General features: G+C 40.6%; 4 protein-coding genes across 4 annotated transcripts; 3 read left to right on the forward strand and 1 right to left on the reverse strand.

Annotated features, from left to right (window-relative positions):
- Nucleotides 1-20,344: 20,344 nt before the first annotated feature.
- Nucleotides 20,345-77,047, reverse strand: angel1 (angel homolog 1 (Drosophila)). The gene is made up of 11 exons (XM_077238523.1): nt 76,910-77,047; nt 58,185-58,363; nt 42,908-43,376; nt 41,314-41,531; nt 39,791-39,860; nt 37,703-38,133; nt 34,681-34,807; nt 32,774-32,899; nt 32,361-32,391; nt 24,750-24,913; nt 20,345-20,766 (listed from the first exon to the last, which is right to left on the reverse strand). The coding sequence occupies exons 1-11, from the start codon at nt 76,971-76,973 to the stop codon at nt 20,600-20,602; spliced, it is 2,046 nt and encodes a 681-aa protein (XP_077094638.1). The 5' UTR covers nt 76,974-77,047; the 3' UTR covers nt 20,345-20,599.
- A 1,720-nt stretch (nt 77,048-78,767) lies between these two features.
- On the forward strand, nt 78,768-98,017 carry lrrc74a (leucine rich repeat containing 74A). Its single transcript, XM_077238524.1, has 13 exons — nt 78,768-78,918; nt 80,561-80,742; nt 80,815-80,922; nt 81,017-81,110; nt 81,894-81,943; nt 82,978-83,059; nt 83,144-83,229; nt 90,308-90,502; nt 91,018-91,113; nt 91,828-91,971; nt 93,013-93,117; nt 93,769-93,854; nt 96,689-98,017. Exons 1-13 carry the CDS (start codon nt 78,804-78,806, stop codon nt 97,242-97,244), a joined length of 1,899 nt encoding a protein of 632 aa, XP_077094639.1. The 5' UTR covers nt 78,768-78,803; the 3' UTR covers nt 97,245-98,017.
- A 373-nt stretch (nt 98,018-98,390) lies between these two features.
- On the forward strand, nt 98,391-101,615 carry olfm4.1 (olfactomedin 4, tandem duplicate 1). Its single transcript, XM_077238530.1, has 5 exons — nt 98,391-98,444; nt 99,130-99,285; nt 99,370-99,582; nt 100,501-100,648; nt 100,727-101,615. The coding sequence occupies exons 1-5, from the start codon at nt 98,391-98,393 to the stop codon at nt 101,560-101,562; spliced, it is 1,407 nt and encodes a 468-aa protein (XP_077094645.1). The 3' UTR covers nt 101,563-101,615.
- A 19,356-nt stretch (nt 101,616-120,971) lies between these two features.
- olfm4.2 (olfactomedin 4, tandem duplicate 2) lies at nt 120,972-125,602 on the forward strand. Its single transcript, XM_077238233.1, has 5 exons — nt 120,972-121,025; nt 121,156-121,323; nt 122,609-122,821; nt 122,896-123,040; nt 124,748-125,602. Exons 1-5 carry the CDS (start codon nt 120,972-120,974, stop codon nt 125,551-125,553), a joined length of 1,386 nt encoding a protein of 461 aa, XP_077094348.1. The 3' UTR covers nt 125,554-125,602.
- The last annotated feature ends 3,032 nt before the right edge of the window (nt 125,603-128,634 follow it).

The raw sequence follows: 128,634 nt of genomic DNA on the forward strand, positions 1-128,634 counted from the left end.
GCGAATGCCTGTACAGTCAGTCCAATACTCAATGTATGCACAAATCACATGATAAGGGTATCCGGTCCCCCTACATTAGGCGACCAGCCCCAGTCAGTGTGTCAAGCCCTAGCCACACGTGTTCTAGCCTGGCAAGCTATCCCCGGTGTTACGAGCCTGGCTCAAAGCAAGCAACAGAGTAGGGAAAGGCCACACACACGGAATAGGAATATAGTATATTTATTAAATTAATAGAATGTTAACAGAATAAACTTTGCTCAGCCAGTACTGAAGTTGGCTTTGAAAAAGAAATAAAAATATAAGCAATCGGAAATAAATAAACAAAACAAAATCATAAACGGTGCGGGAGAAATGCAACGGAGGCTGGTTCTCCTCCCGGTCTCATCTGAAGCATCTTTAAAGGCCCAGACCAGGAACTGATTAGCACAAACTCCAAACACCTGTGCCCAGCTCACCTGTAGGAGACAGACACAGCCAGGAGGAGGAGCCAGGCAAAGCCGTGACACCCCCCTCCTTACGACAGAGGCCTCTCAAAGAGAGACTCTGGAAAAATTACACACTTCTTTTCTTTCCCCATATAAGAATAAACATCAGATATAAACAAAAAAATACTCAACTTTGTCTAGGGGTTATGGCTTGGCCACTCCTCCCAAGCCGGCAAAGCAGATGCAAAATGGTCACTTGAGTCCAACAGGCCCCCCCACCCCTCCACTCAATCCCTCCCTCAAACCCAAGGCTCCAGCAAGTCCCGGTACCTGGAAAGCCAAATTTAAGGAGACTAGGCAGAGAAAGAGATAAGAGATACAAGAGAGAGACAGCCAGGACAAGACACTGACTTACTCCGGCTCACACGGGGCACGGGACAAGGCGTCAGCCATGACGTTGTCCACACCCCGAATGTGCCGGACCAGTAAGCTATACGGTTGTAAAAATAAAACCCAGCGCATAAGGCGCTGACTTGGGCTCTTTAGAGAGTATAAGAACGTTAATGGGTTGTGATCAGAATAAATGGTAACCGGAACAGCACCCCCACTTAAATAAACATCAAAGTGTTGTAATCCCCATATTAAAGCCAGTGTTTCTTTTTCGATGGTCGAGTAATTTAACTGGTGACGGTTAAACTTTTTTGAAAAGAAACACACTGGCCGGTCTACCCCTTGCTCATCTCCCTGCAGGAGTACGGCCCCAGCACCCACGTGGCTAGCGTCGACCTGCATCTGGAATGACTGGTCCATGCGGGGAGCCCTTAACACAGGAGCAGATGTTAACAACAACTTCACATTATCAAATGCGGCCTGACAAATCGCAGTCCAATCAAATTTAATACGGCCCTTCAAAAGGTCAGTCAATGGGGCAACAACAGTGGAAAAGTTAGCACAAAACCCACGATAATACCCCACCATTCCTAAAAAGCGTCGGAGCTCAGGTTTGGTAGCTGGAATAGGGAAATTATCGATAGCCACCACCTTAGCATGCACAGGCCTCACCTGGCCCTGCCCCACCACCTTCCCCAAATAAACAACTGTCGCCTGGGCAAACTCGCATTTAGCGAGGTTTACAGTGAGGCGAGCTTCAACTAACCGTTTAAAAAGAGCCTGGATACGCTCAAGATGTTCAGACCACCCGTCACTATACACAACCACATCGTCCAAATAAACAGCACAGCCCTGTAAACCAGAGACTACGCGGTTCATTAGTCTCTGAAATGTGGCGGGCGCATTTCGTAACCCAAAGCTCATCACAGAGTACGAATACAGGCCAGACGGCGTTATGAAGGCTGAAACCTCCTGAGCCCGAGGTGTCAAAGGAACCTGATAGTAGCCTTTAAGTAAATCAAACTTACTTACAAACCTGGCCGAACCTACCCTGTCAACACAGTCTTCAACCCTTGGGAGCGGAAAAGAATCTGGCTTTGTGATGTTATTTAACTTCCGATAATCGGTACAAAATCTATACGTCCCGTCAGGTTTACTAACTAGAATGCAAGGCGAAGCCCAACTAGAATAAGAGGGTTCTGCCAAACCATTATTCAGAAGATACTTCACCTCTGCCTCTAGGTGCTGCTGTTTCTCGAGTGACACCCGATAGAACCTCTGCCTTATCGGCTCAGAATCACCCACATCGATGTCGTGCTTGATCAAATGAGTACACGACGGTGTGTCTGAAAATAAAGCAGGAAAGTTAAAAATCAACGACTCAACTGCTAATGCCCTCTCCTTGGACAAATGCCCAAGTATCGTGTCCAAATCAGACAACTTCTCTGAGTTCTTCAACCGAGGCTGGAGCACACAGTCGTCTGGGCTAACCACATCCTCATCACCACACGCTGCCACCATGTGGGGAGAGACGCTAGATATCCCAGCAACTGCAGCCACAGCAACTGACTTAACCTGATCACCAGTCTCGGCTGCCCCAGAAACCGAAGACCTACTGTAATAGGGTTTCAAAAGATTAATGTGACAGAGTTGCGTATTACGCCTACGGTCAGGAGTTGAAACTAGATAATTCAGGTCCGAAACCTGCCGAACTACCGTATAGGGACCTGAGTATCTAGCAAGAAAGGGAGAACCGGCTATCGGCAACAGCGCCAGAACCTGATCTCCAGGACTGAACACTCTCGGCTCAGCCCGGCGGTCATACCAACTCTTCATTTTCTTCTGAGCCTTAGTCAGATTTTCTACAGCCATCTCACAAGCTAAGAACAATTTCCGGCGGAAGCCGTTCACATACTCCAACAAGTTAGGATGACTTTCAGGACACTTCAGCTTATCCTGCAGGACAGCTAAAGGCCCACGAACTCTATGGCCGAACACCAAATCATTAGGTGAGAAACCTGTACTTTCCTGTGTTACCTCACGTGCTGCAAGCAACAGCCACGGAAGCCCTTCCTCCCAGTCTTTACTGAGCTGAACACAATAACCTCTTAGCAGTGACTTGAGCGTCTGGTGAAAACGCTCCAGAGCGCCTTGGCTCTGGGCGTGATAAGCGCTACTTAGCTGATGTTTAATACGCAGCTGCTCAAGCACTTCTGAAAACATACGTGATGTAAAATTAGAGCCTCTGTCACTCTGAATAATCTGAGGGATGCCGAAGATGGAAATAAACTGAGAGAGCGCCTTCACCACCGACTTGGTAGAAATTGTACGTAACGCATAGGCAGCGGGGTAACGGGTGGCCTGACACATCACAGTCAAAAGGTAAACACACCCCGACTTCGATGGAGGCAATGGTCCAACACAGTCGATTAGCAAATGCTCAAATGGGTTCCCTAAAGCCGGAATAGGGTAAAGTGGAGCTGGCTTGATCACCTGATTAGGCTTTCCCGTTATCTGACATGTATGACAGGTCTTAATGAAGCATGCCACATCCTTCTTTAGGCAAGGCCAATAGAAGTACTTCATAAGTCTGTCATACGTTTTCCGCACACCCAAATGGCCCGCTATATCACCATGAGCCGTCTGTAGTATCAAGTCTCTAAACTTCACCGGCACTACTATCTGGAAAACAGGATCCTCAAACATCTCTTTAGTCTGAGGCATCCACTTACGAACCAACAGCCCATCTTGAACAAAATAACCCCTCGCTGCACTATCTCGCTCCTCAAGAGGCAAAACCCCAGCAAACAGTTCACTCAATGTTGAATCCTCCTTCTGAGCTACAACAAAATCACTAAATGACAGGGAAGATGGCACATTGGGCAAAACAATAGGCTGTAATTCAGGCTTACAAATTTTCTCTAGAACCTCAGTTCCAGAGGCACGATTCATGGCCCGTGTTACTGCACAGGCAGTAAACACCTCAGGTAAGCTCTGCAGGCTACAATCAGTACCTGATGGGATAGATGGAACACTCTTAACCACCACAGGAGGTGGTACATCACGCCAAACACGCTCTCCAGCCAAGTTATTTCCCAAGATGAGATGTACACCATCTATAGGCAACGAATGGCGCACGGCAATGACAACTTCACCCCGAACCAGGTCTGACTGTAGCTCAATCCTATGCAGAGGAACAGTTACAACCTGCAACCCAATTCCCCTCACCAAAACATTACCCATGCTGGACTCACTAGAAAGAGGCAAAACAGACTCTAGAAGAAAAGATTCACAAGCCCCCGTATCTCTAAGAATTTTAACTGGCACCTTTGCAGAACTGCCCACCAATGATACTAAACCATCTGTAATGAGAGTAATCATTAACATTGGCTTCAATTACATCAGACCCGCTATACGGGCTAGATCCCACAAGGCTGTCCGCGGACAAGTTAGAGGAGGCCACACCCCTTTCAGGTTTGGACCTAATCTCTGTGGGGATGAACTCAGACCGTGCGCGCACATCCGAAACGGCAAGAGCAACAGGTCTTGCCGCGCCAGATTTGCTCCTCTGGCCCCTTGCTCTCAAGACCGGACACTCGTTCTTCCAATGCCCCTTCTCTGAGCAGTAATGACAAGCATCCGGATCTGCCTTACCACGAGACTGTTCTTTGGCAACAGACTGACTAGCTGGAGTATTAGAAAATACTGAACGTTCACTGTAACGTCCAAAGCGCTGCTCGCGGTAACCCCTTCCTGAATTGTGTTCTTTAAAATTTTGCCTGTGCGTTAAAACGTATTCATCAGATAAAACTGCCGCATCTGCTGCTGTTTTTACCTTCCGCTCATTAATATATACCGCAATTCGATCAGGGAGGATGTTTCTAAATTGCTCTAAGACAATTAAATTACACAACTCTTCAAAGGTAGAAACGCCTACTGCAGCACACCAACGATTGAAATGACAATTCAGCTCTCTTACTACCTCTGTATAAGTCTGCTTTTCTCCCTTCTTCCAATTACGAAATCGCAGTCTATATGCTTCTGGAACTAACTCATATACTTTAAGCACAGCATCTTTCACACTTTTATAAATCCTTCTTTCAGGCACCGATAAAGCAATAAATGCCTCCTGCGCTTTTCCAACTAGAACGCTCTGGAGTAACAATGTTCGTTCAGGATCACTCCAACCACGATCATCTGCCACACTTTCAAACAGTGAAAAAAACACATCCGGATCTTTCTCACTAAACCTTGGAAGCAATCTGGCCATATTAGAGATATCAGGAGTGCGCGCTGGTCCAGTCGGAACATCGCCACCGGTATCACCCGTAATTTTCCCTTCTGCAATCAACCTAAGCCGTTCTAAGGCAATTTCTCTATCACTTTTGATTTTATCAAATTCTAGTTGACGTTCAGCTTCTCTCTCTCTACGTTCGGCTTCACGTTCAGCTTCTTTCTCTCTACGTTCGGCTTCACGTTCAGCTTCTTTCTCTCTACGTTCGGCTTCACGTTCAGCTTCTCTCTCTCTACGTTCAGCTTCTCTCTCTCTTTGTTGCATTTCTAACAACTCTTTTTGTTGTTCAAAGGTAAGACCAAAATTACTGCGAGACTCACCCAATGTTGCCAAAGGCGTTGAAGCACCTTCAGGATCCAACTCATCCATTGAAGCTATTGATGGGAGAATTTTTCTTTCAGCCAATTTAGTTCTGACAGCCTGCCTTATCTGCACCAATTTCGCATTTTTCTTCAAGCCCAATTCAAAATTATAATGTTCACTAACGTCGCACAACTGCTCCTTAGTCAACGTATCTAAAACCTGATCTGATGGAGCAGCGAAAAATGTATCCAAAGTATCCATTTATTTACTCTGCCCTTTTCTTTAACCCCTAAACAAAAAAAACAAAAAAGTATTATTTTTTTAAGCACATTTATCAATGTAAGTGCGGCCACCACACTGCAGCTACGAGACAAAATAAACGGAGCTGCCCTGCACACTTTGATCCACTTCATGCATACCCCAAGAACAGAGATTTTTAATACACGATATCAGCGGGACCTAACTTCCCCGACAAAATGTCGTTAAAGCAGGCATCCACGACTGTGTCCTCCGCCCAGGGTATAGCACAAAAACAAAAAACAAAAATAACAAACAAGCGTTAAGCACTTTGCAGGGGTTCGTAAAGCTCCAATGACTACACCAATTAATTATTAATTATTTTTGTCTCGCAAACACAGCGCAGCCCGCACCCACCCAACAATGAACCACCTCCTAATACTATAACCTGGCTGTATTTAAACAAGCCCAGGCACAAACGAACCAAATTTTGTCTCCCGCACCGACGTACTGCAAAAAAAATTCAAAACCTAATTAACTGATCCGCGTGTCTTTCCCAATAACCATGCGTTAAATGCCCAATCAACCTTACTGCGCCGGATCAGCGTAGGATCCAAATACAGTTTACAAATTTGGCACACTAATCAAAACGACCTACAATTCAACTACTCAAACCCAATTGAGAAATGCAAAAAAACGCATATTTACCGATCGATGGTTCAAAATCCCGGACGAAATCCCCAAATCTGTTACGAGCCTGGCTCAAAGCAAGCAACAGAGTAGGGAAAGGCCACACACACGGAATAGGAATATAGTATATTTATTAAATTAATAGAATGTTAACAGAATAAACTTTGCTCAGCCAGTACTGAAGTTGGCTTTGAAAAAGAAATAAAAATATAAGCAATCGGAAATAAATAAACAAAACAAAATCATAAACGGTGCGGGAGAAATGCAACGGAGGCTGGTTCTCCTCCCGGTCTCATCTGAAGCATCTTTAAAGGCCCAGACCAGGAACTGATTAGCACAAACTCCAAACACCTGTGCCCAGCTCACCTGTAGGAGACAGACACAGCCAGGAGGAGGAGCCAGGCAAAGCCGTGACACCGGTGTGTCGAGTTGGGTCATAAACACTATAAAGCGAGGTTACTCGCTCCAATTCGCTCGCAGACCCCCGAAATTTCAGGCGGTTCTCGAGACTTCGGTGAGAAGCAACGTGGGTCACGTGCTTCGCACCGAAGTACAGAATCTATTACCAAAAGGGGCGATAGAATTAGTCCCCCCCGCGCTAAAACACATGGGTTTTTACAGCCGCTATTTTCTGATTCCGAAAAAAGACGGCGGTCTCAGACCCATTCTAGATTTGAGACATTTGAACAAAGCTCTCATGAGACGGCCGTTCAAAATGTTAACTATCAAACATATCCTCGCGCAAGTGCGCACGGGGGATTGGTTTGTCACAATGGATCTGAAAGACGCTTACTTTCACATTCAGATAAACCCTCGTCACAGGCCATTCTTGAGATTCGCCTTCGAGGGCCAAGCTTATCAATACACCGTTCTGCCGTTCGGTCTATCGTTAGCACCCCGTACATTCACGAAGTGTGTGGATGCAGCGCTTTCTCCCCTGAGACATCAGGGAGTGCGTGTGTTAAATTATCTCGACGACTGGCTGGTGCTGGCACAGTCGAGAACCGAGCTATTAGCTCACAGGGATTTGATTCTCAGCCATCTAAAATGCCTGGGTTTCACAATCAATGTGTCAAAAAGCAAACTAACCCCCAGCCAGAGTGTGATCTTTCTGGGTACAGTTTTAGACTCGAGAGCGATGACAGCGCGACTCACACCAGAGCGCGCGCTCTCAGTGCGAGCGCTTACAGGCACTTTCAGAGCGCGCGAGCACGCGCCACTGAAGAAATTTCAGAAACTGCTTGGTCTCATGGCAGCAGCATCGCCAGTACTCCGCTTGGGATTACTGCGCATGCGCCCGCTGCAGCATTGGCTGAAACGGCGTGTGCCAACTCACGCATGGCAGTCAGGCAACTTGCGCATTATGGTAAATCACGGTTGTTTAAGAACCCTGATTCCCTGGCGAGCGCAGAACTGGTACCACGAGGGGGTGACAATGGGAACAATTTCCAGAAGGAAAATGGTTCTTACAGATGCGTCCAACCTGGATTGGGGAGCGCTGCACGAGGGCATGCCTGCATCCGGCCTCTGGTCGAGCACGGAGCAGAGCTTACATATCAACTGCCTGGAGATGAAAGCAGTTGGATTGGCCCTGAAAGCATTTCTGTCGAACCTCAGGGGTCACCACGTTTTAGTCCGCACAGACAATATATCAGTGGTGGCCTACATAAATCGCCAGGGGGGCATCAGGTCAGGAAACCTGCATGCGATGGCGAGAGACCTCCTCTTATGGGCACAAACCAACCTGAGCTCTCTGAGAGCAGCGCATATACCGGGCATCCAGAATGTGGGCGCGGATATGCTTTCACGGGGCAACACTCCCCTCGGCGAGTGGTCCCTGAACCCACAGACGGTCAGTCTGATATGGAAGGTGTTTGGCGAGGCCGAAGTCGACCTGTTCGCCTCGAGAATCAACACCCACTGCAAATTGTTCTTCTCGAAGGACAGGGACGCGCTGGCCCATGTCTGGCCCAACCGTCCCCTTTATGCCTTTCCCCCCGTCTCGATGATTCCACAAGTCATCAAACGGGTCAGAGAGAGCGGGTGCCCAGTCCTTCTGGTGGCCCCTCTCTGGAAAACCAGACCGTGGTTCCCGGAACTGGTTCAGTTATCGGACACAATCCCATGGCCTGTCCCACTGAGGAAAGACCTCCTCACACAGGCGAACGGGACATTGTGGCATCCGAGACCCGATTTATGGGCCCTCCATGTGTGGCCCCTCAACGGGTACCCAAAGACCTTCCTGAGAAGGTCTTAAGCACTATATCTGAAGCCAGGGCCCCGTCGACTCGGCGCCTTTACGCTTCGAAATGGTCGGGTTTTTCCAGCTGGTGCTCGAAAAATCAGGCTGACCCAGAGTCATGTGAGATATCTGTAGTTCTCTCATTCTTACAGGAGCTGCTGGATGCGGGTCGCTCCCCGTCCACGCTCAAAGTGTATGTGGCAGCCATAGCAGCACATCATGTTCTGGTGGCTGGCCAGTCACTAGGAAGAAACGACCTGGTCGTCAGATTCCTTAAAGGTGCTAGGAGAATGAACCCCTCCAGACCTCCATCTGTGCCATCTTGGGACCTCTCCACGGTCCTGGGGGCTCTGAAAGGTCCACCTTTCGAACCGCTCCAATCGGTTGATCTAAAACCCCTCTCGCTGAAGACCGCTCTCCTTATGGCTTTGGCATCTATCAAGCGAGTGGGAGATCTGCAGGCACTCTCTGTGAGCCCTGCATGTTTGGAGTGGGGTCCAGATGACTCCAGAGTCATCCTCAAGCCCAGACATGGTTACGTCCCTAAAGTGCTCTCAACACCGTTCAGAGCACAGGTGGTGACGTTATCAGCCCTCCCTCCTTCTGCAGAGGATGGAGAGGTTAATCTTCTCTGCCCTGTCAGAGCGCTGAGAATCTATCTGGAGCGTTCTGCGTCTTTTAGACAATCAGAACAGCTTTTTGTCTGCTTTGGTGGTAGATCCAAGGGGGATCCAGTCACTAAGCAAAGACTGTCTAGATGGATAGTGGATGCTATTTCTATGGCTTATACCGCAGCGGGTCAAGTTTGCCCTATAGGCGTCAAGGCCCATTCAACCAGAGGTATGGCCTCGTCATGGGCTTGGTCATCTGGCATTCCCATTAGTGATATTTGTGATGCGGCCGGCTGGTCCTCGCCTTCCACATTTATGAGTTTTTATAATATGGAAGTGCCTTCCCTGCAGGCGAAGGTGCTTTCGGTATGATTAAGACCCGCGGGTGGCCGGTCTTGTCATATATTACTGTGCACAATCACATTCACATATATACATGAAACCCGCTGCTGGCCGGTTGTAGTTCATACATAAACCCGCGGTGGCTGGTTATATTTATATATATATAAACCCGCTTTGGGCCGGTTATATGACATATACAAAACCCGCTTTGGCCGGTTATATGACATATATAAATTCCATACATATATAAAACCCGCTTCGGCCGGTTATATTCCATAACAGATATCAACCCGCTTTAGCTGGTTAAGATTTCATATATAAACCCACTTGACTGGGTATATGTTCGTATACTAATAACCCCGACAGAGTCTGGGTTCATTGGTGTAGTATATTGGGTATTTCTACTGATGTATACTACGGAGATCTGACGGTGTCTGGTCTATTTTTACATAAATTATGCGGTTATGGCTTGTTCTGTACGCTCAGGGGTCCTGAGTTGCAGTGACAGCCAGTTACTCAGTGCGGCGTTTTGCATGGCGTCCCCACTGCGTATAGCTACGCAATACGAAGTGACCGTTCGAAAGGGAACTACTCGGTTACTCACGTAACCTCAGTTCCCTGAGTTAGGGAACGAGTATTGCGTAGCCAGCCGCACTATGGTAACATGGCAAGTTGTCGCTTCAGTCGTTAAACCTGCTATAATGGCGAATTCGGGGGCTATTATAGACTGAGGTCACGCCCCCTTGGCGGGCTCTGACGTGTATGACGCAGAGTTATCTCATTGGTTGCACGTCAGAGGCGCCTGCGCCATTGGATGTGCAGTTGCCGCAGCGCAGCCTATGAGCGAGCCAGACGCTCATGTTCTAGCTGTGCAGCTGCAAATGCGCTTTACATAAAGGCTTCAGTAAATCGAGGAAAAGGAGTTTCCCCACTGCGTATAGCTACGCAATACTCGTTCCCTAACTCAGGGAACTGAGGTTACGTGAGTAACCGAGTAGTTTTGTCGCATGTTTAATATGCCGGTGTAAAAACCCCTTACATTTCAGTACAAATATTAGCAATAGCCTACTCTGTGTGTGTAATTAGCTCATTGTTTGTATAATGCCTTTGTTCATTTTATTTAAAAGGAAGAGTTCCTGCACTCTGAATACTAAAATATAGTTTAAATGTAAAAAGCTGAAAAATAAAAATGGTATAGTAAAAAATAACTTTTGCCACATGTGCATTTGTTTTAGGAGACAATTTGACAAGTGGACACTGGAAGGCCAAGTTGTGTGTGAGGAGAGCATTCAGCCCAGCTTCTTGTCTGGCCTTGCCATACTGTTCACTGCATATTACATATGCAATCAGGAGGAGGCACCTTGGAGTTCATTTAAAGGTAATGATTGAATTCTTAACTACTTCAGTACCTGCATTTTACACATGTATTCAATATCAGAACTTGCCTTTAGATATATTATCTGTTGAGTTAATGAGTCTTAATTACATATTGTCTGTTTCCTGGCCCTTTAAGTGCTTTGTATGCATCAATCCGGAGAGAGGAACAAAGAAGTCGAGAGGAAAATTGCCATCTAAAACGACAGGGCAAATGGTACAGAAGAAACAGGTTGCAGTGAACCCACATGTTGCCACTCTCCCCAGCAAAGTGATGGATTATCAGTGGAATTTCTGAAATGTAAGTCACACACACACACACACACACACACACACACACACACACACACACACACACACACACACAAAGATCTATTTTTTCTTTAATTGTAACCTTTTAATATTCTCTACCTGTCTCTAACTGTATCCGTCATCCCTCTATCTGTCTCTGACTATATCATTTCTAGCCACTCTTTGCATCCTGTGATGGAACAGCATCTGGAGCTGAATTATTTTTGATCAGAAGTTTGTTGGACTCACTTGGGGCCTTGTTGTTTAGACATGTTTGTCTGGTAATGAAGTGGTGAAAATTCATCCGTGTCTGTGTTTTTCAGAACCATTTTATTATGATCATGTTTGTCAACTTGTTTCAAATGTATGTCGTTTGCGTATTTCTTCTTTGTGTGAAGGGCCATGACGGCTAATTTGTTTCAAGTAATTAAAAAAATATTTAATTTCATGTCCATTTTTTAAAAAAAAATACAAGTTTTTAAATAAAAATTAAATCAAAATATACAAAATACAGTTTTATTACTTTTTTTCATGCATATTTTAAACTTATAAATAAAAAAATGTTGACCTGTTTTTCAAGATTAGGATGTTGAATAATTTGTTTTTTGTGTGAAGTAATAGGGGATTTTAGTTGTGCATTATACAACACTTAATGTATTTAAAAACAATTTGCATTTGATGAATAATTAACATTTCAAATTCAGCTGCCAGTCATTAATATTCAGACATCAGGAAAATATATTGTATATACTGCATTTTACATATTTCCTCTAGATATAGCAAATACAGAGAATCAATTAAAAATTTAAAAAATACTGTAATCAGAGAATACAGTAAAATTCTGTAAATTAAATTACAGACGCTACTGTAAAAAATACAGTAACTGGCTGGCAACCCTGCTGCCAGTATTTTACTGTAAAATTTACAGGTAATTTTTAACAGTGTAGTGTTTACCTAAAACTAAAACCATAAAAAACTTTTTTATATAATAATTTCTCAATGATATTAAAATAACACTGACTGACTATATTTTGTATATATATCTAAGCAATATTTCTAAATATATGAAGCATACAAGGACACAGGCGTTTAATCAAATGGAGAGGAAGGCAATGCTAAATGAATGACAAAAGTTACTACAAAATTCATGCAGAATACATTGTTCCTGGACTCACCTCCACAGCTATTTCAACGGTTAGCATCACATTCACCACAAATAGATTTATCACTTTCAAACTGATCCCCATGTGCTTAGTCAGCAAATTCAGATGTTCCTCAGCCTGCTGGGATCTAAAAATATGTCCGGGACACCTGGGAATATGCTGCCCATTCTTGGAAAAGATCATTTGAAGAGGGACAACATAACTCAGCTCTGCTTATAATGAGACACACACATTGTCATCAGTAAATGAAAATAAACTTCATAACTTTAGAAAACTTAAAACAAAAGTTTATTGCTAGACCATGTAAACTAATGTTTAAAAGGTTGGGGTTGGTAAAATGTTTAAATATTTTTGAAAGTCTTTTATGCTCACAAATGTGTTATGCCTTTTATTGTGCTAGATTTATTTTGTTTTTCGGTTTTTCATTTTCAAACACTTTTTATAAAGATTGTATGTATAATGCATTATAAAGTATCTTTATAAACCTCATAATTAGATGTATCCTGTCATAAACAATTCGAACCAAAGATATGATACATTAAACTGTAATGCTATTCATGGTTAGTATACACTCACCTAAAGGATTATTAGGAACACCTGTTCAATTTCTCATTAATGCAATTATCTAATCAACCAATCACATGACAGTTGCTTCAATGCATTTAGGGGTGTGGTCCTGGTCAAGACAATCTCCTGAAATCCAAACTGAATGTCAGAATGGGAAAGAAAGGTGATTTAAGCAATTTTGAGCGTGGCATGGTTGTTGGTGCCAGACGGGCCGGTCTGAGTATTTCACTATCTGCTCAGTTACTGGGATTTTCACTCACAACCATTTCTAGGGTTTACAAAGAATGGTGTGAAAAGGGTAAAACATCCAGTATCCGGCAGTCCTGTGGGCGAAAATGCCTTGTTGATGCTAGAGGTCAGAGGAGAATGGGCAGACTGATTCAAGCTGATAGAAGAGCAACTTTGACTGAAATAACCACTCGTTACAACTGAGGTATGCAGCAAAGCATTTGTGAAGCCACAACACGCACAACCTTGAGGCGGATGGCCTACAACAGCAGAAGACCCCACCGGGTACCACTCATCTCCACTACAAATAGGAAAAAGAGGCTACAATTTGCAAGAGCTCACCAAAATTGGACAGTTGAAGCCTGGAAAAATGTTGCCTGGTCTGATGAGTCTCGATTTCTGTTGAGACATTCAGATGGTAGAGTCAGAATTTGGCGTAAACAAAATGAGAACATGGATCCATCATGCCTTGTTACCACTGTGCAGGCTGGTGGTAGTGGTGTAATGGTGTGGGGGATGTTTTCTTGACACACTTTAGGCCCCTTAGTGCCAATTGGGCATCGTTTAAATGCCACAGCCTACCTGAGCATGATTTCTGACCATGTCCATCCCTTTATGGCCACCATGTACCCATCCTCTGATAAATACTTCCAGCAGGATAGTGCACCATGTCACAAAGCTTGGATCATTTAAAATTGGTTTCTTGAACATGACAATGAGTTCACTGTACTAAAATGGCCTCCACAGTCACCAGATCTCAACCCAAAAGAGCATCTTTGGGATGTGGTGGAACGGGAGCTTCATGCCCTGGATGTGCACCCCACAAATCTCCATCAACTGCAAGATGCTATCCTATCAATATGGGCCATATTTTTAAAGAATGCTTTCAGCACCTTGTTGAATCAATGCCACGTAGAATTAAGGCAGTTCTGAAGGCGAAAGGGGGTCAAACACAGTATTAGTATGGCGTTCCTAATAATCCTTTAGGTGAGTGTATATTTATCAGCATGATATTCATGCCACCATCATTTGATTACCATTTTTTTTAAATAATCTTCTTTTGTGTTTAACAGAAGAAAGAAACTTATACAGGTTTGGAACAACATGATGACAACATTTATGGGTGAACTATATCCCTTTGATATTTTTCTTTGCCAATGAAAATAGTTCCAAACGAAGCCAAAGCATCAAGTTTTGCATGTTGCCAATGTTCCAGCAGCAAACATAAGTCAGTCTGGAGCCACATATTTGAGTGAAGCGTTATCACTCGACTCCAGCTCCACTACAGTTGTTTTCATTTGCTCAGTTGTTAGAGAAACCCGTGGGTACATGGAGGCCAGAACTGTTGTATAAAATCCATTTAAAAAAAACTATTGCATTAGCTATTCAGTGTCCACCATGTGTTTACATGAAAAAGGACATTTTTTCAAAGGAGAGATATTTTATAGGCTGATATAGACAATATTTTCCGCATGTCATGCAGGGCTCCGTAATTTTATCATTCGTTTATGCTTCTGCTTAATTTTTCCATTAGGCTCAGTGAATAAACACAAACTCGGGATTTTACACAAATGATGATAATTTTTACAACTCTTTTAAGTCTAGGGAGAGTAGGGTGTGCAACATTAAATACTGAACGTGTACTGGACAAACATCTCACACAACCAAGTCTAAATTAAGTATGATGAGGATGATTTATTATAGTGAGAAGCAAGGTGTAAAGAATACCTCAAGATAATTAGTTAAATAAGTGTACAATTATACAAATCATAACCAAAGAAATAAAGGTTCACAAAAGAGAGAGGGAAAGAGAAAATAACTAGACAGTGCCAAAGAAAGAAACAGAACCAAAACCAATCTTACTAATTATAAACAAAACAATTTATAACCTGACTAAATTGACATTCATCAAAAAAACAAAAGATCTTCAGCGTCAGAAACGCCCTAAATAAACTACTCTTACTGCCAAATTAAAAATACAAAGAATGGCACGTGTCGCTAAACTAGTGTTCTATACACAATTGATAACTCAGTGTAGCACATGTATATCACGTGATATCTCACCTGTTCGTTTCTCTTCCCTGTTAAATAACAGGTTTAACAACCAGACCAACGGCAAAATACTCAAGAGAAAAGACGACCCAAATGGGCTTTGTGATGTGTCCTCCCGTATCGGGGCTTCGAAGCGTGTGTCGAGTAATCTGGGATGATTTCTGTGAAGCGCGTATCGAGGTTTGTGTCGGTGACGTATGTGGTGACGTTTGAAGCCTCGCGAGCCACCTGTACCACGTGACTGCTTCAGGAAGTGGTTCGCGGTTTGGCGGTCTATTTGAAATATAAGGGCCAGCAATGCAATGGATTCCCCCTCACATTTTGTGGACTTGGGACTTTGCGAGTTTGTTAGCGATCTATTCAAGCTTCTTTTTTTGCGATGGAACCATGCGATGTCATTATAATCACACTGCACGTTTTACATTTATTGTCCACTTGATGGCACAATAGAGCAAATGAAGCACCATGAAGCTTCGGCACATGAGTGAACCAATTGGATGGAACGCTTCAATGCTTTATGAAGCTTCATCTCGCCATCACTACTTCTAAGTTCTCAAAGAACACGGTTTCTCAAACGTTAAATTGGTACACGGCAAATATGCGTCACAAACAAATCAAGTGGAATCTCCCGCTTCCCACACAGGTGCGCTCTTTATAGGCACATGGTGCGACCTCATTAGTGAAGCCACGTTCATCACCGGGCATTTCGATGACTGGCAGATGGATGAACCAATCAGGTAACCGCATCATCCTGCTAAGAGTGAAAGTAAAGAGGAAAAAGGAAAACAACAACAACAGACAAATAATAACATAGGACGTAACAATAATTCACTGTATTTCAGTAAGACATCGGATAAATTCGAAAGTGTCTTTTATTTTATTTTAAAGCAAAACGATGGTGACAGATAAGACAATAATAGGCTACCAAATAGCCAAGCCGTGGCCATTGAGTTTTGTGCGTACAATGGAATAAAAACCTTGCAGTGCTGAAATGTGAAAAAAATGATTAATTGTTTTTTACTAAAACATATGTTATATAATAATATAAAATAAAATATAATAATAAATAATTGGATTTTTAATAGCCTACCTGTCACAGTAACCGGTTGACACCAACACACATGTACACACATTCACAAACACCTTCACTCACACACTCTTTCCATTCTTCTGTATAGTTCTTCCTCTCTGAAGATCTTACCGGTCAATAGTCAGTAAACGTCACTACTGTAGATCTGGATCTTCCTGCTTTCATAATGTTTCCAATATTGAATCCACATCTCATGAATTCTGTTACTGTGCTGTTGATCAGAATATTAGTACGGTGGCTGTGATTGGGCCGTGATGATCACATGACTGAAATCCAGCATTACAGCAACACTCACACTCATGTTGCTTTAACAGATCAATAAACAACAGTGAAGTTTGTCACTTTGCTCATTTTCACATAATTATATAATATTTTTTTTCTATAAACTGAGCCTAATTCTACACAATGCCAGTTTCAGTGAATTTGTAAATAAAAAAATATTTATTTCAATTTAAATTATCATTTAAGTACATGGATGTAAACGATAAACAATAACGTTTATATTTCTCAACCAATTTCAGTGGTTTATGATTTATGTGGAGTATGAAAATGGTTCTGTCTGAAATTATTAAGACTCTCGCTGGTTAAAGCTTGACATTTTTTAATGGTTAATTATTAATTAGGAATAGTGAAAGCTCAAGCGTGTCAAGCATAGTTTTGGTTTGTTTTTCTGAGATAATAATTGTAGAGACATCCCTATGTAGTATCATTTAATGTACATGAAATATGTATTAGCATTCTGGAAATATCTTTTTCTGTCTTAAACACTGTTATATTAGCCTTTTCTCTTGTTCCTTTAGTGTTCTGTCTTCAATCACGTCATAGGATAGATGTCACAGGGCAATTTAAATGAATGTGAAGATAATTTGCAGCTCAAAACCTTATTTATCTTAAGGCTCTTTTCATTTATATAATTTATTTCTATAGTTTTCCTCCTAACCTTATGCTTGCAGTTTAAAAAGGGTTTGTTTTTATTCATACCTAAATGTCTTCAGAAATGTTATAATATAATGAAAAAGAAAAGTGTCTCTCGATTTTAAATAAAGATGTTAAGTGTTTTATTGGGATAAAAAAAACTAAACTTGAGATTTTATTGTAATTTTTTGTACATGAAATTCTGTCTAGTGAATCACAGTAAAAGACCTAAACAAAACTTAAAAAAACAAAACAATAAACAGCAACAATTATGGCAAAATAAAATGCAATGTCACTAGCTGGAAGGTAGGTGTGTGTGTGTGTGTGTGTGTGTGTGTGTGTGTGTGTGTGTGTGTGTGTGTGTGTGTGTGTGTGTGTGTGTGTGTGTGTGTGTGTGTGTGTGCGTGCGTGCGTGCGTGCGTGCATGCGTAACAGGAGTAATGGAGGTCACAGCTTTCGGAAAGAAGCCGTTTCTCAGTCTGTGTGTTTTCATAGCCATGTACATTTAACTAACGTTTCACTGATTTTTAGATGATTGACTGGCCAGTTTACTGTGACAGGATGTGACAGAGAGCAACTGTTAAAGGGTTAGTTCACCCAAAAATGAAAATTATGTCATTAATGACTCACCCTCATGTCGCTCCAAGCCCGTAAGACCTCCGTTCATCTTCGGAACACAGTTTAAGATATTTTAGATTCAGTCCGAGAGCTTTTTGTCCCTCCATTGAAAATCTATGTACGGTATACTGTCCTTGTCCAGAAAGGCAATAAAGACATCATCAAAGTAGTCCATGTGACCTCAGTGGGTTAGTTAGAATTTTTTGAAGCATCAAAAATACATTTTGTTCCAAAAATAATAAAAACGACGACTTTATTCAGCATTGTATTCTCTTCCAGTTCTGTTGTCAATCCGCGTTCATGAGTCCGCTGACGTAAGACGAGCTGACGTGTTATCTGGTGCGCCCGAGCTTCGTTTACAGTCTGAGGGAGACGCACGCTGAAAACAAAACAGCGTACTTGGAACAACATGAGGGTGAGTCATTAATGACATAATTTTCATTTTTCTGGTGAACTAACCCTTTAAAGACATAATTATATGACGTGATAGTATGTCCCAAAGCTTGTCTACTTTTTGCAACACACTCAAATGTAGGCTTTATCGGATGAATTTAGTCTCAAAACCATTAATAAATGCATGCTCAATTATCCATCAACTTGATAAATGTTGCAGGTATGTTTTACTATCCACAAATGAATGCCTTTCAACTTGCGTGTGCAAAATTCAGAATTAAATGAATGTGCAGAAATTCTAATAAGGTAGGCCTATAGTCGAGTTTGGTCTTTTAATGCAGTCTTAATGCATTAGTGTGTTTTCTTTATAAGCATTTGACGTGAAATGTGGCGTGTTATGAGTTCATATTTTTCTGCTTGTCTGTACAAGATATATGTTTTATTAATAAACTGTACTAAATTTGGTGCTTGAATATCACTTTCTTAAGCCACATTAAGCGTCTTAAAGGGGGAAGAACACTTGATTGCGGTGCCGGTGTCTGCTAGCAGCTAATGCCATCTAGTGTTAGCAGGTTTTCTCAGACAGTTGTGTGTGGATTGAGCAAGGCTAAACCGAATTGAAAGTCTCAATCTAAATGAATCAAATAGGATTGACTCAGAAATGAGCAAATGAATGCATGCGTGTCACCTGATCCACAAATGCACATCTTGTTGCATGCACAAATTCTGACCAATATTAATGCAAAATCGACATTTTATATTTACAACTATGTCTCAATTTGTGCAAAATTCTGCAAATTCATGTAATACTGGATTTTGCACACACAAGTTGTAAATATTAGTTGAAATGTAGTAACGCAAATTTGTCAAATAGATGGGTAGTTGTACAAACATTAATAATCAGCACCAGGCCTATTCATTTTTAGTTGTTTGTGTGTGGGTTGTGAAATGCTTGAAAATCTCAAAAAGAAATTAAGTCTCAAAATCGAAATTAATAATTTGAGATTGACTCAGAAAAGACGTCAAGGAATGAACACGTCACCTGATCCACAAATGCACATCTTCTTTGTTGTAGCCTATGTGCAAAGTATGGTACACTAATACAACAGAAAACATTTGTATTCACAAAAATGAATCTATTTGTACAAAATACTGCACATTCTTTTAATTCTGAATGTTGCGCACATAAGTTGAGAGGCATTTGTGGATAGTAAAAAATAGCCTAGATACAACATTTATCAAGTTTATGGATAATTGACTATGCATGTATTTTGAGACTAAATTCATCCCATACAAAAGTATCTTTTTCTTCACAAAAAGAGTACATAATTTTAGGGTGTAGTATAAGTAGGCGAATTGAGACGCAGCATTTATCTTCGTCACGTCGGGAGCGGATCAGGAATGGTCGTCCGCTCTTACGCCCAGTTTTCAGATGTGATTTGTCTGCGTAAAGATCCGACTCAACGCACAAGCAGCACAACAAATGTGACGCCATACAAACCATGCTGATTCATGTTTTATTGTGGATAACGGTTGCTTTTCCCTTTTGCTTGCAAACTGTTTTCAGTTCGAGCTTCAGCTGTTGTGGCTTCAAGCTTCTGCATATAGCCAAGTATTAGCCTGACCTTTCATTTATTATGAATATGATGTAAACACAGACTAATGATGAAAGTATGCAGATTTCCAGGGGAATCTGTCCTGATGGCTTTAAAATAAAAATAGGGTTACTATAGAGATGTATACTGTTTGGAAAATGGTTTTATGATGAACTCATTTTTATATTTGTAAATGAAAAAAAAAAATTACATAGTGCAGATTTAAATCTGAAGTGTGTAATTTCTGGACTTAATGGAAATGAAAAATTATAATTTCCAAACAGGTTTCCTAAACATTTCTGTCGCCCTGAAGTAAATGTTTGATGCAGGTGAAAAACAGTATCAAACGCATCACAAATGTGATAATATGCTGTTTTACAAACCCTACGAATAATGTGTGCTGTCTGTGAACTCCAGAAGTTTGGAAAGAGATTTCTGGGAATCTGGTGAATGTCATCTGCATAATTAATAAACCAAATGCGTCACAGTATTTAAACTAAAAGCAAAAACAAAAAACAACAGCAGCACATGCAGTTATTTATTTAGGTCTGTTCAAAATAGAAATTCAAAACCAAAACAAAAGAAATACAAAAAGTGTATCATAAATGCAAGTACATTTTGATTAAGCTATTGGAACCGTAAATGGTGCATCTTCAAATGCCATGCTGGATATTCACACATTCTGTTACTGAATAGAAAACAAAATATTCATCTTACCAAAAAATATATATATTTTTTTCCATTTACAATCCAATTAAAGCGATAAAGACAAACAATCCTTACACTAGACGACTATTAGAATCAGACAGTGAGCGAAGCTGAAGCTTGACCAGCAGACTGAGATGATCGGAGGGGAAGGTTTGGTTGGGAAGACCCTTCAGAGACCAGAGATCAGCCTCCGACAGCAGAGACAGACGACCCAACATCTGCAAACCACCAGCGCTCTCTGTGCGGACAAAACACACGCGCTGAAATCATCAGTCATGTGACGTCATCGGTCGAGTGATGGCATCTGTCGTGTGACGTCATCGGTCGTGTGTCGTCATCGGTCGTGTGTCGTCATCGGTCGTGTGACGTCATCGGTCGTGTGTCGTCATCTGTCGTGTGTCGAGTGACGTCATCGGTCATATGACGCCATCGGTCTTGTGACGTCATCGGTCATGTGACGTCATCGGTCATGTGACAGTCCACAAACAGAACCTCAAGCTCCAAACAATAATCCCATCAAATAATAGTAAAAACATATACAGTAGTCCACATTTGAAGTAGATCAAAAAAAGTTTATCAAAGTTGTCCTAAGACAAGAAGGGGTATTGTTTAAAATTCATGTATAACTTTGATGAAAGGTTTTAATCCACTTCAAATGTTGACTACAGTATATTGAACCTTTAACCAAAATATAAAAAAAAGTTTCCATGTGTTTTTTCTTAAATATCATATTTGATAGATGAGGCTCTTATGGCTCATATAGTCTAAATAAAACGAATCTGTTTTTCCTTCATATTCTCACTCTATCAGAGGCCCAAACTGAGCAAAAATATGCAGTTTGCTGCATATGCTGATATTAAGGTTTGGTTGCATATAATGCAATTCACAAACTCAAAAAAGAGCGCAGAAAACTGGAACGCCTACATAAGAAAACTGGACTCACTGTACACCTTCAAGCCTACAAGGATCACAGCCATCATTATAGATCAGCGCTCACATCAGCCCGAACAGCTTTTTATTCTGGGATCATTCACTCTCGATCCACCAACCCCCGGACTCTGTTTGCCACAGTTAATAAATTTCTCAAACCCATTGACAATATCACTCATTCATTCACCATGGACAAATGCAATAATTTCATCGACTTCTTTAAATACAAAATTGACAGCATTCACCAAGAACTCTCTGCGAACATTTCTCCTAGTATAGATCACCAATCTACCTCATCCTTTCCATTTCACATCATTCTCCCCTCTCTATCAGTCATTACAGAAACCGATCTTATTAGCCACTTCAACAAAATCCACCCCACAACCTGCCCACTGGACCCCATTCCTTCTGCACTGGTCAAGCATTGCCTCCCCGTCCTCAGCCCACTCATCATGGCTATCATCAACTCCTCTCTCACCTCTGGAACAGTTCCTTCTTCCTTCAAAGTTGCAGCCATCACACCAATACTTAAAAAACCTGGACTGGATCCTGACAACCCCAACAACTTCCGCCCCATCTCTAACCTACCTTTCCTGTCTAAAATCCTGGAACGCTCGGTCGCCTCTCAACTAAAACATCATCTCCTTTCCAATCAGCTCTACGAAACCTTTCAGTCTGGATTCCGCACTCATCACTCTACTGAAACTACATTACTCAAAGTAACAAATGACCTCCTGCTCGCCTCTGACTCTGGTTCCCTCTCCATTCTCCTCCTACTTGACCTCTCTGCCGCCTTCGACACCATTGACCCCTCCATCCTCTTACAACGCCTACAACATCTTGGAATTTCTGGCCCAGCTCTCTCCTGGTTCATCTCCTACCTTACCGACCAATCTCAATTCATATCCATCAACAACTGTACGTCTCACACCATACCTGTCAATCACGGAGTCCCTCAAGGCTCGGTGTTAGGTCCCCTTCTGTTTATCCTGTATATGCTTCCCCTTGGACTTATCATTCATAATCATGGATTAAAATTCCATAGTTATGCTGACGAAACACAACTATACCTCAGCACCAAATCCATCACTTCTGCCACAGTATCAACCATCACAACCTGCCTCTCTGCAATAAAATCCTGGATGAACGCCAACTTCCTAAAACTCAATTACAATAAATCGGAAATTATCGTCATCGGTCCCAAATCACTCCTCCGAAGACTTCACTCTCTCCATCGATGGCCATACAGTTACCACCTCTCCCCAGATCCGAAATCTTGGTTTCATTTTTGACCCCACACTCACATTTAAGCCCCATATCCGTCATATCACCAAAACTGCCTTTTTCCACCTACGAAATATTGCTCGTCTACGCCCTATCCTCTCCATATCTGCTGCAGAAACTCTCATCCATACATTCATTACATCAAGACTCGACTACTGCAATAGTCTCCTATATGGCCTCCCATCCTCTGATATAAAAAAACTGCAATACGTTCAAAATTCCGCTGCTCGCCTCCTCACCCACACTAGCTCCAGAGACCACATCACCCCTGTTCTTCAACAGCTTCATTGGCTCCCTGTACAACAGCGCATCCATTACAAAGTTCTGCTCATCACTTACAAAGCCCTCAATAACTTGGCACCTCCATATCTCACAAACCTCTTACAGCATCACCGCCCCTCCCGACGCCTCCGCTCTGCCGACTTGGGCCTTCTCAAACCCATCACCAAATCAATGCACCGAACTTTGGGGGAATGAGCATTCGCCATCGCTGCCCCCACCCTTTGGAACTCACTCCCTATCCACATTAGAAACTCAGATTCACTGACCACCTACAAAAAACAGCTCAAAACCCATCTGTTTGAGCTTGCCTACAACCTATAATAACACTCTCTTTTTTGTTTGTTTCATTTGTAAAGCGTCTTTGAGTTCCTTGGAAAGCGCTATATAAGACTTATGCATTATTATTATTATTATTATTATGAACAAAAAGATGAAATTCTGATGCTTGTGATCAATGAGATCTTTATAACAGTACAGCAGATACTTACAGAAAATTCATATAAATATCAATATGTGGCAATAATGTCTTAGTAAGCTGATATTAAATATGCTTAGTTTTATGATCAAAGCTCTGTAGTTTTAAATCATATAATGCAATGCAATACAATGATAATTGACAGATATGAACAATTAAACAAATAAACCTTCCTCAAAAGCCTGATGATCATATTTGATACTCATGATTTTTCTATAAATGATGTATGAGAATCATGTAAACCTGCTTCAGTCCAGTTGAAATATTACAAACAATATCAAAGTTATTATTGCGTTTCCTTGATAAATCAGGGCAGATTTGACACTGAAAGACACTTGAAGCTCGAGCTGAAGGAGGACGTTTGTACAATTATACTGAAAGACTTTACTTGATAAAAGACTCTAAACTATCAATAAGAGACAGAAGGACTGGAGGAGATTGTGTGCAACAGGTTTATCTGATCATATTGATCATTAAAAAGACGCTTTCGTTTGTAAACGCATCTTTTTCTCTCCATTTGGTCTTCCGTCCACACTGAGTCACGTTTTTATTAAAGAAAACTAAGCTTTTTGAAAACGCTCTCCAAAGAAGATACATTTGAAAATGCTGTTTTCGTGTTGTAGTGTGGACTGTCAAAACAGAGGTATTTGAAAACGATGAAGTAAGTTTAGTCATGTGACACATATTGTACCAATAGATATTCATGTTTATACTGGTATTGTGCCTGTTATGTGCTGTTCACTCTCACACAGTAGCTAAAATGTAACTTTGCACACTTTTCACATCAGAGTCCTGCAAAGTTGACAAAATTCACTCACATTTGCGGTCCTGCAGTAAAACATGAGAACAGTCGGTATTTAGACCAAACATTTAATTGTGAGTGAGAGCGACCTTGATGCTTCAGTCAATACTAAGTATTTTGCTAAATAAAATGATCCTGTCAGAAGAATTGCACAATAACTGTATTATTTATTTTTCCATCTGTATCATCTCAGTGAGGTTTTGTGAGGGTTTACTCATGCACTTGTGTAAGTTGAAGTAAGTTGTTAAGTTGAATTTAGCGATTTAGCGAATTTTCAGATTTTTTAGTGTGGATGAGAAACTTTTGGAAAACGCCAATGTGGAAGTATGGACATATGGTTTTGAAACGAAAACGCCGTTTTCAAATGTATTCGGATTAATGTAGACGTAGCCTTAAACTGAGCTCATCTTCATGCTGGGTTGATAGTTGATCGAGCTCAGGTCATTACCTTCCTCTCCAGCAGATCCGCTCCTCCGGGTGGAGTAGAAGATGTAGTCGACCATGGCCGCCCCGTCTGAGTTCAGTGTGGAGACCGCAGGGGTCTGAGTGTCGGGACGCACCTCACTGTAAGCTGACGCCAGGCTCAGCGAGTGATGTAAGGTGAGCCCGAACCTGCAGAAACACAATCAGATTCATGTGAGGAATGGCAGACACTTCTGATCACGTGTTTCAAACGAGTTTCTCTCCGTTACGTACGCCATGCTACATCATTTTGTTTCTTGCGAATGTTGCTGTATATGCATGTGTGTGTGTGTGTGTGTACTCTGTTTCAGGTGTGAAACTCGATTGGAGGCTCCGCCTGTCAATCTGCAGACATCTGGAATCGTGCCACCAATCGCCTGTCGCCGAGCAGTTTATGAATGGCTGTAACTTCAATGGCGACAGTCGAGACAGACTCTGGGTTGGGAAAGAGTATGCACGCTTTGAGGATGGTTTTCTTGTTCGAGATACCAATCTGAGAGACTGATCGATGTCTGGCAGTTGGATCAGCCCTCTTTATATCGCTTGATACATGCTGGATGTGAATGCTTAATGTTTGTTATCATGAACTCTTCATCTCAGTCACCATCCGTCCATCTCTGTGTAGACTGGCGGGAGAAGTTGTGAGTCAGGTAAGCAGGTCGCGACCTACATTTGCACACCTAGTTTCTATGAAATGTATTAGACGCACTAGTCTTAGGAGTGGTGCGAATTATGTATGTTTTTGTTTGTTTAGTTAGTATAATTTAGTTTACCATTGACGGAGATTAACCCCTGAAACGTCTCGGTAACATTTAGTAACCCTCGTTCCCTGAAGGAGGGAACATAGACGTACGTCTTGACTGACTAATAGGATTCTCGCTAGGGAATCCAATCTACTTTGAGTGAAACCAAACAAGGCAATACACATTGGTATGCAACCATTTGCATCAGATGCACGGCCTCGCAGCGCGGGTATATAACGAGCAGCAGGTGCGATTGCACTTCAGTTTTTTGCTGAGGAGCCAAGCCGGATAAGCTGGCAGCCCCGGTGGGCGGCAGCGAATGTGGCAACGTGACGTACGTCTCTGTTCACTACTTCAGGGAACGAGGGTTACCAAATGTAGCCGAGACGTTCCCTATTCAGTCAGTCACTATGACGTACACCTTGACCGACTAATACGAATCCCTACCAAAGCACCACAGCTGCTGCACCCCATCCAGCGCCCTGTGCAAGCCTCTACCCCTTCTTGCCTGGAAGGACGATAGGAGGAGGCTTACACAGAGTGAATCTGTCACTGTTGTTCCGTGATAACCCATACAGTGAGACATTGGATAACACTGGGAAAGCGTGCCCTTTCTGTTTAGGAAGGAGCACGCTGCGGAAGCCACTTCTTCAAGGAGTTAAGTGGAAAATACATATGGACTAGCCCGAAGGTTGTACTACATATGAATAACGGGTGACGTAGCCCAAGGGAAAGACACAGTAGGATTTAATCGTCTCGCCCCCTTCAGAAACCTGACGACCAGGTCGTGCTTTCCAACTGTTTTGCCATCAATATGGTCGTGATATGCTGAAATAGCTGCAGCATGTACTTTGAGGATTGAGGGAGACAGTCTTCGCTCCAACCCTTGCTGCAAGAAGGAAAGCACAGACCCTATCGAACATCTTCGGGGGTCTTCTCGGCGAGAAGAACACCACTCGACCAACAGGTTCCACTTCAGGGCGTACACACATCTCGTCGACGGCACCCGTGTTGAAGTGATGGTGTTAAGTACCTCTTGGGGTAAGTCACCTAGAACCTCCACGTCCCGTCCAGGGCTTAAGCTGTCTCATATGAAGCAGGCCCAGCAGGGTTACGCTGCTGACACTGCCATATGCCCCAGGACCCACTGAAAGAATTTCAGTGGGACCACCGTCCTGCCTTTAAATGTGTTCAAGCAATTCAGCACCGACTGGGAGCGCTGCTCGTTGAGGCGCGCAGTCTGTGCGACCGAATCCAAATTCATACTGAGAAAAGAGATCCTCTGCACAGAGGAGAGTTTTCTCTTTTCCCAGTTGACCTGAAGACCCAACTGAATGAGGTGCCTGAGCACGAGGTCCCTGTGTTCGCATAGCTGATCTCGAGAGTGTGCTAGTATGAGCCAGTCCTCGAGATAGTGGAGGATGCGAACGTTCTGTTCTCTCATGGGAACAAGGGCTCCCTCCGGGCCCGAAGGGTAGGACTTTGTACTGATATGCTCGACCCACGAACGCAAAGCGCAGAAACGGCCTGTGTCGAGGAAAAATCGATACATGAAAGTACGCGTCCTTCAGGTTGATCACTGCAAAACAATCTCGGGGACGGATGCATTTGAAAATGCGTCTCTGCGTGAGCATTTTGAATGGTAGTGTTATGTGGAAGTGTTCTAATCTGTTTCATTGCAGTTTCCCTGGTAGCTCACCTGCAATCAACAGGTTAATTGGTGTCACCTGAAGGGAGCCACTTAAAATCTAGGACACATCCGCTCTCACTCTCTCTCTCTCTCTTGTCTTGCAGCCAACACTGCATTAGCAGTGTTTCTGCCTCTACAGTCCCCTTTTTTCTTTTTATATTAAATAAACTTTCTTTTGATTAGCAGATTTCTGTTTTGTGTCCTTTATGTTGCATCCCATGAGCCGGGGTTGTAACAGGTAGTTTGTGGAGACTCCAAGTCAAAACTTGCAGATCCAAGATCGGTTGTAACCCACCACCTTTCTTGGGTACAATGAAGTAGGGACTGAAGTGCCCTGACCTCATATCGGCTGGAGGCACCAACCTCTATCGCGTCCTTCCCCAGTAGGACTGAGGGTGCTGTGCAACACTTACCTGGTTCCAAGGGGCAGGAGGTGCAGGAGGCGGCTCTGTGGCGTTCTCGGCCCGCACACTGCTGCCCGCTGGCGACAGAAGAGGCGGATGAGAGTGGTTAGGATTCTCTCCTCCCACTGCTCTCCGGGCCCTCTCCGGACCCAGAGATGAAGGAAACTGCTCTTTTATTGAAAATTTGGGTACTGCTGGTTTTGAGGCCAGCAGCGGAACACAAACAAAAGATTTTTCCACCCGGGCCTCTTCCGGGGGAGGAGCTGTGCGGTCACCGTCTCCTGGAGAGCAGTCCCATCCATCTCTCCAATCCTCGCCAATCCTGGGGCCGCTTATCTCTGGCTTTGCCGCCCTTCCTGGCGGGGGCTAGGACGGGTGGGGCGGCCTGCCTGCGACTTGCTCCACGGCGCCATTTAGGTGGAGGCTGCAGCTGCGGCGCAGGGGCAGACGCAGTAGGACGCCCCCGGGGGCGAACAGACTGAGGAGCCGCGGGCAGTGGGGTAGAGGCAGCAGCTGACAGGATGTGGTTGATGGCCTCTGTCTGCTTTTGCATAGCTGAGAACTGCTGGGCGAAGTACTCGACCGCGTCGCCGAAGAGGCCGGTCTGGGACACGGGGAAGTTAAGGAACCGGGGTTTGTCGGACTCCCTCATGTTGGCCTGACACAGCAAGATATGGCGTTCCTGGACCAACAAGGTGGCCATAGCACGAACCAGTGACCACACAGTGACCATCGTCGCTTGGAGAACTCGTGGATCATGACCGCCCTCGTGCAGGTCCTTCAGTGTGTTGGCCCTTGATGACACACCCGAAGGAGGTAGCGGCTACGAGCCATCATTCGCGGAGAAGTCTGACCCACCCTTCAATGCAGCGATCGACATCTGATCGTCGCGGGGAGCACCAAATGAAACGACTGGTACACACCTCAAGGATTGTCCAGCACGTTCCGTTGATAACTCAACTGGCTGCGGAGCGTGAGAGGGATGAGGATTCCTACGGGGTTGGTTCCCTGAAGGAAGCGCGCTCCCCATAATCTTCAGGTCTCCCGCGTCACTGCCCGAAGCAACCCTCTGGGGAGGGGTGGATCAAGGCAGAGCCACGGGGACTCCGCCCCTTTGCAGGAACGAGAGTCTCGACCGCAGCTCCAGGATGGTCATCTTCCCACAATGGGTACATGACTCATCCACAAATGCTGCCTCAGCGTGTTCGAGGCCCAGACACACGAGGCAGTGATCGTGACCATCTCGTGACCGCAGGTAATGACCATATCCAGAAACACACAGACAGAAAGTCATCTTGAAAAAGACGCAATCTATCGGTGTAAGCTCTTTTAGGGACTGCTCTCACTGATGCTGAAGCATGCAGGGGAACGGTCACCGCGAACACAGACAGGAATGTGCTCCTTTCTGTGCGCTGTCTCTCTCTCGCTGGTCTTACCTGCCGTGAAAACGGCTGTTGAGTGCTCACTGCGCACCTTACCAGCTGTGACAACAGCTTTTTGGTTTTGCTCAGTATTCAAAAAACAAAAAAGGGAGAAAGAAGAGAAGACCGCTCGCGCTGCTGTGCTGTCACACCCACACCAGGGTGGAGAGGTCCGAGAAAAAAGTTTGCTTGAAGATTTCACAATCTCCTGAGAGTTTGTAGAGAGCATCGAAGTGCTTGGCTCCGAAGCAAAAACCTGAAGTGCACCTACTGCTCGTTATATAACCACGCTGCGAGGCCCCGCAGCTGATGCTAATTATTGCACGCCAATGTGTATTGGCTTGTTTAGTTTCACTCGAAGTAGATTGACCTGTCTGTCGAGATTCCTATTAGTCGGTCAAGACGTATGACATAGTGACCGACTGAATAGGGAACAAGAATGGTTTAAACCCTGCATCACACCTCATCTTTTTTTTAAAACAGCTGCAGACAGTCTTCACAAAATTAACAGGTTTTAACTGTCCTTGCTGATTCTTACGTTTTAACACTAAATAATCAGAAATAAGGTGTCCCAACTTGTGACAAAAACATTCTTGTGTTTCTTTATTCTGTGGTGAACTAATTTTGAGTTGAATTTTGAGTTGAAGACAAACAAACACACTCTTGTGCATTAACACATACTCATCGCAGCTTATGATAACATTTTGACCTTTTTCTAATGATAAAGCTTTCAAAAGATACCCAATTTACGATGATTACTAAAGTGTGCGATAGGCATAAAAGTCAATATAAAATATCAAGCAACAATTATCGGGGCCAAGCGTAAATGACAATAAGACATGCCAACATGGCTGGGAGTGTCACACCAACTGCAACAATGATAAAATTAAAGACATTTAAAGATGATTTTAGGCAAAATGGCTGAAAAATCATATATACAGTAACTAAAAATATGATTTAATGGATTATCAAGACACATACAGAGATTTGAAATGGTACACCAATGCATTCGTAAAGTGTTGCATTTAATATCATATTACATTGTAATTAATAGCGTCCTTGTTTTGTTCTATTATATTGCTACCGCAGTTCCACCACTTTTTTTGTGTTCTCAGAGTGTCAAATTTTGTGAAAATATCTCATTTTGTTTTTGAGGTATATACATTTATATGTATGAGAGCATAAAAAATGACCCAGGGGCGACTTTGATTTGATTTTTTTGCAACTTACTATCAAAATTTTGACATTTGGGCTTATATTATGTGTATGAGAGCATAAAAAATGACCCAGGGGCGACTTTGATTTGATTTTTTTGCAACTTACTATCAAAATTTTGACATTGCGGCCTCAAATTACTGTTGCAAATCTCTTTACACCACTTTCTTATGTGCGTATACACACACAAATGAAATGTCCGCAAGCACATTATATCATCAGCAGGTTCAGCATCTTAAATAACGACTAAAGAGCAAATGAAGCTTAACTTACATTTCAGAAACGTGCACGGCAGGCCTTCATCGCAGCAAAGGTCTTAACTGCATCCTCTATTTCGATTCTCTGTGCCAGTTCATGTTCTATGGAGATTGTTGCCAGTCCATTAACTCTGTTCCCCGTTCACAAAATGTTCCCAATTCAAAGCAATCGGGACGTCACATATGAAACAGCCAGCCACCTCTGTCAGCGAGCCGAGCCGCCGTATTCAAGGACTGAGGGCGCGCGCGCCGCACCCATACCTCCGGTTCAGTTTCCCGAGCCCACGAAGTGCGGCGAACTGCCAGACGGTTCAGCTTGTCTGCGACAATCTTTGCGGCATCCATCTTCATTGAATTTTGATATCAGATAGAGCCGGCCAGAGCACAGCATAATAAGTAGCCATGCGGTTCACTTGGAGGGCGGGGGCTAAAGCGCCGGGTTATTCAGTATGGAAATACACACAGACAATGACACGCCACGCCCCTACTGCATGCTATAAATTCAGAAAACAAGCCAATTTCAACCTCAAAATGTATGCTTTTAAATATACCAATACTGCTATCTCAAACATGGAGAGGCTTCTTCGTGATTTCAATTAACAGATTCTGCAAAAAAATTGAAATTCACCAATTTTGAAAAAAAACTCTTCTTTCTCATTTTGCTTGAAGGTTGTGCTGCCGACTTGTGTCCCTGATTTCTGTGACGGGTCACATATAGCCAACGACTTATGTTTCGATCAGTCTAACGGTTTCGAAGATATTGGCAAATGTTTCTGAAGTGCTAATTTACAACATTGTGCTAACCATAAGGCAAAACCTAGCATGTTTGGTATCGTTAGACTTGGCAAGGATTCAGGAATGTAAGGAGATGACTCCCGTGAAAATGAGTCAACCAAATCCAAAGTTATAAGCATGTAAATAAGCTGGTCCGAAACTTCTCAGACTCTTTCAGAGGATCGTGCCGATGACCAATACCACGTTTTGATACGTTCATGCTTTCAAAAAATACAGCATTTTAGTACAAACTTCAAAATGGCCGACGCTCAAAATGGCAGCTGCGCTGAAACGCAGCATGTTGCCTCAGGTCATGCTTGTGATGACATGTACCAAGTTTGGTCTGAATATGATAAAGCGTTGCAGGGATACAGCCTTTGATTCTGTCTGTTTTTGCAAGTGCTACGTAAAATTAGTTTTCACGGTATTCGAGAACGGTTTGACGAATCAACTTTTTTGTCGGCATGGTCTGAAGATGATCTGGTTTAATTTTCGTGAAAATCGGAGCAACCGCCTAGAAGGAATTCGAAAAAAGTAGGCTGGCGGAAAAGATTTACATTAAGGAAAATAATGCCATATGAAGCAATCGAATCCACTTGAGCCAAGGAATCAGTGGGAAAAGGAATTTTGTGGTTCAAAAGTTATCAGCATAAACATGAGTGAAACTATGGACAGTTGGTGTCGCTAGAGGGATTGAGTTAGAGACTCCAAATATGCTATAGTTCAGACAATTCAGACAGCTATAGTATGCAGACAGTTCAGACTTTCCTCTATCTGTGTGCCAAATTTCAGAAGAAGAAGAAGAAGAAGAAGAAGAAGAAGAAGAAGAAGAAGAAGAAGAAGAAGAAGAAGAAGAAGAAGAAGAAGAAGAAGAAGAAGAAGAAGAAGAAGAAGAAGAAGAAGAAGAAGAAGAAGAAGAAGAAGAAGAAGAAGAAGAAGAAGAAGAAGAAGAAGAAGAAGAAGAAGAAGAAGAAGAAGAAGAAGAAGAAGAAGAAGAAGAAGAAGAAGAAGAAGAAGAAGAAGAAGAAGAAGAAGAAGAAGAAGAATTATGGCTTGGGAAAGACTTGTTAAACCTGAACGCCAGCTGACTCACCTTCTACTGAACATTTCCATGTCTTCTGGGTCTGGAAATAAAAACAAGAAATACCATCACTGCAAACACTTCAGACACATGCAGGAGTCATCCACAGTCCAGAGTTATGCTCATTAAAATCCACTCTAGAGACTTTGTAACTACTAGTTACTAATTTTTTCATAAACTCATTATTATTGTATACATGTACATTTGTTGTACCATTTGTTCTTAAATCAACTTGTAATACAATCAATCTGCTGTTTTATTCCAACATTCTGTAACTATTTTGTTAATATGTAGAATTAAGTTTCAAATGAGTTTAACGGTGCAACGCTCAAATATTGAATAGTACTTAAATTGTATCTTACTGCCGATTTATGTCAGAACTAGGCTTAGCATTAACTCAAGCGCAGCCGGTGTGAATCGCTCACCTGGTGTTTTGTCGGTGACTCCTGGTATGAGCTCCAGATCCGTGGGCCGCACACACGCCGCCGGACAGAAACGCAGCTGAAGCATCGAGTCATGGCTGTACTGGCGATTAAACACTGGGAAAATACCTTTATGCACAGGATTAAACACATGCATGTTGGGAATAAAAACCAACTGATGCTTTTGGTTGCTTAACGATTATATACATTTTACACTGAACAAAAAACAATGCTATGTTTGATTACATATCTTAAAGGATTAGTTCACTTCAGAATAAAAAATTCCTGATAATTTACTCACCCCCACGTCATCCAAGATATTCATGTCTTTCTTTGAGCTTTCTCGTGACCTTTCAACGTGATTACGTAATGTGTGTCGCATCACAGCTAGTGCAAGACGGGCATTAGTGGTTAAAAGTAAATAAATGTTTATTTTTGTTATAGAATCCCTTGGCTGGGATTGTGTCGAGACTTTGAAGCTGCACTGAAACTCACATTTGGACCTTCAACCCATTGGACCCCATTGAAGTCACTATATGGAGAAAAATCCTGGAATGTTTTCCTCAAAAACCTTCATTTCTTTTCGACTGAAGAAAGAAAGACATGAACATCTTGGATGACGTGGGGGAGAGTAAATTATCAGGAAATTTTTATTCTGAAGTGAACTAATCCTTTAATATTGCTCCAGTAATTTTGACTCGGAGAAGAATTATTTTTTTCTGAATTTATTTATATGCTGGTTAATGTTTTTGCATTGGACGAAAACTTACCGGCTTTGCTTACACAGAGTATAACAACTACCCAAAACAATTTTTAAAAAGTTTTGTACTTTTAGGGTATTTTTACATCACATTTTTACGCTTGCTGGGTCCAAAACAACTGATAATAAATTGATAATTGATAATAAATCTCTCTTTGCGCTTTGTAATCGGCAAATATTGGATACAATCTTTTTTACCAACTTGCATTCAATTAGTGCAGGTTTTGTATGTTTTTTTTTTTACTGATTGATCGTAGGCCTCATTGATCTGAGCTCATGCCCCTCAGTGTTTGAGTGAAAAACTTTACACAAGCTTATTGAGCTAAAAAATGCATGAGCTCAGATTAATCACTTCCAAAAAGACATACAAAACCTGTGCCAACTGAAAGAAAACAAGTTAACAAAAAGATTGAATCCAATATTTGGTGATAATATAGCATGATTAGAGATTTACAAGTAACTGAAAAGGTCGGCCATTTTTGACCTGACACACTAATTAAGGCCTTATGGACATTTTTGTCTTTTTCAGGTTTGTTTTTTTTGTGATAATTTTGCCTATGTAAATGCCAACTGCATAAATGTTGGCACAGGTGTGTATTTTTATTGGAATTTTACTATTTCACCCCCATTTCCTTTAATAAATCTATTTTGCAGTAAAAAGAAACATAAAATAGTTCTGTCCCCATTGAGAATAAAACTGTCCCCATTGAAACCCATTAAAAACTGCAATTTTTATCCCAGGGTTATTTAACTATAAAATTATGCAATATTTGTTAAGAAGCTTTCATTCTGTTGGCAAGGCTTGAAAATTAAAATTTTTACTACTTTTTACAAGATGGTGCCATTTCCTCAGGTTTGGCCAATAAAGCAAATACTCGCTTATTCACGTTTTCTGCTAAATTAAATTATGCAGCGATAATTGTGTGGATGTGTAAAATGAGACTGCTCCCAAACTTCACATTTTAATGACACAGACATTTTTGTCCACTATGGTACTATGTGTTACTTTTTTTAATTGATGCAAAAGGGTTAGATATAAAAGGTAATAATAATAATAATAATAATAATAATAATAATAATAATAGACAGTATTTTGAATTTCAAGCAACGACAGAAAGAATTTCCTCAAACTATGTGATCTGGCACTGACCTGAAGCTGCGATCTGGGATTCAGACTTGTATTGACAGTGGTCACTGACGCCGAGGCTGCTGGGCCACAAGGGGGCGAAAAGCCTTGCGTGATGGACTTTATATGACAAATCCGTCTGTCCTGAAACCTGCAAAGGCAAACAATACATTCAGTGTTTTCTACAAACTGCTGCAGTGATCAGAATCACTGTTTGCATCACGCATACAAGAAGTACACAACTGGAAATATTCATAGGAATATACAAAATAGGAATATGTTTTAACCCCTTGAGCTTCCCGATGGACATGAGATTTACAGGTCCTTCTCAAAAAATTAGCATATTGTGATTAAGTTCATTATTTTCCATAATGTATTGATAAAAATTTAACTTTCATATATTTTAGATTCATTGCACACCAACTGTTATATTTCAGGTCTTTCATTGTTTTAATACTGATGATTTTGGCATACAGCTCATGAAAACCCAAAATTCCTATCTCAAAAAATTAGCATATCATGAAAAGGGACTCTAAACGAGCTATTAACCTAATCATCTGAATCAACTAATTAACTCTAAACACCTGCAAAAGATTCCTGAGGCTTTTAAAATCTCCCAGCCTGTTTCATTACTCAAAACCGCAATCATGGGTAAGACCGCCGACCTGACTGCTGTCCAGAAGGCCATCATTGACACCCTCAAGCAAGAGGGTAAGACACAGAAATAAATTTCTGAACAAATAGGCTGTTCCCAGAGTGCTGTATCAAGGCACCTCAGTGGGAAGTCTGTGGGAAGGAAAAAGTGTGTCAAAAAACGCTGCACAACAAGAAGAGGTGACCGGACCCTGAGGAAGATTGTGGAGAAGGACCGATTCCAGACCTTGGGGGACCTGCGGAAGCAGTGGACTGAGTCTGGAGTAGAAACATCCAGAGCCACCGTGCACAGGCGTGTGCAGGAAATGGGCTACAGGTGCCGCATTCCCCAGGTCAAGCCACTTTTGAACCAGAAACAGCGGCAGAAGCGCCTGACCTGGGCTACAGAGAAGCAGCACTGCACTGTTGCTCAGTGGTCCAAAGTACTTTTTTCGGATGAAAGCAAATTTTGCATGTCATTCGGAAATCAAGGTGCCAGAGTCTGGAGGAAGACTGAGGAGAAGGAATTGCCAAAATGCCTGAAGTCCAGTGACAAGTACTCACAGTCAGTGATGATCTGGGGTGCCATGTCAGCTGCTGGTGTTGGGCCACTGTGTTTTATCAAGGGCAGGGTCAATGCAGCTAGCTATCAGGAGATTTTGGAGCACTTCATGCTTCCATCTGCTGAAAAGCTTTATGGAGATGAAGATTCCATTTTTCAGCACGACCTAGCACCTGCTCACAGTGCCAAAACCACTGGTAAATGGTTTACTGACCATGGTATTACTGTGCTCAATTGGCCTGCCAACTCTCCTGACCTGAACCCCATAGAGAATCTGTGGGATATTGTGAAGAGAAAGTTGAGAGACGCAAGACCCAACACTCTGGATGAGCTTACGGCCGCTATCGAAGCATCCTGGGCCTTAATAACACCTCAACAGTGCCACAGGCTGATTGCCTCCATGCCACGCCGCATTGAAGCAGTCATTTCTGCGAAAGGATTCCGACCAAGTATTGAGTGCATAACTGAACATAATTATTTGAAGGTTGACTTTTTTTGTAGTAAAAAAACACTTATTTTATTGGTTGGATGAAATATGCAAATTTTTTGAGATAGGAATTTTGGGTTTTCATGAGCTGTATGCCAAAATCATCAGTATTAAAACAATAAAAGACCTGAAATATTTCAGTTGGTGTGCAATGAATCTAAAATATATGTAAGTTTAATATTTATCATTGCATTATGGAAAATAATGAACTTTATCACAACATGCTAATTTTTTGAGAAGGACCTGTATGTCTTTGCCCACGTAGAAACCACTGTCAAGGGATCTAATTGCCCTCACTGTATGCCAGAAGCATCAGGACTCTCTGAATCTGGAGAAATGAGCACTGTCCTCCAACCCGCCGCACATCTCAGCTCAGCTGCTCCCCCTGAGCCGTTGAAGAAGAGCCCTAATTTTAATCACTTAAAAGAACAAAAGCGACGAACATTTAAATCTCTAAATATCTCTAAAAAAGAATTAAACCGACTGATATTTAAATCTTTTAATTGTGTTTGATTGTGTTTGAGTCACTTTTGCTCTGATATATTTGCTAGATAACACTGTAAATACAATATATCTAGATCTAAATATACATCCTTATATATCATCATTTAACCCAGCTCTAAACTTGCTCTATTGTAAAGCACTAAGACATTATAAACATAAGAGTGACTTTCTGTAAAGCTGCTTTAAAACCATATGTATCGCTGAAAGCACTACATAAATATTTTGTTATACTTTCTAATATATTATTGCAATCAATATTTTGTATATGGTTATTTAATTATGCCATCCAGTATCGTGGGCTCGCTCTCTCTTGTTTCATACAAACGCAATGGTTTCAACAAACCATTGTTTTGTACACTGTAATGGATTAGAAGATACAGACAGGTACAATTTTAAAAGTTTCATCTCAAATCAAAATCTATTATCTCCATAATTATTTATGTGGTGAAATGTTGTGTAATTAGTGTTATGACTGTATACCGTATCTCTTAAATGTCCGTCTAGTTTGATCTTGCCGCTGAAACTGCTCTCTACGCAAAGCTTCGCGTTTAAAGAGCTAATAAAATATTTCAACTCAGATCAATATTTTGTGCCCAATTATTTACTTAGTAGTCAAGTAGGAAAGTAGGCAAGTAGTCGTGTAATAAGCGTGATAATGTACATCCCGTTGTTATCTCAGAATAAACCACCTTCAGGTGTTTTTGTGTGTGACCTCAGAATAATCCCCTTCAGGCTGATAGAAGACATGATCCTGATCACCCTGTCAGGTTTATTCTGAGATAACAACCGGCTGGAGGTTCAAATCTGGGTCCTGTAGTGAAACCTCTGCTGTCCCACGAGTAAGTAAACGGGTCACTCACCATCCAGGTTGGTAACCCATGGTAGTAGAGCTGTCCTTCGCTGATGAACCTCCACAGAGGGCTGTTGGGTAAAGCGTTAAAGTCCCCACATAAGACAACCTCACAGCGCCTTCCTTCACTCCTGCATTTCTTGATCATGATGTCGATCTCCGCGAACACGATGGCCAGCTGCGCAAGCTTCACGTCTCCTCTCCTGGGGTTAAACAGCAGGTGTGTGTTGGCCACACACACGGGGCTGAGCGCTTCAGTCTGCGCTGACAGTGGCTGGAGGAGAAGCACGATGCCCACGTTGTCCCGATCCAGCAGCTCGCAGTCCGGTCGCCGAAACTCCAACCGCTTGACGGAAAGCTGGGTAAAGCGCTCGCTGTGATAACACACTGCACAGCCGTCCGTTTTGGATCCTGTGCGTCGTTTGTAGATGCAGGTGTAACCTTGATGAAAAAAAAAAACTTAAGAGAAAACTTACCACCTGTCTGACTGAAGTTCTCAAAACTCAGGTGTGCATTTGAAATTTAATTGTTGCAGTTTGATAATTTGCATAAGCTGTAAATGGCAAAGAGGCACTTCAAATACAAAATTAAGACTGCCGGACACCTTTCATATGCATTTGGAAGCCACTGAGTGACATTAATTATCAGGTTTGTAATAAAGGATACTTAATATCGAATTATACGGTACAACTACATACACCGTGCATTTGCTTTAAGTCCCCCTGTGGTGAAAATCAAGTTTTTAATGTTGCTTATATGTCTATGTGGTGTTTTTAATATGCTTTAAGACAAACCATGTGTAAATTCACATGTCGACAGCATTGCGGAGTATTTTCTCCTTAAAACTGCAGTGAACAAAAGACAGTCTCAAAAACACGGTTTGAAATCGCTGGTGTTTCTGACATCACAAACTACCTTGTAACCAATCAGATCAACGTGTGATCGTCAACGAGTGGATCTCTGAGTGAGAGGAGGCAGGGCTCATTTGCATATTCATAGAACCACATGCCGTAAAACTTCAAATAATAGCCGAGTCCCAAATAGACGCCTGTCTCTTTTACACGCCTGAGGTGGCGACAGGTTTGGGTAAATAAAGGCCGGTCTCAAATAGAGGCCGGGTCTGTTTTTTAGTTTCGGGTTGTATTTAATCTTCTAAAACCCGTCAGATTGTCCGCTTTTTGGCGGCCGCCAAAGCAAATTTGTGTCCCGCCAAAGCCTTTTTTGATCGGTGAGTGTTGTAGAATAGAATGACTGCTGCGCTTGACAGGGTGCAAACGAGCAGAGAGAGCGCCTCGGCCGCGCGCACGCACTATCACGTCTTCAAACAACACGAGCGATGTCTTGCTTTCTCTCCCTCGTGCATATTAATCAAAATCAATTGACACAATAGTAAAAGGTCGGAACACCGCAGTTTCACGTGGAGCATTTGGAGATTTTTAGAGATTAGAGACTCTAGGAACAACATCTCAACACTAAATTATAAAGAGCCTGTCTCATTTAGACGCCTGTCTCAAATACAAGCCGGTGCAGTTTGACGATTTGGAAAAATAAAAGCAAAATAAAAGTTTTACGGTATACTAAATGAAGTTACATTGTTACATTCAAGATATTTTAAGGCATGAATACATTTTTTTCAAGGAAAAAACATTTAAATATGTCATTTTGGTGATCAAAGATGAGTTTTAAGGGATGAAATTATTGACTACAGGGGCTTTATAGACTTTAAAGCTTTATATACTGTATAACAAATTTAATCTGCGTGATTGTTTGCATCGTTGTAAAATGTAACTATATTGTCGCACAGCTCTAACCTGATAAATATGACTATAAGGCATGAAGATATTAAGATTTAGATATTAAGATTAAGATATAACACCAACAAAGCTGCCTTGAAACAATGCATATTGTGAAAAGCACGACAAATACATTTGACTTGACTTTATCTACACATTGAGTCATTTATTTCACTATGCATTTTTTTTTGTTGCAGGCTTGTTCCTCAATAGGGGAAGATTATCCTCACTGTTATGTTATCAGCGGCAGGTTCATTTCATGTTCCCAGAATAATTCTGGCAACGTTTTATGTTCGGCACCTCACCCATTTCAGTCAGGACAGGATACATCTGCTTATGAAAGTGATCTTCTTGAACTTCTTGAAGACAAATAATCTGTACAGAAGAAGAAATATTGATATTAGTGCAACAGTTGGGTCACAAAAAAAGTCAAAAAATAAATAAATACAAACATGGCGGATCTGTGAGCAAGACGGTTAAAACTCCACTCATTTTCTACATAGTGGAATTGATTTTTTAACGATAACTTAAAACTTTAAAGACAGACTTGTTCTGATTTCTTTCGAGGGAACTCGCACTTCGTCGATGACGCTTTAGGAACGAATCTGAAGCACTTGTGTCAACTAGTCCAATGGCGAGAGTGAATGTCAAGGGCAGGTGACGTCATGACCAGGAAAGGATAAAAGCACATCCGGTCTGACCAGCGTTAGCTTCGATTTAGCCGAAGCAAGTCGATCACAGGAATCCAGGGTGTACGGCAAAATTACACAGCGTTAGACGTAACCTGAGACGCTATTTTACCTACATTACCCATCAAGCAAAATTGTCCAAGAGCTTTTTAGCCCCGCCCACTCCCATGAAGCACCACTAATGATATAATTGAGTCCGTTTTCCTACGCTCTCAGAAATAGTTTCATATTCGGTTTGAATTAATTTGTCATTCGCTATGCTTCATGGGATTGTACTTCTCTCACTCATTAAAGCCATCAAGTTCACAGTCTTGTCTTTTTGTTCAATTTTCAGTTTTACTTTTCGGGAGGTCCATTTACACTAAGTGTAAATATATACTCTGCCAACAAGGCGTATTATTTACACTAACTCCGCCCACTGAGGTCTGATTGGGCCAGACAAAATTAGGGAAGATGCTCTATTATCAGCAGTAGCAATAGTGTAGGAGTGAGGCGCGTAGCAGGAAGCTTTCACGCAAATAGACCCGAGTTCGAATCCACCTTTTGCCAAACTCTCTACTCCCTTTTCCCATCACATATCAGATCAGAGAGGCATTTATTTTCAATAAATATGAAGAAAATATTAAAAAAGTGGAAATAAAGTGTCTAAAATGTTTTTAATAATAAAGTTTTTAAGGTTAGGGGTAGGTTTAGGTTTAGGGCCTTATTGTCCCAATAATTTTAATAAATATAATAATTTACTCACTTTGTCATTATTGCATACCGTTTAATGTACAGCAGTGTTGCAAATAGAATCTGCCACTATTTAAAAGTATAAATAGCATCTAACTACTATTTATACTTATTGCAAAGAAAATACTGCTATTTGTACATAGTGTAAATAGAATCTATTGCAATTTAAACTTTACTTTTTTGCTTCAAATCAAAGGTTGTGCTTTTGTGATTCTCCCCATAGCTGGTTGGTTCTGTTCATGGCTTATAATGCTTTAACAAGGACTTTTTTTTTATATCCCATGGGAAAAATGAATGAAAAAAACACTTCAGGAACCAGCGGTGCTAAAGAAGTGGACGGCACTAATGCACTCTATTACAATCAATGTCCGTCATGTTTCTCTGTTTTGGGTTGCCTGTGGCCTTACGTCAGGTTGCCAGATCTGGAGCTCCTTCAGGATGGACCGGAGCCGGGCGTCCCACGCTAACACTTCCTCCGGGCAGTGTGTGTACAGACCGGGATTCGCTTCCAGCAGATCCTGAGCCAGGATATTGTACGACATGATGCTGAAGTCAAACACATCAGCCGCGTCCACGAAGGCGCCAGTCCGGGATTCACTGAAGTCCTCCCACACTCGCCACGTCACTTGGAAAGAGGAAAAAGGACATTGTGTGTGATTACAATGTACAGTCATTTAAATCGAACGAGTCGTCTACACAATCATTTAACAGATGATATCTATGTGTAACTTTACCAGTCAAATCTTTTTGGACACATCTACTCGGTTCTTTATTATTATTTCCAGATTTCATATTATCAATTTTGTGCTGCTTCATATTTTTGTGAAAACTGTTACATTTTATTTTTCAGGAATGTTTGATAAATAGAAAGTTCAAAAGAACAGCATTTATTTGAGATCAAATTTAAATGTAAACATTGACTAAAAGATTTCACCATACTTTTACCAATTTGATAAATCATGTCCATTAAGACAATTGTTTATTGCTTTTCTTAAATTGTTTTGTATTGCTTTTCTGAAGTGTTTAAATATGCAAATGATGCATTATCTAATTAAATACGCACCAATTTGTACATTTCCAGAACAGAAATCTGAACATTGGATAAAGCCAAGTTCATAATTCTTGTTTTATTTTGTTAATATATTAGAGTTATAAAAAAAATTCCAGAGGGGACTTTGGATTTCTCTTTTTATCCCTCCATAAATCAGAAAATACTTTCAACAGCCAGAAACATACAATTTCCCCATGTTTTTAGGAATAAAATGTTCTATAAACCAGGGGAATGTGAACAAACCCTCATAATATAGATATGAAAAAACTGAAAAGTTTGGTGTGTGTAAAGCTGCTGACTTCTTGATTTCTGACTTCTTGTAATTGGAATCTACAGATGCAAATAGATAAAGTGTAAAAAAAAGAAACACCTAATTGTGTGTTCTGGATGTTTTCTTTCCACTAGTCTGAAAGACAAGTTATGGAAGCAAAATCTCAAACCTGACCAGCACACGAAAAAACAATGGTTGTGCAACGATTAATCGCATCCCCCAAATAAAAGTTTGTGTTTACATAAATATATGTGTGTGTGTGTGTGTGTACTGTGTGTAATTATTTTGTATATATAAATACACACACACGCCATGTATATATTTAAGAAAAATTTTATTTATATATAAAATATTATATTTTGATATAATATAAATTATATATATATATATATATATATATATATATATATATATATATATGGTATATACATGCAAATATTTCTTAAATATATACATGCATGTGTGTGTGTATTTATATACAAAATAAATAAACACAGTAAACACACATATATAATGTAAACAAACTTTTTATTTTGGTTGTGATTAATTGTTGCACAGCCCTAGTTTTTACACATTTCAGTAATCGAAGCAGACATCTTTAAAATCATTCAGTCAGTGCGTCTCTAAACTTTTGTCTGGAAGGGTGTCTATTTTTGCAGGATAAATCTGAGAATCCCACCTTCAATATTGTCATTGTCTTGAAAGGCAGGATAGTAGCTGACGTCAGGAAACTGCACGTAAGGGCAATAACACATCTGAGACAGTCCGAGACCGGTGGGGAAATGCCAGCCGAAGGGCTCCGCTGCTGTCTGAAGCTGAGGGTCTGCAAGCAAAGCTGCCAGATCAAACACTGGGCTGCCGGTGTGTAGAAGAGCCTTGTTTCCAGAGTCAGAATCAAAGCCCAGGTAGATGTCAGACAGGGAGGAAACCATCATACGGTCATCATCATATATCGCATGTGCATCAATCTTGATTGCATGAGCGCAGCTGTGTTCGTCCATGATGTCAGAGTGACTCTGAAAGTCAGTTCTGGTAAACGCAGACTCGTTCATCACAGGGTCATGATCATTTGTTTCTTCCTCCAGCACCAAAGCCGCTTTCTCACCGTCTGCGTTTCCTTCGTTCACAGAAGTTTCCATGCAGGCGATCTGCAGGGTTTTAAAAATCAGATTTTAAGACCTGCGTAAAATTATTACCACATGGGCGGGGGTAGAGCATAATTATGACTGTAAAAACTACAATATACAGTTCAAATACAGATTTTGACAAAATCAACAAGTAAACCGCACATTTTTTTAATGGGTTGAGTCAAAATAATAAATTATTATATTTATATTCTGATGATTAGATTTAAAATGCATGATTATGCATGATATACTATGTATGTATGTATATATACATATATATATATATATATATATATATATATATTAGTGTGTGTGTGTGTGTGTGTGTGTGTGTGTGTGTGTGGTGTGTGTGTGTGTGTGTGTGTGTGTGTGTGTGTGTGTGTGTGTGTGTGTGTGTGTGTGTGTGTGTGTGTGTGTGTGTGTGTGTGTGTGTGTGTGTGTGTGTGTGTGTGTGTGTGTGTGTGTGTGAAAACTGCATTTCATGAGGTCTTACATTTTGGATACAGAAAGGAATCGCAATGTGGCTTAGCAATGTGATTGATTTTTAAAAGTCAAAAGGTGATGATTTCCAGTAGGTGCTGCTGATGGAACAGCAGAAATAGAACGGTTACCCTGCTAAACCCTGTATAAAACGCTGCACTGCAATAATTAGGACAGCTAATTACTCCGAAAGGCCACAATTTTGCATGCAATATATAAAAACTATAAGGTTCAACAATGTCATAATAATTTAGCACTGATTTTCACTGACTGTGAGCTGCTGTACAACCGCGAGCCTGTAAAACAAGCAACAGCGCCGCATTTTTAATCTGAAACATGCAGCACTTGTTAATCTTCAAAAGGCTATGATGTAATCATAATTAATCATATTAAGCCATATTATGATTCCTGTTTTTCTGTCCCCAAATTGAAGACCTCTTGAAATGTTAATTAAAAACTTTTCTTACACCATTTAAGATATTTTAAGTCCCCCTGTGGTGAAAATCAAACGTTTAATGTTGTTTATATGTCTCTGTGGTGTTTTTAATTTGCTTTAAGACAAACCGTGTGTACATTTGTATTAGTAATAAGTATTTTCTCCTTAAAGGGGACCTATTATGCCCCTTTTCACAAGATGTAAAATAAGTCTCTGATGTCCCCAGAGTCTGTAGGTGAAGTTTTAGCTTAAAATACCCAACAGATAATTTTTTACAGCATGTTTAACCCTCTGAGACCTAAGGGTATTTTTACAATAAATTTTTCGTCTGGTGTTATTCACTAAAAAAGCTTGTAAAACATCAACACTTTTGTGCACAGACAATTGACACACATCTTTTTTTTCAGGACAAATTGAACTTTCAGCTTATTTGTGTTTCATTGATGTCACCTGAATGTAAAATAAGTTATGGGACCACAAAGACAAATGAAAAAATAAATCGGAAATTGAATCACTCAAATATTTATTGAAATCACACACAAATAAATAAAAGCTAAGCAATTTTCCTCTGGAAAACAGTTTGTTCAAGTCTTTGGAGTCCTGGAGCACAGGAATGAACATTATAACTTGAACAGAACAAAAAATATTTACATTTTTCCAAAGGAAGTCCAGGCGTTTTGGGCCTCATGAAAATCACTGATGCCAAGCCTCAAAACAGTTCCTATCAGGAATCACACAGAGGGCCACATCACAGGCTTTGCATTTCCAGGGGGTGGCCTGTTTCACCTGCCTTGTCTGTTTGCAGTTCACACATTGCCTTCTACCATATGTGGCCTTCTTGCTTGCTTCAGTTTGTTCCGATGTTTGGACGGGTACATGGTTACTTTGTTGCTGGGTGGGAGGAACAGCAACTGTAACACCACAGAGTTGGGCTGACAGCTCCTCCAGAAAAGCCCTGTGGGTCATGGGCTGTTGCTGCTTCTCTGCACAAACTTCCTTGTGAAGTAAAAAACTGTTGGTCGCAGCAATGTCCAAAAAATGGAAAAACAGTGTCCTGTACCATCTCATTGTTTTATGGTGAACTGAGTAGTATTGGATGAGTTGATCAGAAAGATCAACACCTCCCATATTCTTGTTGTATTCAGTGACCGGGGTTGGGCATGGAATGGATTTGGTGTTCCAGCCTCCATCTGGAGTTCTTACCTTTCTCTGAACTGTGTTGCCAGAGAAGGCCGGGTGAATTGTGGAGCAGACAGAGACTTCCCGAGTGTCCATCCACTTTACAAAAACCAGAGGGCCGTCACGGATCCACCTGATGGTACCCCTAGGATCCTTTTTGTTCATGGCATTTGTTGTTGTGCGGGGGCATCCTCGTCTGTTGTCCCTGTAGGTGCCACATGCTCCAAAGTTCATGCTGTACAGATCCATGAATAGCTTTGGACTTGTGTAGAAGTTGTCTACATACAAATTGTAGCCACTCCCTAGGGATGATTTCTTCATGAGGGACATAACCGAGTCGTATGCCAGTCCTACACCAGAAGCAAACACAGACTTCCCCGTGTATACAGCGAAGTCTAAAGTGTACCCAATGCTGCTGTCTGCCAGCACAAAAAGTTTGAAGCCCCACTTAGTTGGTTTCGCCTTCATATATTGGGTCATGCCAGTGTGAGCCTTTGTTGCCACCATCCTCTCGTCCACTGAAAGGTTCTGCCGTGGGTGATAAAATGCTCTGCATGCATGTATGATGTCATCTAAAAGGGGCTTTAGACGAAACAGCCGGTCATAAGCTGGTGTCCCTCTCTTCCGGTCGTTGTGGACATCTTCATCAGGGTCGCTCATGTGGATGTTCCAGGAAATTACCTGATACCTGTCACGTGTCATCACTGAGTGGGGAAACTGTAGGCTGAAAATGGTGTTTGTCCTCCAGTAGTCCCGGATATTTGTCAGTCTCACCAGTGCAAAAAAGAAAGTCAGCCCTATATATTTGAAAAATTCTTCAACGGTGAAGTTTTTCCAGGAATATTTTTTGCCACTGGCAATGTTTTTTGCAGCGTTTGTGTTTGTGTTATTACACAGAGTGGTTGCTGCACTGTCACTGACAAAGAGTTTGAAAAGGTCCAATGGTGTGTAAATGGATGTGGGGCTGAGCTGATGTCCTGGCTTTCTTGTTGGGACGAACCTTTTGGGCACTGGAGGGATGTCTGGCTGACTCTCACTGTTCCATGATGGAGTTGGGGCTGCTGGCTGTGGTGATCTAGATCTCGACCTTGATGATTTAGGACTCTGTCGACCCCTCAAGCTGCCAGATCTGGATCTGGATCTGGATCTTGACCTTGACCGCGCTCTCCCTCGTGACCGTGACTGCAGCCGTCCATGACCTATTCCTGGCAGCTGCTGGGATGCTGCAGCAGAAGTGGAAGGGCCCTCCTCAGTGGAAGAATGGGAGCTTTCCTGTCTGGCTTGGGTGGGTGGGCTGGTGTCTTCATCATTATCACAACTGTAAAACAAATAAATAAAGCAAAATATTAGATCATACAAATTAGATCAATTACTGTTTTTGTATTTGATTTTTCGCATAAGATTACAATGGCTGAGATTGCTACTGTACCCCCAACCCACCACAGCTATAATATGACCATTCGCTTTCCAGCCAAAAGGTGTGACCAACCCCCCACTATTCTCTCCACAGGTAAAAGGTGTGACCAACCCCCCACTACAACATCCTTTGTTTGTATCTCTAGGTAAACTCAGACAAACAATGGCTGAGAGACAAAGTGTAATCCACAACTCTGTAACAAACATAAACAAATGAAATACTACTTTTACAGAACTTATTTTTACATATTTAGAAAATTTATATTTTATCATATTAGTTTTTTCTTCTTTTTTTATACTTTTTACAGTAAATAAACTCAGACATACAATGGTTGAGAGACAAAGAGTGTAATCTACAACTCTTACTACTCTGTAACACACACAGAAAAACGAAATACTACTTTTACATAACTTATTTTTCCATATTTAGAAAATGTATATTTTATCATATTAGTTTTTGTTTATTTTTATACTTTTACAGTAAATAAATAAATGTAACTTACTCTTCAGCAGGGTCTAGACGATTCTGGTAATCAAGTTCCTCATCAGTCAAAAAGCTCTCTTCTCCAGAAAATCCATCATCCTCCATGGCATCAAAAAAGGCCAGTGCTTGATTTACATCCATGTTTCTCAATCTCTGAGGATCCATTATTCTCCGTGTTTCTCTGTGTATTATTCAAAACTCGCGTCTCTCTGTGCGTCTCTCTCTCTCTCTCCTCGAAACCACTGTGCCGTGCGTCTCTCTCTTTCCAAAATATCACCCTTGGTTCATGCGTAATGACGCACACCAACGTGGACGACGGATCAGCCTGTCATTGGTCAACAACCTCACGCAAAGCATCGCGAGATGTCCAAAATGGCAGCTTGCATCAAGCTAGCAGCAAATATGACGGAAAATTTATAAATTATGGACTTCAGAGATCAAAACTGGGATATACACATATGGATTTATTACTGAAACACTCTGAAAGGACGCACAAGTTCCAGGCTGGATAGAAAACCTTCTGAAAAGGCTAGAAAGACACCAAATACACCCCCGTGACGGCTAGCGTGTTAGCTTTCTGCTGCAAAAAACGGTAAGGAAATCGATCAATTTTTCATCAAATAATATCAATATTTATCGGAGGAGTCGTGTGGCGTCGTCGACGATGCCGTCGGTTTCAGAGGGTTAAATTGTCACTTTTTGAGGCTAAGAAAAACACACCGTTTTAGTGTGTATCCCTTTAAAAGCAAATGAGCAGCTGCTGCCGGCCCAGAGGGCAGAGCCTCACAAGCTCACAGGACGTGTGTCAGGACAATCTCATCTCACGGAATAATATCAAAACAAACTCTCAGTAGCCGTGTTCATTTCAACCCGAAGTCGGACAATAATGCCCACAGAGCCAGACAATATATGCTATATGGAGATTGAACAGGTATAGTCTAGTTTAATTACGGTTATAACTTGTTTTTCCATCTTTCTTGTACTATTAGTACAAGCCTGTTGTGGCGGACCGTGTCCGAATGTTGTAAAAATATACTGATGAGTTCAATGAAGTTTATTGTACATAACACAAAAGATGAAGCGTAGATTTCACTCTAGAAAATCACTGTAAGAGCTGAATAAACACTGTATAAGTAGTCCGCATTAAAGTAGCAGTGTGTAATTTTTAGCGGCATCTAGTGGTGAGATTTGCGAATTGCAAACAGCAAGTCACTCGCGGCCTATCCCTCGGTTTTCAAACTCGAATGAGAAGCTACGGTGGCCGACGTAAGACAAAAGATGTCGTCGTCTGAGTCTGAGTCAGCAGCAGAGAGTAGTAAGTCAAGCAATGAGGTTTCTTTAGCGCTGTTTGTTCGCTTTCGGCTACGGTAGACACATGACGTCACAATATGTCGACCTTCATAGAAGGGGATTCCCGCGCCTATGTAGATATAACTGTCTCATTCTAAGGTAATAAAAACATAACGGCTCATTGAGTAAGGTCTTTATACACCACTGAAAACATAGTTATGGATCTTATATTGCATTTCTGTCAATAGATCCTAAGAAATATCACACATTGCACCTTTAAAGTATTATCCATAAACTCTCTCCCTCTCCCTTTCAATATTATCAACATACACAGCGAAGTACAAAAAACACTTGTTACAACTAACAGTAAAACAATATTATGCACATCTTTTCAGGGAGTGCTTAATAAACTGGTAAACTGTATATCCGTAAAATAACTCCTATGAAATGTAATAAAGTGCGCACTCTCACTTTCATTACTGCCATGATCAATAATGTTAGGCCTATTGCTCCAATAAATAAACAGAGCTATGTGGATTAATACATCCAGCTACACAACACCGACAACACTTGGGAGACATTCTCGTCGGTGCAGCAATGGCGGATGTGTAGAACTCTCAACTCGCTGTGACCTCGATCAGGGCGGTTCTATGTTAGAATGGCAGAGTCTGTCAACACTCTTGGGCGGGGCCTGTGGCTTTAGTGACGTCACTAAAGCCGCATTCTGAAAACAGGTCGTTGGGAGACACTGCTTATGATTTATGGGGATATAAAAAAAAGGAGTTGGTGGACTTTTATCACTGCTGGGTGGTTGTGTACACACACTGCCATCACACATTTATGTCCAAACACCATTCAAAAGAGAATTTTGCATAATAGGTCCCCTTTAAAACTGCAGTGAACCAAAGACAGTCTCAAAAACACGGTTTGAAATCGCTAGTGTTTCTGACGTCACAAGCTACCTTGTAACCAATCAGATCAGCGCGTGATCGCCAACGAGTGGATCTCTGAGCTGCTGTGAGTGAGCTGAGGCGGGGCTCATTTGCATATTCATAGAACCGCGTTTACTGAATAAGGTAAAGGTTTGTAGAGTTACATTCAAGCTATTTTTAAGGCGTGAAAATTTATATATGTAATTTTGGTGATCAATACGGTGGCCAAGAAGTGCCAAAACAAAATAACAAATCAGAAAACACAACAACAAGTCGTTTCGGTTACTGATGTAACCCTCGTTCCATGAAGGAGGGAATGGGAGATGTAACGTCGACATGACGGCGTAATTGGGATCACTTCAGGGAGCCCTATCATTATCGAAGGTCTACAAAACGAACCAATGAACGTTGGCGTGCGTGAATCGCATTGCGCGTGTATAAACAGGAGGCGGGGTTAGTAGGGTTGGGGGGTATTATGGTAATATCGTATACCGCGGGGTCTTAAAATAGCAACGGTCTCAGTTTCAATACCGTCATTACCGGCACTTATATATAATATATAAATATAATTTATTTAATGCCTAAAAATGCTTATGTAGTTGTCATCAAGTGACAGTGTGGAGGAGAAAGAGAGAGAGAGAGAGAGAGAGAGAGAGAAGGGAGAGGCGGTAAATACTGACGAGGCAATTTGTAAATGTTGCAATAAAAAAGGTGACCGCGAGAGATGGAAACACCTCTAACCTAATGACTCATCTCCGAAACAACCACCCACTCACTGCTGCGAGGATGCATTTTGCCCCGAGTTCATTAAATAAGTGCATTAGTTTATATTTGTTAAAATATTATAATGTAATTTTTTTTTACGTTGATAATGAAAACTGAACAGCACGAGTAAGATGGGATGCATCGGGAGTCAGACATTGACCACTTAATTAAGTTTCATTTTGTAAAAGACCTTTCTTTAAAGTGAATTTCGTTTTGTATAAATTGTATCTTAATTTTAATAATTTTTTTATCAACCAATTGCCTGGATTTAATAAATAAGAATCAAATATAGCAGACAGCATAATCATGACATGATCGTGCGCTGGCGCGCCGCGGTCACTTGCATTGAAATCTCATCATAAATTAACCGAAACTCTGTGTATGTCTCACAGACATGACAGATAGGCCTATATCTAAATAAAGCTTGAAATTTCATTAAATGAAACAATTCAAAACGAAAAGAAATAGGCCACACACTGATTATTTAATCCATGATGTGCATTTCTCTCCATGCGAGTTCATACGGAAATGGCGATCATCAAATTCATTAAACGAAACTATTCAAAACTAAAAGAAATAGGCTAGCCTACTCTCTTATTATGTAATCCATGATGTGCATTTCTCTCTATCGTTCACTATGGAGATGGCGATTCCTCAATTTCTCTAAACGAAACAATTCAAAAGGAAAAGAAATATAGGCAGCATACTCTCTGATTAATCCATGATGTGCATTTCTCTCAATAGGCGCGTTCACTACGGAGATATCAATCGTCAATTTCTTTAAACGAAACAATTCAAAAAGAAAAGAAAAAGGCTAGCCTATACCTTCTGATTATGTAATCCATGATTTGCATTTCTCTCTATATATGCCACACCAGGAGATGGTGATCGTCAACTTAATCTTTGCAGCACTGACAGAAAAGTTGTATTAATAAAAATAAATGGACGCGTGTCACCGGATTTACAAATGCACTTGCTGCTTGTTGCTTGTTAATTTAATTTAATTAATAAAATGAATACTTTAATTGTCATAATTAAAATAATTAAATATTATTAAGTGTCCCATTTTTGCTCATTTATAAATAGTATTTATATCTACCACCCCCTCAGCACCTGGGTTAAAAAATTATTTGGCGCCACCATATTATAACGGCCCATGTATTAAAAATAGTCGAGACTAAATAGGGCTCCAGCTCATAATTACATTTAATGCCGTCAGCCAGGATCAGACACAACGTGCACGGGTTGGCCTTGATTTGTGTTTTTTTTTTTTTTGCCCGATCTGGTATTCAGTTTCTGAACGGTGTAGGCACAAGCCAACAGTTTGGTGAGGCTGTCTGAGCCTTATGTCATAATTTTAATTAGTCACGGTAATACCTTATACCCCGGTAAAATAGGGAGGAGGTTTGACGGTATAAAAATTTGGATACCGCCCAAGCCTAGCACGCAGTCATTTTTTTTTTCCGTTGAGGACGAGATGATGGGAAAGACAAGGGCTCACCGAAGGGAGCTTGTCATGGAAGAATACGCATATGGGATAACCGCAGGGAACACAACATATGGAACCCAGCCTAGCACAAGTTACACAAGCATACGAGCACTAGGCCTGGCGTCGGACACCCCGCAATGTCCGACTGCCGAAGGGGTGCGAAGGGAATTCCCCAGAGTTCGCCTGAGTGGGGAACTCGACTGGAGCAAAAATGCCCACGTATCCGCTCCATGTGGAGGGGAGTGGCACAGCAAGCCGACACTAGAGCGGGAACTTCGGTGTTACCGGCCGGTTGAAACGAGCACACAGGAAGAAACCGGCTCAACACGTAGGCTATAAAACCTAGCGAACGTGTTAGGTGTCGCCCAGCCCGCAGCTCTACAGATATCTGTCAGCGAGGCGCTCTGTTGCCAAGAAGAAGCAACACTCCTAGCGGAGTGGGCTCCGTCACTGTGAAGAGAGCAGGTCCTCTCTAAGAGGAATGGGCCAGGGAGGGGCTGTTGCGAGGCGCACCAGTTCTGGGAACCATGTCTGGTGGGGCCAATACGTTGCAACTAACAAGACCTGCTCCTCGTCCACCCTGACCTTGCACAAAGTCTGTCCAAGAGTCTGTGTGCCAGAGCATCTGTGCAGAGGGTCCCCTCGTTCTGGAAATAGAACAACTGGCAGTGAGACATGTCCAGGACGGCAAACAGATCTAACTGTGCGGTCTCGAAGCGCCTGAAAATTAGCTGGAATACCTGGGAATGGAGTCGCCATTCTCCCAGTAGCATCTGCTGCACGCTTGAGCAGGCCTGGAATATAAATGGCACAAAGCGACCTCAGATGCTTCTGACTCCAAAGAAGGAGATTTGTGACAATCGAGTTGTGACATGCGGCGGGAGAATAGACCACCCTGTCGGTTGATGTACGCAGCGGTCGCAGTGCTGTCTGTACGGAACAGTACGTTTGCCTAGTAGCGGTGTTTTGAAGCGGCTCAGAGCAAGATGTACTTCTAACAACTCGAGGCAGTTGATGTGCCAATGCAGTTGAGGCCCCGCCCACAGACGTGAAGCTGCGTGCCCGTTGTACGTGGCCCCCCAGCTGGTGGCAGAGGCATCCGTGGAGACTACAGAGTGCCTGGAAACTTGTTCTAAGAAAACACCTGCCCACAGGAACGAAGGGTCTGACAACAAGCTGAGAGTTTGCAGGGTTACTTGGACCCGGCACGAGCCGCTCTGCCACGCCCATCATGGGATCATGGGGTCTGTGTTGGAGCGGTCTCATATGAAGCAATCCGAGTGGCGTTACCATGGCTGCAGATGCCATATGCCCCAGGAGCCTCTGAAACAGTTTCAGTGGTGCCACTGTCCTGCATCTGAGCATGCTCATGCAGTTCAACACTGACTGGACGCATGTTGATCGAGTCCAGCTCCATACCAAGAAAAGAGATCTTCTGCCCGGGGGTGAGTTTGCTCTTTCCCAGCTGACCCGAAGCCCTAGGCGCCTCAGGTGACTGAGCACATTGTCCCTGTGTTTGCACAACTGCTCTCTCGACTGGGCAAGAATGAGCCAGTCGTCGAAGTAGGTGAGAATGCGAACACCACGCTCGCACATGGGTGCAATGCCCGCCTCCGTGACTTTCGTGAAGACACGGGGCGACATGGCCAGCCCGAATGGTTAGACTTTGTACTGATATACCCGTCCTTTGAACGCAAAGCGAAGAAACAGTCTGTGTCAAGGGAGAATCGAGACATGAAAGTACGCGTCCTTCAGGTCGCCTCTTGGGAATCAGAGGTTTCAGAAATGGCTCTTTTATTGAAATTGTTGGTACCGGAACAAAAAGAAAAGGAAACAAGATTCTCCGCCCGACCCTCCACCGGGGGAAGGAGCGGCGCGTTCACCATCTCCTGAAGACCAACATGATCCACCTATGGGTCGCCCGTCTCAGGGTTGTTTGCACCTCCGCTTGCCTCCTGGTTTGGCAGCGGCCTGGACAGGCGGGGTCGACACGGAGCTCCCGAAGGAGCTCTGGGTCAGAACCACCCTCGTTCATGTCCATAAGCTACAAGACCTGCAAGAACGCCATGGCACGGAGGGCGGAAGCAGCCTGTCCACAGGCTTTATAAGCCTTCACCGAAAGACCGGACGAAAACTACAAGCCTTGGAAAGAAGGAGTGGATTACCCCGCCAAGAGGAAGAGGACGCTGGACACAGCTGCATCGCAACGGCATGCTCCACTGGCGGGATATCTACATACCCCTTAGCTGCCCCGCAGTCAAGGGTGGTGAGGGGGGAGGAGCCACTAGGACGGCTTCTGGCAACGGCAACGCTACGCTCCCCGAAGGGGGCAACGCAGCCGAATCCTCATCTCCAGAGGACTGAAGAGGACTCATCTCCCCCTCCGATGCAGCGACCAACATCGGGTCGTAAGGAGGAGCTCCAAAAGAAACGACTGGTTGTCCATGAGAAGGACCAGCACTCTCTTTTGGAGGCTCCAGCGCTTGTGAGGCCTGAAGGGCCCACGGAGATTGCCTGGCCATGCACAGAAGTAGGTCTATGCTCAGGTCCAGAATAGACACTAGATCAGGGCATAGGCGAGGGGACTGCACCTCCCTTGAAGTAAGCAAGTCTCGACCTAAGCGCTGCCCTAGTCATATTCCCGCAATGGGAACATTAACTATTCACAAAAAGCTGCCTCAGCGTGCTGAATGCCCAAACACAAGAGGCAACTATTGTGGCCGTCTGCTGGCGCCAGGGAACGACCGCATCCAGAAACGCACAAGTGGAATGACATCCTGAAAATGATGCAGGGTCATGATTGTGTTGCTCTTTTAGTGAAAACAAAAGATAGAAAAATAACTCTTTCAGTGCTGAAGCACCCAGGGGTAACCGCGGTGTAATGAGGTACACACTCAGGGTTTTGAACGCCCACCGAGACCGACACACAGAACCTGCAATGCTGTGAAAACAGCAGTTGTGAGCTTAAAATGCTCGCGGCCACCGCTGATCGTGCCGTCACACCAACACTGGAACAAAGAGTCTTTGTCACGAGTCTTTAACATTTGCAGCTGTCTGAAGAACTATGAAGTCAAACAGTAAGCTCTGCTCCGAAGTGAAAAGATAATGAGTGCGTGCGCCCGCTTCCTGTTTATACCTTGCGCTGTGGGGTGGGGCGCGTGATGCGATTCAAGCACGATAACAAATTACAAATTAACAAGTCAGAAAACACAACGATAAAGTCAGACAAAACGGATAAGGTGGCGACGAGCTGTGGCGAGTGGAATACTAACCGCTGATTGGACGAGACATCTGTCAATCAAGACAGGCAGAAAGTATAGCAGACTGCGGCAGGAGAAAGTCGATTCACATGTGTATGTGTATTAGCTGTATCTTCTATTTTTTTTAAATTATGTGTGAGGCTGCGAGCTGACATTATCGAGTATTTCACTCACTTTGCAAAAAACAAACATAAACACTATTAGAATGCAGTTATAATGCCCCTTAAATTCCAGATATAGAGGCAATGCCCCTGCATGAGCTTTTGTCTTATAATATGGTAGCCTATAGGGGTGCAAAAATACATCGCTATGGATCGAAGCATCGTATCGTTAGACGTTTGATTGATGCATCGATTGCGACACGTAAAATATCGATATAAGGTACCTTTATTCTGACACTCTCCAAATCCTCACGTAACGTCCGTCTATGCATTTCTGCCAAAGCGCGCATTTTTGTTTACTCACCATACTGTTTGCCGGTGTGTCTTTGTAACGTTAATCTCATCTAAAATACGCATGAAAAGATTGACTGAACCCTAAACACGTTTTGTCACAAAAGCCAGAATTGTTCACCTTCGAGGCATCGCAACTCATGTTTTACAGCAGAAACTGACAAGCACCCTTGGTGTTTGTGAACACATCTCGATAAGTCCGTTTTAGCGAATCAGCGCACAATATTCAGGTCAAGTAACAAGGCTGCTAATCACTTCAAAAAGAAGCGCTAGCTGAGAGGAGTTTCGTCAAAGCTGACTAAAAGTGATCGAGGATGGATAATTTCAACGAACTTGATGAACCCGTGATATCTAAAAGCTTAAACTTTTTCACGCAACCTTGCTAAAGTAGCACGTTAGTGGTGAGGGAAAAGCTCCCTGTACTGCGTGTACGTTTATCACAACGACAAAGTTTTTCAGGCGTCTATGTCAGCTGAGGAGATTAACGTTACAAAGATTAACCGAGTGTTTTATTATATATCATAGCAATTACTTGGTTTTCTTTAAAGGCACAATACCTACGATTTTTGCATTAAAATATCCCAAAATCACAAGGCCAGTGTTATATATTTAGTTAAGATGATAACTTACAATATTCCAAATGTTTCAAACAATGTTTAAATCGTGAGAAAATTGCGATTTTGACCAAGGAAACGGGGCGTGTGAGCAGGGATGAGCTGGGAATCACCAGTCAATCGCGTCATATCCGCGTTACCCTCGGTTTCCGCTCGTACTGCGTGGAGTCTTGGACAAATGCGGAAGTCGTAGTTGTGCGTTAGCGTCTATCAAGCAACAAACGTCAGTTTGTTTCGCGCATTTGTTATGGAATGGAACACAATTATTCTTTGGCGATTGCAGCTGGTTCTGTCGACAAAGACAAGTCTCATAAACGCAAACGTCAACGAACGGGTCAACCAAGCGACCCAAGAAGAATTTGGGACAAGAAGAGAAATAAAACCAGGACCAACATCGGTGTGGCATTTCCTAAATGGAGAGAACTTCCTGAAAATCTTGAACTAGAAAGAGGCTCCGATCTTGCATGTGTTTTAATTGACAGGTGAGTAACACCGTGTTCTGTATTCAATTTTCATGTCAGTAAAGGATTCAAAACAATTAGTATTATTGTTAGAATGTCTTGTTGTCTATGCATATGATGTGAAAAATCGTAAGGTCATATTCACCGCGAATATTTCTATGTAAATAAATATACGATGTTCTACATAAAGATTAATCAGTCCTTTGGCAAATGATGTGGGTATGTTCGAATGTACGTTAAAATGCGCAGCGTTATCACAATTCAACAAATACAGTAACATCTGTGATGACTAATTTACTATTAAACCTTACTTTTGCGGTTATATCAGTTTAATGAAAAACAAGCATGTCATTAAACGCAACATTTATAGAAATCGAACTTTACCTCATCCATGAAAATTAATTTTCGATTCCCGTCTGACTGATTTATCCACGGTGGATTTGAAAACAACAGTTCCCATCATTCCGCGCTCCTTCACGTCGTCATCAAGCAAAGCCGTTGTTGTTGTTTTGAATGTAGCGCCCTCTAGCGGCATAAAATCTTAGGTATTGTACCTTTAACTCTGAAACATGAAATTTGGAGTTATCTGCTTAAGCCAAAAATTTACTGGTGGAGTTATCTGCTTTTGCTAAAAAACTAATTATAATTTCAATAAACTTTAATTTTGTGAGTTACCTGATTTTTAAAAAAAGTTATTATTACTTAAAAACAAAACAGCTGCTGTTTGACTGATATTACTTGGAATGCACAAAAAAAAAAAAAACATGATTCACGATATTGAACAAGAACAAGGTTATCCATTTTTGCACATGGACTCTTCTGTTGTAAATGTCCTAATTGGGAGAGGGTGTGCAATTTTATATTTTGGTTGCATAAAAGTGAGTTAATAAAAATTTTAATTGTGTAAACTTGGCACATAATATCTAAATATCGATAGATTTTAATATGAAAAAGGTTTTTTTCATCTTTTTTTTTTCTCGGTTAAATAGACAGCTCTAATATTTACACATACGCACACGAATCGACTTTCTTCTGCCGCAGTCTACTGTACTTCTGGATGTCTTGATTGAAAGATATCTCGTCCAATCAGCGGTCAGTATTCCATTCGCCACATATACCTAACTTTTCCGTTTTGTCTGACTTATTACATTTTATGATATACTGACAAGGCATTTTATGGCCTTAAATCTGATAAAACTGAATTGAAGACTTCTTAAAGGATTAGTTCACGTCAAAATGAAAATGTCCTAATAATTTACTCACAAAAATTATCAATTTTTTCGCTAGACAAGACCCTCCTCCTCAGCTGCGATCGTGCACAGCATTTTCAAGTACTTCAAAGACATTTGAAACTGCATTGATTTGGACTTCAAAACAGTGGTTGTCATTGAAGTCCATTATTCGTAGAAAAATCCAGAAATGTTTTCCTCAAAAAAATTATTTTCTCTTCCACTGAGGAAAGAAAGACATGGATATCTTGTATGGCATTGGGGTGAGTAAATTATTAGGACATTTTCATTTTGAGGTGAACTAATCCTTTAAGACCCGCAGGGACCCTGTCCATCTGTCACCTCCAGCATTCCCTGAGGACTCTCTGTCTCCGAGTGGTCTGGATCGGGACTGGTGTCGGTGTCTCCAGCGCTGTGCCACTGCAGTGAAAGGCCAGTCTGCTGCTGTCCAGAAACAGCGCCGCCACCATCCCAGACCTCTTTTCCATTAACATACACAGACGGTGCCTTGCGCCATAATTCTGTCGAGAGAGAATAGAAAAGTGACAGACAGATCTATTTGGAAATATATTTTATGTAGTGTCTTTCCATGACTAGATGATAGATCACTCACTTTTAAGAGACATGACATTCTCCTTTCATTCTTAAACGTACACCAGGTTCTGTTTTTTGCAGCACTATGGTGCAAATTGGAGTTCCTTGGAGAAGGATTGTATATTTTTTCAGAGTCACAGTATAGGGCAGATTGGGGCTAGATGTCACACGGGTGTCATGATCTATCAGATTTTGCACAGACTATCAGAATTGCACAAATGCTTATTTTCTCTAGCAGTGGTTTGTAGGTTGGTTTGAAACGCTTTGATTTTTAAATAGTCATAAATTAGGTTATGAATTCTTCCAAACTACCAAATTACTTTTTGTGTTATACTCGGCTTGTCTGTGTTTGTTCCATCCAGACAGAGTCTCAGTCTTTTTTTTTTTTAGTCTTTTTTTTTATTATTTTTTTTTTTTATTGAACTTGTTTATTTACAAAATCTCTTGTTGGGAGACTCGTGTGTAGAACATAAACACAGTTAAATAAAACAAATTCCGATAAGACATTAAATACAAATAAATATAAAATAAAATAAATTAAGCAAAGGCACTTCAGTCCATAAGGCATGTCAAAGTTCTTCACATATATAAATTGTCCTCAGTCTTCATATATTCTTAAAATAAAGTTCCATTGAAGCTTTACAAATTATAATGACAAACATTTTGAGACATCTTCACATACAGAGTAAACGTTATCACTGGAGACTTTCAGAAGTTTCAAAGAAGCAGAGTATTCCCTCAGTTCAATTTTAAACACCATTAGGGATGGATTTTTATTTTGCCATTTACATTTATGAATATGATATTTACCCATAATTGTTGTGATATTGTAAATTCTAAGAATATCCTTCGGAAGGTTTTCATTACCAAAAAGAATTTGCTCAACCTTTAATTGTATAATTCTCTCCATTTTTAATTCCAGCCAATTTACGACATTTTGCCAGAAACTTTTTATCACTGGACAAGAGAAAAACAAATGTTCAATAGTTTCATCTTCCTGGGAACAGAACACACATGGCTCCACTTCAAAACCAAATCTTTTTTTAAGCATTTCTGCTGCTGGATAACATCTATTTATAATTTTGAATTGCATTTCTTTAATTTTAGGAGGTATTGGCCATTTCATGAACCTGATGCATTTATTTGTTATTTTTTCATCATAATGTATTATTTTTATAATTTGGTCAAAGTCATGAAATAGTCTACATTTGAATAGTTTAATAATACAATTATTGTTACAGTTTTTGCTATTAAGGGGAATTTGGTTTAGTTGCAGTATAGGCAAATTTAGTTTTTAAAAAAATAAAAAAATATTTTTTTATCATATTTAATAGGGCTATTGGTATTGCTTTACATACCTTGTTATAATCCCTAATTAAACTTTGTATATACAATTTTGTTTTAAAATCCGAAAACCTAAGAAAATTACCTTGTTCATCTAATATATCTGTGATGAAAATGATTCCCTTTTCAAACCAATTTCTGAAAAAAAAGCGTTTTTCTACTTATTGTTATTACTCTGTTATTCCACCAGGCTGGAGCCATGTGGTGTAAAATAACTCTAAGCCTCCCACTTTATCAAAAATATTTTTGGGAATATGATACCATAGAGAATCAGGTTTATCTAAAAAGGGTTTTACCCAGTTAACTCTAAAAACTCCAACCATAGATTCAAAATCAATTGGTTTTAACCCCCTTTTATTATAGTCTTTTACAAGTTGTGATTTTTTGATGTAGTGCGTTTTATTACGCCAAATGAATTGGTAAATTATAGTATTTGCTTTTCTAATGTTTTGTGAACTAATATAGAGAGAATAGCTTGGGTAAAATAATTTAGAAATCCCTTCTGATTTTGACAATAGGTTACGTCCTAAAATAGTTAAGTCTCTTGTTAACCAATGATTAAAGTTTCTTTTTATTTCTTCAAATTTCTCTGTGATATCTTTGGATTCTCTTATTACCAAGTTTTTAGATAGATGGATGCCCAAGTATTTAACATCATTCTTAACTGGAATCATCTCCAAGTCTGTCTCAATGCAATTATATAAAGGTAAAATTTCACATTTTTTTTAGATTGAGGCAAAGTCCTGATGCCCTGGAAAAAGCAGAAATCACATAATTTTAAAGCCTTCTGAAGAATTGATTTGTCCTTAAGAAATATCACTGTATCGTCAGAAAATTGGCTCATTTTCAATTCGGTGTCACAAACTTTTATCCCTTCAAGGTCATTATTATTTACTACAAAATAGGCCAAAAGCTGCGTACAGAGAATGAATTATTTTGGTGAAATTGGGCACCCTTGTCTTATTCCACAAGAGATATTGATTCTTGGAGTGATGTCTGATTGAAGTGAAATATAACTGTATATTTGGTTATAAAACATTCTGATTACCTTACAAAAGTTATTACCAAACCCAAAAAGTTGGAGCGATTCCAGTAGAAAGTCATGTTCGATAGGATCAAATGCCTTGAAAAAATCAATAAACAATATTAGGCTTTCTGTGTTAAGGCTCTGGTAATCTAACATGCCCATAATTAGTCTCACATTATTATGAATATGTCTACCTTTAATAAAAACTGACTGAAATTCATCTATTAACTTGTTCAAGACATTTTTTACTCTGTTAGCATATACCAAAGCTAGTAATTTATAATCATTGCAAAGTAGAGTTATAGGTCTCCAATTATCTAATAGTAATAAGTCTTTATTGGGTTTGGGCAACAAGGTTATCAGAGCAGTTTTCATTGTTGGGGATAACTGACATTTTTTAATGTAATCGAGATACGCATTATAAGAGATAAGATCTGACCAAAAAGTCTTACAAAATTCTATGGATAAACCATCAATGCCCGGTGATTTACCGTTTTTCATTTGTTTTAAAGCTGTTTCAATTTCTGTTAAGGTAACATCTCTTTCTAGTAAGGATTTATCTTCATCTGTCAGTTTTGTTACATTTTTCTTTACACTTTTCATAAAGGCATGACAATCGTCACTCTGAAACTTTTTCTTATATAAGTTGCTATAGAATTGACATACTTCCTCTGTTATTATATTTGTGTCTTGAATGATATTTCCATTTTGGTTTAGTTTTGTTATACATTTTTTAGTCTGTCTCCGTTTTTCAAGGCTATAAAAATATGATGAGTTTTTTTCCCCCTGCTCAATCCATTTGGCTTTAGATCTTACAAACGTGCCTTTTGCCTTCTCCAAGTAAATAACATCTAATCGGCTCTGGAGCGTGTGTAACTCTTTCATCTCTTCTACCTTTATGCTAGGTTTTCCACATAATGAACTTATCTTTTCAACTATTTCCTTCTGTTTACGTTTACGGTTATCAGCTATTTTCTTTCCAGTTTCAATAGCCTGTTGCTTAACTCGAAATTTAAACCACTCCCATTTACTTATATCTGATAAATCCATTTAATTAATGTCAAGACATAATATTCTTATCTGTCTACAGAATTCTTCGTTCAGCAACAAGGTATTGTTAAATTTCCAATTATTGTTTGATTTATGTTTTTGTTTGACTATTGAGAGTGACAAACCAAATAAGACAATGGTCCGTGAGAGGAGATAATTCAATATATCACATTTTGGTGTAAGAATAGTAATATTTGGAGTCATAAGCCAATAATCTAACCTTGAGCATAGGTTAGCATCTGCTGGGCTGATCCATGTAAATTGCATTGCTTTAGGGTGTGTCACTCTCCAATAATCTACCAAATTATTGGATAAACAAAAATTATTTAACAAGTCATTATATTCTGGTTGTAGCCCCTTGGGAGGTTTTCTGTCAAGCCAGGAATTAGGTGCTATGTTAAAATGACCTCATATTATTATGCTATCCGTGCCATAAGTAGCACTCCATTCCCTAATATCTTGAGTTAACTTTAACATCATGTTTCTATTGAGAGACCTGTTATTGTATCCGTATACATTAATCAAAATCATTTTAAAATCAAATACTTCCACCACAACTATTAGACAGTGACCTGCTTCATCACTTTTATAATCAATAATTTTCCCTATAAACCTAAAAAATAAAATCATTACTCCTGCAGAATGAGAAGTTCCATGTGAATACAAAATATTGTCTCCCCATTGTTGCTTCCAAAATTTTTCATCGTCCTTGTTAGAATGTGTCTCTTGTGACAAAATAAGATTGGCTTTGACTTCCTTACAAAAAAAAAATGGCCTTTCGCTTAAAGGATTAGTTCACTTTTAGTTCACGGTCTTATCTTGCGAAACGATCGGTCATTTCAAAAATAAATAAAAAAGTTTAAGTTTTATAAGCACAAAATGCTCGCCTTGCTCTGTTCTGTGATGCACGTTCGTGACTCTCCTTCGTTGAATGAATGAAATGACTCGAAAAAAGATTTGTTCATTTTGATGAACGAGTTCGAACAGGAGAGTCATCACAGAACAGAGCAAGGCGAGCATTTGTGGTTATAAAACTTAAAGGAGCTGTAGGCTATGTAAGAAATTTATTTCAATTAATCATAAAATGGCCCTGATATGTCACTAGACATTAAGAAATCGGGTTCATTTCAAATACTTATATCACTGACAACAGTAGTCCGGCCAGGATATTGTTATTTAAAAAGTGAAGTTGCAGCCCTCAACTGATGTTGATGTTGTCATGTTGTGTTTTGGTCTGATGCGCCAGCCTCCACCTATCTACCAATCACGAAGTCAGTAGTGTTGCAGCATCCGGAATGCCAGCTCTGCTCTAGTTACCACAGCAGCAGCTAGAAACGTGTCAGAATCGGATAAAAAAAATGTCTAACGTTGCGAAACCAAAAAAAAACTCGTTATGAATCCGAAATACTTCGTGACAAAGTCCGAAATAAAACAAGGATCTGTATAGGAGATGCCTTTGAAAGATGGAGACGGCTGAAAACGGAGAAGAATTTGAGACAGGCGCCAACGTTGCTAATTTTCTCCTGGACAGGTAACTAAGATTCATCTATGTTTTGCTAACTTATAATTGATGTAAATGGACATTTCAAATATTCATGACAGTCGAACAAAGTTATGCGTGTTCGTGCAAAGTAACATTACGTTAGCTCATATGGAGGAGGTGGGTCTCGAATTGAAAAGGTAAGGAATTGTTTGGGTAATAAAAACGGTGAGTCGTCATTACTAACATAGCAATGCATTATCAGAGCCCGTTTCTCTGTCATTATGATGAGACTAGACATGGGCCGGTATTCGGTAATGCGATAAATCGCGGTAATGAATATGCACGATATTGTTATCGCGGGGACTTCGAAATACCGTGAAAAATAATAGATCCGAATTTAGATTTTTAGAACGCGCATCAGCTTATTTTCCATCAACCGCTTAAAAAACAATGCGTATATGCTGCGCAAAACACATGTGCACTTTGATGTAAACAATCCCCACATCACATGTATAAGCACTGTGTGCATGCAGTGCGCTCTCTAGTCTAATGTAAACAATCCTCACATGGAGAAGAAGCACGTCGGAAGGAGGAACGCTGCCGACTATTTATCCCCCGCATGGCTGCCGACTCTCACGCATTCAGCAGCTTGAGACTCACGCAATTGACACTTTCACACGGTCTCGCGCCACACATCCATTTTCTCACCCAGAGAAAAATCGCGGAGCAAAGAGGACACTGACACCGACAGACTAGACAGAGCAGGTTACTTTTGATATGAAAAAAATATCAGCTCTCAGGTTTTATAACGAAATTCAGACAATAAATACTGTTTTGGTGCTTGTAAATGTGACGTGACAGATCGCGCGCCTCAGATCAAGTAAACCGATCATCTGTTACTTTTTATTAAAGATACAGTACAACCCACCGAAAGGTACGTACTTTCGATCAATCAGTGTTTTTCAACCACGGAAAGAGGTCAATAACACTGCAGGAGAACAATTATGTCACAGAACGTTACATTTACCTCAGGAAAGCCATTTAATGTTAGTTGACTATAAGAAAATAGCTATAGAGAGGAGTATTTTGCTAAATATGTGCACTATATTATTTTAATATATGTTTACTTGTCATTATATAATTGTTATTATAATGAAAATTACGGCATATTACATTTTTATATTTATATTATTATTATATTTATATTGTATGCATTATATTTAATTTCTCTCTGTATGTTTACAGCATTATGTGAGATATATTTTTTCTTGAGAAACATTTAAATGCAGGCTATCTACTGTAGCCTACCTAATATTTATCCAAATGAGTCAATATTGAATCAAGATTGAAATTAAATCCAAGAATTTAATTGAAATCATGAAAATTGTGTTAAGCAATAATACAAACAGTAGCCTCAGTAACCATGTAAACATTATAACATGTTGTCACTAAAAAATAAAATTAATGTTTTGACAATCACAATTACACATTGTGATGCAAGTTTTTTTTTAGATACCCCCAATCCGTCTGTTTCTCTTGTGCAATTAAAATATCGTGATAATACCGTATACCGTGATAAAAGCTCAATCAATTAATCGCAGCATGAAAATTTGATACCGGCACATGCCTAGATGAGACGCTGAGAACAACAACATTAGCACGCCCATTATTGTTTATCATGCAAGTTCTACTACAGCCAAAAATAATAGAATGACAAGTAATCTTTCACATCACATATTTTAGCGTTATGGACGTGTACTGGAGGGTTAGATAAAAAATACAGCTGGTCGCTTTCACTTATAGCGTCAGCTAAATGAATAGCTGTATCTTTGATATCGGTTACACACAGTGACAGAGGCTTGTGCTTGTACTTACGTTAATGACAGATACATACCGTTACAAGTTAGACTAACACCTACTGTTCTAACAATGTACTGTCACATACGAGCATACATCTTTGCGATTATATTTGGCTAATCGCCATTAGTACATTTCTGCGATGTATAATTACTTTGCAAAACATCTATCATTTGAAGCATAAACATAATTAACAAAAAAAGCTTCTTGTAGCAGCCTGTATACGTTCCTGCTGGATCCTGCAGACTATCTGACAAGCTCGAGTCAGGGAGGAGGGGGAGGGGATACACCGCTCTACAGTCATTTGAAAGTGATTGCAGTACCAGTTTTGGCCACATTCTTACATTCGGCTCCTTTAAACTTTTTTATTTATTTTTGAAATGACCGAACATTTCGCAAGATAGGACCCTTATGCACCGTCTGGTGTCGTTTAAAGCCATTTGAAGCTGCAATGAAAACTAGAATGTTTTCATCAAACACCTTAATTTCTTTACGACTGAAGAAAGAAAGACATGGACACCTTGGATGACATGGGGGTGAGTAAATTATCAGCAAAAGTTTTTTAAAAAGTGAACTAATCCTTCAATGTTATTCTTTAACCCTCGAACATTTAAAGAACTAAAGACAATAGACATACGAATGAAACAAAATACACGCTCTTAAATGCGCTTGAGAAAAATAAATAAATAGGATTTAAAGCCGGAATGAACAATCTGTCATAGATTTAAACTTTGACATTAACAGTCCCCTTAATCAAACTTTCTGAATCCAGGTAAAGTTACTGACACTATACCTAACCTGTGAAAGGTGCCTCCACTCTTTTTCCGTCTAATAGCATACCCTTCCTTCAAGTAAGCTTTCTTCCCGTTGCGTCTGGCCTACTGTACCGTTGGATACAGCTTTGCCCGGTCTTCACGATCTTCTTTTGACCAGTCCTGTCTAAATTGGACATGCAGCTCCTTGCATACTCTGGCCTCCCTCGGCCTCCTCCAGATCTCTTCCCTCGTCGTCCGCATGCCAAACTGCATGATGATCGGTCGTGGTCTCATGTTGAAGGCGGGATCATCTTTCTTTCCCAGACGATGGACAGTATCAACCATGTCTCATATTTTTTCCAAAGACATCGGAATCACTCTTGTGAGAATACCGATCACCCTTTCTCTAGTATCCTCGTTTTCTTTCTCCGGTAGCCCAAACAATTTGAGATTCCGTCTTCCATATCGCTCGATTTCCCGGCATCTTTCCTTCAGTTCCTTATTCTCTTTTGTCAGCCAATCCACTTGCACATTGAGTTGAATTATTTCATTTTTATTTTCTGTCACCTCTTTTTCATTATTTTGGATGCGCTGTTCAAAGTTTTCAAACTTTCTTTCGAACACATCAAGTCTTTCCTCAAATCTTTGTGACAGATTGTGAATAGCATCGTATATGCTTTCCATGCTTACTTCTTTTGATTCATCTCTCCTCTTCAGTTTCTTTGGATTTGGACTCTGTAAAGGAGTTTGGTCGCTCAGAGGTTTTACCATCTTCATCTCTTCTTCAACACATTCGTCAAAAATTGCCTCACGCATCCCGTCCACACTGTAGTCCTGTTCATTGAAGTTAGCTGGGTCCTGAGTGTTAGCCATTTTTTCCGAGTGTATTATTTTGTGCGTCTTTTCAAAAAAAAAGACTGACAATAGTCTTTTAAGAGTGATGTCTACCTCACAATGACTTGAGGGGTGCATGTAGTTCAAAATTAACTATTTTGGATGTCAAAATCACTTTTTCTGTCGGATCCTGCTACTTTTACGACTGCTCACTCCGCCATCTTGCTCCTCCCACCCACAGAGCTCAGTCTGTGTGTTAGAGGTGAGGATTTTACAGTAACTATTTCTGCAAGTGACTGTCTTTATGAGCGAGTCATTGAAACATTCATTCAACCAATTTGATTAATTTAGGAACTGTTGCTGCATGCCGATATAAATCATATCCATCCTAAATAGCACCACTTGTTAAAAAAATCAGAAATCAGCTGAATTTGTGGTGAATATCGATACTCGGTTACTAACGTAACCTCGGTTCTCTCTAGAGAGGGAACGAGTATTGCGTAAGTTTAGCTTCCGCTACGGGAAAGATTCATCTTCTCGAGATACTGAAGCCAAAAAATTATCCTTAATTTTGTATTCCTTGTCAACGCAGTGCAGCAGCTAGCAGACCTAGAGCAGGCCATCTCGCGTGCTCATTGGCTGCCCTGCGGGCAACTGCTGCAGCCTACCAGTGAGCCCGGCGTGACGTCACGCCCAATGAAGGGCGCCCGCGCCTTCATAGCGTCACAGCCCGCCAGAATGGGCGTGGCTTAGCGTATAACACTAGGGGCTGTAGGCTGACTTCCCTGATTTTCGTCGACTGAAGCGAAGTCGCTCGTGGCGCGAGCACGGCCGGTTACGCAATACTCGTTCCCTCTCTAGAGAGAACCAAGGTTACGTTAGTAACCGAGTATCGTTCTCTTACGAGAGGTTCTCTCGTATTGCGTAAGTTTAGCTTACGCTACGGGAACACTTTGTCAACGCCGTGCGCGCCAAGCATCCACATAAGACCCCGAGCTTTCAGGGGAACCCCATAAGTGGAAAAAATAAGGTGGCCAGCCACGCGGGCCATCACTTGTACATAAGCACACATAGGGAATACAGAGCAGCGCGACGGTCTGTATAGGCACATGGCACATACCCTACTTAGTGCAGATCAACCAGGAGAGCTGAGTCATGTGAGAGTGATCTGAGCAGGAGATCTGGGCAGAATACACCTCTCCTTCAGACTGACAACAGTTTAGCCTGCAAGGCAGGAACTTCTAGGTTATAAAACCTGACAAAGGCCTCTCGTGGACAAGCCTCTCGTGGAATGAGCCCTGATGCCCAGAGGGCATTGCAGACCTTTTGACGCGTAAGCGGCCGCTATAGCATCTACTATCCATCTGGACAGGCTCTGTTTCGAGGAGGCGAGACCCTTGGTGCGCCCACCAAACGAAACAAAAAAGCTGTTCCGAACGCCTGAAGGAGGCGGAGCGCGTAATGTAAAACCTCAACACTCTGACAGGGCAGAGGAGATTCACATCACCTTCGCTGTCAGATGCTGGGAGAGCTGACAACGAAATAACTTGCGCTCTGAATGGAGTGCCCATCACTTTAGGGACATAGCCATGTCTAGGTCTGAGGATGACTTTAGAGTCATTCGGTCCGAACTCAAGACACGACGCGCTGACAGACAGCACATGCAGGTCCCTTACACGTTTTACTGACGACAGTGCAATCAGAAAGACGGTTTTCAGTGATAGATATTTCAACCCCACGGTGTCTAGTGGTTCAAATGGAAAAGCTTTCAGGGCCTCGAGGACCAATGAAAGATCCCACATGGGAACCGACGGGGGGCGCGGCGGATTCATCCTTCTAGCTCCTCTAAGGAAGCGGATGGTCAACTCGTGTCTTCCCAATGACTGGCCGTGCGTCGATTCTGCGAACGCTGCCACGGCCGCCACGTATACATTGAGCGTGGATGGGGACCTTCCCTTATCCAACAGCTCTTGTAGGAAGGTGAGCAGATGCGCCACCCCGCATGTCCGCGGGTCCAGACCTCTGTCGGTGCACCATCCAGAGAAAACCGACCATTTAGACGCGTAGAGCCTTCTCGTGGAAGGGGCTCTAGACTGCGTGATCGTGTTCATCACTCCTTCTGGCAGGGCAACGAGTACCCGTTGATCAACCATGCATGCAGAGACCAGCGCTCTGGATTGGGATACCAGATCGTGCCGCGAGCCTGAGAGAGGAGATCTGCCCTCACCGGATTCGGCCACGGAGCTGTATGTGACAGCCCTGCTAGTTCCGGGAACCAAATCTGATTCTCCCAACGCGGGGCTATGAGGAGCACCGAGTGGCGCGTTTCCCTGATTCTCTTGATCACCTGTGGCAACAGAGAGACCGGAGGGAAAGCATATAGCGGGAGGCTGGGCCAAACCTGGGCCAGCGCGGCCTCGTCCTTCGAACAGACCGTCGGGCATTGAGCGTTGTCTTTTGATGCAAATAGGTCGACTTCCGCTCTGCCGAATAGGCGCCACAGTTTCTGGACCGTTTGGGGTGCAGGGACCATTCCCCTGGGGGAACATTGTCCCTGGACAGTTTGTCTGGGCCGTCATTCAAATGGCCAGGCACATGCACCGCCCTCAGCGAGCACAGGTGCATCTGAGACCAAATAAGGAGGCGTTCCGTCAGATTGCAGAGATTTCTGGATCTGACACCGCCCTGACGGTTTACATAGGATACCACAGACATGTTGTCCGAGCGGACAAGAACATGCTGGTCCTGTATGAACGGGAGGAAGCACTTCAGCGCGTTCTCGACCGCTATCATTTCCAGACAGTTTATGTGAAAACCCTTCTCCTGGTCTGACCACTGGCCAAAGGCCGGTCTGCCCTCGAACAGTGCGCCCCAACCCGAGTTGGACGCGTCTGTCGAGATGACTTTACGATAAGAGATGGTTCCCATCATTACTCCCTGCTGGTACCAGTCGGCCACTAACCAGGGCTGCAGAGCTGCTATGCAGGCCTGAGTCACTCTGATTTTCTGGCCGCCAGACACCCGGCGGGACACGCGAGCATTCAACCAGCGTTGGAGCGGGCGCATGCGCAGTAGGCCCAGCTGGAGCACCGCTGCAGCTGATGCCATACAGCCCAACATCCTTTGAAATGTTTTCAAAGGGAGAAAGCTGCCCTTCTGGAAAGATGCGGCTAGGTGGTGAACACGGTGCGCGCGCTGTGTCGATAAACGAGCCGTCATGGTCACCGAGTCCAGTGCTATTCCTAAAAAGGAAATTGACTGGCTGGGCAGTAATGAGCTCTTGGTCCAGTTGACCGTGAGACCCAAGCTTTCCAGCTGACTGAGAAGCACTGTTCTGTGAGATAGCAGTTCTGTCTCTGACTGTGCCAATATCAGTCAATCGTCCAGATAGTTCATTATTCGCAGCCCCTGACTTCTCAGGGGGGCGAGCGCCGCGTCCATGCACTTTGTAAATGTACAGGGTGCCAGGGACAGGCCGAACGGCAGGACGTTGTAATGAATACCTGACCATCGAAGGCGAATCTCAAAAATTGCCTGTGACGGGGTACTATCTGAATCTGAAAATAGGCATCCTTCAGATCTAGAGAAATGAACCAGTCCCTCGGGCGAACGTGCGTGAGGATTTTCCTGGTCGTAAGCATTTTGAACGGTCTTTTCGCAAGCATTTAGTTCAAATGTCTCAGATCTAGGATAGGTCTGAAGGCTCCGTCCTTCTTGGGTACGAGAAAATATCGGCTGTAAAAGCCTGACTCGCTCAGAGAAGGCGGTACCTTTTCTATAGCCCCTTTGCACAGCAGCTTTGCTATTTCTGCGTGAAGTAGGTGAGCTACTTCCGCATTCACTATCGTCGCGGTCCGGGCTTGAAAGCGCGGGGGACGGCGAATGAATTGAAGTGTATAGCCCTGCTTTATTGTGCTCAACACCCATTCTGAAATCCCTGGGATAGTTTCCCACGCAGCTATGTGAGCCGCTAGGGGGCGAATGGCCTCCGGGTTCAGACCGCCGCCATTTGCGGGCTTGTGAAACTGAACCGGAGCCGAAAGCGCGGTGCGCACGCTCTCGGTTCTGGGCAATGGCTGCTCGCTGAAAAGCCGAAACCGGCTGATTTATGTGAGATGTCCCAATCATAAGGGATGGGGAACAGTCTTTTGTCATTTTTTTGACGCGCGAGCAGCGCTCCGGGCGGGAAAGCTTCCTGTAAGCGTGAGCGCGTGTGCGCGGGCACTAAACTTACAAGTGTACTTGATGCCCCGATCATAATGGATGGGGAGCGTTTTATTAATGCCCTGCGTTTTGTGATAACACTTAAACGCGCGGGCGGAGCCCGGGGGGAGGTTAGTGTTAGCAAGCGTGAACGCACTCTGGGCTATGGCTGCTCGCTGAAAGCCGAGACCGGCTGATTTATATGAGATGTCCCAATCATAAGAGATGGGGAACATTATTTATTTATTTTTTTTTCACTTTTTGACGCGCGAGCAGCGCTCCGGGCTGAAAAGCTTCCTGTAAGCTTTTTCACACGCGCTCACGAGACTTACAAGTGTATTTGACGCCCCGATCATAATGGATGGGGAGCGTTTTATTAATGCCCTGCGTTTTGTGTAGGGCTGCAACTAACGATTATTTTTATAATCGATTAATCGGACGATTATTTTTTCGATTAATCGATTAATCGGATAGAAATTAAATTAGATTTTTTTTTTATTATAACTAAATAAAACCGTAAATCAGGGTATTTATGTGTAAAAGTGTACTTTAAAAAGTGCAAAAGCCACACATTGAGTTTTACTAATATCAATATTTGCATTGTTTTTAATGATAATTGCTGATGGCAAGCTGACAAACATGATTATTGTTAAAAAAATGATATCCAACATATTATGTTTTAACACAATTTTTGTTAAAACAAATTTACACAGACATGTTGTTCAGATGTGAATATCTGAACTAAAAACAAACTAAAAACATCTAAAATATATAATTCATTTAATTTTTATTTAAAATTAATTATATATAAGGAATATAAGGATAAATAATATAATATATATTATATATAATATATAAAAGAATAATATAAGGATAAATTGATTAAATAAATATAGAAAGACTGAAAACAATTGTGTGAACGTAGAGCCGCAGTAGATCGCGTTTGAAAAACAATTAAAACTTAGTAGACAAATGCTATAAAAAGAGAACGGAATGGAGGTAACGTTACCCAGCAAGCTAACAGGCTTGAGTAAAGGACAGGAGAAATTATGCATTAGTGCACAAGCATTCGCTGAAAACCACTGAGTACAGTGACTAAAAAACAATATTTTACTGCTGCTGTTATTAACTGCCTTTATATTTAGTGCTTCGCTTTGTAAAGACCGTTTTAATTTAACCTATTTCTGCGGTAGCGCTATTTTAATCCATCACTTACGTTGCGAGCGAACTGATAGCGCAACCTGATGCTCGAGACAAAATACAGACATCCCAAGATCCCGGAAGTCCCGGGAGTCTCCCGCATATTGATTGCGGCTCCCTGATGCCCGCGAATTAGTTCAAACTCCCGAAAACTAGAGCGCGCAAGCAAGAGCGCGCATGCGAGACAGAGACTGCTCCAAACCGTGTAGCGCGCGCGCTCGGCAGAGCGCCTGAGGGAGAGAGACCTTGCGTGTGTGTGCGTACCAGTAAACGCTCCCCGTGACGTAAGCAGACCAACTAATCGATAATGACATTCGTTGACAACGATTTTCATAATCGATTATAATCGATTTTATCGATTAGTTGTTGCAGCCCTAGTTTTGTGATAATACTTAAAACGCGCGGGCGGAGCCCGGGGGGAGGTTTGTGTTAGCAAGCGTGAACGCACTCTGGCGGGCACGAGACTTACATCCATAACCTGCTTTCTTTTGTGAAACTGACCCGGAGCCGAAAGCGCGGCGCGCGCGCTCTCGGTTCTGGGCAATGGCTTCTTGCTGAAAGCCGAGACCGGCTGATTTATGTGAGATGTCCCAATCATAAGGGATGGGGAATATTCTTTTTTCACTCTTTGACGCGCGAGCAGCGCTCCGGGCGGAAAAGCTTCCTGTAAGCATGAGCGCGGGCACTAGACTTACAAGTGTATTTGACGCCCCGATCATAATGGATGGGGAGTGTTTTATTAATGCCTTGCATTTTGTGATAACACTTAAACGCGAGGGCGGAGCCCGGGGGGAGGTTTGTGTTAGCAAGCGTGAACGCACTCTGGCGGGCACGAGACTTACATTCATAACCTGCTTTCTTGATCGTGTAACAGAGCGGGCAGATAGTGGGCACAGACTTGTGGACACATTTCTTACATTCCACACTCGAGCGGCTTATCTGCGCTTCATGAGAGTGTGCTCTGCGAGGTTCGGAGTGCTTATGTGTAGTGGTGAACACTGGGGCGTGGGCACTTTCATTACACTTACAACACCGACGGCATGAGCCGGACCAGACATTAAATACTCTTTTTGAGATTTTTCTGGGTCGCCGTGAAAACGGCGTTTGTGTGCAGGCGAGAGGGTCAACAAACCGGCTCGTTGGCTGCTAATTGAACCACTGCAGTAGCCTGTTTGAAGGGGACTGACAGGGAATAAACTTAAACACGCACGTCTTTTCGGAGGCGATGTGTCTGTTAGTAAGTTAAGCGTGAGCGCTCGTGAGTGGGCACGTAACTTACATTCTTAATCTGACATTATACTCACTTGAGATTTCTCTGGGTCGCCGCGAGAACGGCGGATGTGTGCAGGCGAGCGGGTTGCATTACCGGCTCGTTGGCTGCCAAATACACCACTGCAGTAGTCTTATCTAAGGGGACTGACATGGCGAGACATTTCGACGGCGGCGCGCAAGCCCGTCCGGGTCATGCAGAGAGCTCGAGAGGGGACGCGAGGGCGGGGTAGCTCTCTTGTAACGTAAAGAGAGCTAGCCGCGTGCTCGGTGGTCGAGCAGAACTGGAACAGTGTTTGTACGAGGGCGCGCGCACGAGTAGTGGGCACGGGACCTACATGTAACACAGATGATGCCCGTCCGGGTCATGCAGAGAGCTCGAGAGGGCTCTGCATGACGAGCGAACGGGGACACGAGGGCGGGGTAGCTCTCTTGTAACGTAAAGAGAGCTAGCCGCGTGCTCGTACGTGTCCCTCGGCCTCATTCTCAGATGCGACGGCAATGAGGCTCGTGAGCGGCAGCTGCGCGTCGGTGAGGAGAGGCGGGGGGTGTTGAAGGCTTCGAGTCGAGGCCGCAGGGTCGACAGCGGAAGCGCTTCACAACCGGAAGTGCGAGGCGTCTTAAAAAAGACACTCGCTGCTCTTTTAGAATAGGTTTTAGAATAGGTTTTAGCAAGGTAAAGGATACGTCGCCGGATAGCGTAGCTCGCACGGATGGCTGAAGGTGGCGAAGACGGCCGGCTTCCTCAGCGCTCTCCTAAGCTGGCTGTCCGCTGTTCGACGGCGGCGGTGGCTTCTCTCAGATCCAGCAATGCGAAGAGCTCGCTGAAGAAACGAAAATCAGGGAAGTCAGCCTACAGCCCCTAGTGTTATACGCTAAGCCACGCCCATTCTGGCGGGCTGTGACGCTATGAAGGCGCGGGCGCCCTTCATTGGGCGTGACGTCACGCCGGGCTCACTGGTAGGCTGCAGCAGTTGCCCGCAGGGCAGCCAATGAGCACGCGAGATGGCCTGCTCTAGGTCTGCTAGCTGCTGCACTGCGTTGACAAGGAATACAAAATTAAGGATAATTTTTTGGCTTCAGTATCTCGAGAAGATGAATCTTTCCCGTAGCGTAAGCTAAACTTACGCAATACGAGAGAACCTCTCGTAAGAGAACTACATTAGCCATGATGCTGTGCAGAAAAATCCACCAATTAGAGAGTCACAGTGAGCAAATCGCACCAAGGCTTCTTTAGGTCCGTCCACTCCCATGAAGCACTGCAGATGTAATCGGGTCAAAATATTGTTTCTAGAGATATAATCAATGACTTAAAATGAATAGTTTTATGCTTTCCATTGATTTTAATTTTTTTATGTCATTCGCAATGCTTCATGGGATTGTAATTCTTTCCCGTCTAATTTTTTTTTTTTGTTGCTTCAATTCAAAGTTTGTAATGTTGTGATTCTCCTCGTAGCTGATTGGTTTGTTTCATGGTTTATAACGCTTTAACAAAGTTTTTTTTAAATCCTCACAGGAAAAATAGATAGAAAAAACACTTCCGGAACCAATGCCACTGAAAAAATGGCTGGAACTAATGCAAGAGGAACCGGTTCAGAACCACAAACTACAAACATGGCAGATATGTGAGCCCGACGGTTAAAGTTATGCTGGTCTTTTCTTCTCTATTGTGGCGTATATCGAGTGAAACGCTTCTGGGACAAGAACAAATGTGGGTGTGGCTTGATTTTTGTCCGTGGGGAATTGACCCTTCGCTAAGCCCCGCCCTCCCTAGTTACTGTTGCTACGCCTGTCAAGCTTTCGTGTCTGGCACGTCTATTACAGTGTGTATGCACCGGTGTCAGACATTCCCAATGAGATAATTAGTAATTTTTGGCGAACATGTGAAATATCTGAGAGAGCAAGACAAAGGGGACTGCAGTATGCATTCGAGGGATATATCCACGACATAATATGCAACTGATTAGCGAATAATTTCATTCAAATTGAAGCTAAAGCCTAAAGTCCCAGCGCAAGCAGCCGCCGCCTCATACGCTGACCATTCAAATGGGAAACACACAGCTATTTTCGTGCACAGCAGGGTAAGTGAAATGTGAAAATAATCTAATAATTATATATCAAACAGTTTATCCATACATTTTGTGGAATAACACTAACACCGGGTGAGCCGTGATCAGATTGCGTTAAAGTTACTCAGTCAGGGGTAACGTTAGTAGGCCGTCGATTAACAAAATGCTGAAATATATTTTAAAGTATGTCAGTGAGCCTCTGTCTTGTCTTTAATCGTCTTATTTTACGTTAAAATATATGCATTATGAACAAAGAACAGTCATTATTTCCAACTTCCAAGCAATATGTGTTTTTGTTAATCCTGTAGACATGTAGTTGTGAATGTGGTCTCCCACACTGCTGATCCACGCACATCATTTCTCCTCTTGGCTTTTAGATTTTCGGGAAGGAAAAAAATTCCACTCCCGCGTCCAAACTTTTAGGACACCGGGTATCAGATTTGCACAATCCATACGCACAACGCTTCGGCATGTTTCACTCGCTCGAAAGCTTGCCAGACCTCCCGCGCCTAGTTACGGTTGCTAAGACACGATTGGCCAGTTGCGGTTTTCGGGCGTGGCTTAGCGAAGGGTCAATTGATTGGATGGTTATGGTTTGCTATTGGTGGATCTCATGTGAGTGACAGGTTGCCCGGCCCTCTTCATCAGAGAAGAGAAAAGACTTCATTCTCATCAAAAGATTACGAGGCACATAAATAAAAAACAAATAAATATAAAAATATTATAATAAATACTAAAATGTTCCATAAAAAAAACAATTGTCCATTTTTATTTCATGGTGCCTTTAAACAATTTCTATTTTTATTTTTTACTTTCAATAAAGTGTAGTAAAATTGTATAAGTTTAATTATTTCAATTAATTAGACATGCTTGTTTATTACTAACATATAGGCTAATTTAACCATAAAATCAGAGTCCAGGGGGAAAAAATCAAACGGAATTCATAGGTTCCTAGGAAACATTCAAAAATAAACCAACCCTTAGATATTTAGTTGAATAAAAAGTGTGACAACCAGCCCCGGACTATTCCTGAATCAAAGTACCATGGTATTCCCATCTAACACCATCACTGCACCAGATGGGTTATGTAGAAATGATTTCATTGGGTGGTTTGACAGCGCTTGACGGATGGATGATTGATTGATTGATTGACAGCGTGCACATAAATGAAGGCCTGCAGAACCCAACTACAAGTTCAGCATCTGCTGATCACTTATTCTGTCGCCACACTTTATATCCATAATTCAACCCAAACTTCGAAATGTTGCGCGTCTCACGGACGCTTATGTGGTCGTTTAGCTTCGGGAGCACGTGCTCGTGCTTTTGCTCGTGCTGCAACATCAACAAATGGCAAACGCAACGAAACACCGTGAAATTCTTACCTGAGAGTCTGCTGATGAACCTGGAGAGCGGATAGAGCGCGTAAATCAACACACTCGCTATCATGATTCACAGGAGCACGGGAACACACTTTATTCATAACGCTGAACGTAAACAGCATGACCACCAACGCCAGCGGGATGACGTCACGACCAACAGGAGAGTATCTGTCATGTTATTGTTTAAAAACATTAATTATTTTTCGTTAAATTGCATTCGTTCTATTTACAGTATATTTTATATATTTTGTGCCTGGATATGATTGTTGTTTGCAATGTTATGAGTTCATAAAAGCTGTTTTTGATCGGTAATATTGGATGACTTTATGGATGACGTTATTAGAACTGATAGCCTACAGCATCAGTATCTGCATACAGTATTTGATGAGCTTAGCATGCACAGTATTATAATGCATCATCCAATGTGTTGTTATTATTAAAGGTAATATTTAGTTGTTATAGCCACTGGAATGCTGTTATAGCAGATAATTGAAAAGAACACTTGGAAAAAATCCTCAAAAAAACTGTTCAGATGGAAATCATAAAAATGTTCATGCTCCGATCAAAACATTTTTTATTTTTTTTTACATTTATGCATTTGGCAGATGCTTTTATTCAAAGCGACAAATGTTTTGATCTGAGCATGAATATTTTTATGATTTATTCCATTTGACCAATTCTGAGGATTTAAAAAAAGAGAGAATTTGTTCTTTTCCAAGGTAGCCTAGGTCAGGACATCTTTTCAATTTTCAACTAAATCAGCAAATTGTTTGTATTTATTTTGTTCATGCATTACCAATGCAATTTCTTTTAAAGTCCCTATAGTCAATAATTTTATGCCTTAAAACTCAAAATTACATGATCATCAAAATTACATATTTAAAAGTTTTTTTCCTCGAAAAAAAATCTTCATGCCTTAAAATATCTTGGATGTAACTCGACACCCTTTCCTCATTTAGTATATGCGGTTCAATTAGTATGCAAATGAGCCACGCCTCCACTCAGACAGCAACATAGTGCCGCCTAGATCCGGCCCACATCTGGTAGGAGTGGAATCCACATGTACCAGAGGTGGCCCGTATCTGGGCCGACACTATGTTGCTGTCTGGGTCGTTGACGATCACACCTTGATCTGGTGTGCGTTTCCCGAAAGTATCGTTAGCCAACTATGGTCGCAAGTTCTGTCGTTATCAGCATTGAACGTGTCGGTGTTTCCCGAAACCATCGTTCCAACGAACATTCGCAAACAGCATTGCAAAGCTGTGTGGTTGAAACGACAGCTCTCGAGCTGTGGTTAGAAGCATAGTTTCTAGATTGCATGACATGTGGACTTAATAAATCTGTATCTTGAGCGGGACTAGCTAATTTATTTCTTCAACGATGCATCGTACTATGCAGTGAAGCATCGAGTTACGTTGTTGTACGGGAAACGCACCCCTGATTGGATACAAGGTATTTATGACGTCAGAAGCGATTGAGCGATTTCAAACTGTGTTTTTCAGACTGTCTTTGGTTCACTGCAGTTTTAAGGAGAAAATGCTCAGCAATGGTGCTGACTTATGAATTTACACATGGTTTGTCTTAAAGCATATTAAAAACACCACATAGACATATGAACAACATTAAAAGTTGGATTTTCATCACAGGGGATTCCAGATAATTCTGCTTAAAAAAAAGTGTTTAATTTCTCTCTGTTATTGTTACTATGGCTTCATCTGCAGGAATGTGAGTCTCTCTCTGACTGTGTCTGACATGCATTTTTAATGCCTCTCTCTCTTCAATCACCGGATTCCAGCACTAGTGCAGGTGTCAAATGTACACCTGTTGCTAAGACACGTGCGCCAGCTTCATGTTCCTACACACATCAACAAGAGCACTGTCGAAGTGTGTGTAGAAGATGAAGGCTGACGGCATCAGTGTCCACAGCTTCTCTCTGGACTCCCTCAGTTTGACCGAACTTGAGGATCCACACGAGGTGATCCTGGAGGATGAAGCTGACGCTGATGCTCCAGGTAAGACTGGAGACGCTGGAGATCTCAATCTGCTGCGTTTATGAATCCCTCAGGCTTTTGTGCCGAGCTGAAATCCGATACCAAACAGGATGCTGATTTGTAATAGTAGCCTACTTTTAGTAATTAAAATGCAGTAAAAATCAACAAAATGTTTTTATACATTTCCTTTTCAGTATTTAAATAACCCATAAACATATATTTCTAGTTTTAGCATTAGATTAAAGGATTTCTGTCAGGACCACTATCGTAAAATACGACTGACAATTAGCATACAGTTAGGACTGGCGGTATGGTTCTGTTCTGGCAAGAACTCCCTGCACATCCAGTAAGCCTAGCATGGATAAGAGCAGCAATAACCCCCCTCAGGGTAAACAGAACAGAACCAACATGAATGTATAATGTACAACATAATTCTAGGATTTAGTCTGATTCAAAGGGGAATCAGAATGCCACCCTGACCGACGAGAGGTGGAGCTGGGGATGGAGGAGAGTAATTAGCTCCTGAGAAACGCGATAGCTGCTGATAATACTGAAGGAGCTTATATATGAATACAGTGATAGGCGTCGTATTCCTACAGCTAGACGTGGATCAGCTGAAAGTCACTGATGAGAGCTTGACTAACGTGACCTGCCAGAACTGACGCTATGCTTGATTAGTTCACTTCAGAATTAAAATGACCTGATAATTTACTCTCCCCCACGTCATCCAAGATTTTCCTGTTTTTTTTTTCTTCTGTCGAAAAGAATGAAGGTTTTTGAGGAAAACATTCCAGGATTTTTCTCCATATAGTGACTTCAATGGGGTCCAACGGGTTGAAGGTCCAAATGAGTTTCAGTGCAGCTTCAAAGTCTCGACACGATCCCAGCCGAGGAATAAGAGTCTTATCTAGACAAACCAGCGGACATTTTATAACAAAAATAAACATTTATATACTTTTACCCACTACTGCTGGTCTTGCACTAGCTGTGATGATCCACACATTACGTAATCACGTTGAAAGGTCACGCGTGACGAAGGCAGAAGAACCGACCTAGTGTTTATAAAGTGAACGTGCGAAGACTAAGTCAAACACCATTTACAACAAAATAAATAAAATAAAAAGTAAAGCAGCAATGTCGTACGATTTTGAAGTTGGAGGAGAAAATGACAGGGAGTTTTTCGCCCTACTCTACATTTCTGACCGGGAACACGCGTGACCTTTCAACCTGATTATGTAATGTGTGTCGGAAAAAATGTGAGAATGACTTCTGAAGGATCATGTGACAGGAGTAATGATGTTGAAAATTCAGCTTTGATCACAGGAATAAATTACACTCTACTATATATTCACATAGAAACAGTTGTTTTACATTTGAATAATATTTCACAATATTACTGTTTTTTGTGTATTTCTAGTCAAATAAATGCAGCCTTGGTGAGCAAAAGAGACTTCTCTTAAAAAAATCAAAAATATTACAGATCCAAAACTTTTAAACGGCAGTGTACTGTATAGCCTAAAATAGACATTTATGAAGACATTGTGAAGAAAAAAATACAGTATATTCTTAAACAGTGAATTTTACCCGACCCTGTTTGCATTACTACTTCAGCAGCATCACATGATGATGATGACAATGAGAAAGCATGTGTGTTTTTGTACAGTATCAGAGCTGAAGCCCGTGAGGCAGGATTTGTCCACTGAAGAATTATACCTGCAGGCCTGTAAACTGGTGGGTGTCGTTCCAGTCAGATATTTCCTCAGAAACTTGGGCAGCGCCACCATTAACCTCAACCACCATGGACTCGGGCCTTTGGGAGGAAAAGCCCTCGCGATCGCCCTCGTGGTAAGACAGATTTAGTTAGACTAAAGCAGATGTGGTGACGCTGACGTGAGCTCTCGCTCTCTGTGTGTGCAGACAGACATGCACACCACTACACTGGAGTTAGCAGACAACTTTCTGCTAGCCGAAGGGGCCAGATATTTCATGGAGATGCTGAGGGCCAATTTCACCATTCAGAACCTTGTGAGTCTCTCTCACCATCTTATTTACCTGTTGAAATACATTTGTCCACTAGAGGGAAGCAAAATATTAACATATGACATCTGGCGTCTTGCAGGATCTCTCCGACAATCACCTTCAGTCCGCTGGAGCGGAGTGTGTTGCTAAAATGCTCTTGGAAAATATTTCCATTAAATCATTAAAACTTGCAGGTATTTAATGTATATGTGCATAATATGGAAGCCCATTTCTGTCTAATAAGAAATTAAATGTCATAATTATTAAATGAAAGTCAAAATGATTAGATAAAAATATGAAATTCTGAGATTAAAAATCATAATTACGAGATTAAAGTGTATACTAATTATTAATTTATAATTATTAATTTATAATTATGAGATCTCAATTATGACATACCAAGTTATAATTATGAGGTACAAAGTCAAAATTTACGAACTGGTATGTCATAATTAAGTAGGTATCTCATAATTATGAATTAGTATATTAGTTTAACTTTTTATCTAATAATTATGACTTTTCATGTCAGAATTTTCACTCTCATAATTATGACAGTCATAATTTTGACTTTTTAACAATTATGATTTAATTATGATATGAAGTCAAAATTGACTAAGTCATAAATTATTATATTAAGTCATAAATATGAGTCAAAATTCATAAAAAGTCAATTATTAGATAAAAAGTGAAACTGACATAATAGTTCATAATTATGAGATAAGAAGTCAATTATGACATACCAAGTCATATTTCTGAGATAAAATTTTAAATTTGACACACTAAGTCATAGTTATGAGATTGACATACTATCTCATAATTGACAAGTCATAATTTCAACTTTTAGGTCATAATTATGATTTACTAAAGCATGATTTTGTTGCTTATATGGTAGAAATGGGCTTCCATTGCACAGTACCACATGCTCACACAGTGAACCTGATTCACATTTACACAGACCACAATGTTTACGTTCACAGGGAATAAATTTGCTGAACATGATGCCAAATGGTTTGCAGATTCTTTTTCGGTAAGTTTCAAAATTAATGGCAGCAAACAGAACAGAAAATAAATCCAGTTACCATAATCACACATTCATCTCTGTTGGTAAAGTGAGGGTAAAAAAACACTAGGTCTTGCTAAACCTCAATAATAATCAAGTACCACAAAGTCGTTTACACCGCGCTCTCTCATCTCATATCTTGTATCTTGTTTTGGTGCGTAAATTATTTAATTATTCCTAGAATACAGCTGTGATCAGCACTCAAAACTCTTTTAGGCACTTTATAACATTTTTTGTGCATATTTTCGCTAAATCTCAATAAGAAATACACTTACAAAGTGTACACTTTGTACATGTGTGTTTTTCAACGAGTGGATCTCTGAGCTGCTGTGAGTGAGTGGAGGCAGGGCTCATTTGCATATTCATAGAACCGCATATACCAAATGAGGCAAGGGCATGGAGTTACATTCAAGCTATATTAAGGCATGACGAAGAAAAACGTTTAAATATGTAATTTTGGTGATCAGAGTTTTAAGGGGTAAGATTATTCACTACAGGGGGACTTTAAGTTATGAAAAAATTACTTCTAAATATTCAAATTATCCAGCGTTTAAAAAAAAAATCTTGGCTGTATAAATTTTAAAGGAACATTCCATTTTATAATTTTGCAAACATTGTGGGGTCGTTACATTTGAATGTTCTCTGACCGTTCTGAAACAAGTAGGCAGTAAAATTTAAACATTTCAGATTTTTTTTTTTTTCATGAACAATGTAATGTTGATGAATGTTGAAATGTTTTTGTGCTAACTTTTTGAGAACATTATTAAAGACGAGATAACTTTGAAGGAATGTTCTATTAATGTTACTGGAACGTTTGTTCATAACTTTGACAGAACGTTAGCCAAAGTTCTGAAAATATTCCCTGTTAGCTGGATTCTGATTGGTTTTCATGAGTATTGTAGAAAATCACTTTATAGTGTGATTACATTGCAATAAATTGTGTATAAACAAACTGAACTTTTGTTTTTGAGAAAAGAAACATCTCATCTATAACTTTTCAGAGCAACTACAGAGTCAAGGAGCTGGATTTGAGCCACAATCAGTTCTGCGGCAGAGGCGGTGAACATCTGGGTCAAATGATCGGTAAATAACACACGTGTGATGTGATAGAATTAAACTTCCAATATAATAAAAGAAAGCACAATAATTAAATGTCTGTTCATGCAGCAAATAATGATGGTTTAGAAGTTCTTGATCTGAGTTGGAATCATCTGCGAATGAAAGGAGCTGTAGCTTTCTGTGCTGGACTAAAGGTATGGCCACACAAACACAGTTTTTAGGACCCTACAAATGTAATATGGGTCACTCCCACACTCCCAAACTCAGGGATTTTCTCGATAACGATTATTAGACTGAGTTATTTTGCTGAGTGTGCTTATTGTGTTGGTACTTTGGCAGGTTTAGGATGTCGTGGAAAGCCGACTCCTAAAGTGTTTGATATTCTTCATTCTCTGTGTGGTGGTCAGTTCACAGCAGTGACAGAAATTAATTTTTCCAATGTGTTTCAATTGATTTTTACCTAATATGGCCATTTTTACCTTTTATAAAGCCATTTTTTAAACCTAATTATATGCATGCATCATCTTTTTTGTCAATTTCATAAATTTAATCAAATTCAATCAAAATAAGACACAATAGGGCTGTTACCAATCAAATGAAATCAGAATCAACAAAATTCATCTTTGCAAGATTGATATTTAAAATGATTTTAAACAAAAAACGATACTTTAAAGGGTTGGTAAAATGCCCTTTTCACAAGATGTAAAATAAATCTCTGATGTCCCTACTCCCTAGAGTGTGTGTGTGTGTGAAGTTTTAGCACAAAATACCCCACAGATGTTTTTATATAGCATGTTAAAGTTGTCACTTTTTGAGGGTTAGCAAAAACACACCGTTTTGTGCCTGGCCCTTTAAATGCAAATGAGCTGCCTCAGAGGGCGGGGTTTCAAGAGCTCTTGTGTGTTAGCAGCTGTGATTACCTCACGCACACACACTAAAATGACAGAAACTGTTCTGCCTTTAATGTTAAAACAGAGTTAGACAAAGATGGAGAGACTCAAGAAGAAGTGACAACATGTAGAATGCAACAGGACGTCTCTGAATGATTAGTTGATGAATTTATGTTGCTGATGTGGTGTTAACTATCTTCAATTAGCATATTCTGTCATGATAATCTATAAATCGCTCGTGTAGGAACTATTGTGAGATGCACACAGAGTGACTTTTTATTGCATGTGAAAAGAAGGATGCTAAAGTTTGAGCTGACTCACAAATACACTCTTATACAACAACTTTTCCTTTTTTCAACATGGACTGTGTTCCCGGGGGCGGGGTTTATGTACATTTTAGGGTTGGTGATGTCACTAACCCGGGAGGAATGTCGTGTAGTCACTACAAACCGTTTGTTGTAGTCCTTTTCTTTAAAAGCAAATATCTCCCTTTGCTTTGAACTTTAAGCATTGTAACTTTGCAGATGTTGTTTATGCTCAAACAGCAACATTTCACACTAGCTAAAGTTAGAAAAAAGTGAAATTGTGTTTTACCACCCTTTTAAATGTGAAATTGAAACCGCCAGTCGGTGGCAGCAAGTAACTGTTAATGAGTGATTCATTGAGATTCAACCGATTTATTCAAAAGGCTGATTCATTCAAGGAAAAAAGCATAACTATCTTAATCTATCCTTGTCAACTGATTCATTCAAAAAGCTTTTACTGAAAGGAAACTTCCTTTCAGGAAGGAAACACTGCCGTGTGTGGCATTGTTTTGCACTACTTTCATTGGCGAAATGGAGCAAAAACAGGCAATATGGTGTCTCAAATGTAAGTCCCTTAATATTAACTTCTTATTTATTAAAGTTGTATAAAATCAATATCACATTTGTTATCATGCTGATATTTGGAGAAAAACTGGACTCTTGCAATATTTATTACTGAATGATATAAATAAAGACTAAATCACGCAGTGAAAGCATGCACTCTACATGCACACCTACACTAAAATCTACAAGACAACATCACGTAGAGTATGTATGCACTCTCTGTGTGTGTTTGAGGGATAGGCTATACTCGATAATGTCAAATCACACATCGTTAAAACAACAATTACGATTTTATCACAGACGATATATATCGCACACCCCTACTCCTGTCACAAATTAATATATTTTCTGTACAATATCACTTCAATCACAAAATAGTCTGCAAATATGGAACCTTGAGTCTCAGACCATTTCAACAAATTGTTTTGTCAAGACTAGTGTGATGATTATACTATATTATATTATCTATTGATATTTTGTTCTATTTCCTTTAGTTCCAGTTTCTCTCTGTTTAGTTTTGGTCTGGTTTCTGAATGTGTCCTCGTTTGTTTCTATGGGTGCCCATTATGTTCACCTGTGTCCCGTTTAGTTTCCTTTGGCTACATTTACAGTAATCCGGTGTAAGGGAAACCGGTTTAGCTCAATGAGAAATATTAATTAATTTAAATGGAATTTTGAAAGAATCATTTATTGCACTGCCGAATAAATGAGTCGTCCAGTGTTCACTTGAACGGGCCGTAACTATCCACTCTGTAGTGAATATTAATATCAAAACTATAGTTAAAACATTATTTATTAGCAAGGTAACAAAATCAGTGGTTTAAGACATTAAATTCATAAGCACATAACACAAGAACACATCTCTTTAAATACAAACGAGACATTACTGATTTTTCAAACAAAAAAATAATATCTAACAAATTAAGGCATGCACGCACACATTCATATGAGTTGCATAAAGAAAGAAAGTGAGGAAAGCATGAGTTTTAAGAGAGTGAGATGGAGTCCCAAGTTTCTAGGACTATATGCACCTGAACGAACCATAATCATTCTTTTTAACCCTTCTATAGTTTCTAAAGCCCTATTCAGATGGGACTAGTTTTCTGAAGGACGTTTGAATTAACGTTACAATTCTTATCACACGACATCTGTGATGTCATGGACCGATTTCAATGGGACTAACATCTCTGTGTTTATTACAGAAGTGCTAGTGTGTGTGTTTTCTTGACGTGGCCGTTACAGAAGGTCATGTGCTGTGCGTGCTGTGTGTATTTCTATAATAAAACAAAACATTAAGTAAACTTCACAAGTTTATATAGCAGTGACTGTTTATAATAAATAAGTGAGCAGAGAAATCTAGACAAGTATCTACCTGACACTGATATTAAAATGGGTAGTCTTCACAGTTTCCGAGATTTGGCTCAATTTATCAATTGTATAGGCCTATGTTGTTTTTTCATCGGATACCATCCATATTGAAACGAAATTAAAGCATGCCGAAGATTGGTGTGCAAACAGTGCTAAGCGCGTCTGTGAAACACGAATTTCTCAAACGAACTCCTGGAAAAATAGTCCTGTCCGAATAGGGCTTTAGGCAGAGTTATTGAATTGTATATCAATGCACAAGTTCACCTAGAATCTGAAGGCGCTACTTGCGTTTGTGTCTTTGATGGGGATTTCCTTCATCTGGGTCCTTGCTGAAGAGGGATTTACCCGGTTCGTTGATTAGCTGGAGGTCTTCGTATTTGAGTCATGTCTTAGGAGGCCAATCACGTTGGTCTGTTGGTGGATGAATGGTAGCGGAGTCTTTCTCATGGCTGAAGTTTGAAGTTTATAGGCGGGCAAAGACCTCAGAGTCAATGACTAAACTTTGCGGCAAAACTTAAAGGGATAGTTCACACAAAAATGAAAATTCTGTCAGTAATTACTCACCCTCATGTTGTTCCAACCTCGTAAGACCTTCGTTCATCTTCGGAACACGAATTATGATATTTTTGATTAAATCTGAGAGCTGGATCACTCCTCCATAGGCTTCTAAGGGATTGAAACTTGCCAGCCCCGAAAAGTTATTAAAGACATCGTTAAAATAGTCCAAGTGACTACAGTGGCTCAATCTTAAGTTTATCAAGCGACGAGAATACTTTTTGTGCACAAAAACAAACAAAAATAACGACTTTATTTCAACTATTCATTTCCTTCTCTGTGGTCCTTTTGTCAGTTCAAGTACTGTGATAACGTAGTGGTACGTCACATGTAGACTCACTATTGGCCGACGCTGGTCATGTGTGTGACGTACAACACAGAAGCAGTACGCTATCACACTACGTCAACTGACTCGAGGCCCACAGAGAAGGAAATGAATAGTTGAAATAAAGTCATTATTTTTGTTTGTTTTTTTGCGCACAAAAAGTATTCTAGTCGTTGATAAACTTAAGATTGAGCCACTGTAGTCACTTGGACTATTTTAACAATGTCTTTAATAACTTTTAGCCTATGGAGGAGTGATCCAGCTCTCAGATTTAATCAAAAATATCTTAATTTGTGTTCTGAAGATTTCTAATTATGTTCTCATTTGTTTCATTGGTTAACCATTATGTTCACCTGTGTCTCGTTTAGTTTTCTTTGTTTGCCCTACGTATTTATTGCCTGTTGACGTCAATTGTGTTGATTGTCATTTAAGAATAGTGTGGATGTTTGACTAGTATTTCTCATGTGTGTTTGTAAATATATATTTTTTTGCTTTGTACTCTAGCATCTTCCACATTGTGCGTGGTTTACAACCACTACATTACATTTAGAAAAAGATTTGATTATAAAAATAGTGCAGACCTTTACTTCTTCGAAACCTAACGTTATGCTTCGAAACTACCGAAAGCACTGCCACTGCTGTCCGCCATTTGGATTCACCGCGTTCACATTAAAAACAAGAATACTTTTTTGGTTCAACATTAGCGAGGCGGGCTGTCCCATTGTAACATAGACCCTTCTGATAGAGTTGCATGTAAGCCATTTTTGAAAATATGATGTATAAAAGCGTGTTCTTACCGTGTTTCGTCGTGTGTGTCCACGTGAGCCTCACTTGAAACTTGTCGAGAAAAGTTGAAAGACTGCTTGGCTGGACTGCACGTGTCATAGGGAGGGAGGCGCCGGCGGGAGAGGCTCTAATCAAGTCATGATGCGTTTTTACTATCTATTAGGGGCGCCCAGGAAACGAAGGTTTTTACCGTAAATGTCCCTTATTTTCAGCCGGTCTGGCTGACATCAATGGGGTGGCAGCTGGGGTGGCAAGACCTTTACTAGGGGTGGCAGCTGCCCCAGTAGATCCGCCCCTGAGTGCAGTACATTTTTTAATGTGAAACATGACATAAAGTACTCTTTCCTTGGTATAGCAATGTCCGGTTTGAAAACCGTTTTCACAGGAAGAATTTTGAGTGTTTAAGCTTTTGAATGATACCTATGATGTTTTCTAAAATATACAATAGGAAAAAACGGCAACACAAATTATACCAAGTGCCCTGACAGTTAACAGTTTAATAACTCTAAATTAATAATTTAACTATGCTTTATCGCAAAACTTGTGTCTAACTAATGAAACTCATCTGAACAAATTCACACTCATTGATTTAAAGCAAGCCATTTCAAATTCAATACCAGGTAACACTTTAGAATACGGTTCCTTTGTTAATGAATAACTACACAAGAACCAATGAGTAACACAATATTAACAATCTAGTAACTATTATTAACTAACAAGAAACTCTGATTAACGAACTAGTAAGTAATAGCGCTCAGATGAAAGTGGTAGTTCACTATTAACTAATCAATAACTACTATTTTTTTAATGCTTCCCAGAGAACTACTAAAAAAGTTTATTAACAATCTAGTAACTACTATTAACTAAAAAGAAACTCTGATTAACAAATTAGGAAGTAATAGTGCACAGATGAAAGTCATACTTCATACTTTTATGGGAATTACTAATTATTTGGATCCGTATTCTAAAGTGAAGATCATGGGAACTAACTAGTAATGACTCAAGAGTTACTACATGATCTAGTCATGATTTGTGCAACCAAACACAAAACCCAAAATAATTTCAAGCGTTTGAGATTTTTGGTGAACTTTAGTATACTTTTAGAAAATTTCTTTAGAAGTATAGTAACACTTCAGTCATTACTAGTTAGTTACCATGATCTTCACTTTAGAATACGGATCCAAATAATTAGTAATTCCCATAGAACTATGTAGTAACACTTGAGTCATTACTAGTTTGTTCCCATGATTCTTACAGTAGTTACTAATGAAAAGCCAATAAAGTGTAGAATCTTCTCACTCACACACACACACACACACACACACACACACACACACACACACATATATATATATATGCTAGGAGACATACATAAAAACAAATTTTTTTGTGAGGTAAGTTAAATAATAAATTCATAAATGATGACTCAATATGTTCCAGTCGTCACCGTGACTCTAGTGATTCAATGCCAGTCCAAAGGAATGCCAGAAAATTGGCCACAGGACAAGTAAGGTCCCGAGTCCCGACAACTGCATTTAAAAATCAATTTCTTTAAAATTATTCAGTTGATAAATAGACAGCATAGGCCAATTATTAACAGCTTACATATTGATAATTTAAACAACCTTGTGTATTCATTTACGGTAGCAGTTCAAATGTTAATGTAGTGCTAGTCATTTATCCTGCATTGGTTATTGATTAGTTTTGTATGAATTATGAACATTTTCAGTGGTTCTCTGGGAAGCATAAAAGAATATAGTAGTTATTGAAGTACCACTTTCATCTGTGCACTATTACTTCCTAATTTGTTAATCAGAGTTTCTTTTTAGTTAATAGTAGTTACTAGATTGTTAATAAACTTTTTCAGTAGTTCTCTGGGAAGCATAAAAAAAATTGTAGTTATTGATTGTTAGTAATAGTGCAGTTAGTATAGTGTAGTTATTGTAGTTATGATTGATTGTTAGTAATAGTGTAGTTATTGTAGTTAGTAATAGTGAACTACCACTTTCATCTGTGCGCTATTACCTACTAGTTCGTTAATCAGAGTTTCTTGTTAGTTAATAATAGTTACTAGATTGTTAATATTGTGTTACTCATTGGTTCTTGTGTAGTTATTCATTAACGAAGGAACTGTATTCTAAAGTGTTACCCAATACCATTGTTACTGGCATGATTGTGTTTACAAACGATATTGCCGAAGCATTAAATATACAACAAGCAATGACAAGAATAAGAAATATACAATATAAAAATAAAATTTCTGAAAAAGTTTATCAATTACGTTACAGAACAGCTGCATGTTATTTTAAGCGTATGTACAGGATTCATATTTTAAATTCTTTAAGGTCAGTGATATACAAACATTTTTTACAGTATAAAATTATTTTCTGTTTTTTTTTTCCCCTATTATATTTCGAGGATCACATACTTTTCAGTGTCACATTGTGCAAATCATGAAAAGAGATTTCCCTCTCATCAGGTCAACACGACTTTGAAGCACTTAGACCTCTCCTGGAACGGCTTTGGAAACGAGGGCGCTTTAGCTCTGGGTGAAGCACTAAAGTTCAACAACACGCTGGTGCACCTGGACCTCAACAACAACCGCATCACTGATGAAGGAGCAGGCCTGCTGTGTAAAGGGCTGGAGGCCAACGATACTCTCAGAGTGCTGCAGGTGGGTGGGACGGGCATTTAGACTCATAATATTGATTACTATGCCAGATTAGTTCGGATTCACCGTTTTAAACGCAATGCAATATGTTCATATGCAACTATTTATTCCATGAGCAATTAAATTACACTTTTACACTTTCTTAATGTATTTTTTGTCATTTTCCATTACAAAAATTGAAACATTCTTAAATCAAGATACGTTTACATTTTGAAAATGTGTCAAAATGAAGTGAGGTTGTTTTTTTACCTTGCGGACAGATATTATTTTTTCTTGTTTTAAGCAGAAACTCACTTAATTTTCATGATTTTTTTTCAGAAAATAACACTATCATTTTGCTTCTCTAGTAAATGTAGCTTGATTTAAGAATGTTTAGACATTTGTAAGGGAAAACTAGATGAAATACTGAGGAAGAAATGTTTTTTTTTTTTTTTTGCAGTGTATTTAACATTGTACTAAAACTACACATATTTTGAAGTGTCACCTGCTGTTATATACTGATTATTGTTTCCTTACAGCTGGCGTATAACTCTTTGACAGTAGAGGGGGCTCTTACTTTGATCAATGTAGTCAAGAACACACCGAAAACTGCCATTGAGGAGATCAACATATGTGTGAGTGCTGCTTTTGCTTTAGGACTCTGATTTTAAGGGCCGAGCCAGCAAAGTACACAGTCCGCTTATCCTACAAAATGTATTAACGTGAGCATAACCTGCATAGACCGATTAGTATGCAAATAATGTATTTTTTATTAAACTTTATTTATTGTTCTGATAAGGCAAACACTACAACAACTGTGAGGTTCAAAAAGGGAATCAACAGTACATTTAAATAATGTAAACGATTAAGGCATAAAGAAAAATAGATAAACTAAGTTTTGATTTTTCTTCTCACAATTGCGAGTTATAAAGTCAGAATTGCGAGATATAAACTTGCAACTGCAAGAAGACAAGTCAGAATTATGAAAAAATAATCCGTAATTACCTTTTTATTTGTCATTCCCTGGTGGAAACAATCTTCCATAAATACAGGCTTCCATATTTTCCAAAATAAATCTTGTAATTTTTGATAAATATGTAATTGAATGTGATTTGTATTTGTGTAAAATTCTGTAGTTTAATTGACTTTTATGACCTTTGATATCACATAAAGGAAGTGTTTTGTCCTTCTAATGTTACTTTTTTTCTTTTCTTTTTTAACAGTGGTTAGTTGCATATATTTGAGCATATAGATGAGAATCACTGGTCAAATGAATATAATAGTAAAATACAGAATTGAAGTCAAATGTGTTTTCTTTGCACATTATGCATGTGTTTGTTGTGCTGTAGAACGTGCTGGTGAATGAGAACTTCATGCAGCTCTTAGAGTTGATCTGTCAGGAACACCCCAGTCTGGAGGTGCAGTATGGAGGCGTTGGAGGCTTTATCGCCAAAAAGCCCCGGAAACGTATTGACCCCATGAAAGTCATTCAGGTATATACTCTGCACTCATGGGAATTAAAACGGCTTAAAGGGATAATTCACCCAAAAATGAAAATTACCCCATGATTTACTCACCCTCAAGTCATCCTAGGTGTATATGACATTCTTCTTTCACACAAACACAATCAGAGTTATATTAAAAAAATGTTCTGGCTATTCCAAGCTTTATAATGGCAGTGAATGGCCGGTTTCTATTTTGAAGAAATAAAAGTGCATCTGTCCATCATAAAGTGCTCCACAGGCTCTGCGGGGTTAATAAAGCCCTTCTGAAGCGAAGCGTTCGTGTAAGAAAAATATCAACATTTAAAACTTTATCGACTAAAATAGCTTCCGACAGATGTCTTACACAAGAGTAACACTTGACGATGTATGACGTAGATGTAGGAGTAGTGTAAACTCTGACGTCTCTCGCGGTTCAAACAAACAGGGCTGGGCAACAAACTCAAGCTCCTCCCACATGTCTCTTTAAAAATTCTCGTTTTAGACTTCTAATTCGTCAATAGTGTTTTGTTTTGCTTTATCCTCTGCACTTCCGCTTTCATCCTTACATTCTGCGTCGGGTCAGGGGTTAGTCTTTCTCTGTAAATCAATGCGTACGGCCGTCTGTTGGAAGCTAGTTATTTTAGTCGATAAAGTTTTAAATATGGATATATTTCTTAAATGAACGCATTGCTTCACTTCAGAAGGGCTTTGGATAGATGCACTTTTATGATGGACAGATGCACTTTTATGATGGATAGATGCACTTTTATGATGGATAGATGCACTTTTATGAAGGATAGATGCACTTTTATGGCCATTCACTGCCATTATAAAGCTCGGAAGAGCCAGGACATTTTTTAATATAACTCCGAGAGTATTCGTCTGAAAGAAGAATGTCATATACACCTAGGATGACTAGAGGGTGAGTAAATCATGGGGTAATTTTCATTTTTGGGTGAACTATCCCTTTAAGTATAATTAGCAAATTGGCAAAATTTTTATTTTTGTATTTCAAAATTCTGACGGTTTTGCTGAATTGTCTTTTCGAAGGATTACCTTGATCAGCGCAAGCTTCGTCTGTGGGACTTCTTCCGTAACATCGACAAGGATGGGACAATGCGCGTTCCAGTTGTAGACTTCAGAAAAGCCGTTCAGGTATTGATACTGTGTCTTTAAAAGTCCCATTTTTCTAAATTTACAAAGTCAGAACCATGAAGTTGCTTGTTGAATGTCCAGAGTGAGCAGAGCTGCAATCTAGACAGCGGGAAGAAGCTCGAATAAAAGAGAGTTTTTATTTGTTCATCATCACCCCAGCCAACAAAAATATATTCTAAGAATGGTTTGCTACCATTCCCATTAAGTTACGACAACATTATTTCTGAATGTTAAGGGAACATTCCAGTAAGGGAACATTCCATTTCATCATTTTCCAAACATTCCAGGAAGGTTACTTTTGTTTCTGAACATTCCCTAGTTAAATGTAACTAGTTAAATTTATAAAAAATGTTAAACAAACATCCAACTAAAATGTTTCAGAAATAAATAAGGGTTTTTGAGCTAAAATTATTAAAGAGCAGATCATTCTGAACAAATGTTCTATTAACGTTATTTAATAACTTTGAGAGAACCTTGCCCGAACTTTAGCCAGTGTTCTGAGAATGTTCTCTTATCATCTGGGACTGCACTATTATTCTGTAGAAAATAGTTTAAAAATGAGTAGATGAGTCCAAATGTCTGGTAGTGTAAAACTATGTAAGCAAACATAGCATCAACTGACATGTGTTGTTATTTCTGGTCCCACCTCAGCAATCCAGCATCCCACTGGAGAGATTCCAGATTGAGGAGTTGATTCAGAGACTGGACAGAGACCGAACAGGCATAGTGGACTACAGGTGGACTGTCTTTTACTGCTCTAACACAAACACTGAGATAATGTAGTCATTAAATATTAAATGCATCGTAAAGCACACAGACTGGGATCATTCTCACCAATACTGTAACTTTATGATCATGTTCACACACTTACAGAAGTTCATAAATCATAAACTCTGATCGATACCCTAGCAAGCTGTGTTACTGTCAAGTGACTGATTTTAAGAGTGTGCAAACATCAGTGCTTCACTGCAATATTTCAGTACGCATGTGGGGGCACGTGTATTTCTTCTACGTTTAATTTGTTTGTACTAGCTGTTGTTTGGTTGGTATAATTATTAATCACCTTGTTTTCAGGGCCATTAGTCATCAAACCTTAAGTGTCATAACTAAAATTAAAGCACCACCTCCTTTAATGGAGTGATCGCTAAAAACCACGTCAATAGAATTAACTTGATGTAGAAGAATTAATACCACAATCAACTAACTGTTAGGTAACGTGGTGGTATGAATCACGAGGAAGACGAGGAGGAACAGGAAACAGGAATTTATTGAACAAAAACTCAGGAACCACAAAACACGCTATACTAGAAACGAGAACGAACGAAGAATGAAGGAGAACACGGTATAAATAACAAGGGCAAACAAAGGAACATGATGAGGACACAAGGGAGTGAAATGATGATAAGACACAGGCGCTACAAATGATGAATGACGAGGAGCGGAAAAACTGGGATACAGGACTGAACCAAAAAACACTAAGAAGGGGGAAACACAGAACCTACATATAACACTAACCTGTTCGTCCAGCGAATGCTCAGTATCAATTATTTATTAATTCTAAGAAATATTAATTTCCGGGGTAAGAAAACTATCTTTCTTACTGTACAGTACTACTCAGAGCATGTAGTCAAACTATGTATGATTAGGGACTCTAGTATATGTGCAGGAAACACGGACAACTTTACATGTGACACAAAAAAGACTTTATTAACTACTTTAAACACTTAAACTAATCTAACATACACTCACATGCATACAGTTTACCAAGTGAAAGAGAAATTAAGCAGAATACAGGAAAGCAAAAAGTTGTAGCATTGTTTGAAATGCAGCAGATCAACAGCCTTGAGCAAACCATCAGTTTAGTTCTAACACGCCCTTCTGAAAAGGGGTAAGGATACTTAATGTAAATAAGAGAAATAAGTTTGATACTTGCATGTCTCGCCCATTTGAATAAAACTGTCCTGATGCAATTTGTTGAGGGTCTAGTTGATCTTTGCTGATGTTGTCTTGATGAGAGAGAACAAGTCAGAGGATCTTTGGTGAAGGGAAAAATAAGGTCGCAGCCAGGCACAAGGTGTCCTTAGAAGACTTCCAGCTCAGCATCATCTTCACATGTGATCTTAGTTAACCATAGTATGCAAGTCTGAAACATTAATCCAAAAGAGTTTGAATTAATACAAGGGCCAGATAAAATACAGGGACCCTATAAGAGGAAAATCATTAGATGGGAAAATTGGATACATGTTTATACATTTCTCAAGTGGTTATATATAGAATATGTAGGATTAAAAGGGGTTATTTGTCCTTTTCAACATGAGACAAAACACTGTCTCTAAATTCATTTGCGTCATAAAACACAATCTTATCTGTCTTAATGTGTCCTGTAACCGGACACCTGGCTCTGCCTGTGTGTTATTTGCACTTTGGGGGTAGTTCAGATAACACTATCCCATGGTTTGCTTGTTGGGTGAGGTATATTATGGATTATTTGTTAAATATAACAAATAATTGTGTGTCTGATATGTGTGTCGTACACTCGCATCCATTCAATTACATGGAGAGGGTGAGGTTTATGACCCACACTGCAGCCAGCAACCAGGAAGAGACTAAAATACTTTGGCTTCACTCTTCAGGATGAGTGCGGAACACATTTGGTGTAAACAGAAAAAAACGCACAAGGTTGGATTTTTTTCCCGCATCTGATCTGACAAGTCCAAATTTTATATAATTAATCTAACCTACGTCTGTTACGGTTGCGTGGTAACCAGGAAACACTATGAGACGAGGAATAACTGGAAACAGGAATTTATTCATACTGAGAACTCAGGAACCAAAAACACGCAGTACTACAAAAGTACCATAAACAAGAACAGACAAGGAATGAGGGAAAACACAGGGTTTAAATACACAGAGAACAGATTAGGAAAACAAGGCACAGCTGGGGCAAATTAACTAAACACAGGTAAATGATCTGAACTCAAACGAGGAGCAGGAAAACAGGGACACAGGACTGAACCAAAAACACTAAGCAGGAGGAAACTCAGGATATGACATGTAACAACATCTAAACTCATAAATCCGATTCCCCAGTGTGCGATAGTGAGGGAAAGATGTTTGCGCATTCGCAAACGTAACCACTTGCACAAAACTCAAAGCTTCTCTTGTTGAGGCGGATATTTTGAACCCATAATTCCATTTCGTCAAATGTGTAAACTTATTCCCACCATTCTTGCCTTCTAGGTCTTACCCATACTTCTCAACTGACCGACATTCAAACCATTCAAAACTTGAGGGTCAATGTAGCACTCACATTAAAAGTCAATGCAATCTTCAGTTTGAGCGGGAGATACATGTTAATACAGATATCAGATACAAGTCAAGTCGTAAGTTGAATGTAAAAACGTGCAACAATAAAACGGGCATGGTCAAAAGATAGAATATGTGCATTAAGCCTAGAATAATCATGGAAATATAGGTCTGTTACACCACTTTCCATTCTCATTGCCGTTTGCTGACCAAAAATACATTCAAGTGCCTATTATTGCTGAACTATTGCCTTACCATCCCACAGAGGTCTGGCAGATACTAGGAAACAGATGATGCGAGACCACCGGCGCCAACTGCGTAAAGTGGAGTCCCGGCAGAAGAAGGAGAAGCAGAAGAGTGACAGGATCCTCAAAACCTTTGAGAGTGCCGTAGAGGCCGTCACTCCACGGAGCTCCATGATAATATCACCAGGAGCCACCAAAGAGGACTCAAGCGGCCCCCAGCACTTCTCTGCCACGCCGCTCAGCTCCTGGCACCATATAATCATGTCCAACAGCAGCCGCTACTCCGTCAATAACATGAGCAGCGAGCATGTGCACCTTCCCATGATAGGGAACCCCTCAAGATCACCAGACATGCGCTCATATTCACAACCGAATCTTTTCGCCAGCATCCCTAAACCATCAACCAACAAACCCTCTTATGCTCAAGGATTGCACTCAACCTCTAACCCAAGTGTGGCCAGCAGTAAACTCAGCCCCACTGCTGACCTGACCAGATCCAGGCCAGCGTTAAACCCTGAGCCCGCCAGCAAAGCAAAGGTTAAAGGGAAGAAAAAGAAGACCAAGAAAATAAAATAAAAGATATAATGGCAAAATGATATGGTGTCCAAAGATGTCAAGCTCCACAAAGAGAAAATTTTCAGTGAAAACTTGCAATGTAGCACATGGGATATATGGTCAATTTTTATGATATTTCTTGTCCTTTTTTAACATTTTACATTTAATCATTTAGCAGACGGTTTTATCCAAAGCGACTTACAAATGAGAAGCAGTTAAACTAACAATAGGACAACTATATGCAAGTGCTGTGACCCTTCCCAGTTTATTCTAACGCAGTATACTTTATGTAATTTTTGGAGGGTTTCCTCTGGGGCCTCTGGTTTACCCTGTATAGTGTGAATACATCCCAGATAGTAAATTGATTTTGGGACCAATCTGGTTGATTTTTGGCTGTGAGTTTGGAACACATGGAAATATGGCCCAAGACTGGCCCAGAAGCTATTTGCAAAAAGTATATATATATATATTACATATAGCATGGTCATGTCTTCTACCACCAATACTTCTCCTAAATACTGCTTCAGTAATTTTCTAAATGCCACTTTAACGTAGCATACAAAGCACCAGGATACACATAAAATGTATTTGTCTATTCCAAATTATAGCTGATATCAGTATAAATTGAAAATAAATAGCCAGTCATGATTTATTGCTCAAAATATTTACAGGGTTGCAGATTTATCCCAAATTTAGTTACTCAATAGTGTCTTGCTAATTTGGGACCATAGTTAATTTTGCTTACAGATTGTTGATAATCATATTTTTTTTATAAATAAAGATAAAATATTTTTTTGTTTCTCTATAATAATTTGGGTGACCTGATGATAACAAACATCCATAAGTGTTTCTTTACATCATTCCTTTGTAAGTGCTAGTTTATCTAAATTACACAACACAGCCGAGTCTTGTCCTGAACTGCTGATTACATATTTCATGTGAAAACACACCTGTTTGTTTCCTCTCTCAGTTTCAAGTTTATACCCACTGCCTTAAATCCATAAAATAAATTGCCTCAGCAGTGTTGTGTAAAAGACAAATTTGAACATCGTCATTTGTCAGACAATAATGCTGTGAAAAATCCAGTTGCTGTTTATGGCATATAAGACAAGATGGTCTTTAAAAGCCAGAGAGCTCTGTTCCTCCAACACAACTAACTGATGCACGATGATCGTCACACTTCTTTATTTCGTCCTCTTCAGGTCTGCTGTTGTCGAGGGGGTGAGTTCAGTTTATTTCTTAAATGTTTGAAAGCAGCAAAAACTGAAAGTTCTTTACAGATAAATTAACAGTAAGCAGAGGATACATGATACTTATTGATCCCATTGTCATTGCTTTGACTCAGCTGCTAAATGAAAAAGTAGGACTTAAGATGAGATTTGAATGGTTTAACAATATAAAATGATTTCAGTTTAGGAGACACCAGAGAAACCATGCTCACTCATAGACTTTAAAGCGGCAGACCATAACATTTTCATTGGAATATCTCAGATACCTGAAAATGAATAAAAGATCAATGCAAATGCAATGTAGTTTTGGTACTGAATCTTGTAAAGCCTTAAAGTGTTAGTTCACCCAAAATTTTCATCAATTACCCTGGTCTTTCCAAACCCGTAAGATTTTCGTTCATCTTCTGAACACAAATGAAGATATTTGAAATGAAATTGAGAGATTTTTGTTGAATTTATTCATACTTTGATGCTATAACTTAAGGTGGGTCAGCGTTGGTTTTATTTTGTCATGCCTGCAGTAGAGCAAGGCACCGGGAACACCAAGGTCATGGGTTTGATTCCCGGTGAAACCATGAACTAAGAAGATGAATTCCTTGAATGCAATGTAAATCTATTTAATTATCAAATACATGAATGCAAACTGATTGCTAATTGCTTTCACCTCTCTTCTGTAGGCACAGAGTCTCTGGACTGAGGGCAGTGGAGATCCCAGTGGAGAATGCATATGTGAGGCTTTCCTGCCCAACAGCACATTTCCAATGGGAGAGCTCATCTTGCTGGAGAGCACAGCAGTTGAGATCAATCACAAACTGGAGATAGAGATTAGCAAGGTTTGGTACGATCTCAATAACTCATGAGACTAAACTGAAATAACATGCAGATGCTTTAACGGTTCTTTAACGGTTCTTGTACAGGTGGAGACTTACGAGGTTAAACTAAGCATCTACATAGCAAAGATAACAAACCTGACAGTGCTGATCAAGCTGATGGAGAATAACCCTGACTCCTACAGTGAGCTCCACTTGGAGGAGGTGAAAATCAAGATCATGCAAGTGGAGGCTCTAATTGTGGAACTGCAGGCATCTATACAAACCACCTCTGCCGTGCTTATAACCATACGCAAACAGGTGACACTTTCTGAACCTCTGATCAGTCAGCATAAACAGCAATTTTAAAAAATGGTTGTGTTGACAAAGAAAACCTACAGCTTTTTTACAAGCTTGAGTTTGATTCTTTTAAAAAATCCCTGTTATAAGACCAAATTTGTCAACTATAACGTTTCCTGTACATTTCAAGCTACAGCCACAAACTAATCTTCACCAGCTAAGCTGGTGTTACAGCATGGTAAAACTGGTTAAACAGCTACAATAGCACCAAAAAAAAACACTAACCAGTCAAAACCAGTCTGGCATGGAGATTCATGCTGGTCTTTTCAGCTGAGTATTTAACCTTCAAACTCTTGCCAATGTCCAAGCGAGTCTTTGCTCAGCCAACAATCAAAGTTTTTTTTTTTTTTTAGTTTCTAGTTCTAAAGCGGTGGCTCAGTGGGTAGGACTGCTGCGTCCACCAATAAAGTCCCATTGTATTCCTGCTTAGCTCAAGAGGCCTTTCTGTATTAGGTGAACATGATTTGATCAAATACAATGTGTTCCTGGATCAACATCTCGGTTTTTACAGACGATTCTACAGTTTAGGCTTACAAACAGGGCTAAGGTGCTTCTGCATCATTATTATTCACCTGTCATTTCCCTCTGATTTTAGGGATAAGTTATGGTTAGGGTTAGGTTTAGGATAGGGATATGGTTAGGCTAAAATTAAGACAGGAATGTTGTTCCAGGATCAACACAGAGTTTGCATGTTCTCCAAGTAAGTGTTGCTGGGTGTTCAACAAACCAAAGACTTGAGGTGAATTGGAGACTATAAAATTGCATATTGCATAATTGCATGCATGTGAACTTTGTGGTGGACTATTCTGGGTGATTTCCTGCCTTTGGCTTGAGATTAACTTTTGTTGTTTGATTAAATTTTCTTTTTTATGAAAACAGATCAGTGTTATGGTTTCTGTGCTGACTCAATTGGAAATCACCTACGACAAGAACCTGGTTCTTGTAACACGTCGAGAATATTTAATTCTTCAGCAGAAACTAGAGGCGTGTGAGATACGCCATAATGAAATCTTTAACCCCAACATTGGTAAGTCTTTCTGTATCAAAATACTGAATGTGTACCTGTCTTGAATAATTTAATTTTCTAATTTACTTGTTTTAACAGGAATCTGCAATCACAGTGGAATTAGAAGAATCAGCAAACCTATCGTCAGCCAGCTAAACGCAGACTTGAATGGAGGTTTCAAGTATGGAGGATGGGGTAAAGACTCCAAGCCCTTGCCTGGCTCTGAGAACATGCACTGGTACTACGGCTATACGGACACTCTGGTCACTAAAATCACACAGTACTCTGACTACTACAAGCTGATCATGAGACAGGGCTTTAAGGCACATCAGCTTTTCGTCAGATATCAATATGATTGGCAAGGCACTGGAAACAACTACATTGTGCGAGAAAACACCTTTTACTATCAGTTCAGAAGCACTTTTGGTATGGCAAAGTTCAACATGACCAGTGTAACAGCTCAGTACAAGGTGATTCCCAAGGCCAGCACTAGATTCTCATACCATTACTCAGCCAACCAGAACCTGGACTTCGCAGCTGATGAGTCTGGCCTGTGGGTAACTTACGCCACGGAGGAATCGAAGGGTAAACTGGTTTTAGGGAGGATCAACGAGGAGACATTTGAGATAGATAAGGTTTGGCAGACCAGTATTTTCAAACCATCTGTAGGAAACACTTTTATGGTGTGTGGGGTTCTGTATGCCACACGGTCTGTAGACTCTAAAACTGAAGAGATCTTTTACACCTTTGACACTCGCACAGAAAAGGAAAGCTATGTTAGTGTTCCCTTTGAGAAGTTCCAGGACTCCTATGTGTACCTGGACTACAACCCCACCGATCAGAAACTTTACATGTACAACAATGGTTATTACGTCAGCTATCATGTTTGGTTCAACCACGAGGGCTCAAGAGATAAACTCTTGATTGGCGACTGACCTGAGAATCAAAAATATTTTATTAAGCTGTCAAAAACAGAAGAGCAATGAATGTGATGTATTTCACTTTGTGTAATAAACTTTTATGAGCATTACAATTTATGAGATTTCTTCTTATAATTTTTTTTTTATTTTTGTCTTTGAATTCCCTATAATTTCGTAATCTTCTTCAAACTATGCAGAGTCATGATTAATCAACCATTGTTAATATATACATGTTATGAGAGTAAATTTGCTTCGGCACAACAATTTTACCTGCCATGTGTTAAATGTGTAACTGTGTGGAAAGTTTGGTTTTAACACTGATCAGGACATTGTACATTCAAAAACATAAACAGATGAACATGTCCGCATGTATGCTCATTCACACCCATCTTATAAGGTAATTGTAACGTGCAGGAGCAAAGGACAGGGTGTCCACATATCCTTTAACAAATTTAAGACATTTTATGTAAAGATAAGGATTGAAATGTCTTAAATCCACGCTTCAAGGGTCTTAAAATGCAACCAGACAGTCACTGCAGTGAAGATTAACATTTTATTTTCACTCGTTGTTTTCTGAAATCTTACAACCATGGCAATGCGTTTTTCCATGACTGCTTAAAGTAGCCTAACTGATGCATTCAAGCGATAAAGATACTTGGGTGAATGAGAAAATAAAAGGCGAAACGTGCTTGACAAGTTATTAAAATTGCAATAAACTACGCAAGAGATCTGAATTCAGCACAACCATGCTGACAGGCAGCTCTACGTGAGCACATACTCGTGCGCACTGAAAGCCTCTGTCAGCATTCGAGCATCCAATTCAGTTCTCCAGCGCTTTACTGAACAAATACACGCACTAATGTGTCAAAATGGCGACTTGACAAGCATTCACGCAAACACAGTCGGTTATGTCTAAAATGAACATAATCTATAGGGAGATAAACGGATGCACGTCACAAATGACGAGAATTCACGTAAACACAGTCGGTTCCGATGCACGTCAGACATTCGGATGGGACGTTAAACCGAGGTCCTGACTCTCTGTGGTCACAAAAAATCTCAGGATGTCTTTCGAAAGAGTAGGGGTTTAAGGAGTAGGAGTCTCGCAACTCACAGCCTCACGGGCCGATCTCAAATATAGAAAAGGCCCAGAGCTCTCGCTGCGTTTCATTATATACTCAGACCTCATTTCAAATCTAAACATTATCCACTGTGGAAATTTACCTGTAAGTCACCATTTGCTAGCAGTGGAAAATTAGCATTCAGTCAAATGGTCAGAAGGTGTTAACTCAAAGACACACCCTCCAGTGTGGAAGATATTTCTAAACTTCCTAAGAACTTTATTACCTTTTGGTTTACTACTTTGGGAATGAGACATTTGTACCAGTCGCACCGAGACATTTCAAATAATACCAAACATGTATAAAACTTGATGATAATCATTCACATTAAACCATTTCGATTCTTTTGTGAGTTTGGGAGATCTCTGCCAGGATGAAGAATGGGGGAGAGAAATGTAGATTAGGATGAGGGAGGTGAGACCTTCGTCTCAATAGTGCATGAGGGGGAGTTCAAAAGTTAAATTCCTTTGTTTTCTCAGAGAGTAGCCCTCTCTTAAAGTCCTTCCAGTTTTTCCAGTCTTACAACTATAATACAAAGAAAACCCAAAAGAAAAGTCTTCAACGTCCAAGACGTCATAACTAATCTACACTAACTAAAAAACATAAACAGTGGGTGGCACAATTCCCTAATTAGTGTTTTTATACAGACAGATTTAAATACGTGTGTACAATGTAGGCCTATGTCACGTGACAAACTTACTTATCCCGTTCTTCTTTGTAGACCGCCAACGTTCACAACGGAGAAGGTTTTGGACACAGCCAAAACAAGGAAACGATGAACATACATGTCAACAACGTAACAACAATAAAAACACCTCCAGCCTCATAAGAGAAATGTTCTCTCGAACTCTAAACGGCTTTCAATCGCAAATAAAATCTAAGACATAGTTTGTGTCACCAATGTTCTCTCAAACAAAGTGCTCTCAATGCACGGTGCTCAATACAAGGTTCTTCCTCGGCTTGCGGCAGCATGGTCTTTAAGTATCCACTTGACCAGGTGTCACTCATCAAGCTAATGCAGATCCCGCCTTCCAAGGCGAGGCCACTCATCGTCTTAACTGACAAGCATGAGAGCCAATCAGCAATAACCTAAGAAAGTGAAAGTGAGAGAAACAGATAGAGCGGAAAAAACATACACCCCCCCCCCCCCACACACACACAACTAAAAACGTTCTTACGGACGTTACACCCCCACATTTAAGATTTTAAACCCAACGTTTAAATAAAACAGTAACACTAAAACTTCATCATACCCACACTTTTTAGATTCAAGCTCTAGAAAGAGTATCTGCGAGGATATTTTCCGATCCCTTCTTATGGTGAATCTCCAGCTGAAAATTCTGAATGAACAAAGCCAAACGCATTGGTCGTTGGTTGGCATTATACATGCGAGACAAAAATACAAGGGGTTGGTGATCCGTAAAAACAAGAATAGGCAAATTAGAAGAACCCAGGTAAACTTCGAAGAATTGTAAAGCTAGTAACAATGCCAAGGTTTCCTTTTCGATAAAAGAATAGTTTGCCTGATACTTGTGGAACTTACGTGAAAAGAAACACACTGGATGGTCCACTCCATCCTGCGTTTCCTGAATCAGAACTGCGCCAGTGCGCTCGCATCAACCTCTAACTTGAATGCACGCTCAAATTAAGGAGCGATCAGAACAGGGTTGGCACACATTAATGCTTTCACATTTTCAAAAGCTACCTGACATTCATCTGTCCACACAAAAGTTTTCTTAGGGCTGAGAAGATCCGTAGGCGGGGCTACCACGTTAGCGAAATTCTTACAAAAACGTCGGTAATACCCAATCATACCCAGAAAACGCCTCAACTCACGCTTGTAACTGGCGCAGGGAAAACGGTAATAGCCGCCACTTTCTCTTCCACCGGCTTTACTTGTCCATTTCCCACATGTTTTCCTAAGTAAGTCACAGTTGCTTGACCGAACACGCATTTCGCGAGGTTAACAACTAACAACGCACGTTCCAAACGTTCAAACACAGTGCGTGATAAAGTCAAATGTTCATTCCAGTCATTTGAAAAGATCACAAAATCGTCCAAATATGCTCTACAATTCGGAACGCCAGCAAGAATAGTTTGTATCAACCGCTGGAACGTAGCAGGTGCGTTTCGTAAGCCGAATGCCATAACTCGTCTAGGGCTTTTAGGAGGGGAACACATATATGAGAGACCACTGAATAACGTTTTAATGAATATATAATGAATAAAGATATACCATAACAAAACCAACCAAAAAGGAAAAAGGGGAAAAATGAATTGTGCCAAAGAAATGAAAGTAACATAAACATAAAGGTTATCTAACACATTAAAAAACTAATACTATAATACAAAGAAAACCCAAAAGAAAAGTCTTCAACGTCCAAGACGTCATAACTAATCTACACTAACTAAAAAACATAAATACAGCCGGTGGCACAATTCCCTAACTAGTGTTTTTATACAGACAGATTTAACTACGTGTGTACAATGTATGTCACGTGAAAAACTTACTTATCCCGTTCTTCTTTGTAGACCGCCAACGTTCACAACAGAGAAGGTTTTGGACACAGCCAAAACAAGGAAACGATGAACATGCATGTGAACAACGTACGTAACAACAATAAAAACACCTCCAGCCTCTCTTAAGAGAAATGTTCTCTCGAACTCTAAACGGCTTTCAATCGCAAATCAAATCTAAGACATCTAAGTTTGTGTCACCAATGTTATCTCAAACAAAGTGCTCTCAATGCACGGTGCTCAATACAAGGTTCTTCCTCGGCTTGCAGCAGCATGGTCTTTAAGTATCCACTTGACCAGGTCTCACTCATCACGCTAATGAAGATCCCTCCTTCCAAGGCGAGGCCACTCATCGTCATAACTGACCAGCAAGATAGCCAATCAGCAACAACCTAAGAAAGTGAAAGTGAGAGAAACAGATAGAGTGGAAAAAAAACATAATCCCCCCACACAAACAACTATAAACGTTCTTACGAACGAAACAGGGCCGCTAACACGACACCATTCTAACAGAAAACCTTTAATGCGATCCGGCTGCTCATTTGCATAAAACAGTGCCTGGTTTTTTAACGCTTCCACATAGCCACGTGAATCGGAATTATCCCAACAATGTTTTATTAGTACAGAGGTTAAGGGAAGGAGGCCTTCACAGGGGAGAGACTACTTGACACTTCAGGACTGCGTTGTCGTCGTGTCCAGGTGCAGGTCCTTCATGAGATACGGTTAGGGCCTGGATCCGGCGGACTGCGGTAAACCTCGAGATAAACAGAGAGACTAATAATAACGTAGATTCCATCCTTCTAATGATGTCCCAAGTACATCAGGATTTATGGGAAGTGTTCCCGGTTCCGTCTGATCTAAACTATGCAGCCTAACATTGAATTATAGAAGTCTATAATGTGTTATGTGTATGCTAAGCCAAAGAGATTTGTTTTTAGTCTATATTTGAACTGACAGACTGTGTCTGCTTCACGGACAATGTTAGGAAAATCGTTCCAAAGTTTTGGTGCTAAATAGGAAAAGGATCTACCGCCAGCAGTCGATTTTGATAGTCTTGATAGTTATAATTTTCTCCCTGATATTATCAATCTTGTAAGTAAAAAAGTTCATAAAGTCATTACTGCTGTGCTGCTTGGAAACGTCTGAGCTTGAAGCTTTATTTTTCATTAGTTTAGCCACTGTTTCAAATAAATACCTAGGGTTTTGTTTATTTTCTTCTAATAGGGTTGTAAAATAAGCAGATCTAGCATTTTTAGCAGTTTTTAAGGCCTCTCTGTATGCAATCGTGCTCTCTTTCCATAAAATGTGAAATACTTCTAGTTTTTTATGTTCTTCCAGTTTCGCTCCATTTTTCTGGCTGCTCTCTTAAAGGATAATATTGGCCAAAAATGAACCTAATAATAATAATAATAATTATTATTATTTACATTTATATAGCGATTTTTCAAGGTACTCAAAGCGCTTTACATGGAAGGGGGAATCTCCTCAACCACCACCAATGTGCAGCATCCACCTGGATGATGCAACGGCAGCCACATTGCGCCAGAACACCCACCACACACCAGATTACTGGTGGAGAGGAGACAGTGATGAATCAAATCAGTATATGGGGATGATTAGGAGGCCATGATGGACAGAGGCCAATGGGCAAATTTGGCCAGGATGCCCGGGTTACACCCCTGCTCTTTGTCGAAGGACATCCTGGGATTTTTAATGACCACAGAGAGTCAGGACCTCGATTTAACGTCTCATCCGAAGGACGGTGCTCTTTATATTGTGTATAGTGTCCCTGTCACTATACTGGGGCATTAGGACCCACACAGACCACAGGGTGAGCAGCCCCTGCTGGCCTCACTAACACCTCTTCCAGCAGCAGCCTGCTTTTCTCAGGAGGTCTCCCATCAAGGTACTAACCAGACTCAGCCCTGCTTAACTTCAAGTGGGCAACCAGTCTTGGGCTACAGGGGGATATGGCTGCTAGGGCTAAATAACACATGGGTACCGAGTCGACCGTTCTCTGGGATGCGTTTAAGGGCCTGAGTGTGCTCGTTTTACCATTATACCAATATCGAGTTCTTCTAAGCCCACGGTTGTCAAACTGGGGTACGCGTACCCCTAGGGATACGTGGACTGATTTCAGGGGGTACGCGAAAAAAGATCTAAGGGACTGTTCGTTTTTTATTTCAGGGGCTACCAGAGGAGTTTTGAGATCTGTAGTCAAAAAAGACTTGACCCTCCCTTCGCCAGCAATCATTTTTTCTATGACCCTCCAAAATGATTGTGAAAAAAGGCATGACCCTCCCTGATAATTTATTGATTACTTCTGTACTGGTTTGCGGTTGGCAAAGATGTTCAGATAGCCATTGTTTTTTTTACAACCATGACAAACGACTAAACACCTGCTTTCTCCTCTTACTTGGGCTGTAACGACAGACCAAACCTACAATTCGGTTTGTATCACGATTTTTGATTTTAGATTTGAAAAATAATCATGTTTTCGGTGCTGATGCAGTGGTGACGCGTTCATGTAACATGCAAGCGTGGCGCTGCCAATAAAGTATCTAAAAGCTGCCACAAAGAACCGGCATAATGATCAAATATAGCAAGGAGACATTTTAATTGTTTATTAATAAACAAGTGTTTGTCAGTGCCGGCTGCAAAGATGAAGTTGGCGATGTTGACTCACGATCTTCGCAGTAGTGAACGCGCCAGAGAGAAATGCACATTTCATACGGATTACATAAGCAGAGAGTCTGATTTTTTTCATTTTGAATTGTTCTGTTAAAAAGTAGACATTTCAAGCTTTCTATATATTTCTCAGGTCTGTGAGGCAAGTACCTTATATGCTGTGTTTCGGTTCATTTATTAGACGAGAGTCCAGTTCACGCGCCGGCGCCTCCGTGTAATGATGATCTATATTCTACCATATTTACTTCTAATTTATTAAATCCAGGCAATTGGTTGATGAAACATTGATTAAAATTAAGATACAATTAATAAAAAACGAAATTCACTTTAAAGAAAGGCTTTGTGCTTTCTGTTTGAGGTCTCTGTGAAAGTTTTAAAGTCGCTTTCAGAGCGGTCATGTCCGTAACGGAGAACTGTCACGTCCGTAACATTGTTTTTTTCCTCATAAATGCGAACACGGAAAATTAAATAAAAATTATATTTTATGTTCTGTGGACGCCGACCCTCATCCGGTGAGTAGTATTACTTTTGTTTTGCGCAGTGTAGTTCATAGAATTACTAAAAAATATTTTGCCACCTAAAAGTTAAAGATTTTTTGTGTCACGTCACATGTTTATTTGCCTCATATTAAAAATAAAACGCATGTGTAGACTGATATTTTTCTAATGTCTGGAGATTTATTAAGGGAGTATGGATATATAAACAGACGTTTCAGTATTAAATGCATTTTCTGAGAATTTATATTTCAATATGTCACGTCCATAACGCTGGAATTGCCCAAATTTAAAGAATTTATCCTCAACTAGTGGCGTAGGTCTACGTACTTTATTATATTAACTTCTACTAATAGTAATTTAAAAATGCGGTAGCCCTACATCTAACACATCACACTCAATTGTATCATACTGTTATGGTGGCAATTTCAGTAGATTTACTCACTAACACTGTTGTGGAAACACAATAAGAATGGAAACTAAAATATGGTAGTATCGTGCTACAGCGCACATTCTATCAGCTGCAGTTCTGGCGCCTCAGTCCCAATACTGTAAAACTCGACGTAGCCTACGTTCACATCACATGTTAATGCAGCGGTAGAGTTACACTCACATGACACTGCACTTATTCGCAATCACAAAAGTTCATTATTTGCTCGTGCTTTAAAGCTTTGCCGGGTAAACATTTCATTGGCGTTCTGTTCTGATATGATCGCACTTTTTCTATTAACAAAATATTCGAGATTGGAGACAGAGAGGGTAAAAGTAGAGCTTTTATGATGATCTTTCCAATGATCTTTGCAGCCTGCTGCAGTGCTGATTACAGCTCTGCGTCATAATAAACGTTCCTATGACGACAGATATATATTGTCGCGCGCAAATGAAAAAAATTATCCTGTCAGAAATCATTCCAGTTACGTCTATTTGACAAAAAAATAATTTCAATCGATGGATAAGTGGCTGAAACGGGTTCAGATCATACCCAGAACGACAACAGAAACTTCAAAGGAGTCACCTGCTGTCGGGACAGGCTTTTCAGGTCAAGACACTATCATAGCAAATCCTAGCTCTGACGAGAGGCCTGATGCTAGAAAAACCATTAACATGGACAGTGATGGAGACGGGGAGACACAGACTCTTCCCTCGAGACAACAAGATGATGGTAGGGAGGCACACTCAAAGATAAGAAGATATAACGAAGATTATACTGTATAACTCTGGGCTTCACATACACAGGCAATGCGAATATCCCTCAGCCACAGTGTGACATATGTGCGCAGGTTCTGTCTAATAACTCATTGAAGCCTTCACTCTTACAAAGACATTTAGAAATGAAACATGGCAATTTGAAAAAATAAGCCACAAGAGTTTTTTGAGCGACAATTGAGACTGCTTTCTAACCAATTTCACCAAGAAATATCTGATAGCGCCAGATGCTGTAAATAAGGCAGGAGTAGAAGCATCTTACATAATCAGTTACAGAGTGGCTAAGGCAGGCAAGCCTCATACTATTGTGGAGGAACTGATTGTCCCTGCTGCTATGGACATGCTATGGAAAAGGCTAAACATACTTTCCAGGAAATGCCTTCATCAGACAATACCGTGTCCCTACGGATCAGTGATATGTCAGCAGATGTTTTGAGACAGTTACTATGTCGTATACATGCCAGTGAATTCTATGCATTACAGCTAGATGAGTCAACAGATATAGCAGGCCTGGCTCAGTTGTTGGTGTACGTCAGGTACATATATGGAGGGTCAATCCATGAGGAAATCCTCTTTTGCAAACCGTCACCAACGAGGACAACGGGACAGGACATTTTTGGACTCATAGACAGTTTCATACGATCACACGGAATAACCTGGACTAAATGTGTTGGTATATGCACAGATGGTGCCAAAGCAATGACGGGGAGGCACAGCGGAGTGGTCACCCGTGTACAAGCAGTGGCTCCAGATACCACTTGGGTCCACTGTAGTATACATAGGTGTAGGGTATGGACCAATCAGACTAATTATTCATTATATAAAAAGGTTTATGAAACTCCAAAACTAACAGCCCAAATGAACGAACACAAGGGCAGAAACAGTGTCATGTTACAGGGCATGATAAGGAGATTTTACGACCTCTGAGGAATGTGGCCACATGCACAAGAGACAGACTATGGGAGACAGAAACCCTCTTTAAAACAGACTTTGCTGCATTAATCATAGACTAACTGATCTATAAATTAACATGCATAAAACTGTGAAAGAAACAGTGTAAATGGTTTACTGTCTCGTGTACTATTAGGTATATAGTATGGTATGTATCCTGGTATACAACCGACTAACGATCAATGTAACCTCACCTGTATCATGCCTCCTACCTAATTAATCCTCATTTAATGACTCACACTTTGATATACATCACCTTCTTCTAGAATGCAGTGTGGAAGTGTTATAGCTATCTGAGCATTAATGAAGGTATAACCACGCTAGGGACAAAGACCCGTAAATCAACTAAGAGCCACTTTCCCTCTCAGACATGTCACTTTTCTGATTGGTTGAGTTCAACCCTTGGGGGAGGATCTTTTCCAGGCTTTATTAGAGACAGTCCACTAGTGACCTGCCTCTCTTAGTTCTTTCATCCAGCCGTAACACTGTTCTGGTGATACTGGGGAACCCCCTCCCCCTCCACGGGGGCCCCGGGGCCCAGCAGGTCTTGATCCAACCAGATATGGGCTTAGGTAGGAAAGAGAAGACTCTCTCACAAAGAACCAAGGGCAATCTCAGGAGTTTTGGAACAAAGACCCCAACCAACAACGACTTCAATCACCCACTCTTCCGACTTCCTCACTTCTCCTGGGTGCTCGGCGTGGCCTCAACAGGGCCCCAGGCCATGACCAAACTAGCCATGTGTTCCTGGAGAAAGAGAACTCTCAACCAACTTCCACTTGACACTGTCTTTGCTGCTCGGACTTATGATCGACGCTCGTTGTTGGACATCAGAGTGTCTATGGAAAGACTCTTTGAATGTTGGTAAAGTTTCAGACAAACCTTTCCGCCCCTGTTCGTGCGTCCTCCTTCATCTTCTGAGTACCGGCTCCTGTTTACAGCTAGGGGACCTGGGAATCCGAAGAAGAGACCGAAGAGAAGGGGCTGCAGAGCTGGGGTTCAAGTCAAGAGATTCCAGTGGCTGCGACTAGTTTCCCCCCTAATTACGGGTGAAAATGCTCCTCAGCACCAACACCCCGCGATGCTTTTGCCGGTTGGATCTGAGCCTCGCGTGTACCAGCAATTTGTTGATGGGATCGTGATGGACTTGCCATTACCGATGTTCTCTGTGCCGCCTGACCAGCGACTGACAATTCGCCGCATCTGGAGACCTCGTGATTGTGTCAGCTGTTTATGGTCAGTTCCGTCACAATCAGCTGTTCTTGATGCCGGTCTGTCGAACGCTACATTACTCCACTTTGCCTTGCTTGACGCCCGTTCCATCTCTAATACATCGTTTATTCTCAATGAACTTTTTATGAGTAAGAATATTGATTTTATGTTTCTTTCATTCCACAGAAACGGCGTTACTTAAAGTTTCAAGTGATACTATGAAGTCAGCTGACTCTAAAAAATACACTTTGTTGTTCCTATTGGACCTCTCATCAGCTTTTGACACAGTTGATCATAATATTATGATAAATAGACTTTGTGATCTGGTTGGCATGTCGGGATCAGTTTTAAAATGGTTTTCATCCTACCTGTCTGGTAGAAGCTTTAGTGTTAATATGAATCAGACTATGTCTGAAACTGCAGAGTTGTCGTGTGGGGTACCACAGGGTTCTGTCTTGGGTCCTATTTTGTTCCTCTTGTATATATTTCCTCTCGGTAAGGTTATTAGTCAGTTTAGCGACATATCTTACCACCTGTATGCGGATGATATCCAACTGTATTGCTCCTTTAAGGAAACTGAGTTGTTTAAATTGTCCTCTTTAATTAACTGTCTTTCTAGCATTAAAAAGTGGTTATGCGAGAATTTTTTCCTTCTCAACTCTGACAAAACAGAAACACTAATCATCGCCCCTGAAATTAAAATCCCAAAGATAATACAATATATTGGTGACTTAGGCTCGTCTGTCCAACCGAGCCTCAGGAGCTTAGGTGTTGTCTTTGAGTCAGCTATGTCCTTGGAGCTTCATTCGAAACAATTAGTTAGAAACTGCTTTTTTCAACTGAGGAATATTTCAAAATTAAGATCATTTGTGACTAAAGGTGAGTTAGAGATGATTATTCATGCGTTCATCTCCTCCCGTTTAGACTACTGTAACAGTCTTTTTATGTGTTTGAATAAGAAGGAGCTTTTTCGTCTCCAGGTTGTTCAGAACTCTGCTGCAAGGCTTTAACCCGCGTTAAGAAAAGAGAACACATCACACCTGTTTTAGCATCTCTTTACTGGTTACCAATCCAGTATAGAATTCATTTTAAAATTCTGGTTCTTACTTTTAGAGCCTTGCATGGCCAAGTCCCTACCTACATCACTGACCTAATACAGCTGCATACTCCTACCCGGAGCCTCAGGTCTTTAGATCAGATGTTATTAGTTGTTCCCCGTACTCATTTCAAAACTAGAGGGGACCAGTCATTCCAGGCAGTCGCTCCCAGGCTGTGGAATGCTTTGACTCTTGTTTTACGTTGTGCGAATTCAGTTGATTCTTTTAAAAAACAACTGAAGACTTTGCTCTTCAAGCAGGCTTTTGGTTAGTTGAGGGGTATGGTTGTTTGTAGTGTTTTGTTGTTTGTATTTTGGGGAATGTATTTAAATTGTTCTTGTATTACATCTTACTGTGAAGCACTTTGTGATGTCTATCAGTGAAAAGTACTATTTAAATAAATTTTACTTACTTACTTACGAACTGATTAATTGATTGTAATATTAATTTAGCCATGTCAAGTTAATCCAATTAACTGACCCAAATATTCATAATTAATCATAAGTTATTATTGATTATTAATATTTCATATAGCTAGGTTCCTTACATAGGGAAGCGCTTGCCGCCAAAGGAATGTCAGACAGCCTGGCACAGGTGTTGGACGACACAGTAAAGATGGTTAACTTTGTCAAATCAAGACCCCTAAACTCGTGCATTTTTTCCACCTTATGCAGTGAGATGGGCAGTGACCATTTGACACTTTTGCTCCACACGGAAGTGCGATGGTTATCCAGAGAGAAAGTTTTAGCACGCTTTTTTGAACTGAAAGACGAGCTGAAACTGTTTTTCATCGACAATCCTTTTCGCTTGTCAGATAGGTTGCATGACGATGAGTGGCTCACAAGACTGGCCTATTTGGGAGATATCTTTGGTCGTCTAAATGAGCTCAATCTCGGGCTGCAAGGTCGCTCTGTGACAATATTCAATGTGCGAGACAAGGTAGAGGCCACGATTAAAAAGCTGAACTTCTGGTCTGACTGTGTCAAAGACAACGAGATTGGCGCATTCCCATCACTGCAGGATTTTCTGTGTGAAAACGAACTACGGCTTGCCGACAGTGTCAGATGTGACATACGGAAACACCTTGGCGACTTGGCAGCACAATTACGCAAGTACTTCTCCGAAACAGACGACCACGACACATGGATTCGTAATCCTTTTTCGTCACCCAACACATGCCAGCTTCCTATGCTTGAGAGAGAGAGCCTCATTGAAATATCCACGAACTGGTCGGTCAGAATCGAGTTTGGTCAGAAGACACTGACAGATTTCTGAATTAGTTTGCGGGCAGAGTATCCGGACCTGGCAAACCGAGCGATTAAGACGTTGATGTCATTTGCTACAACGTATTTATGTGAGACTGGATTCTCAGCTTTGGTCTGCCTTAAGACCAAGTATAGGTTCAGACTGTTTGTGGAAAATGAGCTAAGACTGAAACTGTCCCCAATTCGGCCTAACATCGCTGCATTATGTAAGAACATCCAGGCACATCCCTCACATTGATTAAACTGGTGATGTGGATGGAGAGGTGGTAGGCCTATTCTGTGTGGTTTACTACAATTTGGTTTACTGTTTACTATTTAGTTTACTATTGTTAATGTGTTTTCTTTTTTATTATTATTTTACAGCAGAGAAGTTAAGAAAATATACAATATTATCATATGTGAAAAGCAATACTTATCAGTATGTGAAAAGTTAACAATAGCTTTAATGAGATGTTGGATATGTGTTGTAGGCCTATTGTGTGTGAGATTGGGAGCATATTTGTTTAAAATCATTATATTCAGCACATTTGTATCATATGTTGACTTTTGATGAGATTTGTATCATATGTTTATGATTCTATTCACTATTCTCAACAAAAATAAATGATAATAATAAACAAAAATAAATCACTATTCTTGATAAAAATAAATATTAATAAATAGATAAAAACTTGTTGTTAACAATTGGTGGTGTTGGGGGTACTCCGGAAGATCTACAATGTCTCGCTATCTGGGATGCTAAGATGATGAAACTGATCAGGAAGATTATTTATGAAGCAATCTTTAGTGGCAGAAGTGATAGGTCCAACAAATTTGTAACAGAGTTGGCTTTGCAGCCTTGGCTAATTTAAGTTTACACAAGACTAGATAGTGATCTGAGATGTCATTGCTCTGCTGCAGAATTTGAACGGCATCAACATTGATTCCATGTGATAATATTAGATCTAGAGTATGATTACGACAATGAGTAGGTCCTGACACGTGTTGTCTAACTCCAATAGAGTTAAGAATGTCTTTAAATGCCAATCCCAATGCATGTTTTTCGTTATCTACACGTATATTAAAATTAGCAACAATTAGGACTTTATCTGCAGCCAGTACTATCTCTGATAGAAAGTCAGCAAATTCTTTGATAAAGTCTGTATGGTGCCCTGGTGGCCTGTATAAAATCCAGCACAAATCTCAAATGTGATTTATCATTTACGCTAGATATTGTTACATTAAGCACCAACACTTCAAACGAATTATATTTGAAATTAGACTTCTTAGTAATACTGAAAATATTACTTTAAATTACAGCAACACCTCCCCCTTTGCCTTTCATACGAGGTTCATATTTATAACCGTAATCTTGGGGGATGGACTCATTTAAAGTAATGTAATTGTTTGGTTTTAGCCAGGTTTCTGTCAAACACAGCACATCTACAGTAGGTTATATTCTGTGATCATATCATTAACAATAAGTGCTATTGAAGTAAGGGATCGAATATTCACACACCTCTTTAACATTAATTTTAGTGTTCTCCGGCTGGCGAAATCGAACATTATTAGTGCCCATGTGAATAATAGTCTTAGAGAATTTACGATTAGCATTAGCCAGCACTTTTAAATGTGCTTAGATGTCAGGCGCTCTGACTTCGGGCAAACATGGTGGGTCTCTATTTTCACATTCCGTGTAATAGAATCGTCAATATCTAGGGCCCATTCAACAGGATTCTCAGTGGGTGTTTCACTGAGTGGGGAGAATCTGTTTGATGTTGTAATCGGAACGGAAGAGCGGTGTTTTTTCCCCGCGACTACAGCGTCTCACCGTCACCCAATTGCCCTGCTGCACAGGCTCTACTACAGCCGGAACCGAACAATGTTCAGTGTTATCTAAACTAACCGCATCCAAAGTAGCATCTAAAACCCTTGCACTCTTACAATTAACCTCAATTAAAGTTTGGATGCGTGTCTCTAGTTCAGAAATCTTCTCCATCAGCCTGACTATCTCCCTGCATTTATCACATGTAAATCCTGTGCTGACAGAGAAGGCTATGCTATGTTACATGAAGTGCAAGTGACAATAAGAGAATATGACATGACTCACTATGTTTGTTTGACTGACTGATACTCACTTTAGTTGTTTGATGGACTGGTAAAAGGCGTGAGCAAAATAAATAAATAAATGAGCGCACTGATGGCACACTAACAGTCTAGCGAATTACTAGGGTGTTGTGCTAGCAATGATTTAGATTGAAGCTAGCGATGTAAGGTTAATATGTGATGTTGAGTAAGTTATATTTAGCAGTATAAACAACAGGATATGCTAGTAAATAATGATTAAAAATAGCAGCAGCAGCAAAGCAGACCATTACAGTGAGGGCTTCCCCACCAAGTGCATCTCCATGGGCCCCCCACTCCTCTAGCGCATCGCAAGCTGTGAAGCTTCCAGATGGGGTTGCTGGTCCTTCTCATTGGGGGCCTAACATTTAATTCGGGTTCATTGTTCTGGAGATGAAGGTGATGCTGAGCTTCCGACTATAATGGTGTGCTAATGCTGAATCAGACTGAGTTGACAGCCATGCTTTCCTGGGCTGTTGCACTGGGGGTAAATTGCCTTGCCCGCCCCGTGTCGCCTTCCCAGATGTGCCTGAAGAACTTTGTCATTATGGAAGCATATTGGTGCCAAAAAAATGGAATGCCAAAGCTGGCAAAACCTGCTTTAAATTTTTCTTCTCATGCTACCCTCCATGGTGGGGCGGTCAGGGGGTTAATGGGGATTCCCCAGGTGGAGTGTACCCTGCAAGTCTACTGAGCCCCTTCAGCCCCTTGTCAGACCCTTTGTTTCTACAGGTAGGAGTTCTACTAGAGCAAGTGTCCAGCCATGTTGTTGTCTTCACGTATGGCTCCACCAGCAGCTGTGGTGACACGTACAACAGGCATGCAGTTTCGGTTATGTGGACTGGCCCCCACCTGCATTGGCACATCAACTGCTTTGAGTTGCAAGCAGTACGTCTTACGCTTGGCCGCTTCAAATAGCCGCTACTAGGTGAGCTTGTACTGGTCCGCACTTCGGCTGCTGCGTACATCAATCATCAAAAAGTATCTACGCTTACGCTTCCAGCTTGCCCGCCTTCTCCTCCCATGGAGTCAGAAGCATCTGAGGTTGCTTTGTTCCATTCATATTTCGGGACTGCTCAGTCGTGCAGCCGACGAGCTCTCACGACAGCCTGCGCTTCCGGGAGAGTGGAGACTCCATCCCCAGGTGGCCCAGCTGATCTGGAGATGCTTCGGAGGCGCACAGGAGGCCTGTTTGCCTCTCCGGACACGTCCCTCTGCCAGTTGTTTTACTCCCTGACCGAGGGGACCCTCGGCACGGATGCACTGGCACACAGCTGGTCCCGGGGCCTACGCAAGTATGTGTTTCCCCCACTGAGCCTACTTGCACATACCCTGTGCAAAGTCAGGGAGGACGAGGAGCAGGTCTTGCTAGTTGCCTGTATTGGCCCAACCGGACCTGGTTCCCAGAACTCATGCTCCTCATGACATCCCCTCCCTGGCCCATTCCTCTGAGTTTGGACCTGCTTTCTCAGAGACTGTGCACCCTATGGCTTGCTGCGCCATTCCCCTCCATAGGACCGGATGCGTGCGCTATTCTGCTCCTGTAGAGTTCCCTAGTTGGCGAACCCTGTTGAGTTCCTCCACCACCCTTGGCAGTCAGACGTGGTGGAGCATCAAAAACCAGGCCTAACACTAGCAAGTACGTCCAGTGATGGACCCCTGTGCTAGGCTAGGTGCCCAGGCGTTGTAATCCCTACAGAGATCCCATATGTGTATTCTTCAACAGTACAGCTTCCCTGACGGTGAGCCTGGGTCTTTCCCTTGGTAGAGTCCAATCTGCCGTCTTTGACTGGGTATTGTCTCCCCCCTAACTATGCCGGACCTACCTCAGAGACCTTCCATATGTAGTACTGCCCTGATGGCCAGTCCATATGTGTAATTTCAACATGATGTATTCCTACCGGTAGAATGTGGATTCCTCAGCATCCTTTTTCCAAAATCAGTTAGCTTAGTGAGATCCCAATACGTCGGTGAAGTCGACATGATGTCTCCGTTTCCCCCTTCAGGGAACGAGGTAAAAGATGCCGATGCTGTTGGGGCGAAAGGCACAATAATTAACATTATAAACAGCTGGCTGACCTTTCCAGTTGTTAACATGTTATTATGCTTAGATTCAGATGGGAAATATCATATATTAAGTTGGGTGTCCACCTTAGAAATAATCACCATATTTATAATGAAACCATCACAAATAAATATATATATATATATTTTATATATATACATATATAAATACATACATAAACATATATATATATATATATATATATATATATATATATATATATATATATATATATATACATATTAATCATATCATAATAAAATATAATTTAATGTTACTACTGTAAATCTATATTCAATTATGGGATTTCATTCAATGCTTTAAGAATCTTTATTTATTAAAATAATTGTATGTATTTTTAAAATATATTTATATGAACATATTTTAATGAAAGTATATTTATTGAACAAAAATGAATTGTTTTATTCATCTGAATAAACACTGCTAAAGTGATTGACGATTGAAGTATTGACGTTGACATTATTGAAAACATATTATTTTAGCTTAAGTATTTGTATCTTTCACTGTGACACTTGTCTTGGACTTTGTTCTGCCTTTGTTTTATTGTTAATCGGTTTCACCTGTTACCTGTCATCATCCTCATCACTAGCTTGGCAAGCCAGACCTACATCAAGATGTTCGGTCTGGGAACTCACAATTGGCATACCTCAATCTGAGGGGCGGGATAAACGGTTGTCTTTCCAATTCCCTCTGCACGCAATAGGACAGCGCTACAACCAACCAGAGCAACGAACGGCTGTGGCTGAGTGAGTCGCATGCGTTTTTCCACCAGCAGAGCTAGTTGATATATTAAACTTTTGCCGTATCCGGTCGTCAAAACTCCGAACACATCTTCCTTTTTTAAGAATGACTTAAGTGACGTTCTCGCCAAAGCCAATTCGAAAGACCGCTGTTAGCCAGCAGCATCTTCTTTGTTTTCAAGTAGCAGGGAAATCACCTATGGAAATCACGCGGAACCGTCACAACTCTGCCGTCATTATGTTAAGCCCGCCCACTTTTCCAGCTCGAAAGCCAACAGAGAGTTGCTAGACCACACTGGCTGCAAAATAATTTTTGCTACCGCTAGGTTGCGTCTAGATTTCTAGGCTACCTCATCACAGGATTGTGATCGGATCTCAGTGTAATGTAAACGCAATCCAGCCATAATGTCTGCATTCACAGGTGGACATCTCACAAAACCCCGCCCTTATTATTCCCCCTCCTCTCTCCAGGAGTTGCTGCACGTAGCTGTGTGGTTTTGCGATACAGTGCGAAGTACATCGCAAATATACTGAAATGTTTGCTTTCGCACCCTTACGGTGCAAAACCATTCATTTTCTGTAAAGGACGCGTATTTTTCCCACCACAGCTGGCAACGTTCTTGGACCAGTACGTTTCTCTGAAGGCTACCATTTCCATTACGGGATTTATCCACATTATTACTTGCAGCCTCTTCATCCTCCTCATTTTGCGAGATTTGTAAAATGTACCCCAACTGAAAACTGTTTAAAAACAAAACAAAAAACAACAAAAAAACAACAACAAAAAAACACCACTACAGGTCGACTTTTTTTTGCGGGAATGCGAGATCCGATTTGTTATCCAGATACAGAAGCCACTTGATGTTGACAGGTGTAAACGCACCGTGTCCTGATTGGCTTATCATGCGGATCACGGTGATCACAAGTTCATTTCAAGTGTAAACGCAGCCATAGTCTCCCTAGTTTCAGTTCTCCCTTGTAAATAGTTTAAGCCTGATCCGTCGTCTTCATCTTCCTGAACGTGCCTCATACAGGCAAACCATGACAGTATCAATACAGTGTCTCTTTTGCCACGTGCTGGTTTTACCCTGTGTGTCTGTGGGGTGAAAGACCCCCTCATGACCTCATACATTAATACGATTTTTAAACAATATAAACCAGTTTTATAATTTATTTTCACACAAAAAACAAACTTTTTTTTTTTTCTGCAAACATTGCCTACACTATGTGAATAGTGACAGCAAATTTTTTGGTAAGTGGAGCCCAGTTGTTCCCTTAAAGGACAATATATGAACTACCTTAAAATTAATAGAAAATGTATGCTTAAGGCAATATTTATACTTTTACTACAAAATATTACTGAAATTGTTTTTCTTTTTTGCAAGTGAAAAGTCAGAATCATCTTATAATTTAGAGTTAGAATTTAGAATAATTTATTGAATTGATCCACATACAAACAAATAAATAAATGTAGGCAAAAGTACACTTAAATTTAACTATCAATATTTCTTTTTTATTTAAAAAATATGTTGTGTGTTACCAGTTATGCTGCTTTTCATTAGACACTCCATAGAGTTTATTGCATTATTTTAGCATGGACGGATGAAAAGATGGACACACAGAAAGGCAGACAGACAGAGGTCTAGATCACACCAGCACTCAGTCATTGTGATGGCATGTTATTACAGTAATCCATGAACCTTATCCAGGTTTGGCAAACAATGTTTCCTCTCAGGTCGATTATGTCTGTTAGAATCTACCAATAAAACACGAACAACGTATTAAGCAAACATCAACTGTGTATGTTTTAATGAGGAACGTCATTGTACATCCATTGAATGTCAAACACAATTGTCATGAGAATAAGACATGTGCTGTAGATTAGTTCTGATAACATGCTGCATATAAGACCGTAGCTGAGAAAGAGTAACATATTTTGACATTATGGATCTCCTGCTGCTTGTGCTCCTGCTCGTGGCTCCCGCTCACACTTGGCTGGTAAGAGACTTACTAAGAGTCACTCTGACCCTCACCATCTCAGTTTTGATTCATTTCTGAACCATTTCCAAAGATTCGATTTTCAAACATATCTTAACGTTAAGATGAATAAACCCATAATGTTTTCCAGTCTCTAGAGGATTGGGGCTCTGGCAGAGTCGATGGCTCCGTTGGGGAGTTTGGACAGTGTGTTTGCAACGTGTTCCTGCCTGATACTTCATTCCCAGCAGACCGTGTGGAGCAAATGCAGACGTCCTCAAATCAGCTCTCTGTAGAAATCAAACTTCACATCAGCAAGGTAGATTTATGTTTATATAGTCTAGACAAGCGGATTTTATATTCAACCCAACCAGTGTTATATTAGCATCATTGAAATGCTTTTATAATTTTTATTAAGTTTTGATTTAATTAATTATATATATATATATAATTTTTTTTTTTTTTTTTTTTTTTACGTGTATATAGTTTTTATTCATTTTATTTCATTGTAGTTATTTTAGTTATAAACTAAATGAAAATGAGAAATGTTTCCTTTTATTCCAGTTAATGTTTATTTTATTTCAGGTAACAAATTATTATTATTATATTTTTTTTTATGGTTTTAGTTTTAGGTAACTATAATAACCCTGGAGCCAACACATTACCACTGGTGTCACGATTCGATACATATCACGATATGATATTATTGCGATACTCCAAGACATATGGTAAAAAGTTTACAAAAAATGTACTGTTGATTAAAATGCTCAATTTGGTTTTATATTGTGTGTGTAAATGAATAGGCTTGGACTTGGTGCTGGAAACCCAAAGCACAGGACAATAGAGACACCACAATAAAGTTATTCATGATTCTGAAGCTGAAAATATTGCATTGTTTTAGATGAATATGCTTGCACTCTGTCACTGACTAGATATATTTAAAATAATGTAGGCCACTTTTACTGGTAAGACATTTGACATTATCAGGACACACAAATATTCCATATTGCATTATTATAAATTTTATTCAACATTATATATAGTAGTTTCATGTTGTACCACTACCGACACTAAAACTCTGTAAACTTGATTTTTCTCACACAGTAATTTTTAACTATACACAATACATATGGTTGCATTTTTGTATTGCGATAAATTGTGACAATATATTGTTACACCCCTATTACCACAACTGTTTTTTGTACAAATTTAATAATTCACTCAAAAACTTTATATAATAATAGTTTGAGTATTTAGTTTCAAAATGCCTCCATAGGTTTTCAGTCATCTCAATGAATTTGATGGCTTTCTGCAGACTATCATTTAAAGCACAGACCATGTTCATCCTTGTATTTTCTTTGACCTAGTGTAATTTTGTCGATGGTTTTTTGAGGATGAGGGCATCACACAACATGTCCATATCTGTTTCATTTGATGAGTTCTCCCAACTGACAGAAGAGGTTGTGATTGAACACACAACCGTTGACATCAGCAACTAAAGATATTCACCATCTCGCTGTTAAAAGTCAATTAAATCAATGCATTTTGCTATGCTAATCATCTATTTCTCATTTTTTTTTTGTAATTCTATTTAATGTGCTCAGGTCAGCAGTCTGAAAGTTCAGATAGTCATTCTTCTCAGCCAGCTCTCCAACCTGACGGGTCGCGTGGAGAATCTGGAGAGCGGACCGGACAAGTATATCAAACTTGAGTTTGAGCTCCTCCGCATTGAGCTCAGAGAGTTTGAGGCTCTGGTCACGCAACTGAAAACTTCTCTAAACTCCTCTTCTCCCGCCTTCGAGAGTCTTTTCATAGAGGTGAAACTTCCTTCAATTACACAAACCATGGCATTATAGTGTTTGCATGGCTGTAATTTCTTTTCTTTTGTAAGATTCGCAATATGAGTTTAATTGTGGACCAACTGGAGAGCTACGACCGAAGCAACTTAGAAGTGATTCGCATCGAGTTCGCCAAACTTCAGCGGAAACTGGAGAAATGTCAGGATGATAAGGATGACTACTCTAATTCACAAATAGGTAGGCTAATACTAATTTTCTGAGAAAATTATACACCTTTGGCTTATTTGAAGTGTTGTATATGATACATGTAACAAAAAGGATTTTATTATTTTTATATTACTAAAGGTGCATTGGGATCTCTTTTATCCATTAATTTTCTTCTTATTCTTCTGATCCTTAGTCTATGGCAGCCCATAGAACCACTTGAGGGAATGTAATGACATTTGGAACAGAAATAGAGGACAGTCTCAACATTATCCACAGCAAAGTTGGAGTCTCTAACTCAATCCCTCTAGCGCCACTAGCTGACCAAACTTGTACTCATGTTCATGCTAATAACTTTTTAACTTTAAAGGTTGGGTATGTGATTTGGAAAACGACCGGCAGTTTTGAAAATACACAATTCAAATGGTCCAACCTTCTTTCCTCCAACGCTGGCCCTGACTCCACCCATTCGAAGAACATGAACGCGCAATCATGCACAAGCGAAAACTCAGATGCGCGAGAGATTGTAATGACGATTTACTACTAATCATGGAACCGGCTTTACTGACGAGATGCGCATGCGCCACGAGCTTTGAGTATGCGCACGAAGGGGGTCACGCGCGCTGGGGGGAGGGGGGTGTGGTACGACCGTTTGATTGACGAACTTACTGTCCAGTGATTCTAGGTGGTCATGGAAATGATTGGCTGGAGTTTTTCGATTCCTGCCCGTTCCACAGATGGTTAAATTGCTTAATTTTCATTTCAGTGCTTCTAACTCAGTGGCTGTAAGTGGGTTAGGAATGGGATTTCAAGTTATTTTGAAAATTAAAAAAAAAAAGAGAATCACATACCCCACCTTTAAAAGGATTAGTTCACTTCAGAATTTCCTGATAATTAACTCTCCCCCATGCCATCCAAGATGTTCATGTCTTCCTTGCTGCAGTCGAAATTTTAATTCTGAAGTGAACTAATCCAAGGACTAGTAACAAAATTCTCCTTTGTTTTGCAAGATGCGACTGCACCCTACGTCAGTTATTTTTCAGAAATTTGAAGTTGTGTCCAAAATGACGCACTACACATTATACTCTGCACTATGGACTCAACCATCTAGAGTATGGATTAGTTAGATATTCATCATCGGAGTCTGAAGCCCCTCCCACTTTTGGGGGGTTTCCAATGGGAACACACGAATCGCTCGATTTACAATACAAAATGGCGTCGTATAGAGCATAAGTATGTGAATTGGGACACAACCCTATTTTTTACACCTCATCCTAGACCGTTCATCCAATTTTAAAGAAAATGCAAAACAAAAAACATGGAATTCAAGCTCAGTTAAACCATTCGCGAAAACCACACAAATTATTTTGACTATCCAAAATGAATACAAGGCTTTATCTCCACAATGCTTTAGCTTATTCAAACCAAACTTATATATATATATTTATATATATATATATATATATATATATATATATATATATATAACATGCCTGTTTTATGGCCTGGTTAAATGTCAATTTACAATTAAACATTTACAGTCGGGTTTCATTTGTTAACTACATTAGTTGACATGACCAAATTCTTCATCAATATTTATACATTTTAGTTAGGATTAGGATTAATAAACACTCTAAAAATATATTGCTCTTTCTTAGTTCATGTTAGCTAATGCATTAATGTTAACAAATTAAGTGTTAAGTGTTATTATAAAAGTTTTTTTTGTCTAAAAACTCCTAGGGTCCTGTAAGCATGGAGGCATTCTCAGGATTGGAAAACCTGTCGTCAGCCAGCTAAACGCAGACTTGAATGGAGGTTTCAAGTATGGAGGATGGGGTAAAGACTCCAAGCCCTTGCCTGGCTCTGAGAACATGCACTGGTACTACGGCTATACGGACACTCTGGTCACTAAAATCACACAGTACTCTGACTACTACAAGCTGATCATGAGACAGGGCTTTAAGGCACATGAGCTTTTCGTCAGATATCAATATGATTGGCAAGGCACTGGAAACAACTACATTGTGCGAGAAAACACCTTTTACTATCAGTTCAGAAGCACTTTTGGTATGGCAAAGTTCAACATGACCAGTGTAACAGCTCAGTACAAGGTGATTCCCAAGGCCAGCACTAGATTCTCATACCATTACTCAGCCAACCAGAACCTGGACTTCGCAGCCGATGAGTCCGGCCTGTGGGTAACTTACGCCACGGAGGAATCAAACGGTAACCTGGTTTTAGGGAAGATCAATGAGGAGACATTTGAGATAGAGAAGGTTTGGCAGACCAGCGAATACAAGCAGTCAATCACAAACGCATTCATGATATGCGGCGTTCTGTACGCGACCAGGTCAGTAGATACCCAAACAGAGGAGATCTTTTACACCTATGACACCAATAAAAACGAGGAAAGCCATGTTAGCATTCGCTTCGAGAAGTTCCAGGACTTTTACGTGTACCTGGACTACAATCCTGCCGATCAGAAACTTTACATGTACAACAATGGATACTATGTGTATTATAATGTGAAGTTCAATGCTGCTTAGATAAACTACTGCTTCAAACTTTACTGATAATTGACAAAGTAATCTTTTCTGTGGAAATACAAATATTACAATAAAATTATACACAAGCATTATCTCTTGCATGTTATAATCTTGTGTGTCAAAGTTGTGCAGGTTTACCAAACATTTACTTTTTGTGAAACATCGAAAGCTTAAAAGCTGATAGTATAAACTAAAGTGCTTCAGCTGTCATATAAAAATACATATTAAACATATAAACAAACTTATACGGTCAACAGGAATAGCCAAAGTCTTTTCTTCAAAGTTTTAGGATTTTGACTTGCCATTCATGACTGCGGATAAACTAGATGAATAATAATTTTAAAAAAAGTATTTTAATCAAATATGGTCTTGAAGTGTGGAAGTTCAAGCATCTGGACTGGTCTTTTTGCACACAATGCATGCTGGGAGATGCAGCCCAGTCCATTTTCAGACTGAAGCAACACACAATGCCTCTCTGCATCACCGGCAACACTACCTTATACAACAGCGTGTATGATCACAAACAATCTTAGTGCCAGCATTAGAACAAGCCAGCGACGAGGCAAACAGAAAACAGCGGCACATGATGATTTTAGTTGTGTTTCTGTAAGAAAAAAACATTAAAAAAGCCATGTGCACAGTGAATCTAAATTTGGTTGTCAGTTCACCTTTTAGTGCTTAATCCCATTCTGTACACATAGATCAGTATTTTAAGGGAGTGACAACCACATTCTTCAACCGAATTAATTATCAAAAAACATGGGATATACTGTATATACACACTATGAAGGGCTAAAAGTCCTACCCTCAATTAAACATATCTAAAACAAAAGATACGGTATGGTCATTGATTTCAGAAAACATGGCCACAAGCATGGAGTCACATCCATTAAAATCAGACAGTTGAATGTACCCAATCTTAAAAATATCTTGGGACAATTATCGACTCAAAACTGAACTTTGAGGCAAATTGTGAAGCTGTGTGCAAAAAGGGGCACCAGCACTTGTTTTGTTTGAGGAAACTGTCTTATTTTAACATTGACAAAACCTTGATGGTCTTGTTCTACTGCGATTGAATATATCTTATCCTTCTCTTTGGTGTCATGTTTGGGAACCTATCCTTAAAGAGCATAAACTCCCTAAATCAAATTGTTAAGTGGTCTAGCACAGTGTTTCCCAACCTTTTGTGCCTTCCCAACAAGGCACAATTTTGATAATTAAAAAATACCACGGCACACCACTATATAAAAATACCTACAACAAATTTGCACAAACATGCATTGCTTCAAATTACAGAAATCTAGATATTAGGCTATATTAAAAGTATTACTCACATTTAAAGTAAAACTTGAGCTTGACTCAGGTAGGAACACAATAAGTATGTTGTTGATGGTGATAAAACAACAAATGTACATATCATCGCTGTCGGACGGAAACCTTGTAGGCTATTACATTAAACAGTGATCGAAGTTGTTATTGTGACTTTATATAGCTATGGTCAGGCAAGTGTCATTATCATATTAACATATGACAATCAAGCTCAATTTAGTTTTTGACCAGTGAATGACAGTTTGTCTGTCACTGAAACCGCCGCATCTGAGGCAGTATGTGCATCGCATTATGTTTTCCCCAACATTTAGGATATAAAGTTTAGGGCTGTAATCTCCCAGTCGACTAGACAATTTATTGGTTGACACGTTCTGGCTCAACAAAAATTCTGATTGGTCTATTTTTTGCCGTGTTAATTTCATCAGGTGGAAAGCACAAATTGCTTAAGTGTTTTCAGAGCACACCTGTTTCACAGGTAACAGTCTGTCTTCAGAACACCCCCCTTGTTTTCACTTTTTTTGGATTAGCCCAACCCACTGGAGACAGTTTGAAGAAAGTACTAGAAGGCCTTGCTGGTGGTTTGCTGAATATTTATTTAATTGTGAGCGTTTAATTTACAGTCAGTCCTCCTTTACAATGTCAAAGACATCGGAAGTGTGGCAGCATTTAACAAAAATAGATAACGGAAAAAAAGTCGAATGCAAAGTTTGCAAGCAACAGTTCAGAGCGGCTGAAATGATAGGGTCTGTCAGTTATTATAACATATGACAAAAACAATTGTCTAAATTGTTGCATATTCCTCAACAGTTCTTGTGCTGATATCACTATTTGACAGCACTATTTTCGCCTTACAACGCTGTCAGAGTGTGTAATTTCAGTGCAAAATAATTAACGTTAGGTCAAAAATGATTTAATATACTGCAAATAGCCTCCTAGTTTTTAATGTTTATTTATAATTAATTTATAGTACTGCGCAGTACAAGTACTACACAGCTAATTAATCTGAAGTTTTTTTTAATCTAATGCTGGGTACTGACCAAAAGATAATTGGGCTGATTTTGGGCCGATTTCCCCCCTTCCGACAATCCTAGCTATGTCCCAATTATCTTGATGGTTCTACAGATTATCTTATCAGATTTTCCCTTGGTGTGAGGTGTGTTAAGAGTCCGTTAAGTGTCCGCACCTGCTCGGAAGAACGTCGGAGCCGGCCCCGATCACGATTCGTAAATATCTGATGTAAATATTCACAAGAAATCCTGATGTGTGTGGGGGAACCCCGAGGACAAACGCGCCAGACCCGTCGCTATGGGCGGGCCATAGGGGGCCGGGCCCCCTAATAATAATTGTGCCCCTCCATACATTTCATATGCCCCCCTTAAGACTGAGGTCTGGAGACGGGTCTGAAACGCGCGCTAGCTTTGGAGATTATCACGTGAAATGAAACAATATACAATCAGAAAGCCAGATGGTGGAAGACGGAAGCATAACAAACGCAGTCATGGCGCAGCACAAAATGAAATTGATGTGGACAGCAGAGATGGAGGATCAGCTTGTTGATTTGTGGCAACCTACTATAAAACCTACCATAATAGATTGGACAAGGAGAAGAGTTGGTCAGAAATAGCTTCTGCAATGTTATTACCAGGTAGCTAACCAAATAGCAACAGAATAGATTTTGTGTGTGTGTGTCATCGCAATTTTTTCCTGCATATCATCTGCCATGCTTATTCTGAATTCTCGCGAGATTTCCTG

The sequence above is a fragment of the Siphateles boraxobius genome, unplaced genomic scaffold (assembly GCF_051911475.1).
Source record: "Siphateles boraxobius isolate OS27281-9 unplaced genomic scaffold, OSU_SipBor_1 22, whole genome shotgun sequence".
In the NCBI taxonomy this organism is placed as follows: Eukaryota; Metazoa; Chordata; class Actinopteri; order Cypriniformes; family Leuciscidae; genus Siphateles; species Siphateles boraxobius.

Bases quoted from the DNA above. Each gene is read 5' to 3' on its own strand.
- lrrc74a (XM_077238524.1), top strand. From the start codon at position 78,804: ATGAAGGCTGACGGCATCAGTGTCCACAGCTTCTCTCTGGACTCCCTC. The intron at 78,919-80,560 runs GTAAGACTGGAG...GTTTTTGTACAG, and splicing joins AGCTGACGCTGATGCTCCAG to TATCAGAGCTGAAGCCCGTG. The intron at 83,230-90,307 runs GTATGGCCACAC...CCCTCTCATCAG, and splicing joins CTTTCTGTGCTGGACTAAAG to GTCAACACGACTTTGAAGCA.
- angel1 (XM_077238523.1), bottom strand. From the start codon at position 76,973: ATGATAGCGAGTGTGTTGATTTACGCGCTCTATCCGCTCTCCAGGTTC. The intron at 32,392-32,773 runs GTGAGCGATTCA...TTTTATTTCCAG, and splicing joins AGTCACCGACAAAACACCAG to ACCCAGAAGACATGGAAATG. The intron at 20,767-24,749 runs GTAATGACCTGA...TTGTCCGCACAG, and splicing joins CGGATCTGCTGGAGAGGAAG to AGAGCGCTGGTGGTTTGCAG.
- olfm4.2 (XM_077238233.1), top strand. From the start codon at position 120,972: ATGGATCTCCTGCTGCTTGTGCTCCTGCTCGTGGCTCCCGCTCACACT. The intron at 121,324-122,608 runs GTAGATTTATGT...TAATGTGCTCAG, and splicing joins TCAAACTTCACATCAGCAAG to GTCAGCAGTCTGAAAGTTCA. The intron at 122,822-122,895 runs GTGAAACTTCCT...TTCTTTTGTAAG, and splicing joins TCGAGAGTCTTTTCATAGAG to ATTCGCAATATGAGTTTAAT.
- olfm4.1 (XM_077238530.1), top strand. From the start codon at position 98,391: ATGATCGTCACACTTCTTTATTTCGTCCTCTTCAGGTCTGCTGTTGTC. The intron at 99,583-100,500 runs GTGACACTTTCT...TTATGAAAACAG, and splicing joins TTATAACCATACGCAAACAG to ATCAGTGTTATGGTTTCTGT. The intron at 100,649-100,726 runs GTAAGTCTTTCT...TTGTTTTAACAG, and splicing joins AATCTTTAACCCCAACATTG to GAATCTGCAATCACAGTGGA.